This window comes from Neovison vison, chromosome 6 (genome assembly GCF_020171115.1).
Source record: "Neovison vison isolate M4711 chromosome 6, ASM_NN_V1, whole genome shotgun sequence".
Lineage (NCBI taxonomy): Eukaryota > Metazoa > Chordata > Mammalia > Carnivora > Mustelidae > Neogale > Neogale vison.
The window spans coordinates 4,160,049-4,301,968 of record NC_058096.1 but is presented as its reverse complement, the minus strand read 5'-3'; the positions used below and the strand labels follow the sequence as shown (position 1 = coordinate 4,301,968).

General features: G+C 51.9%; 1 protein-coding gene and 1 pseudogene across 1 annotated transcript; one reads left to right on the top strand and one right to left on the bottom strand.

The window, feature by feature from the left end:
• Window positions 1-11,754: 11,754 nt before the first annotated feature.
• On the bottom strand, window positions 11,755-11,882 carry LOC122910880 (annotated as a pseudogene).
• Window positions 11,883-51,281: 39,399 nt separating this feature from the next.
• BACE2 (beta-secretase 2) lies at window positions 51,282-134,883 on the top strand. The gene is made up of 9 exons (XM_044250903.1): window positions 51,282-51,572; window positions 86,166-86,254; window positions 96,055-96,271; window positions 99,662-99,790; window positions 100,953-101,087; window positions 102,561-102,662; window positions 107,216-107,365; window positions 112,944-113,112; window positions 129,148-134,883. The coding sequence occupies exons 1-9, from the start codon at window positions 51,282-51,284 to the stop codon at window positions 129,399-129,401; spliced, it is 1,536 nt and encodes a 511-aa protein (XP_044106838.1). The 3' UTR covers window positions 129,402-134,883.
• The last annotated feature ends 7,037 nt before the right edge of the window (window positions 134,884-141,920 follow it).

The following is a 141,920-nucleotide window of genomic DNA, read 5'->3' as shown; positions in this document are numbered from 1 at the left end:
TGGTGATGATGGTGGTGGTGGTGATGATGATGATGATGATGGTGATGAGGGTGATGGTGAAGGTGATGATGATGATGGGGGTGATGGTGATGGTGATGATGGTGATGGTGATGATGGTGGTGGTGGTGATGATGATGATGATGGTGATGAGGGTGATGGTGATGGTGATGATGGTGATGGTGATGATGGTGGTGGTGGTGATGATGATGATGATGATGGTGATGAGGGTGATGGTGAAGGTGATGATGATGATGGGGGTGATGGTGGTGATGATGATGGTGATCATGATGGGGATAACAACTAGCATCGACCACATGCTAATCTTGAGCCAGTCTGTGTTCCAAGAGCCCTACATATATTAATTCGTCAAACCTCATAACTACTCCATGGGGTCAAAATGATGACCTCTCCCGTTTGCAGAGAAGGAAACTGCCTCCCACTGCTTAACCACAGCAGGAAATGCAGAGAGCCATGGAACCCCAGCAGCCTGGTTCCGGAGTCTGCAACCTGCCTCTGTGGGGCAAATCTGCTTACTGCCAATTAATTCAACTGCCTAGGTACAAGTTGGTCTTCAACCTATTTCATCCTTCCTTTTGTGACCCAAACCACAAGCTAAGATACTCCGCATTTCAAAGAGGTGCCTGGCCCGGTGACCCCTGCAAGCACCGAACCTGGGTACCACCTGGGACTCTGTACACTTGTGGCTCCATCCCCAGTGCTGAGCTCTTCTGCAGTTACTGGGAAAGAGCTAGGTGCCCAGCACAAGTCAATATGAGGGACAAGGTGTCCTTCCATTCCCTGTACTCCGGAGGGTGCCCTTCTGAGATGAACACAGACTGCCTCACCTTACAGGTAAGGAAACTGGGTATGAAAAAGGATAAGAAATCTGTCTAAGATCAAATACACTATGTCTACAAGTCAACCAAACAGAATCATGGGGCATCAATAAACAATGTCTTTAAAATGCTTCAGTGTGTCTTCAAATTCCCTAAAAGTAAATTTCAGCATTCTTCGTTCTCTACCTAAATAGCCCCCACAGGCCACAGCACCATCTGAAGGTGACAAGGTCGACTCTTCACTGGGGCCAAGACCAAGTCTTCTCTTATGCCTCATCCCCTTCCCAGCGCTGGTGCTGCAGGGCTCCAAACATCTCCCTGAGCAGTGGCTGGCACATGCTTTGATGTGAAACAAGGTGACATTTCCCATGAGGGACAGGAAACTGTATCCAGTTATGACTTGAACCATTTCTTCAGGCAACTGAGCTATTGCAGACTCTGATTCTTGTCCTGGAACAGCAGCCCCCAGGCAGAGTCCTGATGTGACCTTCGTGTACCCACCAAGCACCATAGCAAGGGTGCACTGACCTCCATGTGCACAGGCTTAGAATTACCACTCAGTAATAATACTGTCACTGGGTTTTTATTTTTGAAACCACTTGATTGAGATAGGAGTGACTTACAAAGAGCTGTACATATTTAACACATACCTTAATGTTAGGACATAAGTAAATGCCCACAAACCTATCAGCATAATCAATGTCATGAACACATCCAACACCTCTAAAAGTTTCCTCCTGCCCTCTTTCTTTTTGTAAGAACACTTAACATAAGATCTGCCCCCTTAGCAAATTAGTATCCTGTAGTATGCAATACATAATTACTCATGGTGGGCACTGTGCTGTACAGTGGGTCTCTAGGACTTGTATAACTAAAGTTTGTACCTTTAGCTAAACATCTTCCATCCCCCTCCCCCAGACCCTGGCAACCATCACCCTCAGAAAGAAGGGAATCCTGCCATATGTGACCAAATGGTTGAGCCTGGAGGATGTTTATGTTAAGTAAAATATTCCAGACACAGAAGGACAACTATTGCATGATCCCACTTCTGTGAAGAATCTAAGAAAAGAGTCAAACTGTCTACCTGGCTCTGAACGAGCCGGATATGAGCCCCATGCAGTATCCTGCCCATATAACTCACATTTATTCATGAACAAATACTTCCTAAAGCCCTGTGATATGCAAATCACCAAAGACAGAACAGTGAACAAAACTGGTGCAGACTAGAGCTGACAGATTGGAGGGGGAGAAGAGGCATTGTGAACTACATGCAGGGGTCACAAAAAGCTAAGGGGGACCACGTCCCCCAAGGGATTGGGGACCATTTCAGAGAGAGGGTGAAGTCAGTCCTGATGAGTGGATGATGAGAGTTGGCTTGGTCAAGAGGTGATGGAGGCAGAGGGAGGACCAGGTAGCCCAGACAGGAGGAAATCTAAGGACAAAGGCTTAGTTCGGCAGTTGGAGAGACAAGGAGAGGAAGGGAACAAGAATGGCTGCCATGTCCATGTTCTGTGAGCGACACACCGTGACGGGGCTCAGAGTTCTAGAGACCACAGAGGCGCTGGACAGGAAGGCATCCAAAGGATTTCAGCAAATTGAGACATGATCATTTTCAATAGAATATTCTGGCTGCAGTTTGGAGTGCATTGGGAAGGCACATGTCTGCAAACACGATCAGGAACTGTGGCAATCTTCCAGCTCCAAGATGGCTGGAGAGGGTAGCTGCTGAGGAAATGGAGAGAACAGGATGCTTCTAGAGATACTTCTAGAGGCAACGTGAGGTGAAGGACTGGATGTGGAAAGTTTGGGGGAGAGAGAATAGTCAAGGAAAACACCAGGTCTCTGGCTTGGGGGACTTGATGGAAGACATTACCGTATTCCCAGAGACAGAAATTCTAGAAGGTAAAATACCTTTAGGAAACCAGAATTCATTTTCTTTTGAGGTCACACTTGAGTTGGAGAGACCCAAGGAATAACCACACGGAGCTGTGGGGGAGGGTGGCTCCCAGGAGCAGGAGCTCAGGACAGGGGTCTGGAACGCAGGCACACTTTGGGGAGTTAGTAGGCTGGGTTGTTGCTGAAATGACAGACATGCCTGAGACGGTTCGGGAGCGTGTGTGACTTGAACATGGGTCCTTGGGCCAACCCTGAGGAGCTCTGACATTCAGCATCTGAGGACAGGAGGATGAAGTCCCACAGGGAGGGGCAGCAGGGGACAGGGAGACAGGGACCAGCCGGGAGTGAGAAGACCAAGAACCCGGGATGAGCGTCTTCTAAGGAGAGTGAGGTCCACGGTCGCCCCGGGTGTAGGGCAGACAGCTGAGCAAGGCCCGGCCAGGATTCACTGGATTTAGTTGCTATTTGGGGGCATGACAGATGCACAGTTATAGGGGGCTGGGGGCTAGGGCCTGGGGGGCTGGGGGACACGGAAGCATGGGTGTTGGCAGTTGTCCGAGTTTGGCTGTGAAGAACTGGGAGTGTTCTGGAATGACAGCCTCTGAGACGGAAGATGGGCATGGGGTGGAGAGAAAGGCCAAGAGACGGAAGATGGGCATGGGGGTGGTAGGGGCACGGTTAGCCTGAGGGGTGCCGCCAGGCTGCAGAGCACAAAGGAAGACCATGCGTCCAGGACTGAGGCCCTCCAACTCCCCGACAAGGGGCATGGCCCAGAGGAGAGCAGGCACGGCGGGAGAAGCGATGGGAGAGGGTGAAGGAAGGAGGCGACGGCCTCCTAAGCCGCAGGGCTTGCGCGCTGGGACTAGTGCTGTCCTGGGGTCCGGAGCACAAGGGGCGGGATGGCCTCGCTGTGAAAGCGCCACAGGACACTTGCTTTCAGCTGGAAGCAGGTTCCGGCAGAGCTGAGAGGGGCAAGACTCAACGGAGAGGGAGACGGTACACGGAGTAGTTGGCTGGTGTGTGAACCAGCAGAGGCTACACAGTGGGCACTCGGGAGGGCGGAGTGGGGGGAAGAAGGGCACCTGTCCAGGTCGGGGAAGGAGGAGGGCACCTGTCCAGCCAGGGGTGGGAGGAAGGCAGCAGAGGCGGCTGGGACAAGCACAGAGCAGGGAACCCCAAGGAGGCTCCTGAATTTTCTCTGCGAAGAGCACCGGCTGCGACGAAGAAGGGCTTCCCCGTTTTCCACAGGGGAAACTCCATGGCCGGAGAACAAAAGTCACTCCCCCCTCATCAAAGCAGCAGCATGGCACATTGTCTTTGAAGACTTTGGTTTTATCCAAAAACCACATGAGAATCTTGTGTCTTGCTTCTATGCATTTCCTCGGGCGGCCAGCCAAGAGCTGCTAAAATCTGGGGGACGTATGACCGCGGATCTTGATTCTCTCGCAGCTCTGGAGGCCAGGAGTGCGATGGCAAAGTGTCGGACCTTCCCGGCCTCTGGAGGGAACAAGCTGTCCTCTGCTCTCCTCCCGGCCTCTGGTGTGCGGGCGATCCTGGGAGTTACTGTCAGACCAGGAGGACGTCCGGACTCCCTAACATGGTCACTGACCGCGGCGCTGGCATCGTGAACACGAAGCAGAAGTGTGTCGCATGTGAACGTCTGAGACCGGGCGCTCCGGGCGAGAGGAGCTGGGACTGGCCAGGGAGATGCCAGAGAGGCTGTCTCCTGGCGCTGACAGCACGTGCTCCCTGAGTCATCTCTGGGGACGGCAACGTCACACGGTGGGCCGGTTTCATTATAGCTGGGAGATGTGTGCTCGCCAAAGCCTTGGTCCTTGTGGATTCCATCTCCTCACCAGTGAAATGGGACAGTAACATCCCACTCACCTTGCTCTTCCTTGCCCGGGGGGAGGAGGGGTGGGGGAAGCTTCGGAGCCGAGACCTGAGTCATCAGATGGAGCCTTTGGGACAAACGCTCTGTGTCCGGCTGCATCCAAGACTCAGCAGGGGAGCTGGTATTCAGGAAAGAGCCCAGCCTGTTACCGTCAGAGCAGACATTCACAGGGTGTAGGTGTGGCCAAGGGACCTCCTCTGAGGGAGCAGACAGGAAACGGGTCGCTGCTGGGGACACAGGTTTCTGCTTTGACAACCACTAACACGCGCTCAAACCTACGGCTCTGACTGCCAGCTGGGGTAACGTGGCTTTCCAGGCTCTTTCACCAGTTAACGTGACATCTAACTGGTGTCACAGCTTCCCTGCCCTGCCCTCAGTCATCCCACGTGCAGATGCGGATTCATTGTCCCAACATTCGCCTATTAGGCGAAGTCATCCTTCTACCAGAAAATCTTCAACGTCTTCACGTGGTATTCACAGCTCCACAGCCCAGGGACAATCTGATGTCTCAACGTTATCGCCCACAGCCTGTGCTGTGGAAGGAAGGATCCTTCCCTACAGCCACCTAGCTAAGGCAGGGCTGCCGAATGCAGTTGTGCAGGTCTTGCACTGCACATCTACAGTGCACAGGTGGTAGACTGCACAAGGCATATGCTGATATATGTTCTCTATTCACTCCCCTCCCATCACCACCCACGACCACACATGACCACCCAGCATGCTTTGTGCCTTTCTCGTTCTAGGCTTCAGGTGTTAAATTTTGGGGGTTGTGGTTCCATGGATATTTTTTAATTTACAGCAAAAAATATATAATATGAAAAATTCCCCCATAGTCTAGTACCAAGACTTAAACAATATTTATCGTATTACTTTTGATGTTTCATAAGAAGTCTGGTCAAAATAGACCAAATGGAACAGTAGCCCACTTCGTAGCAACCCTCTCGATTGCTGCTTGCCTCCCCAAAAGCAAACGCTGCTGTGAATCTGGTGTGCATTTTTCTTTTTTTTTTTTTAAGATTTTATTTATTTATTTGACAGAGAGAGATCACAAGTAGGCAGAGAGGCAGGCAGAGAGAGTGGAAGGGAAGCAGGCTCCCTGCCGAGCAGAGAGCCCAATGCGGGACTCGATCCCAGGACCCTGAGATCATGACCTGAGCCGAAGGCAGCGGCTCAACACACTGAGCCACCCAGGCGCCCCTGGTGTGCATTTTTCTGACTGGCCTTTCAGTGCCTCCCAATTCTGTGCGTCTGTACGCAATATTGCATGAGTCAGAGACCAGTAGCCCTCTGACTAGGAAATAAAGCTGGAAATAAATGTACAAGGATACCAGGCTGATCTCGCCGGATTAAGGAAGCAAGCTTGGAAGAACAACAGCCCAGTCACGTCCCGAGCTGCCCCATGGGGAAAGCACGGCTCCCCTGCAAGGCACAAACCCCAGCTCGGGCTCTGCCCCCACCCAAACCCTCCGGAAACGCTGTCCCAGGGCCTAGATCCACGTGCCACACCCCCAACGGCAGAGGCGTGATGCCAGCAGCAGGTGGTGACCCGATTCGGCCGAACCCAAGGGCTGACTCCAAGCCCGACAGGATGCATTGGAAGGAAGAGCTGTGGTTTCAGGGGCTTTTTTTTTTTTTTTAAATAAATTCTTTTAAGGTAGAAAAGCAAATAAGAGGAATGTGTGTGATCCATGACGGGCCAACGACAGTAGCCCAGTGGCTCATTCCAGAGTGCACCTTTGCTCTGAAACCAGAGGGAACAGGGACACGTGAAGCACCAGCTTCCAGACTGATTTTCTGGAGCACGCCCCAGCCAGCGCCGGAGAGGGCGTCCAGCCAGAGTTACTAGAGTTCTTGAGAGTTTTTACGTTCACTGGGCTTTTCCAAAATACCCCAGCAACGTGCCCATGTCAAAGACTTGTGACTTGGGGCTGTTTCTTCTTCCAGAAGTTCTGGGAGTCCACATCCTTCTAGGAGCACAGAGACTGCCGAGGAAACCAACGTCTGCACAGAACAAACACGAAACCACCTGCTGAGTCAGAGTCAGTGGCAATCCACACCCCAGTGAAACGTGGTCTTTGGATGGTTTCAGTCCATCAGACCCTGAAGATTTGGCCACCCACCTAGGGCTTGTTGACTGGTAAATGTGCATTTCCTAGATGTTAGGGAGGGAGGCAGTTATAGGGAATAGCCATAGCTTGATGTACATTCTGGGAAATGGCGGAAACCCAGGCCAGTCTTCTGGGGGGAGGCATATTGAAACGTGCTCAGGACTCAGCCAAATTACAGCCCCGAGACACATCCAGTAAGAGAACCAGTCAGTCAGAAACGCCCATTTACGTTTGCAAAACGTTCTTCAGAACCACAGGTCATGAAGGAAGGACCCCAGGACCGCGCGTCATGAAGGAAGGACCCCAGGCAAGCGCCAGGGACGGGAGCGGGTTCGCCTGCCCTGATGACGGTGCAGGAGGCACAGGCGTCGGCAGCGTCTGCTTCCTCTGGCAGCGTCTCCCGCGTCACGTGTCCAGCTCCCCTGCTGCCAAAATCTGGGCTGGAAGGACTTTCGTGGCCTCTTCCCAGCCGAAGAGAAGCTCTGGGCTCGGAAGGCACGGGGATGAGGACATGAAGAAAGTCATTTGCAGAAACGACGCAGGCCAGAGTGGGGTAAAAAGAAGTGGTACTCCACCCCCCACCCCCGCCGGAGAAGGAGCGACCGCGGAAAGCCTCAGGCTGTCCCAGTCGGTACGGCACCAGCTACCCTCCCCTCTTCTTCCGTGGAAACCAGCCGTCCGCAGCCTCAGGACGTAGGCCTTTCCCATTTTATTCTGACTGTGATGAAATACACAGAACATCAAATCTACCGTCTTCATCACTTCAAGTGTACAGTATTATTAAGAGACTCACACTGCCGGGGCTCCTGGGAGGCTCAGTCCGTTGGGCGTCTGCCTTCAGCTCAGGTCATGATCCCAGGGTCCTGGGATCGAATCCTACATCAAGCTCCTTCTCAGCAGGGAGCCTGCCTCTCCCTCTCCCTGCCCCTTGCTTGCACTCCCTCTCGCTCTGACAAATAAATAAATACAATCGTTTTCTGTGCAGCCATCCCCACCACCCAGCGCCGGGACACTCCCCCAGACCGACACCGGGTCTCCATGCAGCAAGGACCCCCACGTCTCCCCCCACCCAGCGCCTCCGGTTTCACTCTCTGCCTCTATGGACCTGACTACATTCCACAGACCTGATCGAGGTGGAATCAGCCAATACTCGTCTTTTGTGCCTGGCTTATTGCACTCAGCATCGTGTCGTCCATGTTCATTCACGCTGGGGCAGGTGTCAGAATGTCCTTCCTTTTCTTTTTTTTTTTTTTTTTTTAAGATTTTATTTATTTATTTGACAGAGAGAGATCACAAGTAGGCAGAGAGGCAGGCAGAGAGAGGAGGAAGCAGGCTCCCTGCCGAGCAGAGAGCCCGATGCGGGGCTCGATCCCAGGACCCTGAGATCATGACCCAAGCCGAAGGCAGCGGCTTAACCCACTGAGCCACCCAGGCGCCCCACATCCTTCCTTTTCAAGGCCGAGGACGACTCCTCTGGAGGTGCAGACCACATTTCGTTTCTCCGTTCATCCATTGCTCTTTATGCTTTGTGTTAACAAGTAAGTCCCGTGGGAACAGAAAGCAAAATGAAAATCATGGGATCTCACACACACATGCAAGAAGCAACAATGAGGGGCGCCTGGGTGGCTCAGTGGGTTAAGCCGCTGCCTTCGGCTCAGGTCATGATCTCAGGGTCCTGGGATCGAGTCCCGCATCGGGCTCTCTGCTCAGCAGGGAGCCTGCTTCCTCCTCTCTCTCTCTCTGCCTGCTTGTGATCTCTCTCTGTCAAATAAATAAATTTAAAAAAAAAAAAAAAAGAAGCAACAATGACCTCATTTCACTTTCTCTTGGACTAGCCTTGAGCAGACACAGAGGGGTAAATGCCCTACCAGGATCCACAAATTTCTCTCCCAGGTGCCTGCAGCTTATGCCAAGGCAGCAGTGTAGAAAAGGTTCTCTCTGTCCCAGATACACCTGGGACTAAGTCACACATTAAACTGTGTGGTCATCTCACTGGTGGCCTGGAAAGTGCACCAGCATCTGTGACCGTGTCTCCGAAGCAGCGGTCATTGATTGCATCCAAGATCTGACGGCAGAGATGGAAGGAGCATGAGGGAGAGCTTTGAATCATGCACTCTCCTAGAAGAAAAGTACTGATCGGAGGCGTGTGTCGGCAGAGTGCAAGGGCAGAGGTGTGCCCGGGGGCAGATCCCCACAGAAAGCCTACAGGAGGAAGACAGAAGGAAAGGCAATGTCTGTCTCTGAGAACTCAGGGCTGGGCTTGGTGCACATTCTAAAATGCACCCCTCGTTTCTCACCCCACACCCCCATGCGGGCAGACCCAGCAACTGAGCCACAAATAAACTCTCATCCGGAAAAAATCTAAGAATCTCCAAGGAAATACGGCAACATGCTACAGGTGGGTTTTCTTTAACTCACATCACAATAAAACACAAATACGTGCAAAGGAATAAAAGATTCCACTATCAAGTCATACATATAATTTTCTTACCTACAAAATGGGAGTGGGTGGTACATTAGGAAGGTTTGGAATTCTGGGGGTGTGTTTTAGCATTTCCGGCTGAGCTCCTGCCCTGGGATGCCTTTCCTCCTCACCTCTGCCGCTGGTGTCCCTTCCTGCCGTTTACACCTCAGGTTCAATGTCGCCCCTGGGGGAGTACTTCCTCGACCAGCCCACGTCCTGCGATCATTACCCAATATCTGCTTGTGCATTAGTTCATCTGCTTCCCTCCATAGAATGCGGGCCCCCTGAGCACGAGACCTTTCCCATCTCTACCATGGCCCCCTCAGCATCAGAACAGTGCCTGGCACATAGTCAACACTCAAAAAATATTGGATGAGGGACACCTGGGTGGCTCAGTGGGTTAAGCCGCTGCCTTCAGCTCAGGTCATGATTTCAGGGTCCTGGGATCGAGTCCCGCGTCGGGCTCTCTGCTCAGCAGGGAGCCTGCTTCCTCCTCTCTCTCTCTCTCTCTCTCTCTCTCTCTCGGCCTGCCTCTCCGTCTACTTGTGATCTCCTTCAAATAAATAAATAAAATCTTTAAAAAAAAATATTGGACGAATTCTAGCCATTTTTCCGAAAAGGCCAAGCGCCAATGCAGATGGACGATTCTGCCCATGACTTAGCCTGACGGCGTTTTCTGTGGCAAGCGGAGCATGGAGAGGTCAACAACGTCAGCGGCAATGTCATTGCCACTCAGAGACGCACACACCCTTCCTTCCGTGTATTAGGCACTGGGATCTCTTCAGGCATCTCCCTGAGTAAACGCTGTGTTCCAGTTCCTCAGTAGAGGGCACTGGAGGGACGCGGAGAAGGAAGATGCTTCTGTCTGCTTCCAGCGTGGAAGGGATCTAGATGGAGGGAGGACCTCCCGTGGGTTGTTCCCGCTGAGATCCTGCCGCCTCTGCCCGGTGCCAGCCTTCCTGCAGCCTTCTCCCGCAGCTCCTTGCCCAGAAGGGCTCCACTGCCGCCACATGCAGAGACCTGTGCTCCTGGGGGTGACCGCTGGCCGGCCCAGCAGCCCCCCTCCCCCCGGCGGGTGGCCGAACCACAGCTTCTCCGGCAGGATCTTGAACTCCTGAGCCTGTCCTTCCTTGGGTCTGACTCTGTATCTCCTTAGGACTTACCACAGCCGGCATTTTTTATTTTAAATTCACCCTCTTTCGCCCACCATGTGGCTTCTATCACTTCCCTGGACTCTGACTTCTAACCACCAAGGTCCTGCCCCACTGCCCTGCTCTGCAAATGCCACTGAGTTGTTCTCTGGGCTGAGCCCCTGACCGCACAGTCGCCCACACATCAGCTGGTGAGAAACCACGAGGGCCTGAGGAACACGTATCAATCCACTAAATGAACCAAACTCTCTCTGGCATCCGGTGGGAAACACGAAGAGCAGCCTGTGTTTAAAGAGAGTCTAGTAATGATGGTCGCCAACCCCGGCAGAGGGGGGACCACCCACCAGACTCCCCTCTAAGGACCTCCCTTGTTTGCACTAACTTAACCGACGCAGAAATCCAGGGGTGCAGGTTACTGGCACCAGTCCCGTGCTACGGATGACGCAACAGAGATCCCCACGGGTAAAACACCTAAGTCCAGGTCAACGGAGGGTACGTGGCAGGGTGCGGGCTTGAACCCAAACTGTCTGGCTCACGAGGCCACATGCTTCATCGTTTACATAAAATTCAGATACGCAGCCATCAGACAAGAGTACCGCTGGTCAACAGATGACCTTCAATTAAGCATCGCCGTGAAGCCCGAGAGTTTGATCTGACTGGCTGTGGAGGAGCGGCAAACAGAGCCCGCGACAAAGACAAGAACGACGTGAACACATCCGTAAAGAAACAACGAAGAAGAGCAGGCGCTTCCAAACCAGGAGGCACGCAGCCGGCCCGCGGCACACCCAGCCGTGCGCACACGCCCGCAGCACGCGCCGGAGGCTCACGACGGCCGGACGGGGACGCCGGGGTCACGCAGGAGGGACAAGGGGAGTCACACCCCGGAGCGTATGTATGTGGCGCGAGGCGTTTCGGCCTGACGAAGGGATGCACACTTCTTGCTGTCGTCCAGACAGAACCACGGGAACGCCCGCTCCACGGGGGCGGCGAACTCGGTCCCTCACCCTGAACGCAGCGTGGCACCCAACAGAGCTCGGCGCCCACGGGATGACCGAAGTAATGAGCGCGGAGCATCTGTCCCCCCGGGAGTCCCCGCGAGGTGGGGCGGCTGAAGACCGGCTGCCGGGAGCCCCCCCAGGCGTGGAGGTTGCGCTCCCAGTGCGTAAAGAGAGACGCATTTCCGTCATCCACAGGGACAAGGCGCTTCCTTTTTTTTTTTTTTTTTTTTTTCAAATTTCAAGGGGTGCCTGGGGGGCTCAGCCCGTTAAGCATCCGATCTTGATTTTGGCTCGGGTCATGATGTCAGGGTTGTGAGATCGAGCCCATGGCGGGCTCACTGTCACTGCGTGTGGAGCCTGTGGGATTCTCTCTCTCCCTCCCCCCTCCCCCCACCCCACTCCACTCACACAAGAACACGCTCTCAGAAATTAATTAATTAATTAATTAATAAAATTTTTTAATATAAATTTTGATTAGCAATAATCGCGCCTCGGATAAACCTCATTGGCTACGATACAGCCACTGCGCAAACCTTAATATAAATTTTGAAAGAGCACATGCATTACCCAATCATATTTTCACATTAAATTTAGGAATGAGCCCTTCAGGTGTTCAAATAAACTGTGTCCCATCCCCCTTGGGGGGACCCAATATTTAACACCAAATCAGAGAAAGGAATTGATTCTAAATGCTAACAAGAAATTTGCACGAATCAAGCAAAGGTGATCGTCTTAGAAACAGCTCTACCTGCTTTTCACTTTAGTCAGAAATACGCCCTAGGACCTGGCCAGCACCGGGCTGCTGGAACAAGGACTAAAGGAATACGGGTCCCCATACGACGGCCTTCCTAGAATCTCCAGCGAAGCGTTTACAAGCCGGGCACATGGGAACATGAAGGTTGTCCACCGTTGAACACGCGACAAGCTTTCTGAAGTTAGTGCGACACCTGGCACAGCGAGCCACATCGAGACAGACTGACACACCCAGCGCTGATTTCATCCGCGCGGCATAACGGGAAATACTCGCCCCCCCACTTCTCGCCCTCTCCTATTTTCAGTTACATCAGAGAAGATCAACTTCCAATATACCAAAAGGTCTCGCCTAGTTTTTCCAAGTGGCGTTTTTGAATCCGACGTGCAATTGTCCACAGCCGCTGAACATCTGGCCTGACACCAGTTTCTTGGGGGATGAGAAGAAACACCAGTGCCTGAGCCAAGGGACCAGCCTTGAGCATCAGCAAGCTGATAATCATCACTTCACTTTAAAACGCGGGCGTCGCACACAGATGTGAGGATATAATTACCAGCATATGGCAAAACCAGAGTGTGAGTCTGGACTGACTCGTCCTGGAACAGAGAGTTATTTATAATCACACTGAGGCTGGGGAGTCAAGTCATTGTGGGCAAAGACGAATTTGTAGCCCAGGCACAGAGATGAAAAGGGGCAGCGGCCAGTTACGGGGAGAAGAGCCCGCACCACCCACAGCCTACTGGGCAGGGTTCGTGGAGGTGTGGCCTTGCAGAAGGGGACAGGCCTTCGCAGGGAACTGGGCAGGGTCTGGCTTTCAGCAGCAAATCACAGCTATCCTGGCAGAGAGAAGTAAGCCTGGAAAAAGCCCCGAAGCCTCTTTTCTTGGATTCACTCACTGCGTTGAGTATCTTAGCTCCTTACAGAAGAGTGATACCCAAAGAGAAATTTTGGAGAAGGCAGAGTCTGGTGGTAGGAAGAAAATCTCTCTTTTCCTATTAACAGAGCTGGGCCGTACTTCCAAGGAGGGAGAATTGAGAAGCGTAATAGGCGAGTGGATCATTGCTCCGTGTAAAGACTCGGGATGAATGGAAGGACTCCATTCAGCAACTGATTGGGCAAAGCTGGAGTAATGTCCCCAGGAGGCCCTGTGGCTCGGTTCTCCGGGGAGGCAAAATTGTGTGGTTTGAAGCCCATCTCAGTGAGAGCTGATTCCAGTCGCGTAAATGTATCTCTGAATTGCTATGTATCTGAAAATGGTTTCCACTGTCACTGACGAGCAGAACGGGGCTCCCCGTCCTAACACTACTGTGTCAAGGGAAGGGCACCACTCCTCCCAGACCCTGTTGCCCAACGTTGACATTCGGGACCCTTTCCTCCACTTCTCAGCTCTCATCTCTTGGGGGGGTCCCTTGCTTTGTTCATTACCTAACTTGTCTGCAAACAACGGAGAGGACTGAGAGCTGATTATCCCCAAGGCATTTGTGTATACAATCTCCATGTCCTCTGGACCTTTTCCCCTTAAGTCCATTGAACAAGTATCTGTGAGGCACTGGATCCCTCTCCCATCGCTGCTGTGACAGATGGCCATGACTTTGTGGATTAAAACAATGCAAATTTATTCTCACAGGTCCAGGAGTCAGAAGTCTAAAATCAACACATCCACAGGGCTGCATTCCTTCTGGAAGCTCTGGGGTAGGGGAAAATCTGTTTTCCTGCCTTCTCTGGGATCAATTGGTGCCCACATTTCTTGGCTTGTGGCCCCTTCCTCCGTCTTCAAAGTGCATCGTGCCAACCTCTGCTTCCCTCATCACTTCTGTGACTGCACCAGCCCTCCTGCCTCCCTCTTGTAAGGCCTTTGTGATGACACTGACACACCCCAAACAGTTCAGAGCCATCCCCCATCTTGAGAGCCTTAATTTAATCCCATCGGCAAAGTCCCTTTGCCATCGGAGGTAACATATTCACGGGTTCGGGAGACTGGCCTGTGGACATCTTTAGACGGGGCCGTTATTCACCCTCACACAGGTGTCAGTGGGGGGCAGGTGCTTGGTAAGAGCTGGGGGTGCACAGATTTGAAATCCCTGTCACTGTCTCCTGAACAATTCTCTGGACATGCAGAGGGGTCAGAGAGAGTCCGTGGGACCCGACGAGCCCTCCCACCAGAAGCAACTACAAGAAGAGACAAAGTATAGGAGACAGCGGTTTGCAGAGAGTGGAGAGCAGACCCAGCAGGACTGGGATCTCTGAGAGAGGGAGGTGAGGCCAGCCCTGGGACTTCCCTAGTTTTCTGCCTTAAGGCACTATTCGGAGAGCGGCCCAGGAAAGGTGAGCCCAAGCAGGGCACAGTGATCTCTTGCAGCGGCTGGGCTGCTGAGACGACGAGAATGCACAGCACAGAGCAAAAGGCCGGCGGGAACTTCAGGAAAGGGCTCCGGGAATCTGCAGAGGAACCCTTAGAGTCTGGCTGAATGCCAAGCTGTGGGTGTGTCAAGGCCAGGGTGCTGTGAGCCAAACAGAGATTCCAGAACTTGCAAAAAGGGGGAGACCGGTGTTCCAGGCTCAGAATTCCTAGATCTCAGGGAACAGCCTGAGAACTCGGCTGACACCTCAGAAAGAGTGTGTCTCAGGAGCTGCGGATCTCTAGCCCTGGAGTAAAAGCTACTCTGTACCCTCCCCACCAGGCTTAAAGACAAGCCTTGAAAGCATCGTGCTGAGCTACAAGTAAATCAGCCACAGCCACTGGCCAGAACAAAGCTCAGCCCTGCTGATGGAAGACGAGACAGTCTGAGCCCTGGACAAGCTAGGGTCCCACGCTCAGCACAAAATGTAATCGTCACCAGGCGTGCAAACGTCGGGGTAATGTGGCCTGTTACCTGGGGGAGGGGGAGAAAGTCAATCGTCAGGAAAAGACCGAGACATCCCAGAATTACAGAATTAGTCCACGCCACCTTTAAAACAACTGTTATAATTACAGTCACAGACTTAGAGCAAAAACATGAGCATAATGATGGAACATATGAGAGATCTCAGTAGAGAAGTGGAAACTATAAAAAAAAAAAAAGAAAGAAAGAAAGAAGAAAGAAAGAAAGAAAAAACACAGTGGACATTTTAGAACAGAAAAATGCAGTGTGTAGGATAAAATACTCACTGGCTGGGTGTGGCTGAAGGAAACTGAGGAGAGCCCCAGGAGCCTGTGGGACAAAATAAAGTGGCCTAATAAACAAGTAATTGGAGTCTCAACGGAAAAGAAAAGAGATATTAGAGCATAAAAGACGTTGGAAGAAATAATGGCCAAATACTCAGCCATGAAAAGGAATAAAATCTTGCCATTTACACCAACATGGGTGGCCGTAGAGGGTGTTGTGCTGTGGGAGAGAAGTCAGACAGAGAGAGACATAAACCAAGATCTCGGGGCGCCTGGGTGGCTGAGTGGGTTAAGCCGCTGCCTTCGGCTCGGGTCATGATCTCGGGGTCCTGGGATCGAGTCCCATATCGGGCTCTCTGCTCGGCGGGGAGCCTGCTTCCTCCTCTCTCTCTCTGCCTGCTTGTAATCTCTCTCTGTTGAATGAATAAATAAAATCTTTAAAAAATAAAAAAATAAAAAATAAAAAAAATAAAAAAAAAATAAACCAAGATCTCATTTGTATGTGGAATTTCAGCAACTAATGAACAAAGAAAAATGAGAGAGAGGAACCAAGAAACAGACTCTTACGGGGCACCTGGCTGGCTCAGCCCGTGGAGTGAGCAGCTCTTGGTCTTGGGGTTATAAGTTTGAGCCCGACATGGACTGGAGATCACTTAAAAAGAACATCTTTTAAAGAAAAACCGATTCTTAACTCGAGAGAACACACGGGTGGTGACCAGAGGGGAGGTGGGCGGGTGGCGGAGGAAACCGGGGGCGGGGATAAAGGAGGGCACCTGTCGCCATGAGCCCAGGTGTCGTGTGGAAGCGCTGACTCCTGGTGTCGCGCATCGGAGACTAACGCTGACTGTGTCCATTACCCTCCAATAAGAAGGAAAAGAGAAAGACAAGAAACAATGGCCAAAATATTTCCAGACTCAAAGAGAAACGGAAACTCACCAACCCTCAGGAAAAACATGAAGAAAGTCACCCCAAGGTACGTGATATCAAATTGCTGAGAACTAGTGAAAAATAAGTCCTCTTAAAAACAGCCAGAAAGGGGCGTCTCAGTCAGTTGAGTGTCGGACTCTTGATTTTAGCTCAGGTCAGGATCTCAGGGTCATGGGGTCTGACGGAGACCTGCGTCGGGCTCCAGGCACAGTGGGAAGGAAGTCTGCTGGAGCTTCTCTCTCCCTCTGCCCTCCCCATCCCCACCTCACACAAGCGGGTGTGCCCTGTCTCTAAATAAACAAATTAATAAAATATTTAAAAACTAAAAAAAAAAAAAAAAAAGGCCCAAGAAAGACACATCCCATACAGTAGAGCATTGATAAGATGTATGAACTCTTTCTTTCTCATCACAAATACAGGAGGCCTTATGCTAATGGAACAACATCTTTGAAAAAAAACAGAAGAATCTGTCAACCTAGGATTTCACATCCAGAGAAAATATCATTAATAAAATGAAATAAGGGGCGCCTGGGTGGCTCAGTGGGTTAAAGCCTCTGCCTTTGGCTCAGGTCATGATCTCCTTCGCAGGGAGCCTGCGTCCCCCTCTCTCTCTGCCTGCCCCTCTGCCGACTTGTGATCTCTGCCTGTCAAATAAATAAATAAAATCTAAAAAATAAAAAAAAAGAAAAATTAAATAAGAGCATGTTTGTTTGGACAAAAAAAGCGGAGAGAACTTGTCGCCAGCAACACCTAAACAACTAGAAATATTATGGGAAGTTTTTCAGAAAATGAAAAGTTTCCAGGCATAAACAGCTGTGCCTGAAGGAACACGGAATTCCAGAAATAGAAAATGGGTCAAGAATGAAGGTAGGTGAACAACAGATTTCAAATGTAATAAAGGATAAGTTTAAGTGTGTGTGTGTGTGTATGTGTGAGTTTATGCATATTTTGAAGTTTTAGTAAAGCTATATATCCGGTGCCCAGTTCAGTGCTTTGTAATTTCATAGACTACTGATCAAAATAAGAGACAGTAAAGGAGAGCAATGTAAGTGAATACATTTTAAGTCTCATGTAAAATCGTTTTAGTGTCTTATCTGAAATGTGATCAACACAAACAATATGACTGGGGTAGAAATAAATGATCTGATTGAATATAATTTTCTACTCCAGGAAAATTAGAACCTTCATGTAATTTTTGGCTCTTTGGGGGAAATGGGGAACCTTAATAGATCTCTATGTTATAAACAGGAAGAAAATGTGGAGAACTTGTTCTTTTATTTACTGTCTTTTTAAAGTAAAAGAAATAAAGTAAATTTGTTACAAGAAAAAAAAAAAGAATGAAGGTAGGTGTTAACGTTTTTCTTTTTTAAAAAAATAATACCTTTAAGAGCTAATGATCAGTAAAAAGCAACAAGTTGTCACTGTGAGGTTTATTGACTCAAGAGGTCAATAAAAAAAAATTACTGAGAAGCTGTTATGCTCCAAGGACGGAGCTGGACCTAGACATGGCCATTGTTCTCACAGAGCGCACAGCCTGGGGAGCACGCAGACCAGAAAACGGGCAGATCTAATGCAGTGTGTGCTAGGGTAGGGGAGTTCCCTGCTCTAGGCTTCATTTCTCCAGGGGCAACCCTTGAGACAAGAAGTTGACCGAACGGTGTATTTGGGAGGTGATCCTAAGTAGCACTGCTGGGGGATGGAGGGACGGGACAGAGAAGAGAAGGAGCCCATTCATGGTGCCTGGTTGCCACCGTCGAGGCTATAGCTCCCCCCAGCCCGGGCATGTCTGGGAGACCTAGGGTCCTGCCAAGGGGAAAGAACCTGGGTGTTTAGTACCATCTCCCATTCTCCCATCCACCACTGATGAAGGGTTGCTCTGCACAGGCCTATTTTCTGGAACATTCAGATAGCCTGGAACGTTCAGAGAGCCCTATGCTCTGGCTGTGCAAAGGTCCTGGGACTGCGAAATGAATGGTGTCCCTAGGCAACAGGAAGAGCTCAAGAAGGCCTCCTGGGTGGCTCCGTGGGTTAAAGCCTCTGCCTTCGGCTCAGGTCATGATCTCGGGGTCCTGGGATCGAGCCCTGCGTTGGGCTCTCTGCTGAGCAGGGAGCCTGCTTCTCTTCCTCTCTCTCTGCCTGCCTCTCAGCCTACTTGTGATCTCTCTGTGTCAAATTAATTAATTAATTAATTAAAAAAAAAAAAGAAGAAGAAGAAGGCAGCCTCCTGGAGATACTAGAGCATAAGCATAAGTCAATCCAAGTAAGGAGGAGGAGGGAGCAGAGCGTCCCTGGCAAAAGAACAATGCTAACCATACTTATTAGACGTGTGTGTGTGTGTGTGCGCGCGCGCGCGCGCGTGGGTGTCTTAGTCCCCGCTCCATGTAAGTTTCTGCGGGATGTGGTTAAATCTCATTGATCTTTTTATTCAAATCGTCTTTCTCAAGCAACTGTTCCTTTTGTGCTGGACTAGGAAAATCTAAGGTCAAAAAAACACACGACAAGGTATAAAGGGGACACCTGGTCTACCCCCTTTTTAGCCCCAGAAAGAGATACCCACCACGAAAGGACAACCTGAAACTCCCGTCACCGCAGAGAAAGTTTAAAAATGTTTCCATGTGTATAACTTTGTGTGAAAGAAGCCACGCAGTTTGCTTCCTCAAAAACTTCATTATTTTTGTACCAAAGAAAATATTTTTTTTAAATTAAAATGTATAGAATGTACATTTTATAAAAGGATCACATTATACATGTTAATTTAACCTATTTTTTAAAAATACCAACAACATGCTATAGACACCGTTTATAGCCCCAAACATCTTTCTAGAAGGTTCTGGAATACCAGATCATGTCAGATTTCTTTGCCTTTTCTTAAGCCTATACTTACTTTGAGGCCTTCCACTGAGGTCAACACAGGTAAATTTTTGCTTTCTGCTTCCTTCGATCCCTTGGAGATCTCGTGAATGTTCTCGAGACTAGGAAGCAAGTTCCCCCAAACACTTGCTCGCGCTCTGGCAAAGGCAGGGATACAAGCCGCCATGATTTTGCAGGTGTGGACCCGTCGTTTATTCCTGGGGCTTTGGACACGCAAGAGCGGCTCTCCCAGAGCCGTTGCCTTCGTCTGGCGGCCGGTCCTGCTGGACCTGCACTATACTGACATCTGGTGGCCGCCGAGAGGTCGCGGTTGGTAACGGCTACTCAAAATCAAGAAGGAAGCCTCGTTGCTTTCCCTGAGTACGCGGAACTTAATTTTTATCCAGTTCTCGGGGCTTTAATTAGCATCTGTACCAGTGTCCCCGTGCAGCTACGCCTGTAATTGAAGGCTGCTTCTGAATGCAATCGGGGGGACCAGCCAAGGTCACTCAGCCACCACGTGGTGGAAACCGTGAACAGAGGGAAAACTTCCACAGGCTGTTACCGATGTACCTTATTTTCACGAGCTCTTCAGAGCCCAAGCTCCTGGGTCTGCCGCAGAGGAGGTGGGGCATGGGGCTGGAGGCTGCATGGGTTGAGTTTACGATTTATTATCCAGCTTCAGGCACATCTTCTAAATGCGGCACGCCCCTGAAAACACAGGAGACCACCACCTTTGCTCATCAGCATCTCTGCTGCTTGTCCCTCTGACCGTTCCCCCAGTAATCCCTCTCCGAGTGTGGGCCAGGAGGCCTCTGGAAGGAGCTCCTGCATCGCCTGCCGCAGAGTCCTGGGAGGTCAAGGTCAACACAGAGAACCCTGAGCTCCAGAACTGGACCTCAGAACCGCGCTTCCTGGGGTTGGGCTGTCCATCTACACTCCCTGTGCTGTTGCCCACCCTGGGCGATTCTTTTTTTAAGATTTATTTATTTATGAGAGAGAGAGAGAGAATGAGTGGGGGGAGGGGCAGAAGGAAAGGGAGAGACTTTCAAGCAGGCCCCCCACTGAGCGCGGAGCTAGAGTCAGGGTCGATCCCGAAACCCTGAGATCATGAGCTGAGCAGAAATTAAAAGCCTCCTGCCCAGCCAGCTGAGCCACGCAGGCCCCTCTCCCTCCCCCTGGTTGATTCTTAAGTACATTCAAAAGTGAGAACTACCAGACTAGGGACTCTAACTCAGGACATTGGATGGTGCATTCTGGAAAATGGGGAGACTATCAGCAGAAACCCTTTCTCGGTCTGGCAGTCCGGAAGGCCGATGGCCCAGGCTGGCCTTCTCCTGGGCATGCCTGCGCACTGACTCCCGCGTCACCCAGAGCGCCACTGCCCCGTAAGGGCAGCTCGGCGGTGCCGGGCATCTGCACGTGACCCCAGCTGCAGGTGGAGGAGCCCCACCTCCTGCCTCGAGCTGCTGCTGCAGGAACAGCAGGTCCGGGCCACACTGGGCCCCCTGCCGCCTCTCCACCTCCATACCTGGGAACTGGCAGCACCCCCACACGGCCTGCGGCACACCAGCCTGAGGAAAGGGGGTGCGACAGAGGTGGTGCAGGTGGGGACAGAGGAGAAGAAGGGGGGACAGAGGAGATGGAGGAGGGGCCAGAGGTGATGGAGGCAGGGACAGAGGAGACGCAGGCCTGGACAGAGCACCAGGGAGTGTGAGGACCTCTGGGCCAAGCGGTGGCCCCCACAGGAGCACCCCTCCTCCCTTCAGGCAGGTTGCGACCCTGCGGGGCAGCCCCATCCACCTCGCCCCCAACTCCACCTGATTCTGACTTTTCCTGGTACGGGCATTCCGGGCTTCCAGTGGCAGGCCCCGAGCTCTGCTGTTAGGCCTTCGGGGCGGGGTCATGGCTTCACCACCTACTGCCTGGCTGAATGGCCTTCTGCAAAAGGGTATGGCCTGACTCCACGGTCCCCCAAGTTGGGGATTAACTGCAGGAGTGTCCCTGGGCTCTTGTCAGACGAAGGTACCCAGCTTTAAGGTGGGCCTGTAGTGTCCCCATAAACCAATCAATCCAGAAAGGCAGGCAGTCCCTTCCCTCTGTGCAACGCTCTCTGCCCGCCACCTCCCCACCTCACCACCTCCCGCTGCCCAGGCCTGCTATGAGCTGAACCCAAAGCAGGCAGGTGGGCGTCCAGTGGCCTCTGCACTCAGGCTCTTCCCCGGTCAGAGATGGTGGACCCCAGTGCCCCTGGCAGCTCAGGACTTCTAGACCCTCCCCAGGACAGTAGGGGCAGCTGGAACACAGAGACCCAGACACAGACACAGATGGGACAGCCCGTTGTCCAACAAAAGAAACGTCTCCAGCCCCTGGCGAGCTAAGAAAGCCCTGGGGTCTTCTCACACCTCACCCTGACCTCTCCCAGCCAGCCTGGTCTGTGGGGCAGCCCCTTCCTCCGCAGGCTCTGGGCACAGCCCCCTCACTGCTGCCACACTCCCAGAAGGTGGGCAGCCACCACAGCTCCAGCCCCTGTTTCTGGCTTCCAGGCAAACGACAGGGGCACCTGGGCACCCAGGACTTTGGTGAGCCCCCTGGAGAGGGAGGGTTCCCTTAGAGCTTCTCGGGTCTGAGATGCCAGGAAAAACTGGAGGCCTGGTGGGCCCTCGCTGGACAGTAACTCTGTCCCTGTTCTCATGCCATCTGTGTGGAAAGGTGTCAGCGCCGTCTGACGTATGTGGAGACTGAGTCTCAGAGGGGGTCGAGCTGACCCAGGGCCACCAGCGATCGGCGGCACAGCCTCAGTCGGAAGCCAGCTGTATCTGTTTCCCAAAAGAAGGCGGAGCTGGGGGTTCTCGTCTGCACGGGGGAGCCAGGGGTGCGGAGCCAGAGACAGGACAAGGAAGTCAGAAGCACGACGGGACAGTCCCGGACGGGTCCCTGGACCCCCGCCACGGGTGATGGACCGTGGTTATGGCTGCCTATGATGGGGCATCTCCTGGGCCTCCACTCCCCACCCCTGCCCAAAGGTCAGTTACCCACAGCCATGCTTTTCCCCTGCGTTTTGAGTGCTGGATTCCCCTCGCCTCAACCGCCGTCTGGCTAGAGGGGGCGCTCAGCAGGAGCGGAAGGCGTCCGTCCGTCGGTCTGCAGGTGGCTGACCCAGCCGGGCAGAGCTGAGCCGGCTAAGAACTCGGGACTCTGCCTCTTTAGTCTCACAGAATTAATCCCAACTGGTGTTCACTGCAGGACTCTTGAACACCCCTACATAGCGTGTCTTGCACACTCCTTAGCGTGTTTTGCACTCTCCTTAGCAAAAACCCCATCCGTGCACTTCTTGAATTATGGGCGGTGAAAAGTACAGGGAGGGTATGGTCTGCGCTTTGGGGAGAGAAATTCCTCAAGAAATACCAGTTCCTTCCCATTCCTGTACCACCACCTCCAAACACCTCACTGGAAGGGGAGAGGGGAAGATTTAAAATTGTGTCTGCATACGAAACCTCTCAAAACGGAAAAGGTAAAACAAGGGGTGTTTTTTTCCTCTCTGTGTACTTCCAAATTGGCTCCGAAGGAAGTTTGAGAAAAATCTCTGTCCATCTGCCGCCCAGACTTCACTCCTCGGAACATGGCTCAGTCAGGGTTACGCGGAGCTGGAGAAATAATGGAAATGCACAGAAAACCTCATGCCAACCCACACTGCTGATCATTTTCCAAAACAGCATTCTTGCCAAATGGGCTTTTGGCTTTATTCACTCAAACGACTTTCTTGTTCACTGCTTAGAAGAGGCGTTTTGGCAGGAAAAGGAACCCACCGTGTGAGTCTGACATGACATTTCCATTCTGATCGAGAGAACGAGGTAGGAAACAAATACTGTGAAGCAGGTAGTTCCCTTTGCGTTCCCTTTGCGGGGCTCTGCTCCCCGGAGTGCCTGTCCTCTTGTCACTCCAGGGGCCCCGGGCAGCTGCCCCTCCGCCCCCGCTGCCCACGGCCAGCTGCTGGTGTATGCGTTGCCCTCACAGATATACCTGCTTAGGACTTATGGTCAGTCTATTCTGATCGCCGCTATACAAACTGGAAGGTCGATATCATTCTCATACCCATTTTACAGATGAGGACACTGAGGCTCAAAGAGTTCAGGAACTTGCCTGAGGCCACACAGCTGGCAGATGGCAGAGCCAGGCTCTCTACCAAGGACCCTGTTCCAGATCCTTCTTCTTGCTCCGCCAGCCCTGGAGCCCTTCCAGCTTTGAGGTGGACTGGCCTAGATCTCATCCCAGCAGAGCTCAGCATGGTCATGGAGTTGGTCTGATCGCCCTTCTGCTCTGGGTGGGGGTGGGAGGGGGGAGTTAAAAGATCGTCTCCAGAAGAGTTTCCACGACTCAGAGGCCATTTGTCCTTCGAACTGAGGGGCAGGGCTCCCCAACCAGATTTTTTGGACCACCTTAGATCAACCGCTCATGCACCGGGACCCCTGTGGGCCAGGTTCTTCCGCACTCTTCATTCCAGAAAATCCAAGACATTCCCGTCCTTGCTTTGCTCAGAGGACCGTTTGAGAGACGAGGCTGGAGGCAGGCGGCACATGTTTGGGGACGTGTTTTTCAAGTGCGGTTTAGACTCTAGCGTTTGGCAGCAGATCTTGTATGAAACATCAGGAAGGCACAGTTTCCAATGTCCTTGGTTTTATTGCTGTTGGTCACCATTGGCATTTGCTTTGTGGATAATTTCAGTATTTATTTGGTTATAAATGCCAATCTGCCTTCCAAATAGCTCGATATCGGCCCCAGGGGCACTAGGATCTCAGAAACACTGGGGGCTCCATGTAGGAAAGCCAGCCAAGGGAAAATGTTTAGCTATGTCCACTATGTCCTCATCGGGAGAAAAGAGAAGAGGAATTGGTAACACGGACGCATCCAAGTCCTGAGCGGGAAGGAAGGGGCGGATCTGAGCGTGGACGCACACCTGCCCAGGAAGGGCGGAGGGGGTGTTGGCTGTACCCGCTTGGGCAGCTAGAGCAGACGTCCACGAGAACCAGCCACCACAGCACAGGACAGAGAAAGCCCCGGATGAGGGTGGAGGTGGCAGGTGCCCAGGCATGTCCCAGCCCCTGGGTCAGAGGGGAACGGCTTGAATCAGCTGTGCCACATTTCCCCCATAGAGCTCTTCCTTCCAGAGACCTTCCTGGGAACCCGGTGTCCTACCAGCCAGCAGGAGGAGGGATGCTCCTCAACGGCTAGAAGTTTCAGGACCAGAAGCCACCCTGGGGCCTCCGGCTTCCGCCATACGGGAGTCCTGTCTGTCCCAGCGGCTCAGGAAACCCTGCCTGACCCAGAGTCTGAGGTCAGATGTCAAAGGGGCAGAAGCGCATGGCACACGGGGTGAAGCCCGGGGACAGGGGGCCCAGCTTGGAGGCAGGGGTCTTCTCCCCGAGCAAGCTTGTCCCCGGGACAGAAACCAGGGCACAGAACTGGTCTCTGGGCATGATCCTTATACAAAGGTCCTAGGGCTGCTGTGACAAGGCACCCCGAGGGGCTTAAAACAACAGAAATGCACGGCCTCTCAGTGCGGGAGGCCAGAAGTCTGAGATGAAGGGGTCCGCAGGGCTGGGTGCCGCTGAGAGAGGGAGAATCTGCTCCAGAATCTGCCCCAGATTCCGGGGCTTTGCTGACAGTCTTTGGCCCCATAGCTTGCCCCCGCATCTCTGCCTGAAGCACCCGACCGGGGAATAATCCTGTGCCTCCCACCCAGCCCCATGCAAACCTCACCAGCCCCGGGGACGGCCGGGCTTCATTTGCCTGGAAGGATGTCACAGAGCTGGTCCCCACCGCCGGAGCATGGAGGGCCTCACGGGGCCCCTTCAGGGATCGAGATGCCCCCACTCAGCCTGCTATAGCCTCCCCCCTCCATCACGGCCTGCTCCCGGAACTCCAGGGGGCAGCAGCACAGGCTGGGACAGCGGCCAGCCCCGCGGGGAGGAGCGCTGGGTTCATCTCCCCGATGGGCTCCGCGGAAGGGCTTGGCCTGGTGTCTGGAGCCCTCCTGGACCTGAACAACTTCTGTGCAAGGCGGGGCTTCTGGGAACGGCGCAGTCCAGCCGGTTAGACAAAGCAGGTGCTGGTGCAGGTGACGGGAAAGGGCTCCCGCGTGTACGTTAGCCAAGCCCAGACGTGCCTTCTCTGCGGGGAACCCGACCGGCTCACCGCGTGCCCGGAAATTGCGCATCAGGTCACCGTCCTGGGAGTCCACGCTGCCACCATCACCTGGCGCAGCCGACTTCAGAAAAGAGGGCAGAAACTCTCCTACGTCAGCAGAAACCAAGAGGCGGTGAAGGAGCCTTGTCTGTCCGCGGAGAGCGCCCAGGCCCGCAGCTCCAGCCGCCTCCCCACACAGACAGCCGGGCTCGGGGCGCAGGAGGGCCAGCGGACGTTTTAGCAAGCCTCCCTCTGCCTCTGCCTCTCTCTGTCTCTCCCTCAAATACATAAAAAATAAAATAAAATAAAACAAAACAAAATGTGAAGCTGTTCTGCATTTGTCCTTGTGTACACAGGAAGGACAGAGCAGACCCGTGTTCTGGTTTTCAGTCGTGTCGTCACTGATGATTCTCAAATGACTCCCAAGAATAAACTGTGAGTGTTCCCAGTGCCCTTGGTCCCCGGGCTGGCAAGGTAGGAAGAGGCAGGGAAATGAGGTGCCCTTGCGGGGAGCCCGCGTGCCCAGCTCTGGGTACCAGCCGATGCGCAACCGCACGCCACGTCTTGCTGTCCTACAAAGGGAAGACAATTGTCCCCATTCGCAGAGGAAGAAACAGAGGCCCAGGGAGCTTGGCGCCAGGATGGCCAAAGTCTCGCTTGCCTTCCCGGTCCGTGCCCTTCCTGGACACAACAGGACCATTGGGAACCCGAAGCCGAGCTCATCTGCTCCACCGGACCTTTACAGGAACGAAGGCCGCACATCAGCCGAGTCCCCAGAGACCACGGCTCGCCGTTCACATCCAACGAGGCGGGGACGGAAAGCCAACGCGTTTCGGGAATTGTGATAAAATGGGGGTGGCTTCGTCCCTTAGGAACGTGACCGCTGGATGTTCGCACTGAATAGGAAACAAGAGAGGACAGCCAAGTTCGAAGCATCCTCGCGCGCCCAGTTCAGAGAGGGGCCTGGGACCCCCAGCAGGACCCAGCCCACGCGGGCACGGCGCCGAGGGCCGGCTGCTTTGTGCCAAGGGGTGGAGAGACCTCGGAGTTTCCTGCAGCAAAGCATTCAGAGTTCAGTTGGAAAAGTACAAACAAGAAGAAAGCAGCGTTATCAGGTCACGAAACTAGTTTTTCTGGTTTTTTCTTCCATCTCAGAGTGAGCTCCGAGTGAGCTCAGTAGCCTGGGGATCAGCAGCGCCCCCTCATTCAGCCAGGACTGACCGGCCGCAGGCCAGCCCTTGGCCACCTGCTCTGCCAAGACTCTAGCTGAAGCCTCCTCCTTACGGTCCCCCCACTGCCCTCCCTTCTTCTCCAGGCCCAGGGATGTCTCTGACCCAACAGCCACCCCTCCTTGCTTTGGCCTTCAGTCCCCACCGGAGCTAACCCTGCAGGTGCCATCTCTCCAGGCCCCCTTCCTGGGCTCCCCGGGCCCCGTGTCCACGGAGCCCAGGGCAGACACCCTGTCCCTCCCCCACAAGCTCGCAGCACAGGAGGCTCGGCGGCCCTCCCGGCAGAAAAGACGTCCCTCTGCCCGTAAAAGGGTCATCCCACTGGGACCATCCTGCCATGGGCCAGCGGGAAAAGCAGTGGCCGGGATTTTCTTCAACCACCCACTCACACAGCTGCCCTCGTTTACTGCCCAGGAAAATTTTCCAGAAAGACTCCATTTCCAGCTCCGAAGGCGAGTCCAGCCAGGCCACATTCTGCCACCCGTGGGGCGACAGCTCTGTCCTCGAGCCCCCGCCCAGGAGCCTGGGGCCACCCCAGACTGAGTGTGTATCGGGGTATCAGCTTCCTGTGTTAGCAAGAAAACCACAGGCCCACAGTGGAATCACTTAGGCCAAGTCACTGAACCGGGCTCCATCCCCAACTAACTTCAGGCCCAGTCTCCCCCAGAATGCAGCCAGGGAGGATGCTCCGTCCTCTCCAATGAGGTAAGCCTTCCCCTGGGGCCTCTCCCTCCACACTCCTCCCACCCAAGGATAAGACTCCCTGGTCTTCCCTCGGAGGGAAGGTGACCCCGCCTGAAATGATCCTTTCTTTTCTCTTGCTAATTACGTCCTTGCCTCCACGGCCTTCCTGTAAAAACCTTCCGTTTAGTCGTGGTGTCCCAGAGCTCCCTTTCACTCACTGGACGGGATGCTCCCTAATTCATGAGTCGCTTAATGAAGCCCATTAGACCTTCCAAAGGACTCGGGTGAATTTTGTTTTTTAACCCGAGGAGCAACGTAGACAAAGCGTGAGGGTAGAGTGTGCTCAGGGCACGGGCAGTTGCGTTTTCGGAACTACACCCAGAAACCGCAGTTTGAGGAAAGAAATTAGGTCTTTAGTAGAAAGAGTCAGAATATCCAAATGAAATGTTGGCTGTGGTAGCGCCTCGTTATTTGTGAGTTCAAACAGATCATCTGGGCTTACGCAAGCCCCCGGGAACTCAGTGCGGAAGCCAGAGGGGGTCACTCTTGCCCTCCTCAGCTCCAGAGACTGCGAAGAAAATCCAGTTACATTGCGAATTGAATATGGGTTTGTTTTTAATGTAAAGACCTGCAGAAGTGCGCGGTGTTTATTCTTGCCCCGCAGTAAAAACAGAATTAATGTGATGGGTGTTGCAGCCACAATCTCCCAGATTTTGTAACAGTAAAGACGGGATGAGGATCGTGTAACCCCGGAAGAGTTTTACTCTATCTTGACCGATGACAACAACAGACCTTTTTTCAAATACGTGATTAAAACCTCATGGGGGGGGGGCGCCTGGGTGGCTCAGTGGGTTAAAAGCCTCTGCCTTCGGCTCAGGTCATGATCGCAGGGTCCTGGGATCGAGCCCTGCATCGAGCTCAGCAGGGAGCCTGCTTCCTCCTCACTCTCTCTCTCGGCCTACTTGTGATCTCTGTCAAATTAAAAAAAACAACAACACACACACACTAAATAAATAAATAAAAATAAAACCTCATAGGGGCACCTGGGTGGCTCCTTCGGTTAAGTGTCTGCTTTCAGCTCAAGTCATGGTCTTGGGGTCCGGGGATCGAGTCCCCACTGGGGCTCTCTGCTCAGCGGGGAGTCTGCTTCTCATGCCTTATGCCCTCATGCTCTCTCGCTCTCTCTCATAAATTGATACAATCTCTTTAAATCAATCAATCAATCAATAGAACCTAATAAACGCGGGGCACCTGGCCAGCTCCGTCCGGGGGAAATGCCACTCTTGAGCTCAGGGTTGTGAATTCGAGCCTCACATTGGGGGATAGGGATTACCTAAAAATAAAATCTGTAAAGATTGATTAATTAATTAATTCCTTAATCTCAAAAAAAAAAAAAAAACGAATAAATGCCTCTCTAAGAAAACAATCCAGAGCTACCCATTTCCACATGGCTATCGTGAGGAACAAAGGGTATCGTGCAGGGACAGCCTCTGTGATCTCTGAAGAGCAGTCATGTGTGTCCCTGGTGGCGGAGGCTGGGGGCTGTCGCCGTGACCTGTCCCGAGAGCCACCAGCCACTGGAGGAGAAGGGAAGATGGGGTGGCTGGGGGATGGTAACCATGAGAGGGAGGAAGGTGGACAAGCGTGCAGAGGACAGTGCAGAGTCCCCTGGGAGGGAGAGAGCCTTCACTGGCCCCTGACGGATACTGTTACCTCCCTCCCAAGACTGGCCTAGAAGCCCGTTAGCCCGGGACAGCCCTAGGCAGAGGACAGGATTATCCAGAGCCCCTGGCTCAGGCAAAGTCTGCAAACAGATCAAGTCCTGAAACCCCTGCCTTACCTCAGTGAACACCATCAAACCATTAGGCTCGAAAATTCTAAGACTAGGTACTTGCCCCCCTTCTTCCCTGACCGGTGAGCCTACAGCTGCCGAACCTCGTCATCTCTAACTACCGTGCTCTCGGATCCCATTCTGCTGCAGGAGCACAATTATGGTGTCACCTTTGCATCCCAGAACACCTGCCAGGAGGGGCTAATGAAGCAGGTGACACCTGAGAGGGTCACCGAGCCAGCTGACAGTCCCCCCAGGAGCTAATGACTTTTGGACACATTCCTGGGGGTGGAGGCAGGATGGGCAGCTAGGGGTTCCCGGAGGAGCTGTCCATGCTCAGCGGGTGGTCAAAGCAAACGCCGAAGGCCAATGGATCATTAACCTAATTAGCATGACAAACGGGTATTTTCCTGCGGCTCAGAGCCTGGAGTTAAAGCAGATGCGGCCCCCTGAGGAAGAGGGTGTGGACTGGGATGGCCCAAGCCTCCCCATTCCAATGGAAATTGCTCCCCGGGGCTCCCCTGGGCCACCATCCAGAGCCAGGTCTGGAACTTGGCTTCTAGATGCTCAGGTCGCTCTGGATGAGGAATGACCCCATGCCAGAGACTACTGTTTGGGGAGGAAAGAAAATAAGCAGCTGAGTACAATGGCTTGCAGCTTCTTAGCTCAGCTTTGCTTTCCAGGATTCACAGTGCTTGGCCACTTGCTTCTGGGAACTCACTGGCTTCGAAATAGCCCCTCTCTGTGGTTCCTTGGAAACAAAGAACAGAAACATTAGAAAAACCCCTTCGTTACCTGGTACAGTGCTGCACATGGACACAACCATGGGGGAGAGAAAAGCCTTGGCTTGTAGCCGGGAACAAAGAGGGATTCATCGACCCTGCTGAAAGAAACGCATACAGCAGACAAACCAATGCACGCCTCCCCCCTCCCCCCCCCCAAATGGAAGAAAAAGCTTAATTTGGGGGAGGAAAAATCAGTTGGGGACCAAACTTAATCAAACCAATTGGATATCCACATCCATATTTTAAAAAGGAACCCCATGGACAAGCACCCTGCCCACTGAGGCAGGGGACCCTGGAGAGAGCAAACATTGGCCATAATAAAAGTGATTTCCCAAGACGGACCCACTTACAAACTGGTGCTGGGGTCACGGGAGCTCATTTCCACTGTGTCTGCAGACAAGACCCAGCTGATCCCTTCAGCCCCAGAGCCCGGATGGCAGGCCAAAGAGAAAGTGCCAGAGCTAGAGAGGACTGCATGGCCAGCCCAGCCCAGGAAGTGATTGGGAAGTGGGGAGAAGTACTTGCAGACAGAGTGGGGTCCAGGTTTATAAACCCCTGCCGCGGGTAGAGGCATCTTGGGTATGCACTTTCCTCAACACAAGGCATTTCCTGGGAGTTAAGTGCCCGAGTGGCTAGTGCTGAGCTGGGGGGTGGGGAACGTGTGGAGGGTGGGCCTGGACACAGCAGACGAGTGGAGGGAGCAGTGGTGGCGCAGCCTCTCATGGAGGACACTGCGGTGTTCCCGGAGAACAGTGACCCTGAGTTCCAAACTGTGACCCCACCTGCCCAGAGAAAGTCAGACCAACTTGTTCCTGCTGCTGCCCTTGGCAGACTGGCCTTTCTTCATTCTAGAGACACCTGCCCCATGTCAGAGCACACCGAGAGCAGAGTCCCAGGGGCAGAGGGCTTACATTCAACCCTGATTGTCTGCTCCTGGGCAGGATGTGTGTGTGTGTGAGAGAGAGAGAGACAGACAGACAGACAGAGAGATGAAGGACAGCAGAGGCCACTGTGGACCAGGTGGCCGAGAAGCCTTCCAAGCGCATGAGTACAAGCAGAGTTAAGCGTCCCCAGAAAAAGAAAGACTTGAGATGCAGCCTTCTTGACGTAAGAAAGGCCATTTCAGGCCCCGGCCACCCTGGGATGTGTACCTGACCAGCACTACTCGCCCAGAGCACATTTCTTGCAGAACCTCCGGAGATATGTCGAAATTGCAGAAGAACAGAGCCCAGTAGTTAAGGATTTTAGGGGACGAGAAGAACGTGAGGACGAGCGGCCACTGGCAGGCCAGGAGATAGCGCAGTGGTATCGGGGACAATCGATCAGTGATGACACTCCCAGGGCTGGTTCAAAAGTAAAGATTGGCCCAGCACGTTATTATTGTTTTTTAAAATTTTACTTATTTATTTGACACAACAAGAGACACAGCGAGAGAGGGAACACAAGCAAGGGGAGCAGGAGAGGGAGAAGCAGGCTTCCCACTGAGCAGGGGGCCTGATGCAGGGCTGATCCCAGGACCCCAGGATTATGACCTGAGCCGAAGGCAGATGCTCAACTACAGAGCCACCCAGACACCCCCCAACACATTATTATTTTTTTAAATATTTTATTTTTAAGGAATCCCTGCACCCAGGATGGGGCTCGAACTCACAACCCCGAGATCGGGAGTTGAACGCTGCCCCTGCAGAGCCATCCGGACATCTGGTCCAACACACTCTCGAGATATCACTGCGGGATCTCAACCCCGAGAGCACGCAGACCCCAGAGCAACCGGACCCAGAGAACGGATGCTGTCGCCCTGGGCAGCCCTTGGCTTCCATCACTCAGGACCTGGACTCTGTCCCTTAAGATGGCTTTTGCCCCAAGTCCATGCTGCGGTCGCATTGCCCGAGCCCCATCACGAATACGCTCTTGCCCTTAGCGCTTGGGGAAATAGACCCGGTGTGTTCTTCGCTTGCCCCAAGTACCACCTTCCTCGTCCTGTTCTTGGGCTGGTTTGGTTGTGCCTTTTGGCTCAAGACAGCCAACAAGAGGCGAACCCAGTTTCGGGCACCATAAGGACTTGGCAGTGCCTTTCAGACGGGGGTAGACAGAGCCGGGTTGGAGCTGCCGTCTGGGAGAAGCGCGCCGTAGTCGGCTGGCTCAAGCAGCTGTGGGCGGGAGGTCCCGGCCCGCAGGAGCACAGGATGCCCCGCAGAAGGGACTGAGCCCCAGTGTGGGATCTCCTCGCCTCTACAGCCATAGTGAAGGGACCTCGGGATTGTTGTGACCTTGGGGAGATACAGAAGGCTCTTGTTACAGAGGAAGACCCCAGAGTTGCTAGCAAAGCCCTTAAGGATACCATTCATCATACCCGGCAACACTGTTTGTTGTTGTTGTTGCTCTGTATTGTTTTCTTTCTTTTTTTAATATTGTAAAACACTCATGTAGTAAAATATTTTATTCAGGCATTGGAATCATCTATTCTTCCTATCCTCTAGAGATGGACAAGCAGCAAATCCCGGATGCCGTTTTTAAATTTGTGTGGGATCTCACATTTTGCCAAGCATTGTCCATACAGAATCACCGTGTACCAATACCCCGCGGGTCGTTTACAGAACCCCCTGCCCCGCTGTCCCAGACGCACCACGAAGGGGGCCCCGCCAGCTGTGTCTTTCCGCAATGCCAGCTGCCGCCATCAGGAAGCCAGGAGCACTCACAGTTAGGAAGCAGGTTCGGGATTCCGGGCTCTCGGTGGCAAGTGCCCCTGTGATTAGACGTGGCTTCTCACGCGGCACCCAGCGCAGGACAGAAGACAGGCCACACCACCAACGAGACGACAGAAGGGAGCAGGCGGCCAGCAAAGCAAACGCGGCGTCGGTCCATGGGTCCGTGGTGCGCCCTTGAGATAAGGCCTCAGTCCGCCTCCATCAGCTCTGGGCGCTTCTGCTGCGCACAGTCCACCGAAGGAGAATCTCTGCGCCTCTTGGGGACCAGTCCGGCAGAGCGTCCGGTGGCAGCTGCCCTGTCTGGGTGGTCAGACGTGGAGGGATGGAGGGGTCAGTCTGAAGAGTCTGACTGTTTGCTGTCAGACTATTTGCTGTCAGACTATTTATTTTTAAGATTTTGGTTATTTACTTGAGAGAGAGCACACGGGTGAGGCCAAGGGGGAAGAACGGAGCCTGACGTGGGGCTCGATCCCAGGACTCTGGGATCATGACCTGAGCCGAAGACAGACACTCAACTCAGCAAGACACCCATAGGCGTGTAGTCCTTCCCTTTTTATTTATTTATTTTTAAAGATTTTATGTATTTATTTGACAGAGATCACAAGTAGGCAGAGAGAGGAGGAAGCAGGCTCCCTGCCAAGCAGAAAGCCTGATGCGGGGCTCAATTCCAGGACCCTGAGATCAATGACCTGAGCCGAAGGCAGAGGCTTTAACCCACTGAGCCACCCAGGTGCTCCAGTCCTTCCCTTTTTAAAGAGATTTAAGCAGTTTCGGGGTCTCTGCAAACCTCCTCTGTTTCTGCTGGGGTATCAGCCGAGGCTGGTCCCAGGAGTATCTTGTTGCTACAGGACCTTAATTCCTTGCGTCATTGCTTGTCATGGGTTCCCGCTTGACATCAGAGCCTCTGTGTCACTCTCCACACCCATGGTTTCCTCTTCTGTGAAACCCGGGTGCTGGTTTATAAATGACTTAGTGAAGGCGGGGCGTCCATACCTGTGTACCAACCGAGGGCCAGCCCCTGCACCCCCAAGCTGGTCTCCATCGGGCAAGCTCTCTGCTTTATTTCTGATGCTAGGTTCCAGGACCTGTCGGCCTGGGGGTAGAAGACCCCCATGGAAGTGAGGCCCAGGACGTGCAAAGGAGCAAAAAGGAAGGAGGAAGAGAGAAAGAGCCCAGCTGAGCCAAGTACAGGAAAGATAAGCAGACCGGGCGTGGACCCAGATACAATGGAGTACGTCTCTACACTCCTGCCTGCTTCCCAGCAGGATTTCCAAGCACGTAGAAGTCTGGGCACATCCCGCACCATCCCCGTTCCTCATCCACTAGAGGTACAATTGAAAACCAGTCCCCCGAAAGCCCGTATCCAGACCTGCTCACATTAACAGCATTTTTCAGAGACTGTATATCTTATTTCTAGAAGAACACAAGGACTTTGTTTTTTAAGATTTTTTATTCATTGGGGATGCCTGGGTGGCTCAGTTGGTGAAGTGTCTGCCTTCGATACAGATCATGATCCCAGGGTCCTGGGATTGAGCTCCGTGTCGGGCTCCATGGCTTCTCCTTCTGCCCCTCCCTGCCACCTGTGCAGGCTCGCTCTCTCTCTCTCTCTCTCTCTCTCAAATAAATATTTGATCAAGAGAGCAAGAGAACACGAGCAGAGGGGAGGGGCAGAGGGAGAGGGAGAAGCAGGATCCCAGCTGAGCAGGGGCCTGACACAGGGATCTATCCCAAGATCCTGGGATCGTGACCTGAGCCGAAGGCAGATGCTTCACCAAGTGAGCCACCCAGGAACCCCTTACTAGGATATTCTCATTAATATCTGCAGAATCCAAGCAAGAGTTTTTGTTTCTAGGGGCGCCTGGGTGGCTCAGTCAGTTAAGTGTCCAACTCTTCAAGTCACGATCTCAGGCTTGCGAGATCAAGCCCCACCTCCGGCTCCACACGGGGCATGGAGGCTGTAAGATTCTCCCTCTCCCTCTGCCCTCCCCGCTTTTAACAAAAAAAAAAAAAAGAAAGAAAGAAAGGAAGGAAGGAAGGAAGGAAGGAAGGAGACTTCCGGTGCCCTCAGCTTGCTCTTTTTAGTCTCTCCCTGACGGAGCTTTCTTTCTGTCCATACTTGGAGTCTCTCCTGCCCCGAAGATGAAGAGCGGGTTCCCACCACAGGTGTTGGGCCCAAGGCACTGCCATTGTCCCAGTCTGGTGGATGGTCCCACTCAACCTGGGAGCGGCACAGCCTCCCACGCACGAGAGCAGCGCGGCTGGGCTCACCCTGGCGACGCTTCGAGGGCCGCCCGTGGTGGCGACGATTTGCTGGGAGCCGCGTCGATGGGGTCCGGAGACCCCAGCCAGGAAAGAATTGTTGAGGCCTCTTCGGGGGACAGGACCGGTGAGCAGCAAGCGCTTCTGCGGGAGACTGATTATATACTCTGCGGTTGGAGGAAGCCGAGGTAAAGGAAATCCCAAAAGGACTTTCATAGGCTAAAGAGCACTCGCAGGCTACCCGGGGCCCTGCCTGTGTCGCGTCAAAGTGGTTTGACCCTCTGGCCCCGCGTTCCCATGAAGAGAGTCACTCTGCCCACCTCGAATATTCGTCCACGAGCTGCAGGTCTTAAGGACATTTAATGTTATCTCCATTTCCTTCGGACTTTGTTTCCCAAGTCAGTGGCAGGAACCACAGGGGCCAAAGGAACTTTGAGGGACCACGCGGGGCTGTAGGACCCGCTGGGACTCTAGGAAGGAAGAGGAGCCTGGGGGCACCTTTGGGACCCCGCAACTCCTTCCTTCATCAGTTAAATATGTGCTGAGCCCCTCCGCCTGCCAACCTCTGTCCTAGGCATTTGGCGTGTGTCAATACGCAAGACAGGCCAAGACGTGGGGGAGGGCGGCTGGAGGGCAAATGGCAGAGGAGCATAAGGGCAGGGAAGCGCCTGTGCAGGGGTCCCTGGGCAGGGCAGGGAGAGCGCGGCCGGCTGGGAGTGGAAACAGAGGGGTCACCCCTGAGCGGGGCCTGAGGGAGGCTGGGGGTGCAGTGCAGAGCAAATGCTGTGGAGGGAGTGGGCAGCAAAGAGGCCTTAGGCGGGGAAGGGCTCCCCTGAACCCCAGAACAGCTGGAGGCTGAGCCCGAGAGGAGAGAGGGAAGTGCCTCCCCGTCCCTGGAAAATGTAGATCCCACAGAAACCACTGCAGGGGTCGGACCGAGAGGCCAGGAGGAGCAGCACGTTTTAACAGGACCGCTGCGGTGGCTGGGCAGCGGAGGAGCCAGACGCGAACGGCCTGTTTCCGCTGAGTTTTGCAGGTAGAGTCGGCCTGATCGCTGACGCCTGGATGGGACGTGTGCGGGGAGGAAGGGTCCCAATGCCGCCCGCACCTGTGATCTGAACGGCCTGGGTGAGTGCGATGTTCACGGAGGTGGAGAAGACCGGATTCCGGGAGAAAGTAAGGCAGAAGCCCCACGCTGACCCTGATGAATCTGAGCTGTCCCCCTGGAGCAAGAGGCCGCAGTGTCTTGGTGTTGGGAGCTGAGGAGGGAGGGGGCTGGGTGGGTCACGGTTCTGGGTGAGCCCCCCAGGGCAAGGGAGAGGACCCCGTACTGCAAGCCGGCATCTCCTGCAGCAAGGGCTCCAGGAGGAGGAACCAGAGCCCAAGGAGGGCCTGGAGAGGCCTGAGGGGAACAGAGGGGCAGAGGTGGCAGAGAAGTCAGGAGACAGAACGGTCATCTCTGGCTGGAATGCTGCCCAGGGCTCGGCGCAGACGAGAATGCCCGACTCCTTTCTGGGGCTTGGAGCCAAGGATAATGTCCGTAACCTTGATTGCCCTTCCCTGGGCTGTGCAGGCCCATCCCCAGGGGTCACACTTGGTTTCCATCAAGGAACTCCATCAAGTTCAATGTCCAAAGTGATGACAACAGGTTCTCAAGGATAGAAGCTTCTTTATTTAGCCTCCAGCTATGGGTACAAAAACACCCAGCCAAGGTTACCTCGAAGAAGCTGGAGAAGTAGAAACACTGCAGCCAGCACTTTCCAGGGAGAGAGGCAAGCTCACCGCCCAATGGCCACATTCTAGTAGAACACCGCCTGCCTTCCAGAACTGGTGGGCAAGACTGGGTTTCGTGCGTGGAATACTGCTGGCCTACACCCTTGTAAAGGGCAGACACATCAGAGTGTTTTCTTTCAAAAACAAACAAAAGCTTCCCCCAAATGGAAACACTCTTAAAATATTGATGAAGGGAAGACCCTTAAATTCTTCCTAAAGTTATTGGGGGATTCGGGACTAGGGTCGGGCAACACTCCACCCAGTATGGGGCAAGCACCTACCTCTCCAGGCCCCAGTGGCCCGGCCTGTAAATTGAGGACGATAATACTCACTGTCCACCGCTGCTTACGGAGTGGATGAGAGACAGTGTGTGAGAGCTGGCCTGTGGCACTGATGGGTACGAACGGCTAGAGACTGGCCAGCTTTAAACACGTCCCAAGAAGATAAACTTGTTTTTTAAGAAGATAAACTTTGACCAGAGGGATTCTCCCCCAAGCCCCCAAGAAGCCCCCCCAAAGTCCAGTCCTGACAGCGGCAGGCCCCAAGTGACCCTTAAGGGAGGGATGTCCTGGTAGAGCCTTTGGTGCCTAGGCCTTGGGGACAGGCCATTCAGGACCTTTCCTCAGCCACCTGGAAGGGATTATGGCCCTTTGCCAGAGTTTGGACAGCTGAAGGGAGCTGCTGAGGACAGAGCTGATTTCTCATTCAAATCCTATGACTGTGATTTAACATCGAATAGTCAGGGATGCCTGGGTGGCTCGGTGGGTCAAGGGTCTGCCTTCAGCTCCGCTCATGGTCTCAGGATCCAGCCCCGTGGCAGGCTCGCTGCCCAGAGAACAGCCTGCTTCTCCCTCTCTAATAAATAAATAAAATAAAATAAAATAAATAGTTGCCTTCCCGCTGTGTACAAAGGCCTACATCCAGCTCTTGGCACGAAGCAGAACTTCCCCGTGACTTTCTTATTGGCCCTGGACTCGGCTCCCACCCACCTGGGGAAACAGCCCCAACCTCCCAGAGAAGAGCAAACACAGCCAGTCTCCAAAGCCGACCCCACCCAGCGCTGGGCCGCCAGACGCCTCGCCACGGGCTTAGTCAGGGACCAGCACACCCCACCGGCCTCTTCCTGGGCTTCCAGAAAGTGTTTCATGCCCCAGGCCTCAGCAGGGGCACCCGTTTTGTCCATGGGGCAGGGAGGCCAATATTCCACACCCAGAATGGTACTCGGAAAGAGTCTCTGGTAACTTTTTTTTTTTTTTTTCAAGTGAGCTGTGGACAGGACAGCGGGCTGAACTCATGCCCCGGAGACAAAGAGTCACATGCCCCTCCGACTGAGCTCGCCGGGCGCCCCGAGCTGCTGGTCCCGTTTTATAATGGCATCGCCGAAATCCTAGGATTTTAAATTTTAAGAAACTTAAAAATACACTTTAACCTCTATTTTCCTATCACCGTCAATCATGATAATTGCTACTCATTTAATAGCTAAAACCCTTAAAACGTGCCCGTTCTGTGTGAGGCGATTGGGCTGTGTGTGTCTACGTCTCTCGGTGTCCGACGGAGAAGGCTTTAGCTCCCACATTACAGACGGGGAAGCCAAGGCAGCGGGAGGAGGCACAGCAGATGGTGTCAGGATTCAGCCCTCCTGTGTGTGCGTGTGTGTGCGTGTGAGAGAGAGAGAGGGAGAGAGGGAGAGGGAGAGACACGGAGTGTCTCCCTCTTCAGATAATCCTCCCCTACCTCCCCCCTACACCCCCACACCCCCCCAGCTCCATCCAGCCCCACCACCCCCCCCAGACCAGATCCTGGGCTCTTCCTCCTCGTTCCTCCTTGTCCTCACCCCCTCCCGCCCAACTAGAAGAGTCGGTGAAATCTGGAGTTCTGTTCTCCACCAGCCTCTTCTGTTTCAAGAATTCATTCTTTTTTTTTTTTTTAATTTAAATTCAGTTAGTTAACATAAAGTTCTAGAGGCAGAGGTCAGTGATTCATCGATTGCATACAGCACCCAAGGCTCATCACATCAGGTGCCCTCCTTAATGCCCATCCCCCAGTCACCCCATTCCCCACCCCCACCTCCCCTCCAGCAACCCTGTTTATTTCCTGGAGTTTAGCATCTCTTACAGTTTGTTTCCCTCTCTGGTTTCCATCTTGTTTTGTTTTTTCCTCTCTTCCCCTATGATCCTCTGTTTTGTTTCTTTAATTCCTCGTATCAGAGAGATCGTATGATAATTGTCTTTCTCTGATTGACTTATTTCACTTTGCATAATACCCTCTAGTTGCATTCACATTGTTGCAAATGGCAAGATTTCATTTTTTTTTAAAGATTTTATTTATTTGTTTGACAGAGAGAGATCACAAGTAGACAGAGAGGCAGGCAGAGAGAGAGAGGAGGAAGCAGGCTCCCTGCCGAGCAGAGAGCCCGATGCGGGACTCGATCCCGGGAACTCGAGATCATGACCTGAGCTGAAGGCAGCAGCTTAACCCACTGAGCCACCCAGGTGCCCCGCAAGATTTCATTTTTTTAAAGTTTTCATTTACTTAATTGAGACAGAGAGAGAGAGAGATCACAGAGGGAGAGGGAGAAGCAGACTTGCCACTGAGCAGGAAGCCTGAAGAGGGACCCTGAGATCAAGACCTGAGCCGAAGGCAGACACTGCGCTGACAGCCATCCAGGCACTGCCAAGATTTCATTCTTTGTGAAGGCTGAGTAGTATTCATTGTCTCTATATCCCACAACGTCTTTTATCCATTCATCTGTTGATGGACTTCTGGGCTCTTTCCATAGTTTGGCTATTGTGGACATTGCTGCTATAAACATTCAGGTGCACGTGCCCCTTCGGATCACTACACTTGTATCTTTGGGGTAAATACCCAGTAGTGGAATTCCTGGGTTGTAGGATAGCTCTATTTTCAGCTTTTGGGGGACCCTCCATGCTTTTTTTCAGGAGTGGTTGCACCAGCTTGCATTCCCACCAACAGTGCAGGAGGCTCCCCTTTCTCCGCATCCTCGCCAGCATCTGTCGTTTCCTGACTTGTTGATTTTAACCATTCTGACTGGTGTGAGGTGGGATCTCACTGTGGTTTTGATTTGTATTTCCCTGATGCCGAGTGATATGGAGCACTTTTTCATGTGTCTGTTGTCCATCTGGATGGCTTCTTTGCAGAAATGTCTGTTCATGTCTTCTGCCCATTTCTTTTTTTTTTTTAATATTTTATTTATTTATTTGACCAAGAGAGACACAGTGAGAGAGGGAACACAAGCAGTGGGATGGGCAGAGGGAGAGGGAGAAGCAGGCTTCCAGCTGAGCAGGGAGTCCAATGTGGGGCTTAATCCCAGGACTCTGGGATCATGAACTGAGCTGAAGGCAGATGCTTAATAACTAAGCCACCCAGGTGTCCCTCTTCTGCCCATTTCTTGACTGGATTATTTGTTCTTTGGGTGTTGAGTATAATAAGTTCTTTATAGATTTTAGATACTGGAGTTTTATCTGATATGTCATTTGCAAATCTCTTCTTCCATTCTGTCAGTTGTCTTTTAGTTTTGTTGACTGTTTCCTTCACTATTTTTTTTATTTTGATGAAGTCCCAGTAGTTCAGTTTTGTCAAGAATTTGTTCTTAATTGTACTGCTTACATCTCTCGGTCATACTGTCAAAAGCCACTGAAATTCAGCTGCCATCTTTACTGCTGTTCTTTGTCACTGTTGCTTACACACCACATCTTCATTGTCTGGAATGCCTCCTCCTGGTTCATTTCTTTTTCATTTGGTTGGTGTGTGTCTTGAGGAAGAGCTTTGCCTGGCATGGCCCGTTTCTGTACCCCATGCTCCCTTCACACAGGAAAGATGGAGTCGGGGACCAATCCTTTCATCTCAGACCTGCTGTGCTCCTGTCTTCTGCTCTTCAGGATCTTAGAGATGAGCCCATGTCACCCAGCACACAGGGCAAACGATTTTTATCTTTGGAATTCCTAAGTGCCTTTCAAAATAATCCCACTCAGCCTTTGGTGAGCCTTTGTGATCTCACGTCTTCAGCCCAGCTAACGCTTGTTTCTCCGATCACCTCTCCCTTCTCTGTTCTCCCTTCCTAGGCTCAAGCGATGTGAAAGACAAGATCTCATGGGTTTCCCTTGGTTGTAAATACCGCCTTTCATGGTTCTCCCCCTCGGTCCTTTTGCTTTGGGGTGGCACCAATTCCTTGACTTATGTCGAGCCGCTTTCTGCCATTTGCTGTCTCTCCTCAGTTTTTCTTTTATTTTCAAAAATTATGGCCTTTTCTCCAAGAATTCTTCTTTGCGCTCCAATTGCTCATTTCTTTTTAAAATCTCTTCTTTCCTTCACATAATAGCTTCTGAAATTTCCCTAAGGGAGGAAAAAAATAGCTCAAAATTAGTTCAAAAATCTTGGCTCAGTGGCCTTTTTCAGTCACTGACTCTCCTCGTGTGTCTGGGAGCTCCTCGTTGTCTGTGCATACTTAGAAGCCGAAGCTAAGCCGATGAATTCTGGTGGCTGGCATGGGCTCTTTCTGCAACTAGTTGAGTGGGAGTCTTCGGGAGAGTAGACACTGAAATTGGAGGTGGGGGTGAGCTGACATGCTTCCTCTTGGAAATGGTGCAGAGGCAGGATGGGGACAGGTGGGCAAGAGCTAAGACACCCGCTCGCAGGGGGTGGCTGCCATTTTGAGCCAAGTGGGTGGCTGTGAGCCCTTGAGTCTGCAGGCAAAGGCTGACGGTCACTCCACGTGTGACGCTCTGATGGAATTTCTCATGTTTCTCGCGAGTATTCCCATAACTCCTCCAGGTTTGCCCACCCACCCTTCCAACCTCTGTGTTGATGGGACATCTCTAAGAGATCAGAGGGCAAGCCAGAGAAGCTCATGGTCGGTCCGAGCATGCTTGGGCAATTTAGGGCTGCCTGAGCCTCCCTCCCCTTCCTTTTCATTGTGGTATCCTAAAGGGATCTCCCCTCTGGGTCCTTGCCTTTCTCTAAGGGCCGTGCCAGACCAGAGAAGTCCCACACACTCAACAGGCAGTCCACAGGGGCAAGCAGGTCAAACACTAGGTCTCGTTACTGTCTCAGGAGCTCTTTTGCTCTCGGGGCCTCCTCCAAGCCCACCCAGATGATCCACTGTGGGCTGCTGCATGCTGAGCTTGTGGCTGGGGGTGGGGCTCTGTATGTGAGCTTGATGGGCATGTGGTTTCCTGGCCCACGTTGCTACTTTCTCAAGCAGAGATGAGAGAGATCTGAGCTGCAGAAGACCAGCTGGGGGCTCTGAAACCCCACTGAGCCCAAGACCCACAGGAACAGGTGTGACAGCGCAGAGACTGGCAATTTCTCTGCACTTTCTTCTTTGCCTCCTCCCCTGCGTCCGTTCTGCACTCTGTGTGCCTCCAACAAACTCATAAATCCCCACAGAGGACAGGCCTATTCCCCAAATGGCCCCTGTCCAATTCAAGCCCCTGCTTGAATTTGTCTTCCTCCAGACTTTTACTAGGAAAGGGACACCATCAAGCCTTTCCAAAGGTGACCAGAATAAATACAGCACATTAAAGAAGACGTGTGTGCCACTGAAGGCACTGTCTACAGCCACGGAGCCACTCCTGGTTTTGGCCACTCGGAGCTCCACCTGCCTTGGTGTTGGTATCAATTAGTTCAGACGATGCGAAGATGGAAGGCCGCGGGACAGCCGTGAACTCCAGAAGGACGCTGACTCAGGCAAAGAGGACCGCCCCCCCCAACCTGCGGGATCCTAGCCTAATGAGTCCTAGGCTCCAAGATGAGGACGGGAAGTGGTTCTCAGAGCAATGGGAATGGCCCAGCAGCTAGGTTACAGAGGTGGGGAGGCCATTCAGACAGATCCCTACAACCGAGGAAAGATGACACTGCAGGTAGGCCCTCCAAGTTCTTGGAAACACACAGCCGAGGAGCCAAGTCTTACCATCCAAGACATTTTCAGGGAAGCAAGTGTTAGCCCAGTGACTCCCATGTAACAAGCATGCCCACATGGGGGCCTCTGTGCCCCCATCTAAAACAATTAATTAAAAAAATACATGCCTAAGCAGAAAGAACCCTTATTTCGTGAACCACTAAGAAAAGGATATATTACCATTAACCCGTGACAAGATATTTTCTTATCACTTGGGGATTTCTGTTTCATACCTGTGAAAGGGATTGGAGCCCTATGTAGACATTCCTGTGTGAACGTAAAACACAGGTGAACAGATTGGTAAGTCATTCTTAACATTTTTCATGTTCCATTTTCATGAAACCATGTTTCATTCTTCAAACCATCCTGGACTCGGTGGTCAATATCCATGCTTTTCCATATAATATCACCCCATGTGCCAGGCAGGGATGGTCTCCTGAAAAGGGATGTCTTGGTTTCTGCTTGCTGGTATCATAAACCGCCACAGACTTCGTGGTTGGAACACACAAATTTTATCATCTGACCCTTGTATGACACGAGGTCAGAGGTCTCACCTGGGCCTCCGTGGGCCAAGGTCAAGGCATAGATGGGGTGGCTTTGATTCCCGATGGCTCTGGGGACAGTGGCTTTTCTCACCCTTGCAAGTTTCTCAGGCCACCTGCGTTTCGTGACTTGTGGCCCCTTCCTCCTTCAAACCTAGCCACACCGTATCGCTCTAACCAGAGCTAGGAACGGTTCTCTGGTTTTGAAGATGCACAAGAATAGACTGGACCCCACTGGGTAACCCACGATGCTTTGTTCATCCCAAGGGCCTGAACTTAGTCACATCTGCAGAGTCCCTCCTGGCACAGAAGGTAATGACTTGCAGACCCTGGGGGTTTGGATGTGGGCATTCTAGGAGGCCACTATCCCGCTTCCCACAGGACATTCCCGGCTCTGGTCTCCAGGGGACTCCCAGCCCCAGACGCCTTCTTGTAAGCATTCGTGGTGGGCTTTCTTGGCACTGCCTGCAAGCTCAGCAGAAAGTTTCAGACAACCCCCAAACTCACACACCTTTCACAAATGATGCTTCAGTTGTCTGGTAACTGGAATGCGGAGGGGAGTGGTCTTCCATCATGGCGACAGGAGTCCAGACCGAATTCGTCCCTTCACAGGTAACGGCGTCTGTGCCCCGGCTTCGGAGCGCTTAAAATGTGGATAGAATCAAGAGGTTATGGGATATGATTTAATTCTAACAAGGAGCCCCCCCCCAAAGCAAGTAGATAAGCCATACGGCTGAACAATGTCCGGGGACACCATCCATGCTGGATCTCTGAGAATGCACAGCAGAGGCGGGCACCCGACACACATGGAAGGAAATCTGAGTCTGGGAGCAACGGAGAGGTCCTGGGCACAGTCCCAGGGGCTGAGGCCAAATCAGAAGTTGATCCCAGGTCTCGGGGCTCGGGACTCGGGACTATGCACTTGCCATTGGTCTTTCTCTCCACACCGGCTGCAAGAGCGGGGTTGCTGGTGGAGAAACACGTGGGAACCTCCGTGACTGGGGAGCCCACCTCGCCCGGCAGAGCCTTCCCTGGTGGGTCCCAGCTGATGGAGTGTTGCCCTGATCGGCCCTATTTGCCCAGCCGCTGTGTTGCAGAGAGTGGACGGGCTTCTTGGTTGGGGGTACCTATTTCACACGCATGAGAGGTAGTTGGTATTTAAAGGGAAGTTGGAGGTGAGTTTTATCTCCCTCTGTCCTAAAGTGTGCCTGCTTAGTCATTTTAAGAAGGCAGCCTGCTTCAGGTGAAAGAACACAGCTTCGGGGGCTGACTCACCGGGGGCGAACCTGGCTCATCACCACCTGCTGGGATCTCAGGCCCATCTTCAGGGCTCTGGGCCCTGGCATTCTCCCGTGTGCCATGGGCAGAGGGAGCAGGCCCCAGAGTGGCAGAGAAGCCAGCAGCGTCCGTGGGAGCTCGGGGTTGCTGACCTTCACTGTCCTCCTAAGTGGGGACATCCGCCATCCCTGTTCTCACTGTCCAAGAGTCAGAATGAGGCCGGGTGTGTGACCGCGCGGTAGGGCTGGGCCGGCGCCAAGCCCACAGAAGGAAGGCCCCTGTCTGTCTAGCGCTCATGAGACCCCTCTGTCTACACTCGATGCTAACTTCTCCCTCTGTGCCGCCTGTCACCTCAGGGATTCCTGCGGCGGTCCACTACTTGTCTCCCAGTCTCGGGGCTCACCGCCCCCATCTCTCCTCCACCCGAGCTGGAGTGCTGTTTCCATAACGAACGTGAACTTGCCGCGTGTCCTGCTACGCGGTCCCCCTCATGGAAGGGGCTCCTCGAGAGGCAGCTCTAACATGGTCAGTGGCACAAGAGGGGGGCCTCGGCTTCGCCATTAAACGAGCCACGGGGATGCTGCCTATGGGATCTCCTGGGGGCTTCACCTTCTGGAGGCTCCCCAGGCAGGGGTTCTGGGATCCTCTCCAGCTAGACCATCCTGTGATCCTTCAGAAAGGCCACATGGCAGGGGAGGTAAGGAACACGGGCTCTGAAGTCTCCAGAATCGGAACCCCAGTCCCAGCACTCAGCAGTCAGGTATCAGTTCTGTGCCTCGGTTTCTCATCTGTAAAATGGGAATAATAATGGTACCTGCTAACAGAGTTATTAGGAAGATTGTATGTTTCACGGAGAATACTGACTGGCATGTTTTCTATCAACCCATATTGTTTTGAAAGAAATCTCATTTCATTCATAAATACCAGCACGTCTACCCTAAATTATACCTCTTCCACACACACATACACACACACTGAATACCATTATTACACCTAAAATTATTAATAATAATACCATAACATCATCCAACCAGTGTTCCAATTTCCCCAATTGTCTTATAACTAACTTTTCCTTTTTGTTCAATCAGAATTCAAGTGAGATCCCTCCATGACGACTCATTGATAAGAGTTTTGGGACTCTCTTGATCTATAGCAAAAGGCTGGCAAACTTTCTCTGTGAAGAATTAGACAGTAAATATTTTAGCTCTCCAAGCCAAATCGTCTCTCTTGCCACTACTTCAACACATGTGCATGGCTGTGTTTCAATAAAGCTTTATTCGCAAAAACAGGCAGCAGGGCTGAGCTGGCCCCCAGGATGTGATGTAGAGCCTTAGTCAGATTCAGGTTTGATTTTCTGGTGAGAACATTTCACTGGTAGCTCTGTGGACTTCCATCAGGAAGCACAGAACGTTGGGTGGTCTCTGTTTTGTGTGCAAAGTTATCAGCCATGTACGCTCGATGCCCCGATCTCTGAACTCATTAGGGTCTGCTCAGTGGTGACATGGCAGTCCCATTTCTTCCTTATTTATTAGTGGCAATCCTCCTATAAAGGGAAATTTCCCCTCATCAATTATTTGGTTATACTGAGGTAGAGCTTGTTGAGGGAAGTCAAGAGAATAAATGCTTGATTCTTTTCCTTTCTCTGCCAGTTTTTAAAAATAATGCGTTGGGCTCCCTCTCCGTCTTCAAAAATAATCGGTGTACTTTCTCAAAGAACATTATGAACGAATAGGTTTCAACATAATTGAAGTGTTTGGAACCCTTATTGTTACTACTTTTAATGGTGTTTGAATTGTCCCGGTTCTGTCCCAGCCCCAGACAGGGCCTCCAGAGTCTTTGGTCACATTCTTGCTTTCTGGTATGACAAAATGCTCTGGGGTGACCTTGCCCCGTTTCTTCCCCAGACCTGGAATCAGCCTTCTTGAGAGGAGGGGCACAGTTTGCTTTACAGGGAAGTGATATTTAGAAGCCCTAATGTAGGATCTGTGGGTGTTCATTGCATGTAGCCCTTTCCAGTAGACACAGCAAGGCTTATTCCTATTTTTTTTAAAGACTTGATTTATTCATCTGAGAGAGAGAGAGAACACAAACAGGGAGAGGAGCAGAAGGAGAGGGAAAGAGAATGGGAGGAAATCTCCACAGACTCAGTACTGGGTGCCAAGCCCAACGTGGGGCTCCATCCCACCATCCCAAGATCACGACCCAAGCCCAAACGGAGAGTCAGAGCTCAACCAACTGAGACACCCAGGCACTCCAAAGCTTGTTTTTTAAAATATGAACGATCTCAGGGCACCTGGGGGCTCCATCGGTGAAGCGTCTGCCTTCGGTTCAGGGCATGGTCCCGGGGTTCTGGGATCAAGTCCCACATTGGGCTCCCTGCTCAGTGGGGAGGGTGCTTCTCCCTCTCCCTGTGCCAGCCCCACCCCCACCGCTCATGTGCTCTCTCTCCCTCTCTTTCTTTCTCTCAAATAGATAAAATCTTTCATTTAAAAAAAAAAAAGAGGGGTGCCTGGGTGGCTCAGTGGGTTAAGCCTCTGCCATTGGCTCAGCTCATGATCCCAGGGTCCTGGGATTGAGCCCCGCATCGGGCTCTCTGCTCAGCGGGGAGCCTGCTTCCTCCTCTCTTTCTTTCTCTCTGCCTACTTGTCTGTCAAATAAATAAATACATTCTTTAAAAAAAAAAAAAGATCTTGGGAATATCTTCTGACATTTCCAAATCAATTCGTGGCTCCTGCATCTCTTCCATCTGATACCTGCTCCCCTTTCTCCCGTGCTCTACTTCCTGGTTCACCGGGGGAGCTTTTAAAACTCGCAGTTCTGGAGGCTGGTCCCAAACCAGCTGAATGGGAAGGATTCCCCAGGTGACTCGCTCAGCAGCCAGGCTTGGCTCAGAGGAACCAGCATGGAGAGCTGCCCAGGGGCCGGGTGGGAATGCAGGAGAAATGCTGAGCGGCCTGTCCCTTTGGGAGTGGAGGTTTGCAGGGTTAGGAGAGGCTGTCGTCGGAGGAAGAGGAGGAAAGGAGCCCAAGCAGCTCTTCCACCGAGTGCGGCTCTAAGGGGAGGGAGATAAGGGCCGGTAACCGGCAGAAGTGGGATGAAGATGGGTTTAAAAAAAGAGAAGTGGGGGCTGCAAGCGTGTTTGGAAGTTTCTGAGAAGGAAGCAGGCGGCAGGCAAAAAATGAAGCTACCGGAGAATAAAGAGACGAGCTGACGGGCTCTCAGGGGCCTCGGTGGCTTCCTCTTGCTGAGTGCGGGAGGCGCTCCGGCGGAGAAGGAGCCCCTGACTGAGTCTGCAGTCCAGGGCAAGGACCAGACCTTCCTCCAGTAGCCCGACACCGTACCTGACCCCGAGCAGTCATTACATGAGGAAAATGTAGATGCAAACGTAGAAACCGAAGACCGGACAAAACAGCAGGGCTCCAAGTACGCTCTGACCCTTGCGCGGGGCCTCTCAGCTCAGAACTGTTTTTATCATGATTCTGAAGTGTTGTCTTTTTCACTTTTGTTCGGTTCTATGTGCTGGATAGAATTTTCCAGAGGCTTCCAAACAGACTGAATGCAGAAGCCTATAGGAGAACCCAGCTGCCTTCCATTAAGCCGGATAAAGAGACTTGCAAAAATGCAAAATAACCATTCTTCTCGCTTTTTGAATAGATTAGTTTTCATTAAAATGTTATTTTATGTTGTTGTATAATGGGTTTATTGCATTATTTTTAAATGCATTGTTACATATTGTTAAAACATCTGTTTTAACCCCTAATTTGGTAACTACTGATAGATATGATCTATATAAATAAAAATTCCTTGGGGTCCTCCGCCTTTAAGTAATCTCTATATCCTATGTGGGACTTGAACTCATGACCCTGATATCAAGATCTGAGCTGAGATCAAGAGTGGGATGCTTAACCCACCGAGACACCCAGGGGCCCCATGGGGGGACCCCAATTTTTAAAGGGTTCTGAGACCCCAAATTTGAGGATTGCTGGTGTAAGAAGAGCTCAGAGCTAGCAGGGACAGCTGGTGAACAGCCAACACACGGGGGACAATCTTCCCAGCCACGCAGCACGTACTTCTGGAAGGATTCCCTGGTTGGCTCCTTGGACAGGACGCAAGAACCACGCTCACCGTCTGCTGTCCAGGACAGTTTTTTTTTTTTTTTTTTTAAGATTTGATTTATTTATTTATTTGACAGAGAGAGAGAGAGAGATTGATCATAAGCAGGCAGAGAGGCAGGTAGAGAGAGAGGGGGAAGCAGGCTCCCCGCTGAGCAGAGAGCCTGATGCGGGGCTCGATCCCAGGACCCTGAGATCATGACCTGAGCCGAAGGCAGAGGCCTCAACCCACTGAGCCACCCAGGCACCCCCAGGACCGTTCTTGGTCAGGAGGTTTGCTCTTTCCAAGGAGGATGGGCCAGTCTCACTTGTAGGCCCTGGTTTTTCTGAGTGGCCCAGGAAGTGCATGGCTGGGGGCCTCAGTGCATGGAGGGGGAAGGGGGCAGTTTGAAGAGGGTGTGTGGGGCGTGAGGGGTCCACCTTCTCCCCCTGTGTCCCTCCCCCTGCTCACCCATGCAATGGGAAGTGGCTTCTTTCTTAGAGAAGCTTCTGGAAGGATAAAAAGACTCTCTAATCCTGCCCCCTGAGAGGCCTGCCCCAGAGGGTCTGTCTTCCTTCCTTCTCTCTCTTTCCTTCCCTCCTTCCTCTCTCTTTCTTTCTTTCATGTTAGTCACCATACAGTACATCATTGGTTTTTGAAGTCATGTTTCGTGATTCATTGTTTGCGTGTGACCCCCGGTGCTCCCTGCAGTCTGTGCCCTCCCTAACCCCCACCGCCGGGCTCACCCATCTCCTGCCCCCCCTCAGAGAGAACACCTGGCAGGTGAAATGATTGTTTCCCAGACGCAGGCAGTGCCATTGTTCTGAGGGGTTAAGAACCACCATCCATGAACCCATTCATAAAACGAAGACGGCCAAGGGCACGGTCATCTGAGGCTGTCGCTTCAGCCCACGTTCTTTTCTGACAAGAGAGCTCTCCGTCCATGAAAACTACATGAGCTCTTTGGCAACTAGACTTGAACGCATCCGTTTTCCCGTAAACCTAAACCAGCCCTTTCAAAATGAAAAGTTCACAAAGACTCCTCACACTGGGTGGAGTCAGGAGCCCCGTGAAGGACAGACCTTAATTAGACTTGATTTTTTAAGTTTTCCCTCGTGGTTTTTAATTATTAGAGCAAATGTCTCTGATGTTGAACTTCACGCCAGGGAGCCCCAATGCCAAGGCCCTTAATAAATTCCATGCGCTTTTTCCAAGGTTATGTTCTTCCGAGAACTGTCTGCATGTCTTTCCGAACCCCTCAAGACTGGACACTAAGGAGTATAAATAATCATTCTTTAAAAATTATACTTCCTCTACAACCTTGAATTTGAAATGTGAATATATGAATATATGAATATAATAGGTCTGGAATTACTATGCAGATTTATGAGGATATCAATTTAGGTTATATCACAGGCCCAACTAGGCCTTTCATTTTGAGGCTGAGGATTTGTTAAAGCTGGGATAGAGTTTGGGGAAAACGTGATTCTCACAGACGCGACTGAAGCTCTCTGACATGGGGGTCCTTTGCAGAGTTAGACCTGATTCTGAAATTGAGAAGACAAGAATAAAAATCAAATCTTGAACAGAAGTAGCTGGAAATTACAGGGAGGAGTGAAGCTTTGCTCCAACCTTCCCACTGTTTCGAAGATGGGTTTGTTTGTTTTTTTTAAACAGCCAGCATAATTCAGCTGGAGGAGGTAGAGAGATTTTTCTGCTCCTTGTTTCAGTAGAAATCGATGGGCTTTAGCAGGTGCAGCTGTCCCCCCTGCGTTTAGTACCTCAAATAAAATCACCCTCCTTGTTTGCACGACTGATACTTCTTTGGTCTTCGTGTCCGCGGCTAAACAAGTATTAATTAGATAATCCGCCGAGGGCTGGCGGAGGGGGAGGAGACGGAGGGAAGGCAGCGGCCCAGACTTGGCCGCCCTGATTTGTGCATCGTGACTGCGAGTTGCTCGGCGGACGGAGGGAGTCCTGGGGGAGCTGAAGGAGCGGCTCCGGGCAGCTTCTCATCGGCCTTACGGACGGTCCTGGGGAGGAGAAGCCCAAGTTCAAAGCCAGCGGCGGACACCACCTCCCGGGAGGTGACGACGGGCGCCTGGGGGAGCCGAGGCCCCCTCCCCCTCCCAAGATTTCTAGGGAGAGGTCTTGAAAGCTCTCGCGCTCTCCCTGGCCACCCCCAACCCACCCCCACCCCCAGCCGCTAGGGGCCGAAGTGGGGAGAGGGGAGAGGGAATGAGCAGGATCCGGGGTGGGGGCGGGGGCTCAGCGCACTAGAAATGCCCAGAGACGCAGCCAGACTCGGGTGGGTGTAAGTGCGGCGGGGATGAACTTAGCGAGGGCAGGCGCCGACTCCCGAAGATGCTCGCGGCTCTCTGACGATTCTCTCTTCTCCTCTCCGACCCTCAGGTCACCCCCCACCGCTGCGGGGCTCCCTCGCACGCGGGGCCACAGGGCCGGTTCAGGCCCTCGCTGCCCCTTTAAGGGTTCCCGAAACTTTCCCCCTGGTATCAGATGAGCCTCGTCACATCCGTTGGCCGTAGCAGCGGGGCGCATTCCGAGGAAATTCAGGACTCGAGTTTCCCGGTGAAGAGGCGCGGCCCCACACCAGCGAGAGCGGGTAGGGCGCGCCCGGTGCGCTCCGGCGGACCCAGCGCTCCGCTGTGACCTTGGCCGCGGGGGAGGGGCCCGGCCCCTGCGGGGCAGCCGCCGCCCGCCAGAGGGGGCAGCGGCGACCAACTTGCTCAAGTTGGCGGCGCGGGCTGGGGCGGCTCCGGCTCCGGCGCCTCCTCCCGCTTCCCCGGTCCTCCTCCCGCGGCGCTCCTCCCAGCGGCCGCCGCCCGCCCGGTGCGCGCCTAGCCCTGCCCGCAGCCCCGCACCGAGCCGCCGCGCCCCCGCCACCACCGCCACCGCCGCCACCAGCGCCGGACGGGACGGGCCGGGCCGGGCGCGCCCCCCGGGCCCCGCAGCGGGCATGGGCGCGCAGGCCCGGGCGCTGCTGCTGCCGCTGCTGGCCCAGTGGCTCCTGCGCGCAGCCCCGGCGCCGGCCCCCGCACCCCTCACGCTGCCCCTCCGCGTGGCTGCGCCCACCCCCGGGCCCGGGACCCCCGCCGCGCCCCGCGCTGCACCCCAAGCCGACGGCCTGGCGCTCGCTCTGGAGCCCGCCGGCGGCGCAGCCAACTTCTTGGCCATGGTGGACAACCTGCAGGGGGACTCCGGCCGTGGCTACTACCTGGAGATGCTGATCGGAACCCCCCCGCAGAAGGTAGGTTGGCGGGCGCTCGCTCACCCAGCGGACCCGCGCCCCACCACCCCTGCGGTCTCCCAGGCTGCAGCCGCGGGTTTTCCGGGGTTCGGGGGGAGCGCCCAGCGGAGCGTGCGCGCGGTTTAGCGTCGCCCCCGACCACACCTCGGTAGACCAGAGTGGAGACACGCCGGGGGGGTCCCTTCGCGCCGGGAGCGGGGCGCGCGCCCTGGGGACGCGGAGCGCCGACCGTCCTGCCCCGGGCTCAGTCGAGGGTGTGCGCGAGTGTTTCACAACTTGTTAGTCCTCCCCTCCGAGCGGCGGTGCGGCGAGCGCCTCCAACGGGCAGCCCTTCTGGCGAGTGGGGAGCCGGCACCGTGGGCCTCGGGCGCGATGCTGTGGCTCCTGGGGGCTCACCTTGGATGCCCGATCTCCTCCCCGCCCTCCCACCCCCTTGCTGTCTCATTGCTACGGGGGTTGGTGGCCGGCTCCGGAGGCGCAGTGCCTGGAGTGGGATCTGTGCGCGAGCCCCGCCGAGCAGCCCAGTACGCGGAGGCTCCCTGGCTGCGGGCGGAGGGGGCCGCGTGGCCGCCGCGCGGCTCTGCTCTCCCAGAGTTGGCTCGTCGGCTTCCTCCCGCCCGCCCAGCCGCCCAGCCTCTCTGCACCGAGCCAGCGTCTGCACACGTGTGTGTGCAATGTACTAAATGCGGTCCAGCTCCTGCGGAAAAATCCAGGCTGAGTAAGGCTTCCGGGGACCGAGTGGCCTCCTGATGACCAAATAAAAATAAAACCCAGCAGCCTTCTTTTTATTTTAATCTGATTTTATTTATTAGCACTTCTTGTAGCACGAAACGAATGCCCCCCCCACCCCCACCCCCGGCTCAGTAATCTTAAGAGAAACAATTCCCGAAGTCGATTTGGTCCCCCCCCTTTCCACGTTTACCTGATCTAAGTGTGATTTGAAGTCAGGTTTTTCTTATCAATTGAGTACAGTCCCAAGATACTTTGTTTTTATTTTTAACATTGTCATTTGAGTTTCAATTCAGCTATGATTCCCCCATAAATAGAACATACTCATGACTTTGGTGTAATTCTAATTAAATTATTCAAGACTTGCTTAAGAGGAAAGAGGCGCCATGCTAATTCTTTTTAAAAAAAGAAACTCTACTGAGTAACTTCTATACTTGCTTAATTAGTCTTTTTAAAAAAAAAAAAAAAACCCTCCAGAAATGTGTTCTGCTCAACACTTGAACTCTGGTTGCCTTTCCTCTAAGCCTTGCCTGCCCGGGTGGATGGTGGGCAGGGAGGAGGAGGGTGTCAGCTGAGGGAGCTTAACTTGACCGCAGGGGTGTGGTTGCTGGTCAGAGGGGCCACGTGAAGACACGCGCTCCTGGTGAGAACCTGCCTTCCCAAGATTTCCCAGTATTTTGTGGATGACCCTCTTTTGTGGCCCAAGGATGATCTTTCAAACAGGAAATGACTCTCCGTTTATGAAATATGTGCTTTGTGGGGAAGTGCTCTTGTTAATTTTTGAGTGGAAGGGAAGTCTTTGTACTAAAGTAAAGATTTGGGCACTTTGGGCACTGTGATAAAAGGGGTCCTTGATGGGCGCCTGGGTGGCTCAGTGGGTTAAGCCTCTGCCTTCGGCTCAGGTCATGATCTCAGGGTCCTGGGATCGAGTCCCGCATCGGGCTCTGCTTAGCAGGGAGCCTGCTTCCCTCTCTCTCTGCCTGCCTCTGCCTACTTGTGATCTCTGTCTGTCAAATAAATAAATAAAATCTTTAAAAAGAAAAAGAAAAAGGGGGTCCTTGATATCTCCCTCCAGAGAAGACAGGAAGGGGGGAAGAAAAAGCCTTAAGAGAAGGGGGCGGGGAATGGGAAGATTTCTCTTGGGCTCTCAAAAAAAAAAAAAAAAAAAAGCCTTTCATAAATAATACCTTTTCTTTATTAATTAATCCAGTGACCTTTATTTTATTATTTTTTTTTTTTAAGTAAGCTCTAGGCCCACTGTGGGGCCTGAACTTAACCTCCCGGAGATTGAGAGTCACGTGGTCTATGGGCTGAGCCAGCCAGGCATCCCAGTGACCTTTATTTTAAAATGATGAAGTTTAATTAACAGGATTGTATTGCATGCCTACTGCTTATATCTTTACCTTGGCCAAGGAGGTAGTTCATTCAAGGTTATTTCTCAGTTAAAGATGAGCATGTTTCCAGGGAAGGCTGTTTTTAACAATCCAGATTTAATTTTTACATTTGACGGGGAATGAAATATTCTGTTCCTCCTTCTTGGCCTGATTTAGTAATAAGTTGTTTTATAGCAAAATCCGTGCGTACGATCTCTCCAAAGGCCTACTATAAACTCTTGGGTACTAGAGACAAGCACATTGGGATTCATTTCTTCCCTCTCTCCTCCTGAAATGTCTCTGGCCACCAGCAAGGTATTCGCCGCAGGCCCTGGGGTGACTTCTGAACTCGGAGTGAGGTTTCCTGCTCTATTAACGGCCAAGAGTTATGCATTTATTCTTTGCTGATTCTCCTAAGCCTAAAATAAAACTTGCTTAGGTGGAGAGAAAAATGCAATTGTAAATTCAGGCATTAAATAACCAAGAATTTTTGGAGAGGTAACAGTCCCCAGCCGTGGGGAGGGCTCCCCTCGCGTCAAGCGCCGTGCCGTGGGGGTGTTGTCCTGGGGGGATCCTCACAACCACCCCACGGCTCTGATACCCATTTAGGGGCTGGGAAAACAAGCGTGGAGAGGTTGAATGACTGGCCCAGGGAGTAGGACAAGAAAGCGGGAGAGCCAGCAGTGACAGCGAGTAGTCCACGTGGCTGGGCTCCAGAAGCTAGGAGGCTAGACTCCACTGGGCATATACCTGCCTGCTCCCTTTCTTCCCTGCTTCCTTTTCTTTCCCCCTTTTTTCTTTTTAAGATTTATTTATTTATTTGACAGAGAGCACAAGCAGGGGAGCGAGAGGGGGAGGGAAAAGCAGACTCCCGGCTGAGCAGGGAGCCCCAGGTGGGGCTCAACCCCAGGACCCTGGGATCATGACCTGAACCAAAGGCCAATGCTTGATCGACAGAGCCAGCCCAGCACCCCTATTTTTCTCTTTTTAAACAAAATTTGGCCTTTAACTACCCTATCCAGGGAGAGATCCCTGGACCTTAAAGCCCAAGGTGTTAGGGACCTAATGGGTGACCAACGATGGACTCCAGCCCCGCGCTGCCCTGGAGCCCTTCCCTCCCTGCAGGGCAACCTGCTGATCGTTGGCTACAGGGACGCGTGGGAGAGGGAAAGGTCAACAGGACCAGCGCCGCCCAGGCCCCCGCTCTCCTGTGGGAAAACCCCACTGTTGGACATGTGCTCGTTCCCTGAATGCTTACACCAAGAACTGGGGAGGGGGGTGGTCAGTCGTTCTGCCTGCCACCGCTGAAGACATCACAGGCATGTGCCCCGAAGCCCGTGCGAGAGCAGGGCCACGTTGGCATGGAGATGAGTGCCAGGTGTTCGATACCATCACGTGACTCCTTGTGAACAGTAGAGAACCAGCAGCCGCTTGAACCATGCAATTTGGTCTTATTAATAATAATAATGGTGTTCTAAAGTGATTATAATTATAGCAATTTCCATTATTTTAAAAAAAGTCTTTCACCCTGACGCAATCAATCTGCCTGGAAATGCTAAGGGTCTGCAGCTCTATACCTTGTAATGGCCTCAAAAAGCCCTTAGGGATTTCTGTTGAAAGATTTTCTGTCATCTCCGCTAATACGGAGGAAACAGACGGCAACACGATTTTCGTGTTTAAACATTCTACTGTAAGGAGCTAAGAAATTATTTTGGGGACTCACATTTTAATCATGGCGCATTGGCTTACCACTTCTTAGTACACAATTGTTTGGAAGACTTTGGATTGAAGATATGTGCCAAGTATATGCAATTTAGGAGTTTGTCTTTTTTAGAATAAGCAATCCAGTGTCCCTAAATTACATGAAACTCACTGCAGGCGAGGCTGGAAAAAGGAAGGCGATGGGCACCAAGAATAAACTTGATGGAACGCAGCGAGATGGTAAAGACGAAGGACAATGGGAAGGGAGAGATGGCGGGGGTTCGAAGAACAGGAAAGTAGAGCAAGGTTCCCCCCAGCTCCTGTGAGTGGCACATGGTAGCGGCGACTCTGAGCTTCGTGGAGGAATTCAAGATGCAGGTCCTCCTTCAGAAGGCAGAAAGGCCAGGCCGAGGCACCTGCTGAAAGCACCTTAGAGGGACAGTCTGAGAAGTCACTAACAACCGTTAATATTAACAGCTAACTTTTATCCCAGGCTACTGGATGGTGGGTACCATGCTAGGCTTTTGCACAGATCACCTCATTTATTCTCCGAACAGCCCTAGGAAGGATGTGGAAGTTGTGCGACTTAATTATCAGACGGAGAGAGCAGAGCACAGAGAGGCCCAGTAATCTGTCCAAGGTCCCCTGGTGAGTAGCAGAGCTGGGGTGTCCGTCAGGGAGGTCTGCCAGTTCCGTCCTGCAGACCCAGCCCTTCGCTCCTGCTCCCCTTGTGCACTTGGACTTTAAAAAAACAAACAAACAAAAAACCATTTTCATTCACCTGCGGAGGACTTGGGTGTGGCCGGAAGCATCCCGGATGCTGGTGGCTTTACACCGGTGATGGCAGTGGGCAGGTGATCCAACTGTGCTGCCTTTCCCTTATTGGTTGGAGATCTTTTGAGCTTTTAGCCTCCTACAGCCGCTGTCACAGATCCCACAAAGCAGGTGACTTAAGTCAACAGAAGTATATTCTCTTGCAGTCCTGGAGGTCAGTCACCCCGAGGGAGATGCTGCCAGGGCCCTGTCCCTCCCCTGACTCTCCCAGCTTTGGTGGCTGCCTGGAGTCCTCCTCCCCGTTCCGCGGCTCCAGGCTGTATCTCTCCGGTCTCTGTGTCTGTCTTCAAATGAAACCCCCCCCCCACCCCGTGTGTAAGTCTCTAGGTCCAAACTGGCTTCTTAAAATGACACCTGTCATTGCATTAGGGTTCACCCCGGTCCGTTCTGACCTTATTCAGCTTCGTTACAACTGTAGAGACAGAGATTAGGATTTCAACCTATTTTTTTTTTATAATGCATTTTAGGGGCACCTGGGTGGCTCAGTTGGTTAAGCATCTGACTCTTGGTTTCTGCTTAGATCTTGATCTCAGGGTCATGAAATCAAGCTCCGTGTCAGCCTCCGTGCTCAACACGGAGCCTGCTTTTCCCTTTCCCTCTGCCCTTCCTCGCCACTCCTGCTCTTTCAAATAAACAAAATATTAAAAAAAAAAAAGACTCTAAAGCATCCATCACTCCTCTTTACTGAATACGTTTGATAGAGACAGACCTTTCTCCTCTAGTATGTCTTCCTGTCCCATAACACTTTCTTGACTTCGGATGTCCTCCGTTGAAGACAGGTGGGCATAACCTCATCCGGGCTCTCTGTTCCTCCTAGAACATTGCTGGCCCCTCTAAACTAAAAACCAAAAGGGGGAGCTTAAGGTTGGTTCTTGTCGTGTTGGACCCGAGGACAGACGTTTCAGGACAGCGTTTTCCCTTCCCGCTGGTGCCTGGCACCGTGCCTTGGGGTTCGTAGCTCAGACAGAATGGAATGGGTCGGCCTTTTGTGTCCGGATTCAGGGTCCACCTAGGCTAAAGGTCGGGGTTGGAGGCTGCTGACCTTTGCCCCAACCCAGGCAGGGTGTGGCGGGAGTACACAGGTCCATGGTGATGGTGGGCACTTCTGTCTCTAGCCGGACAGCTCCTCCAACCACCAGCAGTGGGGCCCCTGCTCACGCTCGGCTCCATGGCCCGACATCCTGGATTCCTCCGCGCGCTCTGTTCTTCTTGCCCAGCCTGGGCTTGGTGTGGCTTAGTGCACGTTGGTGACGAGGGACATTATCTAGGAAACCAGTGCAGCTGCGAGGCAGGTGGGTGGCCCAGCTTGCCTTCTGTGACTTCGTGTATATACGTTCACGGGCAAAATGTGAGTAAGGGTGTATAGCCCGTATTCCGGGCTAGTTTCCTGAGCCGTGGAGAATGTGCGTGATTCACAGTTGGATGGGCTGTCGCTTGGCGCCCCGTTGGCCCCTTCTGGTCCAAATGGACTATTTGATTTTTTGCCTGTTGCTGTTCAGTTGCTTTTTTGCTCTTGGAATTCTCAAAGAGGAAAAAAAAAATACTCTTGGTGTAACCAAGTGAAAGAAACAAAACTGGTGTAACCGCATTTAGGAAACTAGGAGGTTTGTTTATGGGTTAATGTGTGCTAGCCAACACAGGTCCCGGGTTGGACATTTTTGGATTTTTATTATATGGTGCGTCATATATCTGTACCTGGAAATACACAGTCTTAGCATTTCCATTTGAGAAAGATCAAGAGGACTGTCGGAAGAGTACAGCGAGGGCTGCCCTGGGCAGCTTCATCATTCTGCGGAGCCGTAAAGGCTGTGGGAAACCTCTTTCCTTCCCTTTCACACTAGACCGGGAATGGCCCAGCGGGAGGATTTATACCTGGTCTCGCTCAGGCCAGGCTCGTGCTCCCACTGCTGAAGCCCTCCGGAGCCCGCACTGGATAGATGGCCTCAGTCGGTGGTGGGCAGGGGACTACCTCAGGCTGCCAGCCATGCAGACCCGCTGCCTGGAACAAAACAACAAAGCCAAATGCCCCAAAATCCCCCAAACCCAGCCCCAAGCCAGCCCCTCAGAAAGTGGTGACATGGGGAAAGCATGGAGGAGAACACTGAATCAGAAAGTCTTCCAGGCAGCAGAGAGGTTGGGACAATCAGGACCCTTGCCGGAAGGGACGCTGCTGCTTGGGGAAGGTGGATGTGGATTCCCGAAGCGTCCGTGGGCCTCCAGAGCCCTTTCCGTGACATCAGGCTGCCCCCTGGAAACCAGAAGCCTCTTCCAGTCGGACAAGTTGCTGGGAAGCCGGCTGAACTGCACTCATTTGGGAATTGGGTGTTTGGGTGCTGATCCCGGAGGTGGGGCTTGCTGAGTGCTTGGTGTGGGAGAGCCTCTTGGCGCCTCATTCCTCAGTTTGTAAATTAGGAGATTGGACCGGGTGACCTGAGAGCCTTGCTAGGACTTGAACCCGCAACGGCTATGATCTGTTGTAGTTCGGAGTGCTTTCAGAAGTTCGGATTTTCAGCCGGTGTGTGCAGGCAAGTCACCTAGATGTCTGTCAAAATGCAGAATCGATCTCGGTGTCCTGGGAAGGGCGGAGGGGCCAGAGGAGAATGGGTACTGCAGGCTCCCCGGTCCCTGCTATAGCTTTTGTCCCCAAGCCCAGCAGGCCTAGGAAGGACTAAGAGTGCCTGCTACAGCAGTTAAACACTGTTTCCCGGGATCCAGCCCAGATGGACCAGATGAGACACTGGGCCTGAGAATCTGCATTTTTACCATGCCCTCCTGGTGCCCCACCCCCACCCCCCATCAGTCGCTCGCCACCCGTCCATGGATGCTGTTTGGGAGCCACGAGAGAAGCCAGATCTTCTGCTCCGTGGTTCCCTGCGTGGAAGGGGTTGGTTCTTTTATCTTCCTAAGTGTGGTTGTTTGGTTAGCGTTGCCCTCTGCGGGTTTATTAGCAAAATCTCTACCTCAAGCAGATTGTGTTCCAAAAACTTCTTGTTTGGCAGGTTGGAAACACGGCTTGCGTTTTCTCCAGGGAGAATGTTCTAAAGGCGTGTGTGCTGACGGTGTCCTTTTTAAATTTCCTTCTGTCACAGAGCGATAATTTGTAAATCAATAAACATGAATTAGTAGGAAACGAAATGAAAATAAAAAATGTCTAGATAACAAGGGCTACTTTTTCAGTCATTGGGTTCAGCAGACGTGGAGTTCGGGAGGGGGAGCTGATGTCGGTTTCAGGCCCCCCATCCTGTGGCTACCTTGTTGCCGACTGGTAACTGTTGCTTTGTGGCTTGGTGCCCATGCGAGCAGCCAATGCTCTAGAAAGTGTCCTTGCTCTGAAGAGGACGAAGAATCAGAAGTTGTTACCAATGGTTCCAGTAACAGATTTGTGTTGCTGCCCCTCCCCCTAGTGGGAGGGTGGTTATTTTTGTTTCAGCAAAAAGGAAATGTGATAGTGTTGGTTTCTCTGCTTCCTAGTCCTCTCCACGGAGGGTGGGCAGAGAGCTTTTACCCAGGGCAGCAAATAGGTCTAACACAGACGTTTTTCCATTCCCCATCCCCGGAAGCTGTGCCCTAGCTGGGGGACATATGGTGCTGTCTTGAGACGTTTGGGCTGTTACATATTGGGTGATTTCACCGGGGTGCTGCTGAAGGTCCTGCAGGGCACGCACGGGACAGCCCCCCGTGACAAATAATGATCGGGTCTAAAATGTCACGAGGGGTGAGAAATCCTGGAAACAACCTGGCCTGGGAGCGGGGAGGGGAGAGTGTCTAGGAGGGGCAGGAGCAGGGAGTGACCGCTAGGACACCTGCGGCTCGCCCCTGAGCCTCACCGCCCTGTCTCATTCCAGCATCGCGGTTCTGCTCATTCAGCATCCTTATTGAGCACCTACTGTGTGCCAGACCCTGTGTTAAGCCCTGGGATGCACCACTGGTTGACAAGGACAGAGATGGTCCTTGATTTTCTAGAACCCGTGTGCTCGTTGGCAAGATAGACTGTAAACACAGTAAACAGAATTTCCGGTAACTGCTGGGACAGTCCAGCCTGGTGATGGGCATGGGTCAGAATAGACTGTTCCAGCCCGGCGGGGAGAGGAAAGCTCTTCGAGGAGGCACAGCTGGATGGTGACCAGCAACGTGGAAGACCCAGCCTTGAGCAGTTGGGGAGAACCAGGTTCCAGGGTGAAGCCAGGCAGGTGAAGGCGCCTCCTGTACCCCTGGGCGGGCGGGGTGGGGGAGACACACGCCAAGAGTGCACGTGGGCCCTGGGCACCTCTGAGGAGGTGCTGGCTTTGGGAGCAGCTCCTCTTTCCTCTATTTTAAAATTGGGTTTTGGGGTTAGATTTTATTACAACAAAGTCCTTACAGAGGCAGTGCACGCACGTGTGTGTGTGTGTGTGTGTAGTGAAGAGTTGGGGGAAGGGAGCTGAATATGGTTAGCCAGGAGTTTCTGAATTAAAAAGGAAAATTAAGCTCAGCCTGCCCGGGGACGAGGGGCCGCCAGGAGATCACTGTCAGGTTCCCCAGACACAGACGGAGACAAGCGTGCAAGCGGGCAGTGTGTTTGGGAGGGGATCTCGGGAATCGCGTGTAGTGGGTGGAGAAGTGAGAGGGGAAGGAAAGCATGTAGCAGGGGGAAGGTGCCGGTGTGGGCAGCGGGCACAGGCCCCCGAGGATCCCTGGGAGCGGATGCCGGAGAGACTCAGTCCCAGCTGAAGGCAAGGGCATGGGCATCCCTCCCCCTTCACCCCGACTCTGGCCCAGGCTCCTGCCAGGTGTGGGCTGAGGGCTGCGCGGGCTCACCTTCAGCGTCTGGGGTCCAATGGCTGCTTAGAGAAGGCGGTCAGGCGGAGTGCAGAGTCGTGCACCCGGAGGCTGGAGGGTCACAGAACTGTTGGCTCAGTCTGCGGCCCTCCTGCGGGCACTGTGTCTGGCCAGGTTGGCCTCCTGTCTGGGGAATGAGGGAAGGAATTCTCTCTGTCACTGAAGCTTTTTGAGAGCCTCATTCTGGCCCTGCAGAAAAACACTTTTAAAGCTCTGCTTTATTTATTTGTTTATTTTTAAGACTCTGTACTTTAAAATCCTAACTCCCTAAAGTGATCTAGAATCTAACTCACAGAAGCTTCTGTGAGTCCGTCCGGAGTGTACTGCTCATTGATATCTGTCCTTTGAACTTTTTTCCAGAAGGGGAGGATGTGGGCACTGAGCCAGAGAAAATGGTTGGGGGTGGGGAGGGGGCAAAGGGAGATGATGTTTGAGGTTAAAAACAACCACAAAATCTCCTTTGAAGATCGAGTGCTCTGAACCAAAGACTTTGAACATCCCTTGCGTGCCTGGTGCCTTGCGATGCCCGAGAACAGGGTGACAAGGGGTACAGGATGGGGCCAGGTCCTCAGACCCACTGACACTCACATGTAATCCACAAGCTTCCTGATGGCCTAAGAATTGATCACCCAGCTGTGTGCTTATTCCGACGTATGCACTCATTTCAGAAATAGATGAGATACTTTGTCCCCCTTTGGTCAGATGGCTTCTTAACCCTGTGCGATATGGTACTTTCTGGTACCCACTTCCCTGTTCATTCCACCCAAATGGGAGGGACTGTGGGCCGGCGGGTTGCAAGCCTTGCGCTGGGCGCTTGGTAGAGGGCCAACCGTGTGTCTGAGGACCATCGTCACATTCCCCTGCACACCTGAGCTGGTGCCTTGCTCGGGTTGCTTATCCCAGTGGCTGTGAATGCACGCCTCTCTGTCCTGCATTTATGAGCTGGCCCAGCCGGAGAACTGAAACATCCTAGTGTCTGAAACATCCTAGTGTCTGCGTTCAAGGCCTCGGGGCAAAGGCAGGGGCCTGCCCAGCCTCAAACCTCAGCCTCATGTCCCACCCCAGCGTCTGCAGAGCTGTGCATGGGGCTCCTGGCAGGGGCCCAGGGAGAGGCACAGGGATCCTGTGGCTCCTTGGATCCGCATGACCTCTGATCCCTGCCCTGGGAGTGCATGCAGACCCCAGGGCCCAAAGGTCCTGGATCTTCCAGCCAGCCCCCAGCCCCCTGCGTCCTGCAGAGATTAGCGCTGGCACTTGTCACTCTGTGTGTACCGATCGTGTGTAAGATAGTGAGCCGTGGGGGTGCCCACGTGCCGGATTCTGAGATTCACCACGTGTCTTAGTATGGCTCGGGGGCGGGGGGGGGATTTTGTTTTGTTTTTATGTTAGCACTTGGTCTTTTCAGGCTAGAAGCTCAGGATGTTGAATTCTAAGAAATCTTCTAGTAAAATGTTCTTTTTTTTTTTTTTTTTTTTTTTCAGGTCTTGTTTGTTTACTTGACATAGAGAGAGAGGGAGGGAACACAAGCAGGGGTGGGGGGGCGGGAGAGGGAGAAGCTGACTTCCTGCTGAGCGGGGAGCCCGATGCAGGGCTGGATCCCAGGGCTCCGGGATCATGACCCGAGCCGAAGGCAGACGCCCAACAACCAAGCCCCCCAGGTGCCCCTAGAACGTTCTCTTTCTTTGGGCTTCCCGTTATCCAGATGTTGGCCTTCTAGTTGGTCTCCTCCTAGTTCCCGTCCTTGGTCTTTGAGTTCTGGTCTGGGTTCATTTCTGCCACTTTCACTTTAATTTTCAAGAGCACTTTCTTTTCATCTCTGAATGTTCCTTTTTATGGTTGTACTTTACTCTCGTTTCAGAATTGCAGATTTGCTGTTTCTCTGAGGAAATAACTTGAGATTTTTTTTTTTAATTTTTCTTTCGGCTTCCTGCCTTTTTTCTTTTGGCCCCGAGTCCTTCTCTTGGGTTCTGCGTCTGGGCGTCTGGTCTGCGTCTCTCGCCAGAAGCTTTCCACAAATGTCCGGGGATTCTTGGCTGACTGTTCGTGTTTAAAAAGGAAGTGTTAGGGGCGCCTGGCTGGCTCAGGCCGTGGAACACGTGACTCTTGATCTCCAGGTGGTGAGTTCAAGCCCCTGGCTGGGTGTGGAGTCCACTTAAAAAAAAAAAAATTAAAAATAAATAAAAAGGAAGCGTTAAAAGGCATAAGCTGAGTATAGAGTGTATTTTTTAAAAAGATTCATTTGTTAGTTTAGAGAGCGGGGGAAGGGGCAGAGGGAATGACTCTCCAGTGGACACCCCCCCACCCACGTAGCCCAGTGGGGGGCTTTAATCTCCCGACTCTGAGATGGGGACCTGAGCTGTCCAGGGTCGGACACTAACCCACTAAGCCACCCGTGGGCCCCTAGAGGACTTTTGTTACTTACGTGCCTGCTTAGGTCCCGAAACACGGCCGTCATGGCGACGCTGTCATTTGGCCGGTGGCAGATGCCCTCCGTTGGTTGTTGAACCAAAACACCTTCTCAGCCTTCTCCTCTCTGGCCTGGAGCTTTTCCCTGCAGCTGCCAGTGTAGGGACTTGGCTGTGGACGGGGGACCTAAGGTCTCCTGGAGGATTTTAGGGAATCTTACTTCTCTGGATAAAAGTGGCAGGCTTGGCTGGCATGATGCTTTCTGCCCTTTCCTGCCTTTGATCAGGTCAACAGGGAGCTGACTTCTGACCTTGAGAGCTGACTTCTGACCTTGAGAGATGGGGGTTGGGGGGGAGCAGTGATTTGACGCTGATTTTCTTCGAGGTGCTGATCCGACACCAACTGTCCCTAGACGCGCTTCTTGCTTCTCAGTGTGAAGAGTCCCAGCTCGTCTGAGTCGCTAGGAACCTCGCTTTTACTCACAGCCAGAAATCAGGCGCCATCGTAGCTTTGGGAGAAAAAAATAGCTTCATAATTCAAAAAAAAAAAAAAGCTTTCAGATAGTTTGTCCTTCTTTTCTTCTCCTTGAAATCTCCCAGGAAGAGGAGGACAAGTCGAGAAGTCTTTTCTGTAGTGTCTTTGTTGCTGTTGTTGGCCAGAAGCTCATGTCCAGTGGGCACTGTGTGGGACCCCGTTACAGGGATGTAAGTATAGGCTTTGGCCATGGCAAAGGGCCATGGCAAAGGTCGTCTCCCAGAGGAGACGGCCGCCGGGAGGAGTTCGCATGGGGTAGGTCGGGGTCAGCAAACGAAGGCCTGTGGGCCCATCTGGCTGTTTCTGTAAGGGCTTATTGGGAACGCAGCCATCGTATTGGTGGTTTACCTGTTGTCTGTGCGTGCGTTCGCACTACAGCGGCAGAGTCACTGTCCTGCTCTGTACAGAAAAAGTTTGCTGATCTCGGGGCTGGATCATCAGGTGCTAGAGACAAAGGAGGGAGGGAGCATCCGTGGCCAACAGGCGGGCTGTGGTTTTGTCCACCCCAGGACATACGGGGTGGGGTGCGAGGTCTGTGTGGTGGGAATGGGGGAAGGAATGCCCCACAGGAGGAAGGTTGAGTAGGAGGCATCAGCCATACCCTGAACGTGGTAGTCTTGACGCGAGAGGAGCACCTTCTTCCCCCGAACCTTCCTTCCCTCCTCTTCCGGGCGTTGTCGTGAGGCAGATGGGGAAACAGCGAATCCCACCCCGCCTCCCTGCCCCACTGTAGGCTTCTGAGGTGCACCCTGGGCGCACGGCATCGGACGCCAGGTATGGGCTTTGTGCTTAAGTTTTGTCTTTAGATAGGACCGGACTTCTAATGTCCAAAAAAACAAACAGACAAACAAAATGAACGGCCACAAAGCTTTTGGAAAAATACAGTCTTTGCCCAAGATTTCATTCAAGGATGGGGAAGAAGAGTTTGCAGAGTGTGTTCGAAGGGAGGTGTGGGACAGGAACAGTTCTCCTAAGATGTCCTCCCGTCACACAAAGGCTATATGGAGGGGAGTTGGGGAATTTCTAGTGAGGTCACGTAGTATCCTGTGGTGTGAAAATCCACTTCTGGGCATTTAGGCAAAGTTATGTCGGGGAAAACTGTAAAAAGCGTTCTAGGCATCATGATGGCATCTGTGCCAGCAAGCCATTGGAGACCACCGTGTCCATGGGGAGGGCACCGGCGGAGGAAGTGACACTGCAGCATGGTGTGTCTGAGCGAGCAAGGACCCTCTTTAAGGACTGCAAGTGAGGAAAGCCAAGTGGAGACCAGAGGAGAGCCTGCATCGGGCAAAGCGGGTGGGTACAGGCGCCTCTCCCCTCCCTCTTCTCTCGAGAGCGTCCGGGACCGAGGTCCCCTGAGCGGGGGGACGGTGCAGCTCACGGAGCCCCAGCCCTGCCCCATGCCGGTCCCTCTCCTGTGACAGCCACCGCCCCTCCCTCCCCACACTCTGCGGGCTTCGGCACGTCATGGGTCTGCTGTGCTGGCAAGTTCAAGACCTCTGCAGATGCGTTCCGTGCTCTTTCTTCCCAGGAAGCCGCCGGGCCAGATCGGCTTTGACTGCGACGAGAAGCGGCTGGCCGGGCTGCGCTGGTCAGAGATCCGGAAAATAAATAAACAAATACACGATTCAAGCAGGTCCTTGTCAGGTGATCTTTTCCCGTGGATTCAGAAACTGCCTTTTCTTAAGAAGCTTCTGCTACAGAGAGAAGTCTTTCTGAAGGTGGTACCTTGACATACTTCCTCCTTATTTGATTTCTGCCACCAGAAATGGTATGTTTACTACGCATATAAATACTTGTGAACTCTTAGGTTAGAAACAGAGTTTACTACCTGTGTAAAAAATTTTCCAAAGAATTTTCATCCTTTTATTTAAAAAAAAAAAAAAATTTAGTTCAGAGCAGCAGGGAGGGGGGAGAGGCAGAGGGGGAGAAGATTCTCCCCCTCTAGGCGCAGAGCCCGAGGCCAGCCTTGATCTCATGACCCTGAGATCATGACCTGAGCCGAAACCAAGACTTGGAAGCCCAGCCGTCTGAGCCACGCAGCTGCCCCCAAAGAATTTTAGTTCTTCATGGAAAAAAAAACCAACAAACCAGAGAAAAGTAGTACCTTCTGGTTAGTTTGCTAGAGCCATTGATTGACATCGGGGAAAATGGAAGTTTAGGATTCATTACCCCCGTTTCACAGGTGAGGAGCCCAAGGCAGAGCCAGGATTTGAAAACAGCTGGTCTGGTCCCAGACCTTGTGCCCTGAGCCACCGCTAAGCTGCCTCCTAGCACATAACTTGTAGATATACGCGCGGATGGCATCTGATGGGGTGCTCGTGTGCAAACCCACTAGGGGTCCCGAGGAGGAGGGTGTTTTCCTGGGACAGGCCCTTCTGTCCTGTCTCGGTGGCCAGCTTCCGCGAACCGTACTGCTCAGTCTCGCTTGTCCCCTGGTTTGGGATTGGGCTTGGTAGGATGAGAGAGAATTCAGTGTATAAATGCCACTTCCCCCTCCCTGCTGGTTTTAGCGTGGCTGTGCTTCCTTCCACCGCTGCCACCTCCTCCAGGCCCCGGGCCACCGTGCCCTTCACGCCCAGCCCCTGGGCACCTCGGCTCTGTGACCCTGCCCTTGCCCACACCTCTGTGGACCGCCGGTCCAGCAGCCTCCTCCCGCGAGCCCTGGAATAGACCCCCCCCCTCCTGCTGTGATCGCTTCGCACAGCCGGTAATGACAGCCCCGGCACCTTCCTACTTCAGGAGTCTGTCCAAGTCTCTGGAACTTCAGGGGCTCCCGGCTGGCTCAGGCCATGAAGCACACAGCTCTTGATCTCAGGGTCGTGAGTTTGAGCCCCAGGTTAGGCTGTGTGTGTTTTTGTTTTTGTTTTTTAAAAAGGTAAATTTTTGGAACTTGAAATTTGGGCTCGAGTCGGTCTGTAGTCAGAGTGGTTGTCCCATCTGTCTCCACCGTTGCCCAAATAATAGTCGATGTTCTAACCCCCACTCTGTCAGACCGGGGCTGCATTTGGAGATGGGGCCTTTCAAAGGCGACTACATTAGGATGAGGTGATCAGGCCCTTCTCCTGTCTGCCCACTGTCCCTCTTAGAAGAGGTGCGCACACACAGGTGGCAGGGCGTGTGTGCGCGGGGGAATGGCCTCGTGGAGAGGCAGCAGGTGGACGGCCCTCGGCACACCAAGGAGAGAGGCTTCAGAGGAAACTAGCCCCCTCCTTGATCTTGGATTTCCAGCCTCAGAGCTGTCAAGAGGATGAATTTCTGTTCAGACCCAGGCTGAGCCAACTAACACAGCCTCCCTCCTGGTTCATGGGGGGGTCCTAGTGCGTGGGGTCCCCTGGAGGTCCCCCCGACTTTTCCCACCCTGTCGTTGCTCACCAGGCCTGTTCATGCTAGCGGGAAGGAGGATGGAGTGGGCCTTCCGTGATAGAATGGTCCCTTTGCTGTAAGGTGACACCTGGCTCTGTGTTCTGGGCCATAAAACACCTGTCTTGTGACGTCCTGGTTCCGGAGTAAATGAAGGCCGCGTGCCCACAGCCACTGCTCTTCGCGCTCGCTGGACGGAAGGGAAGCACGTTTCATGGGGTTACGCTGATTTATTTTTCTCAAATCAAGACACGTGCCCTTGGGGCAAAACCGTGACATTCGGGGCCGTGAGAAAATGATGACTGCTTTTGTAGCCAGCAGCCCCAAGGCCAGGGCCGGCCCGCTGCCGGCCTCCCTGCGCACTTGAGACGAAAAGGACGGGCAGGGTTTGTCCGACACCGGGCCCTGCGCGCAGGAGGCTCTCAGCCCGGGCTCTCGGCGTCTCGCCTCCGTCGCAGCGGTTCATCGATCTCAGACCCGGCCGCTTCCTCCGGGGAGCGAGACTGGCGAGAGCAGCCGACTCAGGTGTCTGTTCCGTCCAGGAGCCCCGAGGGGAGTGGCCGTGCCGAGGCCAGTGCTCGATGCGGCTGGCCACAGCTGCAGGCCCTCCTGGAAAGGAGAGAACGTTGGAGTCCCTTCAGCAGTTTCCAGCAGTAATCAGCAGTTGTCAGTACTTTCCAGGCGAGCAAGCCCAGCATTTTCTGTAGGGTCATCGACAGTAATTAAAACTCAGAGTTGACTGTTTGAGGGGCGCCTGGGTGGCTCAGTCAGTTCAGCGTCTGCCTTCGGCTCCAGTCAGGATCTCGGGGGCCTGGGATGGAGCCCCGAGTCGGGCTCCCTGCCTGGCGGGGAACCTGCTTCTCTCTCTCCCTCTGCCCCTACCCCACTTGTGCTTTCTCAGTCTTGCTGTCTCTCAAATAAATAGAATCTTTAAAAAAAAAAAAATTATTTTAAAAGTTGAGGTGGCTGCTGTCAGCAACGGGCCCTGACGGGACGGGGCGGTGTGAACGGGAAAGGCTGAGAGTCTTTACCAAGTACAAAGCCGATTTTTGATGTTGGCTTTTCTGTGGTTTTTGCTGTCTTCGGGAACTGTGAAGTCGTGGAAGACCGTTTCTACTGTGAATTGTTTCCGCAGGTCCTCGTGACCCGTGGCAGAGGGGACGGTCGCCCAGTGTTGTGTGTGTGTGTCGTGGGACCAGAGTTTAGTTGCCTTGTATGGAAATAGAGAATGAGATTTTTTATTAGCTAAATTAGTTAAAGCCTAGTTAACCGGCAGCGTTCTACGGGTTTCAGGTGTGCAATATTGTAAGTCAGCAGTTTCTTGCATTACTCAGAGCTCTGGCCATTGTACTCTTCATCCCTTCTGTGTGGAAAACATGGGACACGTCGTGAATGCGCCCGTCGTCCGTGCTTAGCGGCTGCGCTAACCAGCGAGCACGGTACCTAGATGTCTGGTTAGCGGATGATCGCAAGGTGCTCGATGAAGGCTCGATATGGACTTTAAATGGGGGCGCTGGGCAGGTGCCGCGATGACGAAGGGGTAGGAAGTCCCATCACGTGACCAACCCTTGGAGGCCTCCAGGGAGACGCGCATCCCATCTGCCGGCCCCAGAGGAGCGGTCCCGGGGGCCCTGGGAGGGCACACTCACTTCAGATCATCGGCAGGCTGTGCCATGGCTCTGCTGGGAAGCGGTGGGGGCTGTGAGCTCTTCAGCCTCCCAGAAGCTCCGTGAGGACCAGCACTGAATCCATCCTCAATAAATAGTTGTCGAATTAAACTGTGAAAGGAAGAAGGGGCCAAAACAGACGCCCTAGACTCGTTACAAGTTAGGACATCGGGTAATGAGCTTCCCCCTCGCTGGGGAGTTTGGCGGAAATGTCCGCAGCTTTCTCGGTGGTTCTGGGTGGTGGTACCGCATTACAGGGGTTGGACCGCGTCTGTGGTTCCTGTTCCCGCAGATGTCCCGTCCCCGGGGCCTCTGTTAAAGGTGTGGATTGTTAAAGGTGTGGATTCCAGTTTCTGTTCTCTGGGTTGGAGCTGACCTGCAGTAGCTGCTGAAGTGATCCCAGTGGACACAATGGTGACCCCTCAGATTCGTTTCAAGTCTTCTGCTTCCACACCCCTGATAAAGTCTAGCCTCGTGTCCGAGGGTGGGTCCTGTGCTGTAAGGCAGTTACTCTAGGTCTCAGGTGACTGACCGCGTCTGGCAGGTAAACGATGTGTGTATCTACTCGCCTGGCCCTGTTCTGGGCAAGAGCGCGCAGCCGTGAGCCACAGAGACGTCCCATCCGGCCCGCTCGGATCTACGTTGAGTGGGACGAGAAAGACACATCCAGTCAATATGCTGCTGCCTGGAAGGGGGGTTGCAGCGCAGACAAAGGCATGTAGGGAGTAAGGAAGTGGGACTGCATTCTGTAGGGTGGCCCGGGGCAGGGGTCTTCCAGGAGGCAGCACTGGAGCAAGGGAGTGAGGTCCGTGGGGAAGGGTGTTCAGGCCCAGGGAACAGCCAGGACTAGGCCCTGAGAATGATGTGTGTTTCCGTGATGGAAGAGGCCCAGGGAGACTCCAGTTGGAGTGCGGGGGGCAAGCTGCGGGAGAGGAGGGGACGGTCCAGTGGGAAGGGGGGCTTTGCTCTCGCTGAGAGCTATGTGGTCAAGAAGATAAAATGAGGAGATTGGTTTTTGGAAACGCCAAAGTGAGACGCCTTCTATGCGGCAAGGTGAGTGGTCCCGGAGAGGCTGAATTGGCAGGTGGTGTTCAGACAAGGGGTCCCTGACTGAGACGTAAACCCGAGTGTCGACCACAGAGCCTAGCCTCGTGTGAAGCTGTGAGATGAGGTGCAGTCTCCCGTGTGGAGACAGGTGAGGCCCAAGGACGGGCCCTGGAGACACCCCAAAACTTGGGGATTGGGGAGGTGAGGCGGAATCAGCCGAGCGCCCTGAGAAGGAGCAGCAGGGAGATGGGTGGGGACTGGAAGGTGGGAGCGCCCCAGAGCCAGGGGAAGCAGAGAGTTAGGAACAGGCCCAAATGCCACGATGGCCGAGGGACAGGAGGTCTAGTGGTTGGCCTTGGCGCGGGAGGCGGAGAAGAGCGGTCCCCGTGGGTTCAGGGGAGAAGGGACGGGGATTTGGTGCACCAGGGGCATTCAACGGTGGTAGAGGAGCGCTCTCACATGTGTGTTGGAGATCTTGCCGAGGTTAATACGTTGTACTCTTTCTAGCCAAGTCTTAATGTTTCCCATTTCTAGAATGTTCTGGAAGGTTTCTGTGTGGCTGTTCTATACCCTATTTAGAAAAAGTCTGTGTTTCGCTGGTGCAGAAACAAGAGGGGAGCATTCGTCATTTCTCCTTTGGGTTAGTATTCTTTCAAAATATCTGGACATCATAAAAATGTGGAGATCAATGGAGACTGAGATGTAATGTCTTTCCTGAGAAGAATTTACTTGGAAGGGCTTTAAAAAATCTTTTTAGCAGAGAGTGATCTCTTTGATCGCCATATGCCTATTAAAACATTTTTTCCCCTCATGGGTTTAACGAGAAAAAAACCATCAAAGCCTTTCACAAACCACATAGAAGTAATCGTTTTCTTAAATGGCCAGCCTGAAATTAGTAAAGGCTGCCAAACCCCAAAACAATGCCCTTTCGGTGTGACTCCTTCCAGGTTTGGGCCGATCAGAAAGCATGCAAGGAGGGCGCCTGGGTGGCTCAGTGGGTTAAGCCGCTGCCTTCGGCTCAGGTCATGATCTCAGGGTCCTGGGATCGAGTCCCGCATCGGGCTCTCTGCTCAGCAGGGAGCCTGCTTCCTCCTCTCTCTCTCTGCCTGCCTCTCTGCCTACTTGTAATCTCTCTCTGTCAAATAAATAAATAAAATCTTTAAAAAAAAAAAAAAAAAAAGAAAGCATGCAAGGAGAATGCGAAACGGAGATAACACTTGAGATTATAAGAAGAGGTCACTGGAAGAGCTGCCTCTCGTCCCGCGGTGAGCCGAACTGAGGATTCTTGGGTTCTCACTCGTGGGTCATTATCCGTGTCGCTGGAAGGTGTTCATACCTGTGTGACCCTTAGGATTTAAGTCATGCCCTCTGCTTTCAGAGCCCATGATGGTGGTACCGTGTGTAGGTTCATAAAATAAACCATGAGCAGCTAACCTGGCAGGCCCATTTGGCTGATCAGTTTAAAATCTAGTACAGTGTTTGGACAGTTACGGGTCGTGTGATCGGCAGTTCGTGTCCCTATGCTAGTTCTTCTGTATTTCACACGGTATTGAAACTGATTCCTGTTACCTAGACTGATAGCATCACAAAACAGAGGGAGTTGTTTTTTTCTGAAGTGTATTGATTGGCAGAGTAAGGGGTTAGAAATTAAACTTGAAATTCAGTGGATAAGCCTCAAATAATTAATCTCTCGTTACTAGTGTTTCATTCTTCGCCAGCCCCATAGTCAACAGAGACTGAAGACCATCAGAAGAGAGAAAAGCCTTTTTTTTGGTCTCAATATTAGGTGGTAAAATCTGGAAGGGGCATTTGGTCGTCATTCTCTGAGCACATGGTAGCTGCTCACAAAATATCTATTGAAAAAAATAATCTTCCCCAAAACCTTGAAGCAGAATTTCGAAGAGCCATGTGTACACCTGTGTCCTTAGTAGCCTTATTCAGCCAAAAGGTGGAAACAGCCCAAGTGTCTGTTGATGGATGAATGGACAAACGGAACCTGATGTCTCTGTGGGGGGCATTATTATTCAGCCCTAAGAAGGAAGGACCTTCTGACACCTTCTACAACAGGGATGACCTTGAGGACCTTCCGCTCAGTGAAATATACCAGACGCAGGAAGAGAAACAATGTGTCGATTCCACTGGCGTAGTCAGAATCATAGACTCAGAAAGGAGGCCGGTGGGGCGAGGGCGGGGCTGGAGGAGGGAAGGAGGAGTTAGTGTCCCACGGGAACAGAGTTTCAATTTGGGGAAGATGGCCGTGTTTTGGAGGTGGGCAGTGGCAATGGCTGCGCAGGACTGACCTGTATACTTAAACATGGTTAAGACAGCAGATTTTCTGTGTATTTCACCGCGATTAAAAAAATGTATCTTATTGCTGAGAATAATAGCAAAAAATAACCACTGGGTGATAACCATAAGTTGACAGTCTTGGCTGTTGATGCAGACAGTGCATATACATCTTGTCTTTCCTTTTTTTTTTTTTTTTCCTTTTAACGTTGACTGAAAACTGATGATATTTGCATGTGGGACCTAGGTGAAGTTTATCTCCTGTCTCTTTTCTGATAGATCGTAAATAGCTTTGAATTCAATTGCGGTTAACAACTCTTGAGCAAAAGGGAGTGTATAGTGAACCTCTGGAATTATCTCGAGTCAGGCTATCACACCTTTGATGAGAACCTGCTTAAACTCCGTTGGCAATTGTGCGAAAGAGCTGAGTTTTAGCTAAAATGATGTCTTCTAAGATCCCTGGAAGCCTATAATGGGTTTTGGGGACAAAAAAGTTGGGTCTTTGGGAAGGGTCTTTGGTCTTGCTCTCTGGAAATAGAAGTTTCCCTCCCTCCACAGTCACCCAAATAGGGACAAACCTGCTTTTGTACTTTCTTTTAAAAAGCATTGTTTGGGGTGCCTGGTGGCTCAGTGGGTTAAGCGTCTGACTCTTGGTTTTGGCTCAGATCGTGATCAGGGTCGTGGATGGAGCCCCAGGTCAGGCTCTGTGCTCAGTGGAGTCTGCTTGAGATTCTCTTTCTCCCTCTCCCTCCTTAAATAAATCTTTAAATGAAAATAAAAAATAAAGCATGTTTAGTGTGAAAGTTCTTTTCCATGGTAAAGAGGGTCATTATTTTCAGTGGCATCAGTGAATGAGGTTGAGCCTTGTGTCCACATGGGACTCTTACATGGGACTCTTTAAATATCCATCTTCATTCCTCCTTCTGTGGGATTGCTTCCCGCCAGCAGGTGGATTACATAAACCCAGAGGCCAAGAGAAACTCCAGTCTGGGAGGTCCCCCTTGGCTGGGACATCTCCTAGGAAAGGGGCCCTTTGTGCTCTTTTTCCACTCCCTAGCCCCCTCCTGAGTTCGCCTACACAGAGGGAGGGGCTGAGCAGGCAGACGGAAGCATCCAGGCCACCTGTCACTGAATATCCCTTTGCAAACAAGCAGTGTGGCTTCCCGTTCTTCTTCTAGAAGCTTGGTGGATGTCAGGCTGCTTCTGGCTGCTCCACTATCGGTGCTTGGCTTTGCTGTCCATGGGGCAGAGAACCAGACTCGTGGACTGTTTGATCCCGGGAGATAGGCCACTACATGCAGCCTCTTGGCCAACAGCCTGCTCCTTCTTCAGGTGTGATGCCGGCGGCTGTGAGCCCAGTGGTGACCTGGCTCCTGATCCAGACCGTGGCTCTGCTGGTCCCCAGTCAGGGCGGCCCTGGATGTGGGACTACCCCAGGGACCTGCATGTGAATGTTGTCTTGGGTCTCTGCAGCCGAAAGCACAGGTGGAGCCTTCGAGGGCCAAGTGAGGCACGCTAGCGGTCTGCGTTCCTGTACAAGGACGTGCACCACAGACACCGCTCCATGAGGGCGGTGGGTTAAGAGGGTTCTGCTGTCTTCTTTCCAAGCATGCTCTGATGCTGTTGCTGTGCAGGGAAAAGCAACTGGCCTTGGACCTGGGAGGCTGAAGCCCCGTCTGGGCTGCGGGGGGGCTGACCCTCTGTCTGCCCAGCCCCTGGGTGTCCCTGCACACTGCGGGAGACCCACGCTCCAAATGGCCTCCCTTGTCTGAATTCTTTTTTTTTTTTTTCCTTAAGATTTATTTGAGAGAGAGAGAAACTGCCAGCAGGGATGGGAAGAGGGGCAGAGGGGGAGAGTGAGAATCTCAGGCAGACTCCATGCTGAGTATAGATCCTGACACAGGTCTCGGGCTCACGACCCTGAGATCATGACCTGAGCCATACCCAAGAGTCTGACACTTAACCAACAGTCAGACGCTGGACCGACGGAGCCACCAGGTGCCCCTTCCTTGTCTGAATTCTAAGAGCAACAGCTAAACTTAGACATGGTGATTTTATTTTATTTTATTTTATTTTATTTTACTTATTTATTCATTTATTTATTTATTAAAATTTTATTTGTACATTTGACAGACAGAGATCACAAGTAGGCAGAGAGGCGGGCAGAGAGAGGGGGAAGCAGGCTCCCCGCTGAGCAGAGAGCCCGATGCGGGGCTCGATCCCAGGACCCTGAGACCATGACCTGAGCCGAAGGCAGAGGCCTAACCTACCGAGCCACCCAGGCGCCCCAGACACAGTGATTTTAAAGGCTGAAATTATGCATCCATTTTATAGATGACCACACTGAGGTCACGAGATGACTGTTTAGCCGATTGTGGCAAAGTAGAGACGAGCTCTTACTGCCTCATGGTGGGCCCCGGGCCTCTGACATGTGGGGCGGGGGGACATCCAGTCAGTCTGCTTTGGGAGACGGGCTCAGACCCCTTCTTGGGAAACCAGGCTTGGGCATCTGCTGAGGTTCTGTTCGGAGGGAAGCACTTGGAGAGGTAGTCACGGAGAATTTGTTCAGCTGAGACGGGCATTGTGGGCTGGGCTCGGGAGAGCAGGCTCTCAGCAGAGTGTAGCTGGGGGGTGCCCATGGCCGTGAAAGGGGCAGAGGAAGCAGGAGTGGGCAGAGGGAAGGGGGGTCAGGCTGTGATGAAGCCCGGGATGGCCTCTCCTGCCCCACAGGGCACGCAGGAGCTAGAAGGACCTGCAGAGTGGACCCGGCCTGGGCAGAAATGGACCAGGCCTTTATCATCCACTGTCATGTAGTCTTTACCTGTGGCTGTCCCTAGGAAGGGCGTGACCTTGGGGGGTGGAGGGAGACAGGTGACCTCTCCCGCAGCTGGGCAGCTTGGCCTGCCCCAGTGGAGGCTCTGGGCTGTGCCCACAGGTTTACCCCTGCCTTCCACAGCGCAAAAAGGGTCTTTAAAATCCCAGGTGCTTAGAGGACTCTTTTGCCTTCTGGGGGCAGGGGCGGGGCTCGTGGGCTTCCCATCAGTGGGAAGACCCGCTTCTCTGCTGTTCTCCTGCGCTCCCAGGGGCTGGCTGGGAGAAGAGAATGAAACCATTCGCCAGGAGAGGTCCTGAATAGTGTCACTTTTGCTCAGCATGGACAGCAGGAGGACAAGGCTGGAGGATGGGGCGTTGGCACTGGGGGTCCTGCCACACCCCTCCCGCCGCCCCCCCAATGGCACCCAGTCTCTGTCCATGCAACAGTGGCCCCGGAGAGTAAGACACAACCATTAGAGGGGCCATGGGGGAGAAACCAGGAGTCACTGCGTTCTGAGACCCCAGGGAGGGAATCAGACCCTCCAAAAACCATCCAGAGAGCGGGAGCTAACTGGCTCCCCTTTCTGGGCACAGGAGGGTCCTACTCACTTATGCAGCAAAACTTGACTGAGCCCTTCGCTCAGAGCTGCTGACCTGATGTCGCTGGGGTGCTCCCGAGGAAGAGAGTGGGGGATCTCGGGCTTCCAGAGGACAGAGTGCAAACCTTGGTGGCCCTGGACTTTGAGTCTGAGCTGAGTGTGGGTGCCCCGGACACACGGGTCACCCCGCCCCCGGTGTTTCAGCAGGTGGTCACGTCCGTGTGGGCCCCGCCTGCTGCAGGGACCAGCGCCGTGACCCTTGGGACTGCTGAGGATGCTGTGGAGTTCTGGAGCTCACATGCCACCTCTGCTCCGGGTCTGCACTAGCGGCCAAGCAGGGACTGAGTAAAAGTCTTGTGGGTAATTGGATGTGAGTCCCGTTCTGCTTGGTGCTGAAAGTTGGTCCTGAACCAAAAGGAGAAACAGAGTCACACCACCCCCTGAGAAGCTAAAACCTCCCGGTGTGCCAAGCACTTATCTGGCCTCGACCCCCATAAGCTCCCCCCTGTGCCCCTCAGAACAGCACTCTTGATCACCCCACCTGACAGGTGGATGGCGGGGACGCCAGCACACAGGGAGGGTGTGACATTGGCCTGAAGTTCCATAGCCAGCTGGGAGGGGGACAAGCCAGGGCTCAGATTGGGGTCTAGCAGACCCTGAAGCCACTGTTCCATCCTATGGCTTTGTCTTAGAGAAGGTGCAGTGTGTATCCTGGGGCCACAGGTAGACAGTGAACTTAAAGCCAGCGTCCTGTAAGTGGACATAGTTGCCAGCACGTTTCAGCAGTCCGGGCTCTGGGGGTGCCGTAAATCTCCCCCCACTCTTCATCTTTCTGGTCTTCCTAACAGGGACGGGTTGTCTGGAAAGCTTCAAAACTCAGGGACCACCCCGTCCCGGCATCCTACCACCCCAGGGATGGCTGTTCACCGCCGAGGGAGCAGGAACTCCTGTGTTTGGGGATGCATGACTCTTTGGTTCCTAAAACAGTGACCCCCACATAAACCCTCCTCCTCCCCAGATTTGACTCTCTCCACCTCCACCGCCGGAATTAACGGCCAAGTCCTGAGCATTTGTGGACACCTTCCACCGGGCCGTCACTTGTGGCAGCGCCGGCGTCCCCAAAAGGAGCTGAGGGAATCGACGTGGCTCTTGACATGTGTTTCTCCAAGAGGAGCCCCATCGGAATCTTAAAGCACTAGTGTGCATGCTCGGGGGCCTGAATAAATTGCGTGATCAAGCGCCTCTTAGCCAAGTTCTGTAACATCTGTTTGTGTGAAGTGCAGCCCTTTGAAAATGATTTTTCCTCTTCTTTAGAAAACACCCTTAATTGTAGATTGTGGAGAAATGGCGTGCAGCGGTTACTCTTGCTTTCTTCAAACAGACGTGTTTAAGTAAATGAGATTCCTCTCCGGAATTGAAGCGGGAAGGAACCTGATTAACAAGATGTTATCCCGCATTCGGGCTGTGGGTAGACAGCCCTGTGGCTGAGCCGGAGAGCGCTGTCACAGCCCCAGGGGCCCCACAGGCCGGCTCCCTCGGCAGATGGGCTGCTAATGTAATTAGGGATCCTTGTGCTCAATGAGCCATTATTTAAATTATCTGCTAATTTTCCTATCTATTAACCTGCTGAAAAAGAGACAGTGATATCTGAGAAATGTCCAGCTGCTAATCGCTAACGAGGCGCCTAACTGTTTCTCCTCTTTAATGCAACCTCTTACCTTATTGCAGAGATAAGCAAATGGCTCTCTGGGAGGGGATGGCCCCGGGCATCCTCAGAAGGCAGAGGAGGGACAGACGTGGGGAGACAGAACCGCAGGGTCCACATGTCAGTTTCCTCCAGCGGCGGGACGGACCGATGATTCAGAGCCCTGCGAGGCTCTCCGCTTTCCTGGTCACACTGGTTTTGTTGCAATTAGGCTCTCTGAATTGGAGGATATTTGGGGTTTGGGGCGCATGAGGCAAGGTTTGCAGGAGTCCGCCTCCCCTAGGTTCTCCCTGGCCTAGGCCACTGGTGGGGGACAAGGGAGGGGGCGGGAAGGAGCCTGTTATTGCCAAGGCGGCAGAGTAGGAGGAGGAGCCAGCAGGTGGAGGTCTCTATCCATGAGCAATTGTGTATTTTGGGCGGAGGGCACTCCCAGGAGCGTTTCTGCCCTGGATGCTGGAGGCTGTTGACTTCAGGGTAACCGGGAGCTGGACTAAGTCCTAGGGCACATGGGAGGGCACCAAAACCTCATCTTGCGTCCAACTTTGGTTATCCTTGGGTATTAAAGAGGGATATGTGTGGTTCTTTGGTAGAATAGCCAGGACGTGAAGTTGGCCCACCCTCGCCATCTCCAGAAGACCTCAGTACTTTGCTCACGTGTATCAGGAGTTTGACCTCTGGAACAGCCTCCCGTTTCTTCCGGCTTCTCGGCAGGTGTGCCCTCGTTTCTCCTCCCAGGTGTTGGCTCATGTGTGTCTTTCCCTCTTCGGGTCAGGTGAGGAGCAAATGCCTGTTCGTTGTAGTCATGAATGGGCACCATGGAAAAGAGACCGGAAAATGCGTTTGGTCCTCCTGCACCTTACGAGCTCCTTGAGTATGGTGTGCCATTGGGAGAGGTAGGAGTCCAGGAAAGACCCAGACCACCAGAATCAAAATGAGGAAAAGCAAACCCCACAAAATGTGCCATTTTAAACATGAGTGAGCTGTGTCAGGCATGGCAGGGCATGAGGATAAAGTCCTGGCCGCCCCCAAGAGCATGCCTAAAGGGAACGTCTTGAAGAAACTGCCAGAGTCACAGAACCAGCCCTTGGCCAGAGGTCCCATGGATGTCATGGAGGTCATGTTGGTGGCTGCCGAGGATTGACCTCAGTCTTCTGTCTCCTTCTGAGATCTGCACGTGGATTCGGCACCAAGAGGTATGGCTCGCCCCTGAGAGCCTATACCAAGGGCGCAGGTAAGGCACCTGACTGCGTTTACCTCTGACGAGCGCCCTGTGGGAGCACTCCATCGCCCACCTTGTAGGTCAGGGAGCAGCTAGGCACAAGCAGAAGGACTCCACGCAGGAGCAATGAGCAGTGGGGTGTCCCTTGATCCCAGGCTCTGTCTCTGCTCAGCAAAGTGGAGAATCAGCTCTCTGACATGCAGATGGACTGCCTGTTCATGTTCCAAACCTATCCAGTTCCCACCCACCGGTAACGGGTGCAGAAGGGTGTACCAATGGTTATCCTCGTTTCAGGATTAATTTGTAGAGTGGTGTTGTTGCGGGCCTGGGTGGGACTGTGGGCCCTGGAGGGTATGCTGAAGAGGTACGCGTCTAAGAGGGAAGCTTTGGCTTTGGGGGTAGTAGGATTTTCACACATCATCTTGTGACTTCTAGAGCAGATGGTCTAAGATCTTTTTTGCCTTCTTGATCTTCTGTGTATAATTTGTAGGTATAAGCACAGACTTGTTTCATACTGCATAAACACATTCCTTTGGCCCAGAATACGCAGATCTGCTACTTAGTGTCCACTCAGTGAAAGTTGGTCTGTCCCTCACTTGTATATTCCATAACTATTGGTTTATTGAGCACCTGCTCTGCCCTGGGCGCTGTCCAAGGTGCTGTGAATGAAGAGTGGAACCACACCAGGGCCTGCCCTCCTACAGGGCCGCCTTGCTGGGGGGTGTCCCCTGAAAAAGACTGTTGGACTCCACAACGTGAAAATGGTGCACCATGGGCTGGGGACACAGAATTCCCAGGAATGATGCATAAGATGTTTCCAAGAGCCTGGAGGAAGGAGGTATCTCTATCTGTAAAGGAGATGAGAAGGAGGGACATATCTGCAGGGGAGATGAAAAGGGAGGGGGCATATCTGCAGAGGTGATGAGAAGAGGGGCCGTATCGGCAGGAGTGATGAGAAGGGGGGCTATATCTGTGGGGGCGATGAAAATTGGGGGGATGGCAGGGAAAAAGGAGGAAGGTGGTGTTTCCGAAGCTTCCAGGGGGACTGGTCAGTGTTGGCCAGTGTGTACAGTCTCCTGAGCAGGCATAGACCTGCGAGGTCACCGGGGAGCCTTGCCGGCCTGGAGCCTGGACAGAAGCCCACCTGAGCAGATGGAGAGGGGAAAGGAGGTGAGGGATCCAGACACGAGCTAACTCCTGACGCTCGCCTGTGACAGGGCCAAGGGCAGAAGCTCTGGGGAGTGTGTTGGATTTTTGCTGATTCTGAGAAGCGACCAAAAACTTGTCCCATTAAGTCCTGCCTTTCTGGACCTTCCTGGGCCACTCGACCTGGACCACAGGCAGCTCTTGAGGACAGGCCTGTGGACATTTCGGTCCTCCCTGCGGGGTGCCTAGCTCTGCAGGGCCCGTATCTGCTGCTTTCCCTCCGGAGGGCCGTGTGCTGGCCCAGGTCGGAGCAGCGAAGCCCAGTGGCCCCTAGAACACAGGCCCCAGCTGCTTGTGTCACACGTTGCTGTGTTCTAGAAGAAACAGAGCACAAGTTTCCCCGGCGTAGGGAGGCAAGGGGTCTCGCCCCTCTGGGCGGCCGGCATATCTGCACCCTGGTATAAGACAGGGGCCTTCTTTCTTCAGCACTTCTAAGTCGTTTGCAGTTGTGTTTGGGTAGAGAGAGGTGTTTGGGTCGAGCAAGGTTGAGAGACTGTGCGTGCATCTTCAGTGTCCCTTGAAGGGGCCGAGGGACGTGTTCTGGGGTTAGACCATCGTGTGTGTGGACTTGAACCCAAGGAATCAGGAGGCAATTCTGGAAGTTCAGGATGAAGGATGCTGTGGAGGACCATGCAGGTGCATGGAGTCGGGCTAAGAAGCGGCCGTACCCGGAGCCTTGGAGGCTTGGTCCTTTCAGAGTGCATGGGGGAATGTGTATAATAGGGTCAGGGCACGGAGCTTCTTTCTCTGTGGTCGAGACCCCTTTCTGAGGGGAGGTGTGGCGTAGCCAGAAAACAACACGCTTGGTGGCTGCTTCTAACACCAGCCCACGGAAGAAGTGCTGGCTTGTTTGCTGGGCACCTGAAATGCAACCCATGGTCTTGACCCTGGACATCTGTCCCTTGCCTGACTTTGGGCTGCCTCATCTCTTGGGATGATTTCTGTCCCCAGATCGGAGGCTCTGGGAAGCATTGGGGTGGCTAGCTTTGTCGAGCCACACCTCTGAACTGAATTTTCTTGCAAGCTGGCTCCTGCTCCTACTAGCTGGGAAAGAGAGGGTCGTACCTAATGCCAGGAGGGTTTGGAGTTGTCTGTGTGTAAGTTCATGCGGTCTGTATTCCTGTGTGACTTTCTCTGCTTTTGTGCCCCCGGCCTCTGCAAAGGAGGCGTTGTGCGTCGTGGTAGAGGGAGGGGCGGGGGTGTGTGAAAGCTCTGGGTTCTGGTATGATGCGGAGGCCGTGGGGGGACTGTCTGCCCAGAAAGGCCTTGGTCACTGGGGCCATTATGCCGAGGACAATAGTCTCGTGTCCTTGTGATCTTGCTGTATTGCACAGGAGCCTCTGGGTAGATGTGGGATGCCCCAGTGGCCGGCCTTTCTGCACGTGGCTGCTGGGGGCTGGGCACCTGGAGACCCCAGAACACCCAGAGATGGTGCGTTCTCCCGACCGACGCAAGTGTGGGCAGAAGGATGCTCGTGTTAGAATCTAGAGCTCTGATTGTGACTTTTAATGAGCAACAAGATATTCCTCGCTGTTGTACAGTTGGTGTTTGGTTTGGTTCTGTATTTTCCGGGTGATTGATGTGTCTTGACACGTACACTGAGCGATGCTGTCTGCTTTTAAAGGCACAGAATCCTCTGATTGGCCTCATGAAGGAGACCAGTTTCTTTTTCTTCTCCATCACCTCTGCGCTTTCATCCAAGCAACTTCAGAAAAGTTCATCTTGTCTCCAGGAGCCATTTAAGTCTGGACACAGGGTCCTGTGATGAGCTTATGTCCCTTCAGACCTGGGGTCTGCTCTTGGGACAAAAAGTCTTGGCGCCTGACAAGGTGCATTTTGGAACGTCATTCCTGGGATAGGCAAAGGTCCCATCCTTGCCCTTTTACATTGGCTGTTTGTGGTACTGTGACTTATAAGAAATTTGTATCTGGTCTTGTTCCAGTTCCTGGCGGGGCTCCTGAAACCCCAGGAATTCCCCCGGGGGAGAGGACTGATAAAGGCATCTTCTGTGACACCGAGTCGGCCCCTTTGGACCACACCTGTGTGACTTAATGAGCTGGTTCTGGGAAAATCCGCAGGATGGGCCAGCGGGGGTGGGGGTTGGGGGTGGTGAGGGAGGTGGGGTCTGGCCTCTCCGGGAGCCAGAGGTGCTGGAGGCTGAACCGGTCTCCACCAACGATCTCGTGGAATGTTACCTGGCCCGCGCAACCGACCTGCCCACGGAGCTCGTCCGCCCAGCTTGCCTGCTCGGACGGCTGGATGCACGGGGTCCCGTCTCTTCGCCAGATCTCTCCCATCAAGCCGGCAGATGTGCAGACGCGCTTGGCGCGCCTCTGCACGTTCCTGAGAAATTCAGATGCAGTCCGAGCCACGTGTGGTTTGGGAGCTCAGGGCTTCTGGGCATCAGCTGTTTGAACAGGGAACCAGATCATTCTGATTCAAGCTGCGTGCTGTCTGAGATACCAGACCTCTCCGCAGGGGAGGGGTTCTGGCCCCCTTGTGAGTGACTCTGTGTTAGGAAATGCAGACAGAAGACAGAGGTCTCTTCCTAAAGTCAAGATGCATAAAGTGGCTTTTATCATCTCGTTATTTAATGTGTTTTACTTTTTTAAAACAAGATTTTATATATTTGAGAGAGTGAGAGAGAGAGAGCACAAGAGGGGGAAGAGTTCAGAGGGAGAAGGAGCTTCCCCACTGAGCAGGGAGCTCGATGTGAGACTCGATTCCAGGACCTCAGGATCATGACCTGAGCCTGAGCCTGAGCCTGAGCCCTGGGCAGACTCCTAACCCACTGAGCCCCCGGGTGTCTGCTTAGTGCGTTTTGGATCCCATTAGTCCCCAGATCCGTCTGCTGCCGTTCCTGCAGGTGCCACGGACAGGATCTTCAGTAGCAAGAAGGGCACCCTGGGAGCTCACAGAGTAGGCTCTGGTTTGAGATGTGATGTCACATTTCTTGTGCCTAGAGCTCCAGGGCAGGGGCTCCCAGGACGATTCCCTGGTCTTTCCATGGCCCCCGGCAGGGGAAGGCCCTTGCGCCCAGTACAGCAGGGCAGCAGCGCCGGGCTTTCCGCCGGATGCCTGGCAGCCCGGAACCGGGCCTCTGAAGCCCACACACTGCAGGTTCAGGGACACCAACCCTACCTTGCTTATTTTTCCCCAGTCTAGAGTGTCCTCCTACCAAGGGCGATGTCACCATCTTTGATCTTAGCTTTGAGAATCATTTCACGGTTCCTCCAGCAGATACCTCACTGTCTGCTCTGGGCCCGGCCCAGACGGAGCAGAGAACAAAAGGGCACAGATCCCGGCCCAAGACCCACACGCTGGCAGACAGGGGTGGCGGGGGGCGGGGGGCTCCTGCAGCCTGGGGAGTGGTAGGTGAGTTAAGAGAAGGTGTTTGCAGGAAGGCAGCGTGGGTCAGCCCCAGCCCTGCCATGCCCCCGGCGCGGCCGGGCAGGGCCCCCCTCAGCACCCGATTGCCCCGTCGGTGAAGTGGGGGTCAGGGTGCTGCTGTCGTGGGAGTTCAACAGGCTCATGTCTCTGAAGCCCGGTAAGGAGCCACGGGCACATTGTACACGCCGTTCGCCGTCCGCCGTGATCCCCGGAGGTGCTGAGCGGCGTGGGCGTGGAGGGAGGGGGTGCCCGCGGGCTGGGATTCACTCGGACAGGGGCACTGGAGGGAGAGAGCACGGGTACCCTGCAAGGGCCGTCTACACTACCACAGACCATGCAGTGGGGGGGGGTGGGGTGAGGCCCCCGCCGAGCGTCTGCACTGTCCAGGGAACAGCTCGGCGGTCAGCATGGTGGAGGCGGAGTAAAGTCGGGGCACCATGACTGGGCGGTCGAGCCGAGGGAGGGCAGGGGAGTGGCGTGCTCTGGCGTATGCTGTTGTAGGGTCATGGTGGCCGGTGGGCGGAGCGGACCCAGGGAGGAAGGAGGGACCCCGGCTGGGCAAGGCAGGCGATGGTCATGCCGTGGGCAGAGATGGTGAGAAGTGGGTGGGCGGTGAGTACAGCCTAGAGGAAGGGGCGGCGCACTTTCCTGATGGGCGGGACGTGGGGAGGAGGGAGAGGAGCGCGGACGGGGTCACCAAGCTGTTGGGCCTGAGCCAATGTGGTGGACCCCCGCTGGGGGACTGGAAGGTCCGCGAACGCAGCAGGTCTGGGGGTGCCGGGAGTTCCATCCTGGACATGGCAGGCTTGAGATGGAGTGTTTGTTCCCTGGGGTTGCCGTGGTGACAGGCAGACCCGGTGGTCTAACAGCAGAAATGTCCCCTCTACAGTCCAGAAGCCAGGAGTCTGATGTCAAGGGGGCTGCAGGGCCGAGCTGGGACCCCAGGGAAAGTCTGTCCTTGGGTCTCCTGGTCCTGGTGGTGGCCGCCGGTCTTCAGAGCACCGTGGCCTGCATCTGACTCTGTCACACGGCCTCCTGGTGTGTGTCTTCTCGTGGTGTTTTCCTCATGGAAGGACACCAGTCCGGTTGGATGAGGGGGTCTCACCTTAACTCAATGACGTCTGCAAAGACCCCATTTCCAAGTCAAGCCACATTCACAGGTCCCAGGGTGTTAGGATTTTAGTGTGTCTTCTTGGGGGACATGGTTCAACCCCTAATGGACGGCTGTTGGATGTCCCAAGCGGAGGCGTTGAGTAGGGAAGGCCTGGAACTCAGGGGCAGCCTGGGCGGGAGACACAGGGCGTCACGGGCAGGTGGAGGGCCCCGAAAGTCAGGCGACTCCGTGAGGTTGCCGCAGGGCTCGTGGGGGTGGTGCCCAGAGGTGGTTGCAGGGCCACCTGGTGGGAACAGCAGTGAGGGTGAGGTGGGCAGGCAGAGGCGCTGGAGGAACACAGGCTGTGCCATGTCCTGGAATCCAAGTGAAGACTGTATTTCCGGAAGTTTCCAGAAGGACAGAGTGGCTGACCAAGGGACGTCCTACTGGATGGGGAGGGGGGTGGTCAAGTAAGAGAAGGACTGAAAACACGGACTTTGGCAAAAACTGGGGATTTGACCAGTGTTGAGAGAATTCTAGGTAGAAACGTGCCCACCTGCATTTCCTCATCTACGGCTTTTTAAGCTTGATTTCCAGCCCCTGGGATTTTATCTGCCTGTTCCGTGTTTACTTCTGTGAAGCGTTTCCTTGTGTGTACCGTGCGGTGTGCATCTGGTCTTGGGCTGATGCTGAGCCCTGAACCACCCCCCCAGACGTGGCTTACTGGGTGCGGGAGCGGGGCAACGCTTCACAGACAGTGCGGCCGCTCGGGGTCACTGGTCACAGGGAGCAGCGGGTCAAAGCCACAGGAGGTCCCTGTCCACACTCACTAGAATGACCATCAGGAAAACGGCCTGCCACACTGGCGGCGGATATGAAGAAAATGAACCAGAGGAGCAAGGGACCCATCGCTTGAGGCAGTGTAACTTGGCATCTCTCCTTTGGTGTATTAAAAATACACTTGCTCTGTGACCCATCAAGTTGGAGCATTAGGTGTCTCCCCAAAAAGAATGGAAACAGACATCCACGGAGTGACGTCTATGAGAATGACCGCTAGAAGCCAGAGGCTGGCTCCCCACCCTGTCCACATTGTTACTCCAATAGACTGTCCAGTCCCTGGCGCTCGATTCAGAAAGTGCCTGCTTCTGAGAAACAGGAGGGGTGGCCTGGAAAGGGCACAGGAAGTGAGCTTTGGGGGATAATAGAAATGCCTGTCTCTTGCTTTGGGTACCAGGTCAGAGCCCACCGGTAGAAAATCTAAGATCTCGCGTTGTTATTGTATGTAAATTTGAAGTCATTAAAACCAAGAAGTGACCCGTGTGATGGGTGTCCCGGGGGCTGTGGAGCAGTGCTGAGGGAATGCCAGCTGCCAGGGGTGGGAGGAGGCTGGGGGAGCATCCTGGGCAGCGCCCCCCACCCCACCTCCCCCACGGCCATCAGGGCTTCCGTGGAGATTGGAAAGGCAGGGAGACAGAGCTGACCTACAGCCCGGGTGGGACCTGGCTCTGCCTCGTCATGAGTGCTGGTGGCTTAACAAGGAAATCTCCGTTATTTTGCTGGATTGAGCTTCTTGTAAGGCCTCTTGTGTATCCAAAGCAAAACGGATCCCCCTCCCTGCTGTAAGCTTCTTAACGGACTACGTTCAGATTTCAGTTTCAAAGCAGCTTAAAAAAAAATATGTCTAATCAATACAGATCTTTTCCAAGTAATACATTGCTCTTGGTGCTTCGTTTTTGAAAGAATTATTCAACAGTGTTGCCTTATTCAAGTAACCTGATAGTGTCTATTTTTTCCCCTTGCAAATGAAAGCTGCAGATTCTCGTTGACACTGGAAGCAGCAACTTCGCCGTGGCAGGTGCCCCGCATTCTTACATAGACTCGTACTTTGATGCGGAGAGGTGAGTGATGGGGCGTGGCTGGGCGTGGCCGGGCGTGGGGCACCACACCCCTGCTTGACAATACACTGGACCAGGAGAAGCCAAAGCTCTGTCATTTTAAGGGGGGGTCTGTGTCTGTGCATGTGTGTGTGTGTGTGTGTAGCTGTCTGTGCCTGTGGTTGTGTGTACCTGTGTATGTGCAGAGATCTGTGTGGAGGTATATACAATTGTGTGCATATTTGTGTGTGTGTATTGGTGTAGACATCTGTGCATAGTTGTGTATTGTGTATATGTGTGTATGTAAATATTTGTATGTATGTGTAGGTATTTGCATGTGTTTATGGTTGCATATGTGTTTGTGTATATGTGTATGTATCTATGTATATGTGTAGATATCGGTTTATGTATGGTTGTGTCTATTTGTGTAGTTATTTACATTTGTGTATATGGTTGTGTGTATATTTGTGTGTATGCATATATGTATGGTTGTGTGTCTGTATTTATATAGATATTTACATTTGTGTATATGGTTGTGTGTATATTTGTGTATATGCATATATGATTGTGTATATTTGTAGATATCTGTGTATGTGTATATGGTTGTATATAAATGTATAGATATCTAATATGTGTATATTCGTGTGTATGTGCATATGGTTGTATATCTCTGTATATATCTTTGTATATGAGTAGATATCTGCATATGTGTATATGGTTATGTGTATATTTGTGTGTATGTGTATATGATTGTGTATATGGGTAGATATCTACATATGTGTATATGGTTGTGTGTATATCCGTGTATTTGTGCGTACGGTTGTATATCTCTGTAGGTATATGTTTGTACATATGGTATATATCTGCGTATGTGTATATGGTTGTGTATATTTGTATGTATGTGCGTATGGTTGTATATCTCTTTAAGTATATTGGTATATGGGTAGATATCTGCATATGTGTATATGGTTGTGTGTATATTTGTGTGTCTGTGTAGACATCTATGTATATGTAGATGCCTGTGCCTGTAGATGATCATGTGTATATTTGCATGTATATCTATATTAGTGTGTGTATAGCTAATTTGCTTATGTAAATATGGCTGTGTGCATATTTCTGTGTGTAGACATCTGTGTGTATGTCGATATCTGTATGTGTGGTGGTGTGTCTCTGTGAATGTGTATATGTTCGTGTATATCTGTAGCTGTGTGTGTGTGTGGTTTTGTGTTTCTCTGTGACTAGTGGATCTGTCCGGGTGCCTATGTGTATGGGTTCCTTCCGGGGGAGTCCATAGGAGGATTTTCCTAATAGCTATGGTGTGTGCTCCTGACCTTTACTTCCTGAAAATTCAAGCCAGCTGGACGTTGTGTGGTTCACCGGACCGCAGAGAGCACACCAGCCTTTCATGGTCATTGAGGCCTCCAGCCGTAAGCGGCGGAGGCTGGAGTGGGGAGACGTGCATTTGGTGGAAGCGTGAGGCTGTTCTGGGCAGCAGCCTGGGTTCTTCGAAGCTCAGTCGTGGTCAAGGTGTGGTTCATGAAAACCACTTCCATGCGAGGAGGGTTTCTGGTGCCGGGAATCTGTGGCTTGCGTAGTAAGGCCCACAGAGCACTGAGGCCTAGGATTGGGCTCTGGGCCTCTGTGACAGGGCGGGGCTGTGAGGCCACAGTGGAGCCCGGGCGGCGGTCTCTGCGTGCTCTGGGCCTCAGAGAGCCAGAAGTGGGCTCCGGACACGGCCTCCAGGGCCTCATGGCAGCGTTCGGTTCCTGGGGAGCCCATGGGGCCAGAGCCACTACCTTCTGGATGCATGTGTTGATTTCCCATCCGTGCTTGTGACCGGAAGGTTGAAACAGATAAAACGAATAAGCCGACAGGTGGCTTGCTGTCCAGGGTCGTGAGCTGTTGCCTGATCCAGAGCGGCCCCAGTACACTCCTTGCTCACTTGCCTCGTCCACAGTCTCTGTTCCAACAAACCCCAGCACCCCCCCAGCTGGGGGAGAATAACGGCTGGGAAGCTTCTGGAAATAGCGGGCAACTTTCCCATGGTCGTCTAGCTGGCCCTGTTCAGAAGTGCCCATCTCTCTTTTCCTGGGAATGTGTCTTGGTCTCCCTTTTGGTAGGGCAAGAGGTGTGGTCTCCTGTGCGTGCAGCTGGAGGATGGTGGGAGCAGGTGCGAGACAGGCCCCCTGGGGCCCCCACAGCCCCGGCTGCCCCTCCTCCAAGAGCCTGTAGCTTAGTGTATGACTCAGTGTATTGATAACATAATAATGGCGCCGTTGACATTCCGAATAAACTTCCCGGCCAGGGATATGTGCAGTGGGAGCAGGGCTATTCCCTGTGTGTGCAGGAGGTAAGGGGCTGCTCTCTACCCCTCCCTGTCCTGATGGGTGGTCCGCCCATGTCCTCTGTCCCCGACAGTCCCCCGTCCCCAAGCTGCTTGCTCTGGACTACTTGGTCATGGAGCAGAACTTCAAGTTGGTCCTGACCTTGATTTTACTCGTGTAGCACGGGAGGTCCAGAAGGCCAGGAAGCTTCACCACATTCCAGCTTCTAGGTCCGCATTCACAGACCGTCAGACCCAGAATGCTGTTTTTCGAGCCAGTACTCTGTAACGCCCTGAACCGAAAGCAAAGGCCATACATACCACTTGGCTCGTACCTAAGTCTAGATGCCCTGCCGTCGCACTGGGGAGAACGAAGAGAATGGTAGTCAGTACCGTGATACGGGCACACTCTGGGTCGACAGTGGGGGGTCGTGAGTGTCCCCAGGACCTTGCAGCACCCGGTGCAGACTGATACAAGGGGGTCGAAGTAGACTCAGACCCCCCAGAGCCGCTTGGGTTGGGGACAAGATTTTCCAAATAGATGAAGGATCTTGGTAAAGTTTCCCCCCAAGTGTACCACCTTCCCCCAATTTAGTTGCATTTCTGGAAAATGCAGTGTGTGTTCAAAGTATGTAAAAAGTGTTACTTTGGTGGCAAAGCAGTCCTAGCCCTACGTCTTTTCCATTGTAGGGCGATGGTCCCCACATGTCTCCAGTGTCCCAACACCTACCGTGGGGCTCAGAACACACATGCTTGGAGCTCGGCTGTAACTTTAGTGGCTTTTCCTCGTAGTTCTGCCTTTCATCTCGGATCTGCAGACACACAAGACAGAGTGAAGCCAAAGTGGGGGAGAAGTGTATAGTCCCGTTCGGCTTAAGTGTGTGGATTCACCCACGGGATGAGTATTTCCTTCCCAGTGCGTAAGCAGCATTTCCTTGGCATACACCCTCAGCCAGGGGTTGAGAGGGGCCGAACAGCACTTTGCAGGCCAGTCACACATTTGCCGTACAGATGCAGTTACGGAAACATTTGAGGGTGAGTCATAGCATTACAAATGCTGTGTACGATGGCAGTGAAGATGTACAGTATTTGAGGGACTGTAGGCTCCCGGTGTCTTATTTACCTCCTACTCTGTTCTTGGTTTGGTTGAACAATGGTTCTCTTTCAGGCTCCAGTAGGACAGGTCTTTTTTTTTTTTTTTTTTTCTTTGACTCCCCACTGACTGAACGGGGAGCCCGATATAGGGTTTGATCCAAGGACCCTGAGATTGTGACCTGAGCCAAAATCAAGAGTCGAATGCCCAACCGACTGAGTCACCCAGGCGCCCCAGGACATGTCTTTCTAACTTACCTGCTCAATACTCTGGTTTCTCTTCAGATCGCATAAATCTTACTAACTTACCTGCTCACCTTGCTGGCTGGGTTTGTGGTCAGGTGGCAATTGTTACTGTTTTTCATTCTTAAACATGCAGCTTGGTTTAATGTGAAAACTCGTGGCTCCCACGATGGTGAAGCCTTCCTTTCTTCTAATTCTGTAAGAGAGCCGAGGGACCTCTGCCAGCTTTCTGAGCACTCAGGGTTCTCTTGGGTGCCCCGTGTGTGAGCAAATAGAGAAATAACAGAACCAACCAGCGGGCAGGGGGTGCCCCAGGCTCTGTCACCCAGACATCAGCCCACCTTCTTTGTTCCCAGGTGTTGCTGAAAGGTCTTTAGGGCCGGTAAGACGCCACCCACATTTTGGACCCCTGGCCTTCCTTTAAGAGAACTATTCTTACCACAGGCTTGTCAGGTATCTTAACCGAATCAGATGGGAAGCTTCGCATTGCTGAGTTTGCGGCAAGTTCTGTCCCATCAGCTGTGTCCCTACAAAGAGGGGTCCTTTGCAGATTAGGTACCTGCTCAGATTTGTGTTAACTTTTGTTTCTCTCCCTTCCTCTGTTTTTATATCCCATGCTTCTCACACGCTTCTGTTTGACTCAAATTTATTTATTTATTTTTAAAAAAGATTATTTATTTGAGAGAGAGAGCATGTGTGCCTGAGCAGGGGGAGGGGCAGAGGGAAAGAAAGAAGTAGACTCCTCACTGAGCAGGGAGCCTGACTTGGGACTCAGTCCTAGGACCCTGGCATCATGACCTGAGGCCAAGGCAGATGCTGCACCGACTCAGCCACTGGGGCACCCCAAACATGGATCTAATATTGTGAAGATAGGAACATTTTCTGTAAAATGGTGCATTGCTGATTTGCATATGGCTTCCAGCTGACTTTCTGATTGGCATAAGGTGTGTGCTTTCCACCGTCGTATGTAATGGAAGCCAGGAGAACGTTCTCGCTTCCCATCTCCGTTTCCAACAGAGGGTTCTTTTCTGAGATGCAGCTCCCTGCCCTGTGGTGCTTCTGCGTTTGCTTGTCCCTCTGATCTCCCTGAGTTATAATAAGGTTTCTGGTTGGGTTTGTCAGCTCTGATTCCAGTTCCCCAGTCTTTGGATATTCAGGTTTTAATGCTTCCTGAAACATTTCCCAGTAATTGGAGATTTGGCATGGGGCTCTTTGACGAGAGCTCTTTGATTGCTGGAATGAGCCTCCAGGCTGCCATTAACCCTTTGTGTGGCCTCCTCCCATTGGAGGCCCTCTTTCCATGGTGGCGAATGTTCCAATGAGTTTCTTCGTGGCAAAAAGAAGATTGTGTGTTTCTTTAGATGTCCTTCTTTTTTAGCCAATAAAACAGCCTCCGGCCAGTTGGTTTGATTAAAGATCTGGTTTACTCGTGCCCCGACCTTCTGATAGACTATCCGGGGAAATACTCCCATTTGGGGTCAAGACACAAAGAGTAGTCGTGGCGAGGGGGCAGTTAGTTTCCTCAAATGATGCTTGTGAGTGGTGGTAGGATGTTAGGGAATTACCAGGTAGCCTCCTTAAGGGGGCCGAGCTGGGCGCGTCTCTCCTCGGGCCGATGGGCCGTATGTGTGCTTGATGGTTGATTGTTCCTCAAGCCCACGTTTGTTTGCTTGTCCCGGAGGGGACTGCTGGCGCCCACGAGCGTTGGTCCTTTTTGGGCATGATGGCGACTCTCCAGGCTGGGCAGGCTGGTTGAGCGGCCACTGGGCCTTCCGTGGCCCCATCCACTCTGGTCTGGTCACTTCCAGAGCCTTCCAGAACCTTCCAGGGACCAACTTGGGCCAGCCTGACAACCCTGAAGGTAGGTTCCAACCCGCCCCCCAAATGTAGGAGAGCCCCTGGGCGCATTCTTCACCAGACTCCTCGTTCCCTGGGGGGGGAGCAGACCCCAGGACTGTGAATTTTGCACTCCCACCTGCTCTTTTCACGTCCTCCGAAAACAATAGCAGGTTCCTTTTAAAATAAAATGTCTCTGGCTCTTTTCTCCCCTGTTCATTGATTTCCCCTTTCAGTCCTGTGTATCCTCAACACTCTTACCGGAGGCAGAATGCCTTCTGAACTTGGTTCGACGTGATTTTGTTGCTGAGTGGACTTGTCCTGGCTACCCGTGTCCCTGACTGACGGCTGTTCCTGAGAACTCAGAACGGGAGCCGCAGGACAAGCCAGTCCGGGGTTTTCTCAAGATAGTCATTAATGCACAGAGCAGTTGTGAGTGAGCCAAAGCGTTTTAGTGCCAACAAATGGGATGTTAGAGTCATGAAGATGGGGGAATACTTTTTTTTCCCCCAATTCAATGCGGGAAACTACATCGGTAGCCCTCAGATTTACTTACGATTCATCACTGGGGTTTTTGCCCTTGGAGGCTTAGCTCAAGGAGCTCAGAGAGGATGCACCTACTTTTTCTCTCGCCTTATCTAGAACTACGCTTTCTACCAGGGTAGCCGCACCACATGGGTATTTCAATTACCGAACACTGGATGGAGTAAGCCCACCTCTCCAGTCCCTGTACAGTCGTATTTAGCGCTCAGGACGCCCCTGGTTACCCTACTGGTCGGCATAGGGTACGGGATATTTCCGTCAGGGCGGCCGGTTCTGTTGGACGGTGCTGCTCTGGAAGGCCGGAGAACTCTGCCTTTAGAAACGGAGAGGCCCCCTGCCCCCTTGGCTCCCCTCCCCGACGGCCCCCCACCGCCTTAACCAAGTTGTACAACAGGCTAGCCCCTTCCCGTGGGGACGCTCAGACTTCCGGATGAGACTGTTTCTGGTATTCAGTACAAGTAACGCTGTAGGAGTATTTTCAGGGAATTAACATTTTTTTTTTTAGATTTATTTAAATTTTTTTTTTTTTTTTTTTTGAGAGAGAGAGCATATATGTGAGCGGGGGAAGGGGCAGAAAGGGAGAGAGGATGCCAAGCAGACTCCCCGTGGAGCGCGGGGCCCCACTCGGGGCTCCATCCCACGACCCTGAGATCACGACCTGAGCTGAAAGCAAGAGGCGGACGCTCAACCGACTGAGCCGCCCAGGCGCCCCAGGGAAAAAATTCTTGTGCTTTCTAGTAGTTGTTCACAGACGGAGTAAAGACAGCAAGTGTTCGGATAATTATAATAGTACCAGGTGTTTTTCTTGTGCACCTGCTCTGTCCCAGGGTTTGTTCTAAGTGCTTTCCAGAGTTTACTCTCTTGGTCTTCAGAATTAACCCCATGGGATGTGGTACCGCACGGTCTCCTTTTCCCATTGAAGCCATAGAGGCACAGAGAGGTTAAGTAACCTGGGCTGGAGTCACACAGCTGAGCAGTGGAACTGGTGGTTGAACCTGAGCTGTGTAACATCAAGGGCCTCTTGTCTCTGCGACTGGCATCAGAGTGTTCAGAGGGCTTGTCCCCATGAGGGGACAAGCAAGTTGGTCGGGTAGTATAGGAACCTCACGGTCTACACCCACAAGGCTGCTTCGGGCACTTAGACATTAGCAGGTTCTAATGAGTGTTCTGTAGTCTGGGCAGAGTAAAAATAAAACAGCTTCTCCTAAGGAAGTCATGGCACTTTAGGCTGTATCGGGGAGAGAACGAATCTCTACAGTCAGGAGTTGGCAAACAAGGGCCCTCCGGCTACCTCCAGCCTGCTCCTTCTGTTAATAAAACTTTATTAGAATCCAGCAGCGTGCATTCGGTCAGTTTCGTCGGTGGCTGCTTCCACATTACACCTGCAGGGCTGGGGAGACGTAACAGAGATCATGGGACCCACAGAAGGTGGAACTTGTTTCCTCAGCCCTTGATGGAAAAAGCGTGCTGACCCTGGGCCAGATCCTGTTCTCTGCCCATTTCAGAACAGCCTTTTCTGTGAGCGGTGGTGTATTTGTACACACGAGGAATGACCCCAGATGGTCCAAAGTCGGGGTTCTCATTGCTGTTCAGCATCCATGCGGATAGCCCCCGTCGCGCACCAGATACGTTTGACTCGGTGCTGACAGTCAACATGGGATGACAGCGACCCTCTGGTCTCCTGCTTCTGTGACCTGACAGCCCTGCCTGCGGGGCCTCTGATGGGCGGGCCCCCAGCACTCCGTGTGCCCAGACCCGTCCCCTGTCACTCTCTGTCTGTGTCTGCCCTTGCCAGGAGACACACGCATGCGAGGTGTCCCCTAATGCTGCTGTCCCTTTAAGATCGTGGCCGAGTGAACTAAGGTGGTAAATACTAAAATGAAGCAGCCTTCATATTTTGTATCCCATTTTGAAGTTCACATAAATCAAATTTCTCCAAAATGTGTGTGCCAGACGTTGAAAGAATCACATATTTGTTCTTAATTTTTATTTTTTAATATATTTTTAAATGTCATTTATTTATTTGACGAGTGCACAAGCATGGGGAGGGGCAGAGGGAGAGGGAGACCTACATTCCCTGCTGAGCAGGGGGCCCAATGTGGGGCTCGATCCCAGGACCCTGAGATCATGACCTGAGCTGAAGACAGATGCTTAACTGACTGAGTCACCCACGCCCCCAAGAATCACTTTTCCCCCTGATTATCAAAGCTATGTGTAGAAATTATAGATGGGCCTGACCACAAGGAGAGTCTCCGTCCCAAATCCCACCCCCCATGGGGAACCACCAAGAGTTCTTTAACCTTATTTCTGCGTCCTTGAAAATGACTTTATAAATAGCATTCTTTGGTGCTACCTAATATTCCATCATTGGGGGGCACTATACTTTTACTGAATGGTTCCCTTTCTGCTGGGCATTTAGGTTGTTCTCAGTTGTTTGCTGTTTTAAAACATAATGACCGTCTTTGTCCCTGAATCTCCGTCTTGTATCTCTGGGTATTTCTTTAGGATCAGACGCTCAGAAGTACCGTTACTGAACTGAAGACTGTTAACATATTTAAAGCTTAAGAGCTGTGCCCCCCAAAGAAGAGGTCAGATCATCTTTGACTTAACTGCCTTCTGGACCCCAGGCAAGACTGTACTAGTTCGAACAGTCCTACAACACAGACTTGGCATTCAAAGGCTCAGTGTGAAAACAGTGAATGAAAACCTCAGGCAAACGGTAGCACTGGAGAAGTGATCTGCTTGGTGAACTGATATCTCTCTGGGAATTTAGCAGTTTTCCTAGAGTGAGTGTGGTTGGAATGCTCAGATATTTGCCTAGAGACATTCGCTGGGTCCTGTCCTCTAATTCAGCAGAGTTTTCAAACTCAGATGGTGTAGGAATTACCTTACAGGTTTGGACACCCCAGGGCCTTGACACCTGCTGTCCTTTGTCCAGAGCATCCTTCCCGTGGGGCTCATTGTCTTCACGTGGGTCTCCCACAGAGGTGGCTGCACTGGAGAGGCCTGGGTGACTGCCAAGTCAATGCCCTTACCCGCACCCCCACTTTATTCCCTGGGCAGTCCTTCCACTTTACCACTGCCTAGAATGGAATTTTATGTATTTGTTTGTTTACTGTCTGTCTCTGAAAGCCCGAATTCTCATCTGCCCTGCCTGTGGTCTGATCTCCTTCACATGACTCTGTGTAAGCAGGTCTTACCATAGGGCCATGTGCACGTAGGACTGCAGACGGTGTCACAGGGATTCGTGTCCCTACAGGCCACTAGCTGCACCCCTCCCCCATATTTGGGGACAGCCTGGAGGAGGAGGCTGTGACATCAGGAGGCAATGTGGGCCCTGAGGAGGAACGCGTGGGGGTAGTCTTTATTTGTCACATTGGCTGTGGGTGTGACATCTAAACCTGAAGGTCCCTCCCTGTGTCATAGAGCAGCAGTGCGGGGCCCCTGCAAAGCCAGGGGGCCAGGCGGGTGCCCAGTTTGGGCCGTGTCTTCAAAGGCAGATGTGGTTAAGTAAGTTATGGGCCCCCCCCTTGGGTAAATGTTAAACTTGGGGCTATGTGTTGACCCCAGAGCTGCCTGCACACTTGGCATGGAAACACAACCCAGATGTGAGTGAGGCTGGCTAGTGGAATTGCCCACTTAGTCAACAGAATCGCCGTTAATGATGAAGAATTGCGTGTGGTTGCTTTCCTGTGCTCAAGGGAGCGGTCATGGCCACCGTGCCCGGCCACCTCGTCTGGACGCAGTGCACGGATCCAGCCCCAGGCCTTGTGTCTTCCTTCTCCAGGTCGAGCACTTACCGCTCCAAGGGCTTTGATGTCACGGTGAAGTACACGCAGGGAAGCTGGACGGGCTTCGTGGGGGAGGACGTCGTCACCATCCCGAAAGGCTTCAATAGCTCGTTCCTCGTCAACATCGCCACTATCTTTGAGTCCGAGAATTTCTTTCTGCCTGGGATCAAGTGGAACGGGATCCTGGGACTCGCCTATGCTGCTCTAGCCAAGGTAAGGCCGGTCTGGGGGTCGAAGTAGGATCAAAGCTGGGACGAGTCGGGCATTTGGGGGGAGGTGGTCCCAGCTTCTGGAGACGACGCAGGTCACTGAGAGTCATGTGGTGGAGACCAACCGTGGTCACCCAGTTAATTATGTTTCTAGGCATCTTTAAACTTTAAGGTAATGGTACAATCCTTTGAACCTTCCTGCCACGATGTACCCATAGCATTAGTTTCATTTGTCTTTGCTTTTTCTTATTTTACTTCTGTAGTTTAAAAATGTGAACAGAATCCGAGTCACTTGAATTTTGGCATCGACCCATTTTTTGGAGGGGGGGGAGGATTAAAAGAAAACACGCTTATTAGATTCATACGTTCTCACAACGATGGTGGAGCCTGTGGCTGGCCCTGGAGCCTCGGCCAGGGAGACACCCCACCGGGGGGAGAGCATCGAGCTGCTTCCCCGTGGGTGCGGACACCCCAGAGGGGCCACCGGAGCCCGGGGAGGGCCTGAAAGCACGTCCCAGAGACCGCAGGCCAGTGGCCCAGGAGGCCCCAAGGGGAACGTGTGCAGCCCGTGCTCTCATCCGCATCGGAACTTGCACAAAATGGGAAAAACAGGATCTGCAAACTTTTGGACTTGGCCAGCCCAAAGGGAGTGACATTGGTGTGCCTGGGTGGGGAGGCAGGCTGGGGAGTCTCCCCCAAGAGAGGAACCGGGTCAAGCGGATGAAATACCAGGGTGCGTCCTGGAGCAGAGCAGAAGGCGGTCACCCCTCCTGGCTGTCCTGGGCCCCGCATCTTGCCCTCTGATTGGTCAGCGCTCAGCTTGCAGCCAGAGAAGTGTGGACCGAGCAGAAGCAGGTTGGAGGGGCTGCGGAGCCCGTCCTGGTCCATGAGGATGCTCGGGGAAAGCCTGTTTTCTCTCCCACAGGGATGTTCGTCCCGGCCCCAGCTCACTAGTAATGGTGCACGGAGGGGCGAGGTGGGGAGCGGGCGGCAGGCAGGGGAGTTCCTGAGCCTGGGATTCTTTTCTTTTCTTTCTTTCTTTCTTTTTTTTTTAAGATTTTATTTATTTATTTGAGAGTGAGAGAGAGTATGAGGGGGGAGAAGGTCAGAGGGAGAAACGGACTCCCTGCTGAGCTGGGAACCCGATGCAGGACTCCATCCCAGGACTCTGGGATCGTGACCTGAGCCGAAGGCAGTGGCTTAACCCGCTGAGCCACCCAGGCGCCCCCAAGCCTGGGACTCTTAAGGAGCGAGAGGCCTATGAGACAGGCGGGCTGAGGACATCCCAGGACTTGGTTCCCTGGGTTCTGGTGACCTCTGTGAGTGGCCACGTTCTCCCATTTTATGGATGTACAGACTGAGGGTCGGAGAGGTTTACCCTCCTCGCCCAGAGCCTGGGGGGCTCTGGAGCCCCTTTCTTCTCAGTACCGTAGGGTGAGCTTAATATGACCTGTGTAGACTTATTTTAATAACATACATTCCTCGATACAAGTTCATAGAACGTGTGACCGAGGACAAAACATTGCTTTGTTATCTGGCTCGGACGGGGCAAGGTATGAGCATGGTTGGTTTCATGCCGCTTCTCGGGGGGACGGCAGAATGAAGCTGACTTGCCTGCGGTGGATAGTACTGAAAATAAGCTTCCTTGCAAATAATGACTTCTGGGTCCCCAGGGGTGGCCAGGCTTGCCACACAACCTTCTTGTGTATGGGATTCTGAGATGACGGCAACTGGCTTCCTGTCCCAGGCTTGAGGAGATGGTCAAGGGATGGGTAGGACGCGGTGCGTGGCTGGAAGTGCAGGGGCCAAGGCTGCTGCTGAACTAGGTTGGCCGAGCCCTCAGTGATGGCCACGGCGCGTGGCAACCCCAGTCCGTCACGATGCTTCCCGCAAGGATTCCTACCGAGGCTGTGCCTCAGACCCTGCCTGCCGGGGTCTCACCACAGATGCCCGCGTCCAGCGGCACGCCCACAAGCTGGGCTCTCTCGGGTTGACCTTGGTACCTGTATGTTTTCAAACCTCCAGAGGGAACCTGAGGAATGACTGGGCAGAATCCTAATAGATCCCTCACTGGGGGCCAGGCACTGTTCCAAGGCTTTTGTGTATATTGGCTCATCGAAGCGCCAGGAGCAGCTCCGGGAGGCTACTGTTTCCCCATTTCACAGATAAAGAAACAAAGGAACCGGTCACATGGGGAGCAAGCGGCGAAGCCAGAATTCAGTCCCAGGCGGTGTTGCCCTTGCTGCCTCCCACGCAGGTGGCCGGAGGACGGCAGCCGGGTCAGCACCACGCCCAGCCCATTTCGTGTCCGTCGTCCCCCGGGACGCCAGCGCACACGTGGTGTGAGGATATCGTGCCCGGTCCTGCCAGAGAGGCCACAGAAGTCGGAGGAGGCCAGACGCAACTGAGTTAAATAAATGAGAAACTTTGTGCTTGCTAATGGGCTGTGCCCTTGCTCTCCCCAGAATTACAGTTTTCATTCTTGCGGGCAGTAAATGATAGTCCCGATGTTGACTGCCAGTAGTCCGAATCTGCCCGGCAACGGGGCCACTACAAGTAAATTTCCATCAGGAACCAACATCTCTGAGTGATCCGTATCCCCGGTCGTCAAACCCACAATCTATGCACCGGTCCCTGACTGGTCCTCGGGACCTGCAGCCCTGGAAGCCCACCCCCAGTGCAGAGCTGTTCACACACTGAGTTCTGGAGACATGGGGCCCTGAGTGAGTGCTCTGTGGAAGGAAAGCGCAGGCCACTTGGGTCCACTGAACTATGGTAGCTGGGAATCTGGGACTTTTCAAGCTCAGGGACGCAGGGCTGTCCTTTGCTGCTGCTCTCCTGCTCCCCGGAGCTCAGCAGAGTCTGGGGTCTGAGAGGTCTCAAGCTTAGCACCTGGCATGTGGCAGACGACCGTGGCCTAGAGATGTGAAGCACGTTTTCTGAAGCCACGAAGGCCACTCCCAGAGGCGCTTCTCTCCTTGCTCACGCTGAGATGGGAGCCCACCAGCCCCGTTGGTGACCCACGTCCACGCCTCGTGCCTGCCTCACAGGGCGTCGTGGTGATAATGTGATGACGTACCAGCAGCTCTAGAAATAGTGTCTTAGGTTTGCGTCTCTGCCTTGCGCAGGGACCGCACGGATCTTCTCTGTCTCATTCCGATTTTAGAAATACTATCTTATTTTTCCAACAGAGCCACACAGACAGGAAAACATTGCGTAGTAGGAAGGTCTGTTGCTGGTTTCCAAATTACTGCCCTTGAACAGATGGTTGTTGTTTCCCCATGAAAACAAATATGAAGAAAACCAGGTTTGGACCCCATGCCCCGTGTCAACTTCGGCTTGGTCCTCATCTCCGCCATAAGTCATGGGGCTGCTGTCCTTGTGTCTCCTACAGCCGTCAAGTTCCCTGGAGACATTCTTCGATTCCCTGGTGGCCCAAGCAAGGATCCCCAACGTCTTCTCCATGCAGATGTGTGGGGCGGGGCTGCCCGTGGCTGGATCTGGTACCAACGGAGGTAGTCTTGTGGGTATCTTTTAGTCCTCAAGGGGGGAAAATATCACAAATGAATCGGGCAGCTTTTCTGTTTTGTGAACACCCTGGTGGAAATGCTAGACGCAGAAGTATACATCAGTACTGTGGAATTTTGATCGCCCTTCTTATAGAACCTTTAAAAAAAAATGGGTAAAATTAGGTATTATTTTTATCTTTTCTAATTATCCTGCCAGCCAGAAGCTGATTCTCATTGCTTCCCCCAATTCTATGAAAGCTTTTTAAAATGATTTCCTAGAAGAATTTTGGCAGGTGGGAGAGGGGCGGGTGAGGACCGGTGGGGGTGTGGCAGGCGGGCCTTACCCAGGGTTGGTCCACTGGTTGGAGGAAAGTCTGGCGACTTCCTAATCTGGTGCCGAGACAGGGACACCTCTGTGTCCTTTCTCTGCACAAGTGCATACACACATACACACACACAGCAGGAAGTTTTCTAGTGAAACACGATCAGATCAAGGCCACCAGCTCTGTGGATGTACTGAAGCTGAGTGTCCCCTTGATGGACCCTGCTTCCCCGCCCCGATGTCTTAAGCAAGAGGTGACAAGGACAGCGCACAAGAAGGGCCTTTCGGGGTGGGTGCTGAAACCCCCTAGTTGTCCAGCTGTGAGAAGCAGACACGCAGTTGCTTTCATTTGCTTACACTACACCCGATCTGAATACCTTACTTACCCCCCCTTTTCAGGACAGAGGACAGCCTAGGATATGTGGGGCGATGTTTTATAGTTTTGCAACATCAGATTTTGATTGGGGATGCTCCTTTGTCTGCCTTCCATGCAAACGTGTGAGACCGTTGAGTCCTCCTCTGTCTTCTGAGGAACTGAATTCTTGTCCGACAGTGTGGCTCACTGTTCTGCCTCATTCGATGGGGGATACATCTTGGTATGATAAGGCTAGAAATGCAGGGCCATCCTTTACAGAAGGGAGACCACCAGAGCATCTGGAACAGACGAGAGCACAAGACTGTTTGACCTTTGGATACATGGCCCCCAAATGTTCCCTGTTGAATTTCCAAGCATCTGTGTTTTGTAACATCATCGTAAGACATGGATGGGGATTCCGATTGTATGCTTCTCTGTGTAACCTGTGGCTATGCCTCCGTATTTTTTCTCTTATACCTGTTAATGTTTTCCTTCTCAGGTCCTGGGTGGAATTGAGCCAAGCTTGTACAAAGGAGACATCTGGTATACCCCTATTAAGGAGGAGTGGTACTACCAGATAGAAATTCTCAAGCTGGAAATCGGAGGCCAGAGCCTGAATCTGGATTGCAGAGAGGTATGCACATCGTGATCTCTTTGTGTCACTTTAATACTGTAGCTAGGACTGGGATAGGAAATTAGAAGGTATGGGGGGCACCTGGGTGGGGCAGTCACTTAAGTGTCTGGCTCTTGGTTTGGCGCAGGGCGTGATCTCAGAACCCTGGGATGGAGCCCTAGGTTGGCTCTGTGTCCCGTGGGGAGTCAGCCTGCAGTCTCTTCAGTCTCTGCCCCTGCCCCAGCCCCCGCCACAAGCATGCACGCTCTCTCTTTCTCTAAAATAAATAAATAAATCTTTTTAAAAACCCCAAGAAAACTAGAAGGCACATTACAAGATAAATCAAAGATTCATACATTAAAAGTGATCGGGCCTTTTTGAACACTGCAGAGCCCCTTTCGCCGTTCCCCTGGGCTTGATGGTTCCAGGACTGTGTTTCAGAGGTCGGAAGAGCAGGTTTTTAATCCGTGCAAGGGAGAAAACGGGGGCGACAATTAAGCAAAATGAAATTCAAAGGAAATCATCCGCTTTGCCTTCTGTTCACCCCTCCACCGCTGCTCCCCTCTCCCTCCAGGACAAGTCCTGCTCTGCAGAGCAGCGTGTCCTGACTGTCCTCACGGGGTAGGGGGCAGACGTGCAGAGCTGGGGCGCCAGATCCCGCAGGAGCGCTGTGCGCACCCTGTCTACACTGGGCGTTCCTGGGGGCCGTAATGGCATCGTGAGGAGGACAGCTTGCGGCAGGCAGTCCCCCACAATGCCTGCAGGTTGGGCATCTCACTCTGTGCCTCCTGCCACCACCTCCTTTCTCACGCACCCACCACGGTTCCCACACGCACAGATGCCTCTGAAACCCACCCGAGCCCAGGAGAGCAGTGCTTGCTCCTTCTAGGAGAGCCCCCAGTCCTAAAGCCACAGAGCTGGCTCTCTGGTCAGAGGCACTTCCTTACACTAAAGAATCCAGTGATCGACTCCAAGGGGAGGGCTACAATGCAGTGCTGACTTCCATGTGCGCACATGCGAGATCCTTTCTCTGCACATGGCTATGGTTCCATCCTAAATGCAGATACGGTGTGTCTGGCCATCCTAATCTTCTTTCTCCATTTCTGGGATAATAGTTGCTTCTGTAGGATTTGCATAAATGGTAATTGATGTGTCATTTGAATCTGCAAAGACAGGGATCTGCCCCCTTTGCCCTTGGGAGCTCCTTAACAGGGACAGGGTCACCTGGGCACCTCCAGATGGGGCAGTTGTCTGTGAGGGGAGAGCTGTAGATTTTGGACACGTCCCTTCCCTTTTCTGGACTCTGTTTCCTTTTCTGGGAAGTGAGAATGTTGGGCTAATGTTCAAGTTCCTAGACTGTGCCATGAGTAGAGTCACCGGTGAGGTCCCCCGGCTGCCGGAAGCTGTGTGTGGCGGACCCACACAGGGACAGCAGGCTAGAATCACATTGCCTGGAACTCACGCCCTCTCCCCACCAACCCGCCTCTGTTGCAGTATAACGCAGACAAGGCCATCGTGGACAGCGGCACCACACTCCTGCGCCTGCCCCAGAAGGTGTTCAACGCGGTGGTGGAGGCGGTGGCCCGCACGTCTCTGGTGAGTCCTCAGGGTTCTGATAAATCCCGGAGAGCACTAGGTCACGACCACATGCTGGGGGAGGCAGCACTCCTGTGTATTCAGTAGTCTTTATGTGAGGATTCTGAGGGATTGTTGTTTTTTTTTTTTAAATTTTTCAACTATTACTTATTAAGTTCACAGTCTTAATCTTAACTAGCAAAGAATTTCTTCAGACGAACCTCAGGGGATTTGGAAGGTGCCGGGCTGTTGATTATTTCAAATAATAGCGACCTGGACGGAGTACTTTTTTTTTTCTTTTTCTTTCTTTCTTTCTTTCTTTCTTTTTTTTTTTTTATAAGAAAAAAAGCCTCTTGGTAACATTCTATATTAGAGGAAATAGTGAACCAGGAATATGTTCACAGCCTCTAAAACAAGATCTGTGAACCCCAAATCGTACTCTTTTTGGCCTTCATTCAGGCTGTACTGAGATTTGAGTTCTTCTGTAAAAGAATGTGATTCACAGAAGACAAAGGCCGATCAACCAGTATAATAGTTTTTAAAATCCTGCTCAAGAACAACATGAATCTTGGAGACGTGGCTGACAGCATCCCGGTACGGCCCCAGCTTCCCAGCTGGTTCCGGCCAGCAGGGTAGAGACCAAAGGGTGGACCGAAGGCACTGCGTGGGAAGAACAGGGCTTCTGGGGTCGGATGGACCCGAACGGAGGCTGGTTTTGGCTGCTCGCTAGCGGGGTACCTGGGACGGGATTTGGGCCCTCGGAGCCTCCACGTTCTCCTCGCGGGGCTGTCGGGGGGTGCTGGAGTACAGTGCGCCCCGCTCACGGGAGCTGTAGAACGAGAAGCACTGATGTCCCACCGGGCAGCTGCTCTTTGTTCGAACGTGGGACGGATGTTCTTCTCTGCTCCCTGGGTGTTGTCCTAAGCCTGCCTTTGTACAGCGTCACCCTTGCAAGGTCACCCAAAACCTGTGTCTCCTGTGCAAAGTCTTTATGCTGGTGCTTACACCAGCCTGACTCTCCCACAACTCCCCCGGCCGAATCCAAAGAATGATGGGAAAATGCTGAGCAGGTCTTTGCTGCCGGGTTCTAGCAGGAGCGGGGGAAGGAGGAAGGGGTTTTGGGTGTCCTGAGCCAAACTTCAGAAGTCTGGAGCTGGCGTGGGCGGAGCTGCAGGCGAACGGAGAGAACGGACAAGAGCCGTGAAAAGAAGTAGCGCAGAGGCCCCTTCTGAGCTTGAAAGGGCTTCCGGGCAGCAGTGGTCAAAAGCCAGAGGAAAGCTCCTATCTTAGCCCGTATCTGCTGAATCAGAAAAAAAGGCAAGGAAAGTTTTTAGTGCCCTCGATTCAGAACGCTGGCTGAAAATCAGACCGTGCTTAAAATATGGAGCCATATGCTGATTTTCTTCGGTAGTGAGAGTGTCCTCGGCAGACCCGACGCGAGCCTCCTCAGACTGAGTATTCCGGGCTGGAAGTGTGTGAGGACCACCCCGCAGGACCGGCCCTGCCTCTGGGGAGCCAGGGACGCCAGCCCCCAGGAAAGCCACAAGGGAACAGAGTGGCACCCCCAGGGCATCGTAGCCCATGGTTGGTGGTGGTAGAAGAAATGGGATTACAAGATTTGTTTGCCTCGTCTAAAATGATCCTCTGATTCCAGAGCCTGTGTCAGGAAGGCGAGGACCCAGGAAGGTTCTCCGTCTTGGGCAGGAAAAGCACAGCCAGCTGGGGCGGGGCGGGGGGGGAGAAGGAGGGGGACGGGGGAACGGACAGGGGCACAGAGTCCCTGTGTCCGTGTGCCTGGCCCGAAGATGGGTGTGTTCTTTCTCACCTGTTGTGGTGTAGGCTTGCTTTCTGGTTAAAGGAATAACCTGGCTTTGGGGAATTAAATGCAATGTCAGTGTTGGGTTGTCTCCGGCCCGGTTTGTTCAGATGGGATTCTAGGAATGCATGGTCTATATTTTGAAGTGGAGTTTTGTAGACGTTCGAGGCCCAGGCACCCTCTCCTCCTAGCTGCAGTGCCCTGGTGCTCGGCCCAGTGATCCCCCATCCAGATGCAGGATGTAAAATCCAGATGCGGGATGACACCTGCCTTAGGATGACTTCTGACTCTGAACTCTGTGATCTGAGGGTCGAAACTGCCCTCCAAGGACACGTGGCATAGCCTCTGGGGAGGCCCTTGGACTCACAGACGCCTCTTTGGAGGCACGGGGCCCCCGTCCGATCGGGAGCTGGGTTCCTTAGGTGAGTTACCAGGCCTTCATCTGCAAATTGGAGCTGCCCACGGGCACTGATGTGGGGCTCCCTGCCCTGGGTGCAGACCCAGCCACCCCCCAGCTTAGCCCATCCTTCTGGCCAGCGAATGACCCTCACCAACTCATCTGGCCTCTGGGATTCTGCCCTCCCGCAGATAGTTCAAATCAACTTAACTTTTACAAAAGGTGAAAATGTATTAACATTTTATGTTACAAATGTTACAATGTTATAAACTGTTAAAATGTTATTTTACAAACTGTTAAAATGTTACAAATCAGTCACTAACAGTGTCACAATGGATAGACCTTGGAGTAGATGAAAAACCCCAGGGCGTTTTCTCCCCACTGTGTGGTCCAGAGGGAGGGACGGACGGAGGGAAGGACGGAGGGACGAGGGCAGGCAGGCGCGCACCTGCCGCGTTATCGTCCTGCAGATCACCCAGCACTCACCCTGTGACGCTCCACTGTCTCGGTGCTCGCCCTGCTCAGTCTCCGCACCGTCCTACTTTCTCTCCATGTCCGTAGCACCCTCCTTCCTGGACTTCCCGTCCCTGTGCCCTCTTCGTGGGTGTCTGCTTTGCTGGCACCATCCAGGGTGGGCCCTGGGCTCCTCTCTCCTCCCTGTATTCTCCTGAAAGGGATTCCCTTGGTGCCACATCATCGTTTCCCATCCACCCATAGTGACTCTCGAGTGGGCCTGGCTGGATAGGAGTTCAGATTCCAGAACTCGTGGCCTTTGTTAATCCCCTTTGGACCCATAAATCACACCTGGCTCCCCCCAAAGCTCGGATCTCTGACAGATGATCTCTGCTGAAGACGCCAAGGCCACCAAGATAACCTCTGTCCCCAGGCTCCTGCTCCTTCCTATCCACAGCTCCGCCCTCTGCGGCTACCATCTGGTCCGTCCAGTGAGGCAGCTTCTGTGGGGGGGGGGGCCGCCCGCCCGCCCGCCCGCCCTCAGACTCATCTCCTGCTGCTCCCTGGCCCTTAGCTGACTTCAGCTTCCTAGGGACGCTCCCTTGATAGTCACCCCTCAGGCCAGGTCAGGATTCTTCTAGCCCCGCCCCATCATATACCCTCCTAGCTCCGCCCCATTCCATCCACTCCTAGCTCCACCCCACCCCTGGCTCCGCCCCATTCCATCCACTCCTAGCTCCACCCCACCCCTAGCTCCGCCCCATTCCATCCACTCCTAGCTCCACCTCACCCCTAGCTCCGCCCCATTCCATCCACTCCTAGCTCCACCCCACCCCTAGCTCCGCCCCATTCCATCCACTCCTAGCTCCACCCCGCCCCTAGCTCCGCCCCATTCCATCCACTCCTAGCTCCACCCCATCACCTACACTACCAGCAGGTGCAGGGTAGGTCTGCTCAAAACCTTGCCCTGGTGTTCCTTGCCCTGGTGAGGTGGTGGGAGTTATTTGTGGGTAACTTGTGGACTGAGTGACTAGTGGGCATATGCAGGGGGCATCGCTCTTCATCAGGTTCAGTCGACCCCTGCTGGGAGGCTCAGGTGTGCGCCCTGTGTTCTTGGCTGTTCATTTTTCCCACAAATGTTTCCTGAGTTTCTCCTATGGGCCAGGTGTTAGAACTGTAAGACAGGCAGACAATACATCTCTGTCCTTCAAGGACTCAGATCACCATGCAGGAAAGAGAAGGTAAGTAGTTACACCCACAAATGTCAAATTACAGCTGTTACAGAGAGAAGGACCACGGGGAAGAGCTACATGGACATCAGCAGGGTGGGGAGGGCTTCCCAGAAGGTGGTGTCTGAGCTGATGTCTGGAGGAGGAAAAAGATATTCTGGGACTGCAGGGACCTCCCCCTCCCAGGGGGATAGTGGGAAGACTCTACACCAGGGGGCAGAGTGCTATGCTCGAAATTCAGAGGAGAGGTGATGTCCAAAGCGGTCTAGAGGGCCACATGTGGGATGTAGCTTCTCTTCCAAAGGGCCATTGCCCACTACCGAGACCTGGGGCAGGTGGCCTCCCCTCTGTGTGCTCTGGTTTCCTCATCTCTAACGAGGGGCACGGGGGTGCTGCTACTGTGCCCATGGGGGTTTGCGAGAATTAAAGTAATCAGTGCTGCAGAGGGCTGGCTGCTGAGTCCGACGCCAGTCAGTACTCTGTGTGCCTGGGGGATCTTGACAGCCGTGTGTTTGTCATCAGCGGTCCCCTTCCAGAGGACTGCGCCTCCGCCACGCTGTCCAAGAGAAACATGGTTTACCGCCGCGGGCATCTGGCGAGGTGTCGAGGGGAGCTGGGAGCTGCTTCCTGTTGATGTGCTGAGTAGTCCTGCTTTCTCACGTGATCTCCTTCTGTCCAGATTCCAGAATTCTCTGATGGTTTCTGGACCGGGTCCCAGCTGGCTTGCTGGACCAATTCGGAGACACCTTGGTCTTACTTCCCAAAAATCTCCATCTACCTGAGAGACGAGAACTCCAGCCGGTCGTTCCGTGTCACCATCCTGCCTCAGGTATGAGCGGGGACCTGGGCGGTTCTCCCGGAACAGGTGACCCCCCAAGCGCGGTCAAGGTTCTCGCGTCAGGTCGCGTATCTGTGCTAGGCTCGGAGTGTGACGAGGGTGCTGTTCCCCGCCGCGAAACCGGGCGGCCCCCATCAGTGGGCGTGGGCCCCTGCTCGCGAGTCCAGGCAGGCCTGCTGCTCTCTACACGCCCGTGGACACATCGGGACACCAGCCCTGTGTGTGGCCTCCCTCTTGAATCTGGTGGCTCGCTGGCGGAGCGATGGGGCTGCAGACTCCACCATCCCGCAGCTGCCTCGTGGTGCTGGTGGGACTCTGGGGGGCGACGCACCCAGGGGCCCAGAGCAGGCCCACTGCCGTCTGCCTACGCCTGCACAGTGCTGCACCCTCAGGGCCGAGGCAGCCCAGACCCTCTGGGCTGGGGAAGTAGAAGGCCCAGAATGGAGGACACGGTGCAGTGTCTACCATAGCACCAAATACGTTCTTTTCTTTTATGTATTTATTTGTCTTTAAAGATTTTATTCATTTATGCGGGAGAGAGAGCGGGAGAGAGAGAGGACAAGCGGGGGTAGCAGGACAGAGAGGGAGAAGCACACCCTGGTGGGCGGGGAGCCCGATGTGGGGCTCGATCCCAGGACCATGACCCGAGCTGAAGGCAGACGCCTAACCGACTGAGCCATCCAGATGCCCCTAAGATATGTTTTTTTTTGTTTTTTTAAAAAAGATTTTACTTATTTATTTGACTGAGAGATCACAAGTAGGCACAGAGGCAGGCAGAGAAAGCGGGGGGAAGCAGGCTCCCCACTGAGCAGAGAGCCCGACACGGGGCTCGATCCTAGGACCCTGGGATCATGACCTGAGCTGAAGGCAGAGGCTTAACCCACTGAGCCACCCAGGTGCCCCTAAAATATGTTTTCTTAAAAAGGAGAATAAAACTTGAAGCTCGAGAGATGAAGACAACCTTCTGTTTTCCATATTCGAGAGGTCATTGGCTCCTTCCTCTCCTTCCTCCTCCTACGCATCTCATCAAACGCAGCATGCTCTGCCCTGCTCAGTCATGCTTCTCACCTCCTGGTTCCCGAGGCTTGCGCTCAGGTCCCTCTCTGTCCCCCTCTGGGGACCTCCACACACACTCTGTAGGCCCAGTCCCCTACTTTCTGCCCTTAAAACCCTCGCAAAGTGATCTTCCTGGGAGGCGGCGTTCGGTCCGCTGTCCCCGCTGGGAGCCATCAGCGAGTCCCCACCCTGTGCACACTGATGTCCTCATTTCCTGGGGCTCTCCGGGCCTCCCTGGACCCTTCCACGCCCTTGAACCACCACTCACCAGCCGGCATCCTCCTGGGCTTCCTGCTCGCTCTCCTGACCTTTCCTTCTGCCACCCCCCACCCCCGCCCGAAATGCCCTCCCCTCCCCCACTCCCTCTGCATATCCAGATTCTTCCCATCCTTCAAGGTCCAACTCCGACAACCCTCTTTTGTTGAACCTCTGCTGAGCAAAATAGCCCGTTTGTGAGCCTGCCCTTCTGACTCATAACGCAGGCTTCCGAGTCTGTCCCTGCGGCATGCAGTCATCCCTTCAGGGGGTATTTTATGCTGGTGCCCTTTGCGTTTGAGCTCTCTTTTCTTTAAAAGCACATGCTCAGGCTTCTAGTTCTTCCTCAGTTACATTAATTCCTTGACGAGGAGAACCGTGAGATGGAAGGTCCTTGCTCCTTCCCTGGCGTGAGCGTGCAGTGGGGACTGGCGTGTAACCACAGGTTTTTTGGAACAGACAGATCAATGTGCCTTTGTCGTGATTTGGTGACTTTGGGATAAAGGGCTGGGGAAGGAGGAAGGATTTCAGAAGTAAAACAAGTAAGAGTACGGCTGTTTCCCTTCTCAGCTTGTCCGTGAGGACGTGCCTTCCAGGAATGGCGGGTTGCTGGGGACGGGCTTGAGGGCCGCAACAGAGACCCGGGGATGGAGGACACAGTCACTGAGGCCTGAGCTGTGTGCTCAGCCCCGCCCCGACTCACACTGTCACGCTGAGCAGATCACTGAGCCCTTTCTCCGTCTGTCCCTTTAATGTTAAAGGGAGAAATCACAATACTTGCCAAAGACATTTTCACTGCATACAGTGATGCTTTCTCCGTCTTTAAAATAATTGCTTTTTATGGTTAAATTTTGGTCCATCGAGCAGCACGTTGTGGATGTCAGGGTGGTCTGTGACTAAAGTCAAAGCTTTAGGACAGAGGTGAGCGTGTAATCGGGAATGGATGGCAGGGGCGTGGGTTGGCAGAATCAGGGACTCATAAGATGCAGGAGAACACAGGCATTTGGGGGAAAATCTGTGATGTCCAGGGCGGGCAGTAGCCGCCAGAGCTGGAAGGTCCCTGGGGCTCAATGGCTGGTTCCAGGACCGGGTGCGGGCCGAGTGCGAGAACATAATGAGGGAGGTTGGGGAGCGTTGCCTTTAATTTTTGTTCTCTGCGTGAGAATTCAGTAGTAGTCTCACAAGACTAGATGTTTTTTTGGGTTGATTTGGATATGTTCACATTTTTGGTTTTCAAAAATCTGCTTTCCCTGCTGTTTTCCCTTTTTCTTCCGCAACATTCCCATTCCATTCTCTTTCTGTCACCTCTTTGGAGAAGGGCTTGAACAGGCAGTTGTGACCCATCCCGTGCCGATAACCTCCCAAGCTCTGTGTGGCACTGATGCAGCCCTTGGGGTTGGGTGGGGGCACCTCCCAACACTACAGCTCTGTCTGCCTGCCTCCCTCTCCCTAAACTTTTAGGGCAATCGTCAGGGCTCCTTCCTGCCAAGGTTTTAGAAACGGCCCATGGCTGGGACCTTTCTGGCATCGACCGTCCTAGAGGGGCATATGCTTGCTCACGCAGGAAGGAGCTGTGTCAAAGGCAATTGTCTTAAATTATGTCTGTCTCCAGTCTTTCCCCAAAACACACGGGCTGCTGCTTTTTTGGCCTGTTGACAAAAGCAACCCCTAACCCCAGCCCACGGGCAAATTCTGGTTTTCTTTTCCACATACCCCTAAAAATGTAAATAATTTCAGTCTACCACTGGTTGGTCTATTTGTGCTATTTTCGCTGAAGACAGACAGTTTATTCTGAGCTCTAGCCATCCTTCAGCTTTCCCCAGCTCGTTACAGCATCTACAGTCTGGAACTTCTATTGGCAGTCAGCTGGGGCACACATACGAGAGTAAAAGATACACATTCGGTCTGCATATTTTTGCATCGATATCCTCAGTTACATGATAGGTGATAATGGATTGGGTTTTATTCTAGAATTGGTTTCTTCGGAAGTCAGGGTGTGTTTTGTGTGTGTGTGTGTGTGTGTCCACGGACGTGCCTGGGGCTCACTTGCGGACCCTTGGGTGAAGGTGCCCCTGCCTTTGCCTCGTTAGAGTTGATCATGAGAAGTTGCGTCTTCCGTTTGATGTTCGGCAAGCTCAGCACCACCTGCATTTAGTGAGGCCCTCCTGGGTGCCTCCCGTCCCCTTGAAGATTGGGCTCCGGGAGCACAGCAGAGAACAGACCGACTCCCGGCCTCAAGGGAGGGTTTGCAGACAGACAGCCCAGTCCGGGAGGGTTCTGACTGTGGGTGCGGCTCTTGGACCCAGCAGTGGCCCCAGATCTAACTGTTGAGGACGCCAGGGGCTGCCAGCGTTATGTCCTTGCTCACCCTGCTGCCACACAGCCCCTCCCCTCGCCATCCAGGCGCTGGCAGGGGCGTTGAAGTTCGTCTTCCTCTGGGGTCAGCTTGATTGTGATTGATCTCCTCTAGTGTGACTTGTAGTTTCCTGTCCCGCCCAGACCTTAAATAGTGCTCCTGTGTTCCCACCCCGGGGGGCTGGCTCCCTGTCCCACCTCTCTGCTGTGGTTTGCCTCCAGGCCGCACCCCTCCCTTGTCACCTGGTGCAGCCCCTTCCTGCCGAACCCTCTAAAAATCCCCTCCCCTCACACCCCCTCCGGCTCCCAGCCTTTCCCACCTCAATCTTTCTTCCTGCTTTTACCCCTTGAGGACTGGTCAGTACTCACAAGGAAGCCCTTCTTCCTACTCATCTTGCCCTTTATTGCCTGTTTCCGCAGACATTCAGTATTTTATCTTGCTAAGCCCTCTCTTCTCTTGGTTGGCTGCATTTGCATACTTTGCTGTTAAAACACGGAGGGATTGTTCCCCTGAGTGACACCGGCTTGCTCCCTGATTAAGTTTTGACTCATTTCCTCACACTCGCGCCCCCAGAGGACGTCAGGGCCACGAGCTGTGTTGATGGAACACGCACAGCCCGTGGTCCTCACCCTCGCGAGAGCTTCCTACGAGAGGGTGCTGGGTCTTCTGTCTGTGACAGCTTCTCTCGCCGACGGAGGAAATAAATCATCTTGCTTCCACCTGCTGCCGACTTTTAAGCTCTCTTTAGCAGAGGATGACAAAGACGGCATCCTGGGGCCCATTGGGAGCCACAACTATGTTTGGACCGGGGCGGTAGCCATGGGGATGGGAGGTGTGATGGGGTTCGGATGCCATTTCAGAGGAAGGCCTGCAGCTTCTGGGTATGGTTTCCATGTAAGGAAAGAGATCCTGGCCCGGTGCTGTAGGGCCTGAGGAAATGAGTGAATCATAGATTTACTGAAACAGAAGACCTTGAGAAAAGCAGATTTGGGGAGAATGTCCTGAGTCTGGTTTCTCTGATATTACATTTGAGATGCCTGTTGAGTGTGGCTGTGGCAGCAAAGATCTATTGGAGGTCAGGATTTGGGCATCAGCATAGAGCCCCGGGGTATGCTTAGGACCACGGGGCCACATAGGTCACCTGGGGTGGAGTGGGGTGGGGGCGTGGCCACCGGAGGCCAGAGCCCTGGCATTCTCTGATGCTTGCAGGGGACGAAGGTAAAGTGGACCCTACACAGGTGCCTGAGAATGAGCAGCCGGTGTTGGGAGGAAGAGGAGACCGCCCTTTCTCAGAGGCCACAGGGAGGAGGAGTTTGAAGCGGAGAGTTTGCTGGTCCCATTACCATAGAAGGGGCCTGTCTCACTCCACTTCATTTACCTGCCCCCTCGCCGGATGGGAAGCCTCGAGGGCAGAAGTGTGTTTGTTGCTGATACTGGGACAGTATTTAGGCCATGCCAAGTGATGGATGGATGGATGGACGGCTGGATGGATTAGATGGATGGACAGACGGGCAGATGGACGGATGGATGGATGTATGGATGGTTGGACGGATGGATGGATGGGCGGATGGACGGATGGACGGGTGGATGGATGAGTGGATGGATAGATGGACGGATGGATGGACAGATAGATGGATGGACGGATGGATGGACATCTGTGTGGGTGCATCTTTGTGGGTGCATCTGTGCGTGGCTATGGGAGGCGCACTTGTTTTTTTATCACTTTCAGTCGTGTTTATCACCATGCTTGTGATGTCATCTTCCGGATGGCAGGGTGATGTCATCTCCTCGCCCTGCATCACCCCATGGCTCCTGGGAGGGTTGGAACACCTTGAGAGCTTTGTGAGGTTGCCAGGTTCATGCTTTTCCCTGTCTGTCGGCCTGTTCTCTCCTTGTAAACAGCTCTACATCCAGCCCATGATGGGGGCCGGCCTGAATTACGAATGCTACCGATTCGGCATTTCACCTTCCACTAACGCACTGGTGATTGGTGCAACCGTGATGGAGGGCTTCTACGTGATCTTCGACAGAGCTCGGAAGAGGGTGGGCTTTGCAGCCAGCCCCTGTGCAGGTAAGCGATGCTCGCGCTGGACAGGGAACCCCCGGCCAGAGTACTTGGCATCCATTCATGAACTTGGAAGCAACTCTTGAGGATGGGTCAGTTGCCTTTGAATTCTTTCCCACAGGCCTGTCATCCACAGCCAGTCTTAGCAGTAAGACGCTCGGCAGGATGTAGAGAAGAGAAAGTGAGGCCGTCCTCTAAAATGTTTAATCCCATGCTTGACACAAAACTGATGCGTGGTTGACATTAGTATTATAGTTACATCTCACATTAAATTTAGAATGGTATCTCACACCACCAAATAAAGATAGGGGACCTTGGGGGAAAATTACAGTTTTTTGACAGGAGAATTAAAGATTCATAGGTAAGCTGTATATTTTTTTTCCCATCAAAGCAATCTTCGTTGTGCAAAAAGAAGTAAATGCCTGTCATTGCTGTTTCTTGAAATCCTAAAATGAGGAGATCAAGAAGCGTGTTTTTCTCCTAGAACCCCCTTGAAGAGCTGGTTTGGGGGTGATCGGCAATGTTGTACTGCGAAGCTGATCTTGAAGGTTGGGCCAGTGTTCAGGGAAACCACAGGCGAGAGGGCAGGAAAGGTGAGGGGTGGGTAAGCCCCCCAGACTGGAAGCTGTCTGTAGACGAGCAGTTGGCTGGGATGGGGTGTCCACCTAGAGCACGGTATAGCAGGAGGGTCAGGTGCTTGGCAGAAAAGGCCAGTCCTGGACATGGGCATGAGCCAGGATTGCTGGGATGCGTGGAAAGTGCACGTGTGACCAGGCAGCAGGCAGGCGCTGCCGGGTTCCTGGGCGGGATTTCAGGACTGACAGGTCCTGGCACGTGGGGTTCAGAGTTGGCAGGTAACATGCCAACGAAGAGAAAAATTAAGCACATGTGAGGCAGCGAGGACATGAGACAGGAGAAAATGAGAGGCTGTGGGGTGAGACTTGGGTCCCCACACAGTATGGGGAGGGAGGCGTGAATGTAATGAAACACTCGGGACAGTGACCCACGGGCAGGAGTGCTGGCTATGTCGGTCACCCCGACCTTCACTGGGATCAAAAACCCACGGAGGAGTCTGGGGAAGAGCCATGGAGATGGGGAGGGGGTGCAGGCAAAATGTCGGGTGATCTCAGCTGATTTATTCCAAAGGGGGACATTTCAGACCTTATTTACCATCTGACTCGCAGAGGTCAAGTCGGTGTCCTGGTGGATAAAGCAGGTCAGTCATGCTGCCCATCCTTGTTTGGACACAGGGGATTCCCGGAGGATGAAATAACAATTTGGGGAGTGGGAGGAGAGGCATATCCGGGGAACAACTTACATCAGGAATATTAGTCCTGCTCACGTGATATATAAACAAAACCACCGAACGCCACGTACACACTTGGTTGCTGCGAATGCCTTCTTCGGGCGTTCACACAGAGCGCTCTGACTCTGCCCTAGGGACCGGGCTCCAGATCCCCGGGGCTTGTCCTTTTGTTGTCTTTGTCTTCGTGGGGAGTGAATGTTTACCTCTCAGAGTGCATTAACTGTGTGTAGCCTGGGAGGTATCCCTGGGGGAGACCTTCCTCTGTGGCACTGCCTGGGACTTCCGGATGGGAGATGCTACCGGTCTGCCAGCTGTGAGTGTTTCACGTCTCATAACCCAGGGAACTAAGCACTAAAGCAATTTTCCCCACGATTTCTGTTCTCTTGTTAAATACCATTAAAATAGAGGCTACTATGGCAACAGCCATATCGTCCACTTTACTTAATACTGCACAGCGCGTAATCACTGTGTCTCCTAAGTGAATTGCTGTTGGAAATAGTTTAATATTAAGTGTCTGCAGGCAAAGCAGCATTCATTCCTGCCTTTCAACATGAATTTTTTGTTAGGTGTGCTTATCGAAGTTTGGGTTTTGTTTTGTTTTTCTTGGTTACTATTTTTAAAAAGGCGTATTTAAGGTTTTGGTACTTAAACATTTGATTTTCTCAGCAGTGGGAATATACACAGATAGGTCTCCTCTTCCATGCAAACTGTTTAGCCATTAAAGTAATTACTTCCCCAAAAGGCACAATTAGGAGCCAGACAGTGGTCAATAGTGCTGTAATAAATGGAAGAGGTACACAGCCTTTTTTTTCTCTTTAAAAGTGTTTATTTTTAATTTATCACATGCTTTAAATAACAAAATGATTTAAGTCCTAGGAAATCATGTGCTCTGGGCACACTTACGGAACACCCAGATTTAACAAATGCTAACGTTTTGTCATATTTGCTTCAAAAATTTGTCATAGAAACAGAAAATAAATGTAGCTTAAAGCCCCAGTCCATGACGTTCCCCAGATTGACCCTTTATCCTCAGACTGGTGTAGATTCTTCTCTAATTACTACGTACTTAAGATTTTGTGACGTAGTTATCAGTGCCTTGCATTAGCTGTCTCTTGCTTGGTAACAGTTTAACCCCATGGTTAGCAGCTCTGTCTGACTTGGCAGGTGCTGAGGGTCAGCAGTGGAGGAGCAGCTTAGCTGGGTGGTTCTGGGTCCTACTGGAAGCTTACTCATGGGGTCGGAGAGAGGAGCACTCCTTTCCTCGCCATTGGGACGTCCCGCCAGGCTTCCCTGACCATCCTTAAGATGGGCACCCGGTCACCCCAGAGCAAGTGATTCCAGAAAGTGAAAGTGCCACAGAGTACCCAGGCTGGTCTTTTTACGCCCAGTTTTGAAACTGACATGCGGTCACTTCTGCCCTAGTCTGTTGGCTGCTCAGAACAGCCCTGGCCCCGGGGTGGGAGGGGATTACACAAACGCAACTACCAGGGAGCCAGGATCATTGGAGTCTCCTTAGAAGCTGTCTGCCGGCTACCTCTAAATAAGTACCATGTCACAAAATGTTGGTTGGTTGGTTGGTTGTGGGGTTTGGGTATTTTCACACGTGTATGAACGCTCTGTAGTACGGTGTGTATCCTTCTTCAGCCTGCTGATTGCTCAGCATCACACGGTTACTGGATCTTCCGTGTTGGCAGGAGTCCTAGGTCACTCATTTTGACAGCTGTGTAGTATCCTATCGTATGAATATACCCAGATTATGTACCCAGTTCTGGCCTGATTACCATCTGGAATGTTTCTGATATTTGCAGTTATAAAGAGTACTATGGCAGACATCTTTCTGCGTGCTATCGAGATCTTCTGAAGATGGAAGTTCTAGGGGGTTTGGTATGCTAGTCTGCAGTGTTACTGGCCACGTCAGGTTTGCCTTCCAAGCAGCTGGACCATGAGAATTACATCAGACTGTGCCTTTGTTTTCTTTTGTTTTTGTTTTTTGTCAATCTGTGTGAAATAGTGTCACAGTTTGATTACTTCTAAGATGATGCAACTTTTTTTTTTTTTTTTAAGATTTATTTGGGAGTGGGGGGAACAGCAGAAGGAGAGGGAGAATCTCAAGCATACTCCCCATTGAGTGCAGAGCCCATCTCCTGGCTCGATCCCCAGACCCTGAGATCATGACCTGAGCTGAAACCAAGAGTCAGACACTCAACCAACTGAGCAATCCAGGTGTCCTGAGATGATGCAACTTTTGATATATTTATGTAGTATCTGAGCCTTTTCTCTCATGGTGAATTTTTCTACCAAAAGCTTATGCACATTTTTCTAGCTATCTTTTTAATTGATGAGTATACATTCTTAATATCTGACCCATTCATTTAGGGGGCTTATGCATGGTGGATAAGATCTGAAAATCTCTCTGGATTTCTTCTACTTGTTTTTCTTATCTTTCTTTCACTTTTTTTAAATTTAGTGAGATGGAAAGTACCAGTGTCTTCCTGCCAGTGTCTTCATGCCACCTACATGCCCCTCACCATTTAGATCTGATTTGCCATATATCAGTATGTATGTATATGTGTATATGTAGTTTTTGTTTGAGCCATTTTCAAATGGGTTGCATATATCATGATATTTTCCTCCTGAATATTTCACTCTATGATATTTCATCCAAAAGACCTCTTAAAAATAAGGGCAGGTTCATACATAAATGTAATACCATTATGACACCCCCAAATTAGCAGTATTTACATTGTATTATGTAATATTTAGGTTGTATTCAGATTTTCTCAGTTACCTCAAAAATGGTATTCTTGGGGCTCCTGAGTGGCTCAATGGGTTAAAGTCTCTGTCTTCAGCTCAGGTCATGATCCCAGGGTCCTGGGATCAAGCCCCACATTGGGCTCTCTGCTCAGCGTGGAGCCTGCTTTCCTTCCTTCTCTCTCTCTGCCTGCCTCTCTGCCTACTTGTGATCTCTGTCTGTCAAATAAATAAATAATATCTTTAAAAAGAGAATATTAATTTAAAAAATGGTATCCTTGGCTATGATTTTTTTGTTTTTTTTTTTCTTTTGATGGCCATTTGTTTTGTAGAATATGTCATATTCAGATTGGTCTGGATTTTTCCTAATAGTAGCATTTAACATGTTCATTTAACCTTACATTTCTGTAAACTTGAACTTAGGTCTAGAAGCTTGGTTAGATTCAGGTTAAATTAATTTTGCAAGATACCTACTAAATTTGGGGCACCTGGGTGGTTCAGTTGATTAAGCATCTGCCTTCGGCTCATGTCATGATCTCAGGTTCCTGGGATCGAGTTCCACATCAGGCTTTCTGCTCAGTGGGGAGCCTGCTTCTCCCTCTGCCTGCTACCTCCCCTTGTTTGTATGCTCTCTGTCTGTGTCAAATAAAAAAAAACAACAACAACAACAAAAAAAAAAACACCTCTTTAAAAAAAAATAAAGATACCTACTAAATTGTAATAACCTCTTTGTCATATACCACAGTATGTGTCTAGATCTGTTACTTCTGAACATTCTCTTCTATCCCACCAGTGTAGTTGCTGTCCCTGTGCTATAACACAGTTTAATGTCTGTAGTTGCAATAAGACGTAACATCCAGCAAGGGCTCCGCTCTTCTCCTTATTCTCCTTCAGATGCCCTTGGCTACTTTTGTCCTTCTATTCGACTTGTCAAGATCTCAGAACTCTAACGGGGTTTTGATTGCAACTGCACTGGATTTGCAGGTTAACTTGAAAATAAACCAAGTCTTTATTATACAAGTCTTTCCCCCATGAATGTACGAATTCTCATTTGTTTGGGTCTTTTCTGTCCTGCAGCCACTTTGTGGTTTTCTCCAAGAGGGTCTTACACATATACTTCCTCTTAGATGCCTGTTAGCTCTTAATGTTACGGAGATTGTAAGCGAGATTGTTTTAAATTGCGTTTTGATTGTTTGGTATATAGGCCTGCAGAGGCTTTTTGTATATTAATCTTCTATCCAGCCACCTCGCTGAATTCTCCTTTTATTTTTTTTTTTAATATTTTATTTATTTATTTGACAGAGAGAGAGATGACAAGATCTCTCTGCTGAACAGAGAGTCTGATGTGGGGCTCAATCCCAGGACCCTGAGACCATGACCTGAGCTGAAGGCAGAGGCTTAACCCACTGAGCCTCCCAGGTGCCCCTGAATTCTCCTTTTAAAAAAATAGCTGTCAGTGTTGCTGGGATTATCTATGAAAGCAGATACATAGTGTGAGGCAGGGGCAGGTTTGTGAACTTCCCTTTGAATCCCCAGTTAAGGGATTCTCAGTTTGCTGAAATTGTTTGGTCTGAGTGGGAAAACAGACTGACATTTTCTCCTAATGTTAAACATATTCCTAGTCTATGACTCAGCAACCTCCCTCTTAGGTATCTGCAGTGGGGAGACGAATGTGTGTGTCCACCCAAAGACTTGACCAGAAGCAGCTTTATTCATAAAATGAAGTAAAGTACTACTTCATTCAGTAATTACATCATTACATAAAACCACCATTTTTATCAAACTAAAAAGAGCCCAAAGTGTATGGAAGGAGACTTGGGTAAACAAATGATGACACAGTAATTTTCCTTACACTGAAAGATGTGCTTTTGAGGATCTCTTTCAAATTTCATTTCATTTTGCCCCAATTTTTGGATCATAGTTTAACTGCATATGGAATTTTTTTAAAAGAATTTGCTTATTTGTTTATTTATTTGTTGGAGAGTGTGAGCACACATGCGTGGAGGAGGGGCAGAGGCAGAGGAAGAAGCAGGTTCCTCACTGAGCAGGGACTCTTGAATGTGGGACTTGATTCCAGGACCCCAGGATCCTGACCTGGCCAAAGGCAGACACTTAACTGACTGCTTAACGACTGAGCCCCCTCCCCCCTCCACCAGGTACCGCAAGCATTTGGAATCTTGCTGGGTAATGTCACTTTGCCTTTCAAGGAGGCTGTCCTCTTTTATACCTGGTTTTAGCAGGTCTCTAGCACCATACACAATGGCCTGACTTCGCAGTCAGCATCACCAACAAGTTGTTGTCAACGCTTTGGGAAATTTTGCCAACCTGATAGGTGGGAACAATGATCTGTATAATTTTTAACTTCATTACTTTATATGTGTGAGGTTGAGTTTATTTTCATGTGTCTAATGGTATTTTTTTCATTCTCTGTGAACTATGGGCTCATGATATTTTCACCTTATTATTTTCTATTGGGTTTTTAGTTGTTTTTTTTTTTTAATTTTTTTTAAAGATTTTATTTATTCATTTGACACAGAGAGAGAGAGTGAACAAGTAGGCAGAGCAGCAGGCAGAGGGAGAAACAAGCTCTCCACTGAGCAGGGAGCCTGATGTAGGGCTCGACCCCAGGACTCTGGGATCATGACCTGAGCTGAAGGCAGAGGCTTAACTGACTGAGCCACCCAGGCGTCCCTTGGTTTTTAGTTTTTTATATTGATTTGTAGAACCTCCATGTAATGGAGTAATTAACCATTTAGAGAAAAAACCTATAATTCATGTTTTATTTATACATTATTTAAAAATTTACTTTGCTGATCATGAATTTTATTGTGAAAGTGCTCTTATGTTTTTAAATATATTTGTCTTTTGTCTTAAGGCTTTTAGGTTTGAAGTCACATTTTAAAAGACCTTTACTGAAATTGTTTTGTGATTTGTGCAAGTACTTTGATATTTGATATTTGATTTACCGTGATGTAGCTGTATGGATACAGACTATATCAAGATGACTACCCCATTGTTCCTATAACATTTTTCAGATAATCCACATTTTCTTCACTGATCTGAAATTCCACAGTTACAGTATACCAAATTCCAGTAAATATTTGGAAATATTTATCTTTGGATTTCCTGTTCGAGTGATACATCCTACAGTGTTAGTTTCTGTCCATTATTCTTTATTCAAAATTTCCCTGTTGTTCTTAATTTTATTTTCCCTTGTGGACTTTTAAATCAGCCTGTTTAAAAAAAAAATCTTGTTAGTATTTTTGTGAGGTTTTTAAGCACTGTAAACACAGCTCTTATATAATCTCAAGCATTGTGTGCTGTTTTCCTATCATTTATGGAAAGCTGATCTCTTTGTGTTTGGGGCTCTGGACTGTTCTCCCGGTGGTAGATTTTCTTTGCACTTGGTTTGCAACTTTTTGTTGTGAGCTTATCTTTAGTGGGAATGTTTTTTTTTTCCCTTCCTTTGGAGAGAGTTCAGTGCACCTTGGGTTCTACAAATGTTGTTCTAAAGCAACTTTGCATTTGTTTCTGCTGAATATGAGGCAATGAGAACTTTTGGGATTTTTACAGCAAGCTGTGTAAATTTAGATGCCTGTCTTGCTTGAGGTGGGGGCTGGGAGACTGTTTCTCCCCGAAGAGTCTTTCTTGCAGTCCCTGCTCTCCCCTCCTCCGACTTCAGGCAGAGTCAGGCTTCCTGGTTAGCAGAATTTTCCCGGTGCCCTCCGCCAGTGAACCAGGCTCTGTCACCCATCTCCATGGTGCTGGGGTCAAGTCTTCTGCCCGCCCCCCTCCAGCCCCTCCCGCCCGTCCCTCTGTGGGCATTGGATCCCCAGTTCTAGGGCCTATTTCTAGGCTCATCTACATATTTAAAAATATAAGTTTATCATCTTTTCTATGTGTTACAGTAGGAGGAAATTCTACCTCGCTGCCAACTAGCACTTGGCGAAGCCCAGACCTTTGGGAACTTCCCTTTTCTCTTGGTATCTTTTATTTGCTTTTCATAATAATTGGTGTTTGTCAGACAACACTTAGCTAGAGGATTAGGCTTTTCTATAGGGCCTGGGACTCGCAGGAAGGGGAGTAGTGCATGCAAGCTCTTGGAAGGCTCTTCCCCAGGGAGCTGTCCCGAATACACTGGCCCGCGCCCTCCCCTCCTTTCCAGCCAGGGTGTATGAGGATGGCGGTGGGCGGCAGGGTGATGGTTATTTTGGAAAAAGATGCACAGATGCTTCTCTTATGCTGCCCTGCGTCTCCTCGCCTCACCCCCAACCCCTGCGAAGAGTCACTATTCCGGTCTCAGATCCGAGCCTGGTAAATAAGGTTGGTGGCCCCCTGGGTGCTGGGGCACTCGCTGACCTGGAGCTGCCGGTAGAGAATGTCCTTTGCCAGGAGCAGGTGTTAGAGGCTGGAGCCCCTTCGGCCACCTCCATGCTGCCCCGGGCCGAGCATCTGCGAGCTGGGAAGATAATAGAGTGCGGAGAGTGACAGCTCTCTCTTAATGTATCCAAAGCGTCTGAAATACCACCCATCTCTTTTTATAGATCGAGACATTTAGCACCCAAGAGCTGTGTAGATTGAAGCTTTTACAACTTGAGACTCCTCGTGGATCGTGGCAGTCACTTCTCTGCGAATTTCCCTTGCTGCGGGTTCAAAGTAGATCATCTGGTACATATTCGTGTTTAAAAATAGGCAAGTCGGCTGCTAAGAGCAGAGCTGCAGAGATAAGCCTCTGCCGTCTCCTTCGAATCCAGTCGAAAGAGGCAGCAGTCGGTGCCTGGGGGGCTTCGTAGGTGAAGCGTCTGCCTCCCGCTCAGGTCATGATCCTGAGGGGCCTGGGATGGAGCCCCACATAGTCCTCTCTGCTCAGTGGGGAGCCTGCTTCTCCCTCTCCCTCTGCTGCTCCCCTGCTTGTGCTGTCTCACTCTGTCAAATAAATAAATAAAATCTTTAAAAAAAAAAAAAAGATGCCAAAGCCTAGAGTCCCCAGAGACGTGGATCATTAGTCCTCATTCCTCCCTTGATAGAAAAGAACACTGAGGACTCGGGGTGCTAAGTGGTTTCATGTGGTTGCGGAACAAAATGGCCCCGGGCCCAGGACACTGGTCCTGTAGGCTCCAGAACACTCCCCCATGTGAACCACAGAACTGCAGAACCACAGCGACTCAGAAGGCAGCTTAGAACCCAATTGTTGGTCTGGGGAGTTGGTTCACTTGATTTTTTGCATACCATGGCAGAGAAGACCCAACCAGGGTAATTTTTATAGCTGGAAAATTCATGTGTCTTCCTCAGATGTTCATTATCTGCCTGGGTCTGATCTTCTGGGAGATAAGACAGACAACGCAATTAATTGTAACCCATGACATTGATAAGAGATTTAAGATAACAATATATTAACAAGAGCTACTGAGGAAGCACAGACCTCACCCCGGCACTGTGCTGAAGGACCTTTGGTTGACTGGGTGATCTGTTCCACAAGACTGCTGTACTGCAGCAGCCCTTACCTTCCCCATTTTACAGATACGCAAACTGAGGGGCAAAGAAGTTAAGTCAGTTGGTCAAGATGACACAGCTTAGAAAGTGGGAACGAGGACTTGAACCCCAGCAGCCTGAGCCCAGGGTCTGTGCTCTTAACCCATGCGTAGGATGACCTCATAAATAATTCCAGTATAAAAAATTAGAATCTATTAGTAGGATGTGTAAATAAGTGTACAGATTATCCAGCGAATGCATTCCCAGAAAATAGCCTCCAGGAGTTTTTTTTTTTTTTAAGATTTTATTTATTTGACGGAAACACAGGGAGAGAAGGAAAACAAGTGGGAGCAGTGGGAGAGGGAGAAGCAGCTTCCCGCTGAGCAGGGAGCCTGATGGGGTTTTCCATCCCAGGATCTGGGATCATGACCTGAGCCAAAGACAGACACTTAAGGACTGAGCCACCCCAGCAACCCACCCCCTTTCATTTTAAACAGTTTCATTGAGATATAATTGGTATAAAGTGGATAGTCTGTGTTACCGGGGGACCAGGTTGCTGAATTTTTATGTATAAATGGGACTCAGAAAAGCTCCGGGTCCCCTTGGGTGACTTTGCCCACAGCACAGACCCTCCCTCTGTTCCTGACTTCTTGACTGGATTCCACAGGGGTCAGAGAACAGAGGATCAGCTGAATTCTTCTAAATTTCTCGCTGTTTGTTCTTATGGCCCAGAATGTGGTCTATATTGGTAAATATTCTCCTGAAAACAATGTATGTTGGGTGGTGTGGGCGGGGCGTTCTGCGCTTGGCCGCGGGGTCACGCTGGTGGGGGCACTGTTCAGGGGGGCTCTGCCCTCGCCTCACTCCTAACCACTTGCTCGCACAGAGGATGGGGCTGCCGAAGTCTCTGTCTCTGTGAGTTTTCATAAACTGCTGTGGCTTCATCCTGCTTGTTTCTTCCTTCTCAGAACTCTCACGAGGTGCACAATGTTCGGTGTTGTCTGTCCTGTGTTCCCGTTGAGCCTTTCGGTTATGCATGCTGTCACCACCCCAGTAATCCTGTTTGCTGTAACACCCGAGGTTAATGTCACCGCTCCGTATTTCTTCCTTCTTTTTTAAATCAAAGTATAGTTGGGTTTTTTTTTTTTGGGGGGGGGTTTTTTTTAAAAGATTTTATGTATATATTTTGAGAGAGAGAGAGCACGAGTGAGGGGGAGGGGCAGACGGAGAGGGAGAAGCAGGCTCCCCACGGAGCAGGGAGCCCCACATGGGGCTCGATCCCATGACCTTGGGATCCTGACCTGAGCTGAAGGCCGATGGCCAAGCAGGCTCCTCTCTCTGCGTTACTTTTGATTAGCATTCGCTCAACACCACTTTTTCCAACCTGTGACTTTTAAGGAATTTGAGTATTTACATTTTAAGGGGGCTTCCCGTGGGGAGCAAACAGTAGAGTCTTGCTTTTTATCTTAATTCGACCATCTCTGCTTTTTCCATCTCTGCTTTTTCTTCCGGGTGTTTAGACCAGAGATTGGCAGATAACAGCCTGCAGGCCAAATCTGGCCTGTCTTGTCTTTTTTTTTTTTTTTTTTTGGGTTCGGCCTGTAAAAATGGTTTTACATTTTTAAAGGGGTGTGAAAAAATCCGAAAAGAATGTGACAAAAATCCTCCATGGCTCACAAAGCCTTAACACGTTACTTTCTGATCCTTTTCCAGAAAAAGTTTGCTGACCACCCCCACCCCCATGTGGATTCTGCTTAATGTGATGATTGATAAGATGGTTCTTCCTCCTATCTGTGGCCCCATGTTTTCTCTTTGTCTCTTGTCCCCCTTTTCTGCCTCCTTTCGGATTATTTTTATTTTTCTTTATCTCGGCTAGAGCTCTGTGTCCACGCGGCCGTTGCTGGGGGATTTGTAGTGTGCACCTTTGAGGGACGCTCCCTGCCGCTGACCACAGTAGGAGAAGTTCTGGGGCCCGTGTGCTCCTTTCCGTCGCCCCTCGCGATCTTGCTGGCATGCATGTAACCTACACACGTGTTCTAAACCACCCCGACACCTGTCATTTTTGCCCTGAACCAGTTATCTTCCTAAGTATTTAAAATGAAAAGTGCAGATGTGGTCATTGCGCAGGTAGACCCCACGTCTGATGCGCACCTCTCCTTGGTGTGGGTCCCGATTTCCGTCGGCAGCACTGATCTGATTGAAGGTCGTCTGTTCGGGTAATTTTAGTGCAAGTGGACTGTGATGATTTCCTTCTTTTCTTCAGCTTCATTGAGGTCTAATTGACACATAAGAGCTACATACATTTAAGGTATGTAGGTGACTTTTTTTTTTTTAACTACATATAAAAATATGTAGGTTAAGTTTTTATTTACGTATGAGGTTTTACTATATGTAAGTATGGTAAAATAATGACCGCCCGCTGATGCCCATCAGCTTACATGGGTACCACTGTCTTGTTCTTCCCTTCCCTCTTTCTTTCGCCTTCCTCCTCCCTCTCCTCTCCTCTTCCTCTCTTCCAATCTACCCCCACTGCTCTACTCTCTGCTGCTGAGTTTGGACTCTGAGATTCTGCGTACGAGTGAGACCCTGCAGAGTTTGTCTTTCTCCGTCTGCCTTATTTCACTTGGCGCCGTGTCCTTCAGGTTTGTCCGTGTCCATCGCACATGGCGGGATGTCCTTCTCTGAGGCTGGATAATACTCTAGTGCGTGTGGCTCTTCTTGGGAGGAATTCCTCCAGCTTGTGTATGTCTGAAAACATCCCGATCTTCACCCTGAAGGACACTCTTGCTTGGTACACGATGCTGAGTTGACCAGGTTTTCCTTTCCCGCACTCCGCAGTCATTTCTGAGATGAAATCAGCTGTCATGCTTCTCATTCCTTCGTACAGAATCTTTCGTTTTGCTTTTATCCTCCGTGCTTTCATGACTCTCTCGTTATCCCTGGTTCTTAGTGGCTCACTGGTGTAAGCTACTTCATTGTTCTTGGGCTTGGGGATCTTGGAGCCTCTGGGATCTGTGAGCTCACTGTTGCCCTCAAGTTTCGGAAGGATTTGGTGATTATTTTTTCCGATGCTTTGTGCCTCCCGTCCCTCCTCTCAGGGGGCCCCTAACTACATGGATACCGCGTTTCCTTCACGTGGTCCCACAGTTTACTGATATTCTCCCTTTATGTTTTCAGGATTTTGTTCTGTTTCCTGGGTAGTTTCTGCTATGTTTGCAAGTTCACTAGGCTTTTTTTTTTTTTCTTTTCCCTGCAGATATATATTCTATTAATACCATGCAGTGTATTTCTTGTCTCACATCCGGTAGTTATTATCTCTAGAAATTTGACTTAGGTCTTGATTATAGCTCCTGTGTCCCTGCTTCTCACATCTGATGTTCCCTCCAGCGTCCCGAGTGGAATGCAGTCACAGTAACTGTGACTTCGTAGCCAGTCTACTAATACTACCATCTGTGTCATTTCTCGCCAAGCTGCAAATGATCGATTTTTTCCCCCCTTGCCATGCGTGAATTGTGTTTTTCTACTTCTGTGTGAGTCACAAATTGTGTTTTCCTGCGTCTTTGCATACTTGGGCATTTTTCTATTGGATGCCAGACACTGTGAACTTTACCTTGCAGGGTGCTTGGGACATTACGATTTATAAGAAATATGTATTTGGTATTTGTCTCAATTTCTGGCACCCAGCTTCTGGAATTTCCTAAGCGATAAGACGTCTTTTGTTATGTTATTAAGGACTTTGGAAAGCCTCCAAGGGTGGGGCTGGCCTGTGAGTCCTACAGGAACTTTCATTCCACCCCCTGACCTGGGGGAGGGAAGAGTGGCTGGAGTTGAAGCAGTCTCCAGGGGTCAGTGATTTCATCTGTCTTGTCTGTGCAATGATACCACCATAAAAACCCAAAAGGAGAGGGTTTGGAATGCTTCCAGGCTGGTGAACACGGGGCCCCTGGAGGGCACGGAAGCGCCCCCTCTTTCCCAGACCTCGCCCTGGGCATCTCTTCGTCTGGCTGTTCCTGAGTTACAGGCTTTTGTAATAAACCAGTAATCTAGTGAGTTCTCTGAGTTCCCTGAGCCGCTCCTGCAAATTAGTCAAACTCAAGGTCAGGGAGTGGTCGGTACCGCTGATGAAATTTTAGATACAAGTGAGGTTTGGTGGGGTGGGTCCAGAGCCAATGACCCAGAAAGAATTCTTGAGATATCTTTGGTGCAAAACGGGGGGGGGGGGTGTCAGAAGCACAGGTGACAACATCCTGGGCTTTTAACTCTCATCGGAAGTAGTGGGGAGGGGCAGGTGGGTAGGACTTCACCGGTGGGATCTGATGCTGTTTTGGGGTAGATAGTGTCAGGAGTGAGTTGAATTCCTGCATACGCTGCTGGTGTGGGAGAATCACCTGTTGGTAATTTAACCCCCAACACATTGAAATTGGGTCCAGGTAGCCAAAAGGGTGCTGAACACTTTCGTCTTCTTGCTGGTGCTCTTGAGCTGTGTCCTGGATCATGTTTAGGCTACTTGGAGTCCTGCCTGTCTTGCTCGGAAGCTTTAGATGAGATCTGAGCCGTGTGCCATGTGTGGTTCCTCCCCCCGCTCCTCCCCCCCCCCACCGCCCCCACCGGGACGGAGGAGAGACCCTTAAGACCCTAACAGATGCCCTGTGAATTCCTGCTTGGGTGTTTTTGTTTTTGTTTTTCCTTTTTTCCACTCGGGGAAGCAGAGTAAACAGGAAGCAGTTGGCCGTGGGTACTGTTCTCAGCCGGGATCTCCGAGCTCTGTTCTTTCGATTCTTTCCCAGTGGTCCTTTGACCAGCCTCCATTCGTTTGTGGTCAGCACTCAGCCTTGCCCTTGGGATGCATGGAATTTCTGCCCTACATTGTGCCTTCGAACTCCAGGAGCCCCCAGCCCAATCTCCCAGCCTTGCCCCCCAGCTCTGGCCCTACCCTCCAGCCCTATTTCCCAGCCTTGACCTCCATAGCCCTGTCTCCAGCCTTGTCCCCCAGCCCTAGTCCTAGTCCCAGCCCTGTCCCAGCCTTAGCCCTGCCCCCCACAAGCCCTGCCCTGCCTCCCAGCCTTGCCCTGTCCTTCCGGCCCAGGAGGCTGCCCACCTCTGCCCATGTCCCCCTCCCTGTGCCAAACCCAGAAATGTCCTCAAGGCCACTGTGGGCTCCCTTCATCTGTCCTCCCCTCTCGAAGGACTTCGTGCTCCTTGCTCTGTTGGCAGTATCTTCAGAAACTTTGTTTCTTCGTGTGTTTTGCCCAGTATTTTAGTTGTCTCAGGTCGGGGGTGAATCTGGCCGCTCTTCCTCCATTTGGTCTGGAAGAAGAAATGGTTTCCAGTGATGCTCTTGGCCTGTTGCTTGGCGGTTTCAGGGTCTTTGCACCGTGCATGCCTCCCCCACCTCAGGGTATGCCTTAACGCTTCTCTATCCACAGAGCCGGTGAGTTTTTAACAAGACAGATGACCTACTGTGGAAGGGCGTTTGCCACTTCAGGTTCTACCTTGTCAGGATCCCTGCAAATCAGGAGAAAAAGAAATTGTAACAGACATTATATAAATGGTCAATGCGTGTGTGTTTTAAGTGGTGGCTTTGGTCCTGGGCATCTGGGCTCCCAATGGACCCAAGACCATCCTCTCCCGTCCCTGGGTGCAGGCAGGCCCTGGTGCATCCTCGGTGCAGGCAGGCCCTGGTGCGTTGCTGGACTCGTCCAGCTCATGCAGAAGAGCCCCGAATCCATGCAAACAGAATCTACATTAGCAAGAAAATGTTCTCACCCAGTCTGTGTCTTCCCCTCATTTTAACCCATTCTGTTAAGACCATTGTTCCATTGTTATTTTGAGTCTTTCTGTCTTCAGTAAAAAAAAAAAAGAAAGAAAGAAAAAGGGTGTTATTTGGCGGGCGTTAAGGTCTCGAGGCTTTAGTGACAGAGATGGGAAATGCGCAGCAACATTGCTTTTTCATGCCTAACTGTTCATTATGGTGATTAAACTTGGGTGAGGCGGGGAACAATGCTTTTCTCTTTTTGCAAGTGAAACATCCAATGCCAGGTAAAGTCTGTACTTCTGAGAAGAGCAGATACACCCGATGGAGAGAAATGAAGACTGGTAGTCCCCAACCTGCCTTAAGAAATCCTCTCGCCTCCTTCCCTGAGAACACTGTTATGCCAGGGCCCGCGACCGTCCGGCGAATTGTAGCTGTGTGTCCCTTGGATCCCGGGTGGCCGGGGAATGTACCCCTCCTGATTCCGGGTGCTGCCTACAGTGTCGGTGGGACACGGGACGAGCAAGGGGCTGGGGAAGAGTCTCCTGGTCTGGTCGGGTAGTCCCGGAGCCCCTTCAGAGTGTGGATCCGACTGAGAGGGCAGTCGTCACCAGAGCGCGTCAGTCAGGTTGACGACGGCGGGGACATCCCGGGATTCGTGCAGCACGTTTCCTAACGCCAGTGCTTCTCTCTTTTGCCAAAGGGTGCGGACGGACTGCTCACCTCATAGCTGTGGGTTCTCCCCTTTCTGTCTCCTCAGAAGTTGCAGGTGCTCCGGTGTCTGAAATCTCTGGGCCTTTCTCGACAGACGACATCGCCAGCAACTGCGTCCCCGCCCTGCCTCTGAATGAGCCCATCCTGTGGATCGTGTCCTACGCGCTCATGAGCGTGTGTGGGATCATCCTCCTCACCCTCATCGTCCTGCTGCTCCTTCCCTTTCGGTGTCGGCACCTGCCCCGCGACCCCGAGGTGGTCAATGACGAGTCCTCGCTCGTCCGGCATCGCTGGAAATGAAGAGCGAGCGGGACCCGAGCTCGAGCGACCTTGAACTCTCGACAAAGAGAATTCCGTTATCCGTGGAGCAGGCGAGGTCATGAGGCAGAGTGTCTTCCTGGTCCACTAGTCTCAAATCTGTTCTGCTCCCAGATGCCTTCCAGATTCACTGTATTCTGATTCTTGATCTTAAAGCTTCCTTCTTCTCCCTCACTTCCAAGAAAAATTATAATAAAAACCACCTCATTCTAAACCAAAACAGAGTGGATTGGGCTTCAGGATTTATGGGACTGATTGTGCCAGACTGTCTAGGTGTGCCACCAAAAAAAAAAAAAAAAGAGGGGGCAAGCTTTTGGCTAGTTCTCTTCTTCCTCTGTCTCTGGAGCTGTGAGTTCTCATGGCTCATAACTGCTCTTAGCTGATGGGAAGCTTTTCATATTAATCACATTTAAGGGTATTTTGCACCTGGGTCCAAGAATACAAGAGGTTTGCGATATGGTGGCAAGAGAACCGGCCCGGGGCCTGACGATCTCACCATCCTGCCTGCTTCTGACCCGGAAAGAGAGCCCTTGTCTGAGCCTCTCTGTGCTCTGAGTGAGAGCCAGAACCTTCTCGAAGGGGAACATCACTCAATGGTCTTCACCAGCCTCTTCTGAAGAGGAAAGCCTTTGTCCATCGTGGTAGAGTGGGAAGGAAACCTACGCTTTTGTATTCAGTGCTTCTGTAGTCTTGTTGGTATAAAGATAAAAAGCTACCTCTGTGGAGACTTTGCCCAGGGCTCTGTGCCCAGCTGGGGCTATGGGTAGCCTGATTCTAGCCATTGCGCTTGCTGAAAAGAATCCTCCTTCCAACAGGCGAGGGTAACAGGTGCTGTCCTGTGGCCAAGTGGGCCGTTATTTCACACGCTTACTCTTCCTTAAAATTAACAAAAGGTGTTCTGGTGAGAAAAGCAGATCCCACGTCACTAGCCTAGATGTTTGTGTTTCCAAATCTCTGGCTGAAGGGAAAGCAGGAAATGGCTCAGTGCCCATCCTTCTGACCAACTCTCGGGGGAAGGAAGACACCAGATGAACAGAGGGCTTGAAGGACCTTCTCCCATGCTTTCAGGCCCTGTGTTTGCCTTTGCAGAAACCACTAGACTCCAGCACAGACGCCCGAGCACATCTGTGGAGCCGTTGACCCACACGCTTCCTCCCTGTGGCGTGTTCAGTCTTCGGTGATGAGGTGGGTATGCGGTACTCTCCTTCTGTGAGGTACCTCCCTCTTACTACCATTTATTTGATCAATTAATTTCATTGCCCCAAAAAAGGGAGAAGCCTTAACTGGATGCAGTCAGCCTTCCCTGATCAGATATAATTAGAAGACGGGTTCAAAGGCAACATCCCATCTCTCGTTTGTATGCCAAGTTCAATGTTTGCTTTGCGTCGCTATTGGGTTGGGCTGGATCTATGATAGAACCCCACTAAAAGGGCTAACTGGAGTGTCTCCTCTGGCTGGATTGTCATTTATGTCCAAGACAGCCTGCGCATGGGTGTTTCAGCCATTGGCTCTGCTTACTGGACCAGGGCACGTCCATACTGGGGAATATGTGGCTGGAGAACTGTGGGGTCACTCACACGTGTGTGGTGTCCTGGTGGACACTCCAGCAGCAGCAGGTTTGAGTTGTATCTTAGAACCTGAGCCTTCCGAGTCCTCTTCAAGAAACCGTGTGAGTGCGGCATGTATGAGTCCCTCTGGACAAGGGGTCACAGGCGGAGGTGCCGTTACCAGGTACTCCTTATCATGTGTGGTCTCAGCTGGGTGAATGGTAGTAACTCCAAAGTACATTTCAGTGTAGACATCACTAGAAGTCTAATTCTCTTGTCCCATGGGCTTTTTCATTGGTTCCCGTTTTATGGTCCACTTTGCACAGAAGGGAAGGCCATCCTTCACGGAGCGGACCTTCCCCATGCTCTGAAAATCCGGGCCCCTGAAAGAAAAGGAGGGAGTTGCAGAGATCACCCCATTCCTTTGGCTACTTATTCCCTCACACAGGCGTCTTCTCCAGTTTCCTGCATTCAGTCTCTGAGCTGGGAACCTTTCTGTTGGCGTAGATCAGCAGGTGCTGTTCCCAGAGTACAGGTTAAGGGCACAGCCGATTTCAAGCTCCGGTCTTTGAAAGAAGTTTGCTCTAATGCTGTGCATTTCCTCTCCGAGTTCTCCACCTTTTCATCTCAGATGTCACTGGATGTGACATTCTAATGGAAATGCTTAAATTACAAAAGCATAACTTAGCAACAAGAATGAAACAGACAATTGAACGGGGGACATTTTCCTGGCGTGCCTTGCTGTCGAAAATTGGACTTGGAGTCAAAACCCCAGTTGGTGACACCCACCTCCTCGAGTTCTGTAAATTGATACTGAGCTTGGAGAACCTTCAAGGAGGCTTGCTTTGAGCGGGAAAGGAAGTAACAACCGTCTGAGGGGGTCATTTTCACCTTGCAGCCATGGAAAAGGCTGGACGATGGTCCTTTCCTGAAAGGTGCTCTCAGCATTTTGCTGTTGTCAGATGCTGTCAACTCTCCCATAAGAAATGGATTCTTCCTGAAAAATGTTTTTTTTTTTTTTTACTAGGGTGATACTTTGTATCCTTGATAAGTTATTTGGAAGCCCCAAACGAAATCCTGTCTTTAGCAGCTGGAACTATGGAAACTAGCAAGAAACACGATGACAACTGTGTCTGATTTTTCTCCCCCTGGCCCCCCATCCCGGGAGTTTTAAAACACACCACCGTGACTGGTGCCAGATTGTCTGGCGTCTCCCATAGACTCTGCTGTATTTCTTCTGAACCAAAAAATAAGTACCTGGCATTAAATATTCTTGGCATGTCACTTCTGGGAATGTTTGCCGGGAACGCAGTCCACTCCTGAACGTTTGGGAGGATTTTACCTGACTCATTCGGAGATGCAGAGGTTTTGGGTTGGGGATCCCTTGGGGTCAGTTATAATTCAAAATTAGGAAACTAATCCCCAGCAAGGCAGCATTAACAGCTCCTCAGAGCTTTGGGGACTACAAGCAGGCCTGATTTAGGGATCGCATTATCTTATTGAAGAAGTGAGAGAAGATTGTCATAATTTAATAGGTTCCTGTGCAAATGAAAATTTGCCACATTCCTCTTACCAGGCCCCTGCGTGGTGGATTGCCAAGCATGGTTCAGTTCTAAGTTCTGGCCTAGGGCCACATGAGTCACACGGAATAAATCATTTCCCCCAAAAGCCTCATCCAACAGTGATTGAGTTTCACCAACTTTTCCTTATGAGCAGGAGCCAGATCCTTGGGTGGGCTCCTGGTGTGCCTTTGTCCTGCAAACTGATCAGAATGGATCACAGAACTGTTCAGATGAAACGCTTGCCGCGGATTTTTTTTCTATTTTAGGAAAAACTACTAAACATCTTAAAATGTAAAATTCAGGAGATACTAGATTTTTAGTGCCAAGGAAACTCCGCAACGGCAGCAGCTGCCATGTACATTTCTGGTGGGTTTTAAGAATTTCAGATTTGGACTTAATGGCGCTTTACCAATTAAATGGCCAGCAGGAAAAATACATTTTGAGAGTGGGGAAGGAAGGAAGACACATAAAGTATGCTGTCAAAGAAAGCAGAAGAAGCTGTTCTGGGGAAGTGGCTTTTATTAATTCCAGGAACCCTCAGATTTACCCATGAAGTGGCAGCGTTGACTGCAAATGTGAGGTGATCCACACAGCCACAAGTCCCACGCTTCCAGAGTGTTCGAGCTGGAGTCGTGTCTGATGTCAACATGGGCCAAGGGAGAATGTGGCCTCTTACACTTGGCCCTAGCCAGGTGAAGACTGGTTCATTCGAGGAATAGGAAAGGGGATGTTTGGGACCTGGAAGGTTCTAGAATGGGGGAAGGGAAGCGGGATAGGAAGTTGTATCCCTTGATCAGCAGATGACTTCAAAGGGCTGGGTAAACTGAGGACATCCCAGGAGGTTCTGGGCTACCCATTTCCACCCTTGGAAGTGATTTTTTTGTGCCCCTACTTTTCAAGACTTTCCAAAGGAACCGTAGGATTATAGTTTGTCGAAGAGAACCTTGCTTTGCAGCCATATTTAGACACCTGCCTTCTAACAAAACTGCAGACGCATGAACTCCCGAGCAAGTCACGGTCCTTAGGCTGTAGGTTCACGTTTGTGCGCTGGGATCCACAGGACAGGATCAAGAGGCTGAAGTGAGTGGGGGTGGTCGGCAGTTACCTTTGGGGTCTGAGCATCTGACAGTCGCACTGAAGGTCACAGCGACACGGACAGGGACACATCCCCCCAACCCTGCCGGGGCAGCCCGCTGATTTCAGAAAGAATCCGACTGGTTCCTGACCACATCCCTTCTCGGGGAGCACCTGCCGTCGGACACTTGTGCAGAAAGGAGTGTCAGCCCCTGAGCCACCTCCCACCCCCGCCTGCCCCGCATCAGTGTGGCCGTGCAGCATCTCGCGGAGGCCTTGCCATCCTGGAGCTCCCCCTGTCCTAGTCAGAATGTGCAGGTCAGTAGGCTCTCTGGGTGTCCTGGTGAAGCCAGGTGGGGCTTGGGGAAACGTCCTGGTTTGCTGAGAACGTCTGCCCTATTGTGACACCAGTGCCTCTGTGAAACCTCAAGTCGCCTGGGATTAATTTTGAGTGTTATGAGGACACATGACCTCAGTCCATCAATACAGATCCAGATAAATCCAGATCCAGCCCATACACCACAAGAGCTTCTCCAGGGTACCTGACCTTCGAAGCCCGAAGGCCTCCACGTGTCCTGGGATGCCCTCGGGTACTGGTTGGGCACCATTGCCAAAGCAGAGAGGCTGGTTGTGTCCAGCTAGCATCTCAGGACACAGGACAGGTGTGCTAGTAAAATCCCCATCTGGCCTCTAAGTATTTGCTCATTGGCGTTTGCCTGAGCCCATGGGGCAGTGAGGAGATGTGAACAGCTTCCTTTGCAGATGTACTCCAGACCTACAGTAGTTTGCCAATATAGATTTGTAATAATGATTTATGCAATTGCACGTGATCAGTTTATAAAAGAGGTTCATAGAATAGCATCACCAAGGGGAGAATTGAAACCTTGAGCATCCTGGAAACCTTCATTTCCTTTGAGGTTTTTCCGCAGGATTTTCTTTACTGAGGTTGCAATATATGTATTTTTTTCATGGAGCATGCACGGACCAGAAGACCATGAGAAGGCAGGTGTCTCCAAAGGGTGGGGCTCCCTTTTTCTCTGTGAAATGCCGTTTGTACCGGCCGCTGAAAGTTTCCCATAAAACCAGGGTTTTCGCTTGCTTCTGTCTCCCCATCAAAGTAAAATTACAAAGCCTTACAATTTCGAAGTCAATGCTTCTGAATGAAAGTTATGAAAACATTAAAAGATGATCTTTCCGAGGTAAAAAACAAAGTTGGTTAAGGATCTGTTTCATCTATAGTGAAAATCACCCAAAATAAACTTCCTTAATTCCATTTCCTTGTACGATTGTGTGTTCTCTGTTGCTAGGGGTAACGACTTGGAATTGCTTTTTCTCCTTCTCCTTGGAGATCATGTGTTATCTAGGGTGGAAGGTGGTACACATTCTTAACGGTGAGCTTGGCGGTCCTGTCTGGACTTGGAATGACCCGGAACGTGTGAGGGACCACAAGAGCAAGGGTCGTGTACTTTGGGAGAATCAGCGTGTCTGAAAAACAAAGCAAGTGGGATTGGCCATGTGCTGATAAAAGCCGGGTTTTTGTAATCTAGGGGGAGGTATTTCCTGCTATTTCTGTTCATTCCCACAGTCAGATAGACCGCAAGCTTGAAACCCCCATGTTTAGTGCCTGCACTCTGGGATTTGTTTTGTTCTTAAAAAGGGTGGCTTCGCTGCTGCCTTGCGGGATGTCCGCTCGGGCTGGGAGCTCGTGCACCTTGTCTGCTGAAGCCATGCTCCCTTGGCCTTGGGGCTTTGCAGAATGTATTTCTGTGTGCAACTTGTATTTCTGAAAAGGCTTAAGATAACTTGTTTCCCTTTTGGGCATCCCCTGTGTTTCGGCGTGCCATGTGGAGCTACACGGAAGCGTGTGGGCCAGCAGTTGGGGTGAGGGGACGTGCCCCTGCCTCGGAGGTGGCCCCATGACTATGGCCCTGCCCCGGGGGTTGTGCGCCTCAAAACTCAAGTTTTCTATAAGAATCTTATTTTTCTACTTGTATGCACCACGAATTTAAGATGTATGCCATTGAAAAGGAAATAAAAGGAGTTTGGTTTGTTTGAATAAACAATACTTTCAACCTGTTGGGCTTGGAATTGTTTTGATGCTTTTGTTCACGTCGCGCTTCCGAGATGACTGTCGGGCGTGTCCTGGTCCGCTGCTCACCTCCGCGGCCACCGTAGGGGTTCCTGGAAAGCATCAGAGAGAAGGCTGAGCGTAGGGCGAGTCCGAGCCCAGTCTGTGAGGTCCACCTCGCTTTGGAATTGGAGGACCCTAGGAGTGGGATGAGACCGGGCATAGATACACACATTTAAGGGGTCGAAAGATTGCACGGGGTGTCAGCCTCCTCCTGGGGGGAACTGACCTGGGCCGGACGGGTGCTCCATGAGGGGCTCTGCTCGCACATCCCCCTGCCAGGACATGGTGTCCTCCAAGTCCAACAGATAGACACATGCCCAGGAAGGCACAGCCGGAAAGTATCTGCCTGGGAGTGGACCCTGGTCCGTCCCCCTGAAAGCAAACCTCTGCCCCCCACGGCCTTCCCAGGCAATGGGCTGAGCCACACCTTCCCGGAACGGAAGGGTCCCGCTGAGGGGGGCAGTTTCTCCAGAGGGATGTGGCCAACTTGGGGAAAGCGGAAACAACACACGAAGACAGATGTCACTCGCGAGCGGCCCCAGACCTTGGCAAACAAGCTGCTCTCTCCACGGTTGGACGGGTCTGGTGACAAGACGAATAAGAAGGAATTCCAAACCGTGAGGAGTGAGGCGTATAGCCCTGGAGAAACAGAATAGGGTGCTTGCTTTCTAACAATGAGAAAGACAATTTGATTTCAGCCTTTTTTTTTCCTACGCCGCTTTATCATTTCGCCCTTCTGGAGCTGCGGGGGACGTTGCGGGTGTGTTTTGTGCGTCTGTCACTAGGTGGTGCTGTTGTGAAACTGGAATGACATTCGTGGTTTTTCTTTTTTTTTTTTGGTAAATTCTGTGTGCATTTGTTGGTAAACTTCGAGTGTGTGCATGTAATTACACCCAGCAATTATCCAAGCATGTTTACTCCTCCGTTCTACTCTAAGATAGAATCTTCACGATACGCAGGCTAGATATGTCGTAAATCTTGGGGGAGGATCCCCAAATGTGCCTTTCCAGCCCCTGGCCTGTCTTCTTTGGGTGCCGCACAGGGAAGGAAACTGAGTCACAGAGAGGTGCCACGATTTCTCCAGGTTCTCACTCGGTGGCAGGTCCAGATTCGAAACAGCACAGTTTGTCTAATGACTAGACCTATGAACTCAACCATTCAGCGGCTGTCTTTAGAAAGGATAAACATTGAGAATCGAAAGGAAATTTATATTTAAAAATTAAAATGGATGTATGCTTAAAGAAAAGTGCTACCAGGGAAGATGTGGGGGGACAGATTTGTATGTTTACACATTTACAAATACGCATTTGTGTATCTACAAATAAAAGGACGGAAGCTAACGTTCACTGAAGAGGGAATTCTGGCCAGACATACGGGCTGGACGGGCATTCCATCCTCACACCCGGCCCTGGCAGGTACACACTGTTACTAAAAATATTTTTCAACCACAGGGTGGAAGGCAAGGGCACAAAGAAGACATACTGGGGAAAGGAAGCTCTTAACCCCGGGATGAGTCTGGAGACCAAGGTCTTAAGTGGGTCATCGTGGTTAAAAATAAATAAATAAAATGGCCTGCTGTCCTTTGCATATAAAAATTTCATACCGGTAAGCCAAATGTGTTAACCATGTCTGTATTTTCTGTGCTCTGACCCTTTGACGTGGGCTGCCTCGCAGACCACGAGAGACGGGACTCCCGAGTTAGCCAATTCCTTGAAAGAGCTAGCAGTTCCCTTCAGAGTAAATCACGCCCCTGGGTGCTGGCCTTTCAAAGGCAAGCCTGGCAGTCCAGAGCTTCCACCTGTCTCCTTCGCCTGGTTCCCATCCTCTGGGCCACTGTCCCTTGCCCAAATCGCCCCAGGGGCAGGTACCAGGCAGGGAAGGACCACAGCCCCGCCGCCCCAGAGCCTGCTGAGATGACTCAATCTAGCCAGACCTGAGCCTCTCCACCCTGCCTTGCCCATTCCTTGCTGTGGAAACCAAAGGGAAGGCTCCTGTGTTCTCTGCCTCCTCCCTCTGGCCCCCTGTCGTCCCTGGTGCTTCCCCGCGTGGCCCCACGGGACATGCCGCCCAAGTCTCAGGAGCTCCCTTCCAGACAGTCCCTTCCACTCCTGCTGTCTGTCTCACCATCCCTTAGTAAAACAAATCCCCACTACCCTTGAAACACCAGAGAAGGACGTAGGAGCCCCGAAGAAAAGCCTGCAAAACGCTGTAAGCAAACGTGGGACCCCAGTGGTCAGGAAACAGGAGAGGCTCGATGGCTCTTACAATGCATGAAAGATGTTTCCGTAGTTAGAAATCAAGCAAACACACCCTTTCATGACCAAGAGCTTCTGAGGAGGTGAACGGCCTCCCGCGGGGCTGCTGAGGGGTTAAGTCAGAACGATCCTTCCAGAGAGCCCCCAAAATACCCACATCATCTCTGAATCGATCCTTCCTCTGGAATCGATCCTAAAGAAACAGAAATGTGGGCAGACCAGGAAATAATGCAGAGGGAGATAAGCGGTTTGCTGAATGGTATGCCAGTATCAGATCCATTTTTAAAGAGAAATCTACTGGCGGGGGAGGCAGCGTGTGTAAGATACAAGGGTCTAGCAATTGTGCGACATTCACACGGACCTGTTACCTCCAGAAGTGGGGATCCTGGATGAGAGGAGTACTTTAGGGGTTTCTAATTCATTTACTTTTTATTCCAGTCATACATCGACATTATTAAAAGTTCAAAAAATCCCAGGAGGCTTTTCAGAAAAAGCAGTGGTCCCTTGCCTCACCCCTACCCACCTTGGTGTCCTACTGCACAAATCTAGTTTCCTCTGGCACTTCCTCCATGTTTAGTTTTTTGTTTTTTTTTTTTTTTTAATTTAAAGATTTACTTATTTATTTGAGAAAGAGAAAGAGAAGGCATGGAAGGGAGGGGCCGAGGGAGAGGGAGGGAGAGAATCTCAAGCAGATTCCCTGCTGAGCACAGAGCCTAACACAGGGCTCGATCTCATGACCCTGAGATATGACCTGAGCTGAAATCAAGAGTCAGTTGCTTAACCGACCGAGCCCCCCGGGCGCCCCAATAGGATTAGTATTGCTATATGATTAATTCAAAATAAACCCCCCCCACCCCGCTAGTCATCTCCTGCAATGTTACATACTTACTTTCCCGGATGTCCTTTAGGAACACCAGATGGTGTTTCTGAAATTATCCAGGTGAGATCTGTTTTGAATTGTGCTAAATATATAGAGAAATTCAGGGAGTTTGCACTGTTGTTAGAGGGTGGCTTTGAGGCCATCAGAAGAGTATTTCCGACTGGACCCGCCTTCTGCCCTGTCCCTCCAGGCTTCATTTCCTGCGGATTCACACCGCTCCTTGATCACGTAATTCCCCAGGGGTTTGCATTTTCTCTTGTCCTGACGAATGAGATTTTTTTTTTACTACACTGTAAAGCTGGTTATTGCTCCTGTATCTGAAAGCACCAGTTTTCTGTGTTGATGCAACTGACGCATCAGCAACTTTGTTTCTAACAAGTTGTGTTCTGCTTTGATTTGTCTGGGGGTTTCCAAGAAGAAAATTAGGTCATCGGCAAATGATGGTAATTTTAACTCTTTTCTGATACTTGTGCTTTTTAGCTTATGTTTTTTTTTTTTGTTGTTGCTGTTTTTGTTGTTGTTTTTTTTTTAATGCCAGTTCTGGCCTAAAACACAATGTTGGCGCTCTTGTGTTTCCCCCACTTTTTGAATAGGTTGTATCTTTACAGGGTTCACAAAAGGACATATGGTGAGAAATCTCCGTCACACTCATGACCTCTGGTCTGCCTGTGTCCGGCCCCTCCCGTGTTGCTCCCCACCTTTTGCCCACAAGGCCACCTGGCATTGCCTTCTCATTAATCTTAAGGCGTTGACCATCAGATGTGTTTGTCTTTCTCTCCCTTTGCTAATACAAAAAGGTAATGAACTATATACACCATTTTGCTTTCTTCTTTTTCCCACGTAATTTACCTCGGGAGATTCTCATATATCTCTCCCAGATGTGTCGCGTCCCCCGTCGCCTGTCCCATTCTTTATGTAACCCACCCCTTGCTGACATTATACCAGTTGTTTGCCGTCTTTTCCTTCCACAAATGCGGCTGCAATGAATAACCTTATACAAACATGATTATGTGGGTAGGTCCACGTGTAGGATTAGTTTCCAGGAGGGAAACTGCTGGGTCAGAAGACAGCTCCATTTATAATCCTCATGAGGACTGGGAAATTGCCTTTTATAAGGATTATTCCAAATGACGCTCCCACAGTAATGCACGAATGTGCCTGTTTCCCTCTTCTCTTGTCAAGAAGCTGGTGGTTAAACGTGCACATGTTTGCCAAGCGGATGAGTGGAGAAGGACATTTTGGTGTAGTTCTACTTGACCCATCTTTCATTCTGAGCGACTTCGGACATCTTTTGGCCATTCTTCCATTGGGCTGTTGCCTGATTTCTAGGGAACCCCCTCATAGATACCGTGTTCATATTACAGGCTTTCCAAACACAAGTCTCCTTACACGTTAACTTCATACTATCTTGCGTGATTTGGCAGACTAACTTTTCCCGCTTGGATTTGCAGCTGCGAAATTGTGTTTTCACTGAGGCTGCTTCACGGGCTGGAATGCAGATGATCTGAGCTCATCATTGCCCGCCGGGCCCCATGAGACACACCAGGGCTGATGGTTACGAGTTTCCAAAGGTTTGGGGGAGATTATCAGTTGCAATTTTGTTTTTCAGTATGTCCTGTCTTTTGACTGAATTTGTTGGGTTTTGGCGGTTTGTTTTTTCCTTTGAGAAAGGTGTGTATACACTTACACGTACTCAGATCTGCCAAACCGTTTCTGGTAAGCCTTCTGGATTTAAGTCTGTTAGAAAAGCCTTCTCACCTCCAAGTTTATAAGGCTTATAAACAGGGGCATGGGGCGTCTGGGGGGCTCAATCGGTGAAGCGTCTGCCTTCGGCTCAGGTCAGGGTTCCAGGGTTCCGGGATCGAGTCCCGCATCGGGCTTTCTGCTCAGGGGGAGCCTGCTTCCCTCCCCTGCCCCTACCTGCATCTCTGCCTACTTGTGAACTGTCAAATAAATAAATAAAATCTTAAAAACAAAACAAAACAAAAAACCCTTATAAACATGTTTCCTTCTGATTATATTTATGGCTTCCGGGGGGGGGCAAATATTTCATCTCTAGTCCTTCTGCAGTATACGCTCGTGCAAGGTGTGAGGTGCCGTTTCTGTAGGAAGGCGTTCCTAGTTCTCGCAGTAATTATCACAGAGCACACCCTTTCCACTGGCTTCAGGTGCTTTTTATCACACACTTAGCCGTTGTGTGTAGTTGGGCATCTTCCCGGACTTCTGTTCCCTTTGCGTTCCCTTTCTTTCCTGTTCCTTTTTCTTCCAATGGTCTGGTCCAGAACTTGCCAGGACCGGGCTCTTTCAGTATGAAAATTCTGCGCAGTTTTCGTAGTCGTCATGACTTCTGCATTCACACAGCCCTTCTTCTTCAGACATCTCCGGGCTGTTCTTTTCTTTTTTCATATGAACAATTGAATCAGTTTGTACAGATGACCCCCATCTCCCCCCACCCAGTACGTATGGGGATGTTTATTGGGATCACATACGTTTACAGTTGAACTTAGGGAAACCTTGACCCCTGTCTGGTGTTGAGGTATCCTCTCCAAGAAGAGGAGATGTGTTCCTATTCATTAACTTCTCTTTTCTGTTCCTTCAGAACATGGTAAACTTTCCTTGGCGTAGGTCTTGCCCATTTCTTATTGACTTTATCCCTCGGTATTTAACCCTGTCGTCGTCATCGTTACTGTAAAGGAGATCTTTCTCCCATTAAATCTCCCGACTGCCTGTTTGCAACCAGGAAGGCTGCTTGTTTCTATATAATAATTTGGTCGTGTCCTGCTTTCTTAGTGAATTCCTTTGAGATTTCTCAGGTGGAGTGTTCTGGGTTTTGCAGGAGCACAGTTGGGTCATGCACAAATACTGATTGTAGCCCTCAGCTCTCTCCGACTGTGCGCATCTGTTTCCTCTCCCCTGTCGCATTACATCGCCCAGAACTCTCGGTAGAGTGTTACGTAGTAAAGACCGCCTCATTTTGTTCCTGACTTTAAAACCTGATACTACCAGGGGACGCCTGGATGGCTCAGTGGGTTAAACCTCTGCGTTTGGATCA

Bases quoted from the DNA above. Each gene is read 5' to 3' on its own strand.
- BACE2 (XM_044250903.1), top strand. From the start codon at position 51,282: ATGGGCGCGCAGGCCCGGGCGCTGCTGCTGCCGCTGCTGGCCCAGTGG. The intron at 96,272-99,661 runs GTAAGGCCGGTC...TGTCTCCTACAG, and splicing joins CCTATGCTGCTCTAGCCAAG to CCGTCAAGTTCCCTGGAGAC. The intron at 113,113-129,147 runs GTAAGCGATGCT...CTGTCTCCTCAG, and splicing joins TGCAGCCAGCCCCTGTGCAG to AAGTTGCAGGTGCTCCGGTG.